The sequence below is a fragment of the Cryptomeria japonica genome, chromosome 2, assembly GCF_030272615.1.
Source record: "Cryptomeria japonica chromosome 2, Sugi_1.0, whole genome shotgun sequence".
NCBI lineage: Eukaryota > Viridiplantae > Streptophyta > Pinopsida > Cupressales > Cupressaceae > Cryptomeria > Cryptomeria japonica.
In genome coordinates, this window is record NC_081406.1 from 600,518,990 (window position 1) to 600,663,168 (window position 144,179).

The following is a 144,179-nucleotide window of genomic DNA, read 5'->3' on the forward strand; positions in this document are numbered from 1 at the left end:
TATTTCTTTTAAAAAATTATACGCATCTCAATTTGTTTTGCAAGTTAATTTCTTCTATTTCCTAGTGGATAATGTTAGCTTGGTACACAAATGGTCTGCTCTCATACCATGTTGGTGTAACCACCCAAGAACAACAATTCACAAACACAACTACCTTCACAATTCATATGAGAAGAAACAAGGCTATTTCACCAATGATCATTTAATAACTATGTTGAGATACAATAAACTGTACAAAGAAGTGTGATGAGGTAGAGATAATCGATATCCAACTACCAACTACAAACATTAAATGCACTGTGCAATTATTAAATACTATGTAACTAATATTTAATAAAGTATTATGTCAACTTTCACAAGTTATACAAGTTGTAAACTAGGAAATGACCTAAATTTCACATGCATCACATTAGAAGAAGGATGAAAACAATAGATCCAACCTCAATTCTATTAAGAAGAGGGTTAGATGCGTATTGAAGTCTTATTCCCCTTTTGTTTGAGTTGAAATTGCAATTGAAATTGTATAGTTGAATCTAGAGCAAATATTTGAGAAATTGAAGTAAATTGATGAAAACAAGATGCTATAGATATTAGATAGAGCCACAAACAAAGATTCAGAAAGTAGAAATGGATCAAAACCTATACCTGAAAATTCAGATGAAATTGTTGGGACCGGGTAGGTGGGCGCCTTGGTCCTATAATTGTAAACATATGCAAGTTGGGTCTTTTTTAGAATGGCAAGACACACTGGATTTGCTGGTGAAATACCCAAATAAATTCCTAGGACTAGGGAAAAATTTGCCATGGTCCTCTATGAGCACCCTGGTCCCTTTGTAGCACACTGGTCCTGAGAGGTCTGTGTTACTTCTACAAAAGTCAGTTTTGTTTGTTTTTGTCTCCTTTATCCTTTTCCACCTTCAAAACTCCCAAGTATGTCACATGCACACCAAAAGAAGGGAAAGTGTGTTGTGGGTATGGGTTTGTCTTAGACTAAACCCCGAGTTTGGAATTAACCCTGATTGAAAAAGAAATTGAACTTGAGCTGAATTGGAAAAGCTTGCCTTTTGAGGGCAAGGCTAGATCTAGAATTGAAATGCTTGAATGTAGATAATTATACCTTCAATAGGCAATGCCACACTCTTAGGATAAGTCCTCCATGTGTTGATCCAATAAAATAATAAATCACATAAAATCCATCATGAAATCACAATTGAAACATAATATGGAGATGCCTTGATGTAGTTTGTTGCTCCTTGAATCAAATCTACTCTTAAGGAAGAAGAATTGCTCTTGAATTTATTATAATGTTAGCATAAGATAAGATTAGGAAAATGAATTGAGAGGGATATCTTATATAGGGATTTCATAATTAAAATCACCTTTAGGCTAACTTTGACTTGATATATTTTTGCACGGAACTAGATTTGAATTAGAAAAGACTGCTAAATTATCCTCCCGAAATTTGGGGAAAAAAGTGTGGGACCAAGTAGCCTAGTGACTTGGTCCTATCAACTTTTTTTCGAATTTCTAGGGATGCAAGTGTACGCTCGAAAATGCAGTGATCAAAATGAATAAATCAAAATCAAAAGACCCACATAGCATTGAGACTCTTGGTGCAATTATATAAACTAACTAAACTATTTTAGCTTCCCAACGGGTGTCTCATTGTTCTCTATCTCATAGGATCCTGAAAGCCAATGTTTTTCTCTCAAATTATTGAGCAAATGACTTAGGAATGACAACTCCAAGAACGAGTGATATTTGATCTACATGCATGAATGCATTCTAAGATCTATATGATGTATTAAAACTATGATGATTAAATTAGGATGAAGATAATGATATGATAAAAGATTAACAAATTATCCTAACATGATATACTAGCATGGATATACTATTGATATGAAAATGCTTCTAAACGAAATGATGATATTCTAACAAAGAGAGGCTAAAATTCTTAGTAAATTAGGATATAATGTAGATGCATAAAAACTTGGAGATATGGATAATGAAGATTGAGAGCTCTATTTATAGGGAAAATAGGGCAATGGATGGTTAAGATTGAATAATCTTAACAAGAGCTAGGATTGAAAGTTAATCAATCCATGTTTACAATTCTCACCAATGAAATGGTGACAATTGTCAACAAAAGATTGCTTGAGAGGAGATGCAAGAGACATTAAATGCCTAAAGAGACATGGAGGTTACCCTAGGAGGTAAGGTTAAGGTTATCCAATGGATAAAGCTTTTATCCAAAGAGTAAACTCTTGTGCAAGGATAAAAGATGGTCAAGTGGACAACCATCATGGGTTAGGGGTGTGGGCTTGTTAGAGCCTTAAATGGTCTTTGAAGACTTTAGGGGTTAACTTCTCCTAAGAAGAAAACCACTAGTGGTCTAGGGGACAAATTTGTAAGAGCCTTACAAATTTGGGGGTATTCAACAAGTTACCTTGTTGAAAGGAGGTCTTAAATGCATTTTGAAGACTTTCTCCAAATTTTGGGAAGTGACTCCCCCAAATTTAGGGATTGGACATGATGAGGAGAATTAAAGCTAATTGATGGATGATTAGAGGGATTCTAGAAGAAATTAGGAGAGCAAGTGGGAAATTTAGGATTTGGCAAGTGGGTGAGGGAAAAGGATTTTAATTAAAATAAAATTACCTTATTTCAACTAAAATAGATGCAACTTGCATAAATACAAGTGGGGGGATTTAATTAAATGTAAAATTAATTAAAAGGAGGAAAGAGGAATTAATTAAATAAAGTGATTTATTTAATTAAAGGCTAGAAAAGGTTTATGTGAATTTAATTAAATAAATTGAGTAATTTTTTAATCAAATAGATGAAAATGAATAAATTAATTAAATAAGATTTAATTAATAAGGGGATAGAGTTAAAATAAATATTAAATATTTATTTAAGAAAGTGGTCAGATTTATACGTCTACATTTTGCCCCTCTTTGAAGTGACGTGTGTGCACATGTTGATTCAAAGAAAAATTGCTAGATATGCCGCCAAAATTTGATAGATGTGATGTTGTGTGCCAAAATGTCGATATGATGCCCCAGATGTAGATTCGACAAACGATATTGATGATGCCCCCTCGGGAGATGAATCAAGGATCTAGTGAAAAGTTGTCAAGTTTATGCTCGTTTTTGAATTAATTGTGATATGAGAATATTGACTCCGTTGGATGCACATTATTGATTCATCTCCCAAAAAAAATGATGTTGATAAGGTTAATAATGAAAAAGTGGGAGTAAAATACATGCCCCACTTATTAACCCTTTGATTTACCCTATTAAAAGGTAAAAAGTGATTTTCAAAAATCATTTGCACACTTGTCTCCTTGTGATTGTGACATTTGGAGCTCTGACCATGATGTTGATTCCATACTCTTCGCACCGATTTGAGCGTGTCAGGTGATACTAGAGACCCACCACATATGGCCCACTAGTAAGTGGCCAAAATCCCTCTTTGTTTTTGATTAATTTTATTGATTGTTGTCACGTTTTTCAATTTTGGGTTGGAATTTGCCGGTTTAGCGCGTAGGGTAGGTTGTTTAGCGCATATGATAGGAGTTTTACCGCATAGAAAACCCTAGGTAGGTTTAGCATATGAGTGTCAAATAGTAGTGTGATCGGGGGGTAGGTTAGCGCATAGGGTAGTTTTAGCACATAGGGTTTGCATAGCAACGCAAAGGGTAGGATAGAGTTAGTGTGTAGGATAGAGTTAGTGCTTTGTGCAAACAGGGTAGCGCAAATGGTATGACAGTTAGCGTGTGATAACAAGATGGCGCATAAGGTGTGTTTTATAGTGTATACGTGGAAAAGTTTAGCGCATACTTGGCCGCTTAGTGCTTTGGAGCCCTGACTTAGCATGTATGGTAAAAAGTTGGAAAAAAAAGGTGTTTTGAAAAAGGTGTCGTGAGTCAAATAGATTGGATAGGTTGCGCAGATGTTGATATGGGTTCATCGATTGTTTGATAGGATTTATGATCCGATGTGAGTCATGTTTTGTGATGATGTCTGATTCTGATATGTTGTTGGATTGCGATATGAGTCTTTTGGTTGATATGGATCTTGTTTTTATATGAGTCGCTTTTCAATATGAGTCAAGTTGTCGATATGAATTTGATTTTTTTATGATTCTTTGAGTTGATTAGAGTCAATATGGGTCTTTGAGTCGATATGAGTCTTGATTTTGCTCCTGATTTTGATATGGGTCTTGATTTCGTTATGGGTCTTGATTTTGATATGGGTCTGATTTCGTTATGGGTCATGATTTCGTTATGGGTCCTAATTTCAATATGGGTCTTGATTTCGTTATGGGTCCTGATTTTCTTATGGGTCCTGATTTCGATATGGGTCTGATTTTGATATGCGTCTGATTTCATTATGGCACCTGATTTCGATATGTGTCTTGTTTTTTATATGGATCCTAATTTCGTTATGGGTCCTAATTTCGATATGGGTGTTGATTTCGTTAGAGGTGTTGATTTCGATATGGGTCTGATTTCGATATGGGTTTGATATGATGCACTAATATGATGTGAATATGTTTCTGATGTGTTTTTAATATGACTCATGTTTTTAAGTTGATTTTCTTTTTATTGTTGATAGATTTGATTGAATCGAGAACTGATGATGGATATGTGTTGATTTGTAGGCAGAGCTTGGTGTACTACAGTCTCGGGAGCGATTCTTGAAGCCATGAACACTTATCTCACACTTGTCACAGGTTGACAAAGATATGATTGAGAGATGTGGGTTATCATCTTTACTAAACATGCCCCATTATATCATTAACCAGGGGTTACTAACAGTGTTGGAAGAGAGGTGGCACAATGATACAAACACCTTTCATTTGGCGACCAGTAAGATGACAGTTACATAAGAGGACTGTTCTCGGATTCTGCAGATTCCTGTGGTCAGGGCTTTACAATCCTATGAGTAGACCGAGGAGGGTGGCACAAAAGCTCTCCATCGTAATTTTTAGGATGATCACATTAGTGGCTACGAGATCCCATGACAGGAGTTTTTGGATTTGGGTTACGCTCCAATGTCGTCAGTATTAGCAGGTTTCATTGGTGCTTTCTTGTGTCCCGACCGTAGGTCGAAGGGACTAGCCATTGGATGGGGATTGGTTCTAGAGGATATGGTGACGTAGGGACGCAGGTTTGCATGGGGGTCTTGCATGTTGACCCACCTATACAGAGAGCTCCACCAAGTAGTATATCAGGAATACACTAGTCTATCAACTAGGGTGACATTATTATAGGTGTGGACCTGGGAGCATATACCAGTGTCGAGACTGCTTGCAAACAAAGATATGTCAGTTGCAAGGGCATATGCATATGGGTATACAAGTGTAGTTGTCCAGCGTAAGCTGGGAAAACTAGAGCACTGGCGTTGGATGACATTGATATGGTCATCTAGAGACCATATATAAATTATGAGGTGTGCACGGAGGATGGGCTAGAGATGCCCTACATATATATGTTGAGGTACCTGATTGGGCAGACGCCCTCTATTATTGAGTGATTTTCACATAGCCGCATTCATCGACAGTATGGTAGACAATAGGGGATACCATAGGGAGCCTATTTGTATGCTCGTCAATGACATGATGTGTCAGAGTGGGCGCCTACCCTAGATAGCGGAGCAGCTGTGGATGAGTACATGACCTTGGCGGGAAAAATCTAGGATTACGAGGTGGGGGTAGTGGATGGTGGGATGACAGAGGAGTTCTCAGCCTACTTCGTGGCACATGTAGTGGCGTGCATATCTGATCTGGTAGAGTTGTTGCCAACTTTTGACAATGATGAGGAAGAGCAGCCACAAAGGCGAGGGGGTCCTAGACGGAGAGAGGAGGATGAGGGAGAAGAGGGAGGAGATGGAGGTGGAGGCGGTAGTGGAGGAGGTGGAGGTGGAGGTGGTGGAGGTGGTGGAGGAGGTAGAGGTGGAGGGGGTGTTCGAGATGGCAGAGGTGGAGGTGGAAGAGGTGGTCTCGTTCTTAGTGCGGGTAGGGGTGGTAGGATAGGTGCGGTGTTAGTTGTTGTGGGAGGGATAGAGGATGATAGGTGACCTACCCAGAGGAGGAGATCTGACATTATACCTCCACCAGCACCTCAAACAGGGACAGGTGTAGGTAGGACTACAACACAGGTACCTGTTCAAATCAGGGTGCCCACCTACCAGTAGGATTCTCATATTAGAGCACTATAGGTCTCGATGCAGGAGCTGTAGACACAGGTGTTAGCACAACAATGACAGATTACATAACTGCAGGCAGATAGGGATACAACAGTAGAGTGTCAGGGTCGAGCAGAGGCCCTTGCTGACAGGTTAGAGAGAGCCACGACTAGTGCCCCACTCCAGGACACACTAAGAGATATAGTACTCGGCCAAGGAGGTCGAGTATTATAGGCGTTTGTACGAGGATATGGTCCCTCGAGATAATAGAGCTCCTAGCTATGTTGTAGTGGCGTCCTTTCAATTCGAACGTAGTCATACGAGGACGAAGAGCTGAGGTGTTATGGGGCCTACCCGACGCGATCCATCTGGTGGAGATCCAGGAGGTGGGACATCTATTGTTAGACCATCTGCCTCAGGAGATAGTCATACGTGAGATATTTGTCCTGTTGTATTGATCACTTTGTTGTTTTGATAAACATGATATCCCTTGTATATTTTGATAGTTTTGAGATATATGATATATGGCATTGATTCTATCTGATCCACATGTGATGTGTTATTGATGATGATATGATTTATGATGTGCATTATGTTTTGATATGATGATACTATGAGGATGATTAGATGTTTAGATAATACCCATGCTCTTGATCTCTTAATGTCGATTTATATGATGATGTGAATGCATGGTTCGTGATGAATAAGTGTTGGTGATATGCATTGTTGTATTTATTTTGATACAAGATAGAATGTTATCTGAATGTTTATGATTGTGAGATGTATCTTGAAAATGAGATGTAAATGATAATGATAATTATATGAGATGTGAGATGTAAATGCTAATGATAATGATATTAGATGTATCTTGAAAATGAGATGTAAATGATATGATAATGATATTAGATGTATCTTGAAAATGAGATGTAAATGATAATGATAATGTAAGAATGACATGATGATAATAATGATAATGAAATGATACTAATGAAATATTAAAATTATATGCGACTTACTGCAAGTTTAGATGATATGCAACTTAATGCAAGTTTTAGATGATATGCAACCTACTATAATTGTATGCAACTAAATGATCACTTTAATTCTGTCATTGTCATTCCTATTTAGTCACTTCTTTGTGCTCTTTTTTTATCATTGAGCTTTTGATATGTTGAAAGTTAATACAAGCATCATGGTATAATTAAACCATAATGACCCGAGTATAACTTACATGGATTTTTGATATTGCAAGATGACACAAGCGTCGAGGTATAATTGAACCAAGATTACCTGAGTGTTGCTTGCGTAAAATAGATAAGAGATAACCATTTTTATGTGTAAAATAGAAAACATCTTCAATGGTATGTTTCCAATCATGTCTCGAGACAAATTTGCACCATACGAAGATCACCTCCTAGACAAAGAATTAAGAAAATATCAGATTCCTTCATTGCTTCTCTAGCTCAGTGCATCCTTGAGTAGCTCAGGAGATCTAATGATTCAGAAATCAAGATACAAATAGTCAGAACTTCATGTCAAATGTAAACAAATCATAATTCAAAATAAAATCATCCATCATGTGTGTGTTGAAGTTGCAGTTGGATAATGATCTTGTTTTTTAGTCCGACGAGCAATTTTGACAATGTTTTCCTTAGTATGTTGTGATCCTTGTTTGTTGTCTGAGTGCTAAAGTGAGATGAATGTTGCCCCCAATTATGGACACTTGTTGATGCGGATATATACGTTGATCACCAAGGCATGGTGGGATATGATATGGATAAATGTTTAGATAATTAAGGATAGTGACTACGCTAAGTATGTCTGGGATAATGTTGCGTGTATAAGTGTTCGACAATGGCTATGGGCTTAGACCAGATGGATCAAAGATATGATGTGAGTACCAATAGATAGAGGGGTTGTTCTCTCACAAATAGCGCCTGTTGCCAGGTTTTCACCACTTGTTTTTATTGCACCTTTTGATTTGTTTTTCATTTTTTGTATTTTCCTGATTTTTATTTTTATTTTTGTGTCACAAGGTGCTTGTTTACCAGGTTTTCACCATAGTAACAATTTTTTATACTTTTTTTAATTTGTTTTTGCTTTTTTGCATGATCCGTGCATTGGACAACTCAAGTGTAGAACTTCTTCAGATGGATGTTGTTGGTTGGTTTGTTGACCACGTCCCCTTCTGAATTTGACAACCGATATGCTTATGATCCATAGGCTTATATGATGACAAAGGGTCCCAACCAGTTAGGTTCAAACTTCCCCTTCTTTTCTCGATTTTGTTGATTTCTAGGATTTTCTTTTAGGACGAGATCACTGACTTTGAAAACCCTTGGGATGACTTTGTGATTATAGCTTCTGCACATTTGTTGTTGATATGCCTTGAGATGGTCATAGGCATGTTGTCATTTTTCATCAAGAAGCTCTAGTTCTTGCAACCTGTTTAGTCGATATTCCTCATCTGGTATCTCTTCAAAGATATTTGGAGAGATGGGATTTCTACCTCAAAAGGTATAATTGCCTATGAACCATATACCAATGAATATGGTGTAGCCCCTGTAGGTGTCCGAATACTGGTCCTGTATGCCCAACATGATAGATTGAATTGTACATGCCAATCCTTGCCAACATCATTTACTATTTTCTTGAGGCTTTTTAGGATTGTTTTGTTTAATGCTTTTGCTTGGCCAATCCCCTATGGGTAGTATTGTGTGGAAAACCGATGTTAGATTTTGAATCGTTCGCATAGCTCTCACACATCTTGATTCTTGAAAGGACGTCTGTTATCTGTGATGATGGAACTAGGAATGCCATAGCTGCAAATGAGATAGTTGAGGATGAATGATGAGATCTGCTTTCCAGTTATGATGGTCATCAAGACTGCTTCGATCCACTTAGTGAAGTACTCTGTGGTAGTGATTGATAATGAACTTATGCCCATTTGAAGAGGAAGGATGAATCTTTCCTACTAAATCAAGTCCCCATTGACATAAAGGCTAAGATGTGGTAAACAGTTGCAACTCTTGTGTTGGTGCATGTATGAGGTTACCATGAATTTGACATTTAGGACATTTCTTAGCAAATTGATAGGAATCTCTTTCCATTGTCAGCCAGTAATATCCCATTCTCAAAAGTTTCTTGGCGAGAGTAGGACCACTTGAATGCGTACCAAAAATACCTTTGTGAAGCTTATGTAAGGCAGAGTCAGATTTGTTATGATCGAGGCATCGAAGAAGAGTACCATTTAGACCTCGGCGATAAAGTGTGTCAACGGTTAAGGTATAGCGGGAGGCTTGTTGGATGAAGCTTAGTTTTTGGTTGCGAGATAGGTCAGGTGGGAGTGTAATGCCCCGCCAGAAACCCTAAAGGAAAACCACACTACAAGGCAACTAAAGGGTACAACAATTTTTTTTTAAAAGGTTAAGTGCAATAAATAAAACATTGCACAAAATGAAACACAAGCGGAAGTCTATCATTGACATCCTAAAGGGTTACCAATGAAGATTACTTCGAATTAAAACTACAACACCATGTTAATCCAATTATCCATCTAAATTAGGGAAAATCAATTATGATTAATTAACTCAAACTAAAAAACTGATTCCAAATAGATAGGTTTAAAGAGTTATAATATATTTACTTCCAATGATTCATTTACACATAAGATGAAGGATAAATGAATAACATACGTTCCATTGAATTTCAAATTACAACAATCCATAAATTACATGGCTTCAATAGAACAAATTAAGTACATAGGTTACAATGCCAAGATTACAAAGTTTAATAATACAATGACCACATGGTCACAACTGTACAATAATCTCAAACATGAGCTGGAACAAGAGTCACGAACCAAGAACCACCAGCGAAGCCGATCCTCACAAGAAGGTAAGAATAAAGATATCTAATGGGAAGTGGCACACCACCCGACCATGTGATCCCATAATGGAACCACCCCACCATGCTAGGAGATAGCAGAAGACCCTCAAGCAAGCAACAAGACAAGTACAACAGTACACATGACTCCGCAGAACTCAAGTGACTCAACTCACAAAACACTAGTGACCCTAAAGAGAGAGTGTCATCACATGGCTTAAGATGGTTACCCTAGGTAGGTCTCCATAGGTCCCGGCCCCCATCTTGGGTTATCCTGGTAACCTTTCCCGAACCCCCAGCTCCATCCAAGTATCATGTGGACCTTACCAACCCTTCATGAGGACAAGGTGGTAAGTGTGCCATTCCAGGCCTTCTCACAACACCTTGAGTCTAAACAAGCACTCAACCATGTGCGAGGTACAATATCTTTGTTAACATTATAACTACCCACCCCCTAATCAATTATTAGGTTGTCACTTATTAACTGACTTTTGAGGGGTTATCCTGCCATCCTCTTTAGGTGCGGCCCCCATCCGAAATCCACTCTCTCTCCTAGGACACTAACAGGAAAGGTCTTTCTATGAGAACTCTATGGCGAAACTGACAGCCATATCTAATCTTGACATAACACAGGTGAAGGATTCACAACCACTACCCAAGATTGACCATTTGGAAACATAACACACAATGGCTCATATCCACAGGGTTTAAACAACGACACCTAAATAAGGGGTTATACCACATACGACATAATGACAACTCACCAGAATTGCAACGAAATTTAAACTTGACTGCAATTACTTATTAACACAAGATTCTAAAACATGCAATCTTTTCTTAAAGCAATCAAAAGCATAAAATACTTGCAATAAAGATTTTCCAGAAATAAAGAAATTACATCTATATTAATATAAGGAAAACAATGAAATCACATGTCTAATAAGATTAATTAAAACCACATTTAAAATTTAACCCCCAATCATATGATCATGATTAATTTACAATTAAACCCGATTAGACTATAACCATAATCTAAATTTAATTCCAATTTTTTAAAAAAAAAAATATATATATATATATATATATATATATATATATATATATATATATATATTCATCAAATATAATATTATATAATTATATTATATTACATATATAAAAATATAATATTTAATTTTAGAAATCACATTTATTTCTAATAATTTTGCCCAAGCTTTTATTATTATATTTTTATTTTTTTTTTAAACTTTATAAAAAAATTATAAAAAATCCGAATATTAAATTTGGAGTAACCTGGGAAGGTAGGCGGTGATTTAATTTTTTTGATTGTTGCTGCTACCGAAAGGTAGCAAGTGCTACCGCAGGGTAGCACTGCTACACTGCTACCTCACGGTAGCATTGCTATTGTGGGGTAGTAGGCTCCGCCTCCCCCTTCTCCCCTTTTTTTTTTTTAATTTCTTTTTTTTAAAATCAATTCATTAAGAAATGAATTCACAGAGATTAATTTCTCTGTTCCTGCATACTCTGAGACAACAAAGTCAAATAAAATGCACAACTATATTTTTTTTTCTAAAAATTAAATTTTAATAATGCCTGGATGGAACACATATAGATTAAAATTTAACCAGGCCCTTAATCTATTTTATTTCTTTTTTAAAAGAAAATTCTTCAACAGAGAAAAATATAAAAAATATCCAACTTTCACAGAGATTAAGAAAAATTCAATTTTCACAGGGAATAAAATTAATTCTTTTCTTTTAACAGATATTTCAACAAAAATCAAAATACACAGAGGTTAAAATCGATGCACTTCTATAATCTACTATTTTCTTTACCCAAATCTTTTGAATCTCTTCTACCAGGAAACACAATATGCATAACACGGAGAAAACTTTCATGCACAGAGGAGGGTGAATTTGGTACAATTTTTCCAGCATAACCCTCTATGATTTTCACAATCATAAAACTAAAATATACAAGAAAGAATCAATAATATGAGAATCCCTACCACAGAGGTTGGAGATTCAAACAACCAAAAGTAATTTAATTTAAAGAAAACAAGAAAACACCGAACAAAGATCCCAACTTGTGAAGCTTTCCTGGAAGATTCACTTGGATGAGTTCAGTCCTGCAACCGGGTATCCAAGCCAATTCCTCCTACTAGCAATCCTCTGGTAAATTTCTTTCTCTCCAAAATCTTGCCTCCAAAATAATTTTTATCTTCCCAAAATCTTCGCCTCTTCCCGTGAACTCACAGGAATGAAAAATAAAATATATTTAACCTAAACTTTTAGGTTGAAAATATCTTATTTCAAAAACATAATATTAAACTTATTAATAAAGGAATGTTCTTTTCTTTCCTAAATTTCAAAAAACATAAATAGAATGAACTAGCAAAAATCAAATTTGTTTTTCTTTTCTTTTCTCATGCCAACTAATTAACTTTTTCCAAAAAGAATTTAAGGCAATAATTTAACTCTATTTTTTTATTTTTTTTAAACTAGAGATCAATAATTACAATTTGATTTAATTTAAAATTCTACTATATTTAAATACAATCATATTTTTATAATAATGCAATTGCAAACCAAATTTAATTACTTCCTTTAATTAATTAAATTCATAATTACAAATGCATAATAATACATAATTTAAATATACTAACTATGCAATGATGTTATGAACTTAAATAAATAAACCAATTCACAAGTGCATGCAAACAGAGTAACCCCAAACAAAGACTCTGAAAAAGGTCATCCAAGCCAAACTCGAAGACCGAACCACAAAAAGGACAACTGACTGACGACACTCACAAGAGTGTAACAGGGTTCAAATTAGGGTCAACCACTATCTCCTCCACTCCCATCGGACAAATAAGGCACGCTCAGACCTGTGAAGCCAAGTGGAGATGATACCCTGTACCTACCCAGTACTTGTACCTACAATATCCTGCATCATCGAACCACACATGTATATATACAACTATGGAATACACGGCATACACACCGATGAAGGAGAATCGCGACGTTCCCTGTCTCACCGGAGTGAGTGAAGGAAAATTGTCCCCTTGCATCCAATACATTTGCAAACACGCAACATATATATGACAGATCGCATAGATAAAGTAAAGTGTCAGTACAATGCAATAATCCATAAATTCTACAATCACAAGTACTGAAATATTGTAAATAAAGTATGCATCTCATAGCCAGATAAAGCATGAAATAATGTCAATAAGTCTGAATAACACATAAAAGCAATGTATCCATTGAAAGTACACTGTAGAGAAATATGAGTCTAACTAGCTCAATCGAGGAGGGGTACTACAGGGAGAGTATTATTTTTGAGATAGTCATATATATTCTCGTATAGAGGGGAATCAGAACCAGTCAGGGAACAAATGACTTGGGAAGTGGAATTGTCATAGGCTGGGGAAAACAATTGATCCACCAGGAATTCATAACGATTCTATTTATCTGGAATTTGTAGAAGTGGGGCAATAGTGGTCATTGCATGGACAACTCTATTGTCCAATCTTGGAATTTTCTCAAAGGTGATGTGCACAAAGTACTTTTTGAAGTCATCCACCATTCTCTTGTAAGGCATTAGCTTATCATGTTTTGTCTGACAGTCAACATTGATCAGATTGATAACTAATTGATAATCCCCATAGACTCTTAATTATGTGATTCTCCATTCTACAACCACTTTGATTCTTGTTACGAGGGCTTCATATTCAACAATGTTGTTGTTGCATGGAAACATCAGTTTGTAAGATCTTGGAATTGTGTGCCCTGCTGGAGTGATGAATAGGATGTCGACACCCAATCCATGTTGTGTATAGGATCCATCAAAGTATAGGGTCTATTTCTTGGGGGTGATAGTGAGTACATCCATTCCTAGAAATTCCACCTGTAGTGGTTGTTGGTCTGGTAGTGGTTCTTTTGCCAGTTGATCTGAAATTACCTATCCTTTTATAGCCCATCGTTCTGTGTACTGAATATCAAACTCACTTAGAATCATAACCCATTTAGCTAATCAGCCTGTGAGAGCAGCTTTGATGAGTAGATATTTGAGAGGATTGATCTTTGCTACCAGCTTGATTGTGTGGGCTAGCATATAGTGGCAGAACTTTTGAGAAGCAAAAACCACTGCTAAGCAAGCCTTTTTGATGAATGTATAATTGAGGTCATATCCGTTCAAAGTCCTGCTGATGTAATAGATAGCCCTTTCTTTGCCTGTTGGGTCTTCTTGTGATAACAGTGCCCCCAACAATACTTATGTTGTTGATATATAGAGAATGAGTGGCTTGCCCGCTATTGGTGGTACCAAAACTGGTGGACTCATCATATATTATTTGAGCTAATGTAATGATTCTGCATATTTGTCTTCCCATCAAAAAGGTATATTTTTATGTAGCAAATGTGTGAATGGGAGACATTTGTCAAGTAATTGAGAAATGAATCATTTGATGGATTGGAGCTGATCTTGCAGAGATCTGAGTTGGCTAATGTTCTTAGGAGGTGGCATTTCCACGATAGCCTAAAACTTTTTTGGATCCACTTCAATGCCCTTTTCTGATACAATGTAGCCCAACAGTTTGTCGGATGTGACCCCGAAGACACACTTCTGAGGGTTTAATCTGACCTTGAATTGCTCCAATTATTGAAAGATTTTATCTTGTATGCCCAGGTGTTCTTCTCTGGTGAATGATTTGGCTAGCAAGTCATGTACATAATCCTCCATGAAATTATGCATCATGTTGTGGAAGATTGTTGTCATGGCTCTTTGATAAGTTGCACCAGAATTTTTCAAGCCAAAAGGCATGATGTTCCAACAATATGTTCCCCATGGACAGGTGAATGGAGTTTAATCTTGATCCTCTAGGGATATATTGATTTGGTTATAGCCAAATTAACCATCCATGAGAGATAACATAACATGCCTTATTGTTATATCAACAATAATGTCGATGCTTGGCAAAGGAAAGTCATCTTTTAGACATGCTTTATTTAGATCCCTGAAGTCTGTGCAAATTCTTATGCTTTTATCTGGCTTGGAAACTGGTACTATATTTGAGATCCACTCGGCATAGTCTATAGGTCGGATGAATCCAACATCTAATAACTTCTTTAGTTCTTCTTTGACCAATAATGCCACACGCGGATTCATCTTCCTTAATTTCTGCTTGACAAGTTTATCTCCAGGAGCAATGGATAAGTGATGCGTGATTAGATTTGGATCTACCACTAGCATGTCAGCATAAGACCAAGCAAAATTAATTTGCTTCTCCTTGAAGAATTTGATAAAATCTGGTTGTTCTTTTTCTGTGAGTGATTCTTCCAGATGTATGGTTTTGACTACTACTTCAGTGCTGATATTTATTGATTGAGTTGGCTCAATCAAGATTGGTGGCCTTTCCTGATAATGTTCAGGAAGAGTGTCAAGTCTCCCATCGTTAGGTGCCTCAAAAAGGTTTTCACCCTCAGATACATCCTTTATTTTTATTTTTTTGTGGTCTAATACTGTCATTAACTAGTTTTCACCATTAGATCTGTTGTTTATTTTATTTTTGCAATCGAGAGACTTGGCATTCCCCTAATTGCAGACATCGTTAAGTTGCTCACTAGTGGAGCATGTTTCTGGATTGACTAAGCACAGGTATTGGACAATTTATTCATTGTTGGGGAATATTGGTATATCATGATGTTCCGGTTCTTCGGGCAGTCTATGAGGTCAGGATATATGAGAGGTAAGGAGTCATTTGGTGGGTTAAGATCAGTTGTTGTAAGTGTCATGATGGAGTTATCGTTATAGTCATTTGGGATATCGGTGAGGTCTATGATATTCTTAAGGTCTTTGATGGTATTCTCTTTGATATTGCCTTGTTCGTATTGTCGTTGCTCGTTCTCACTAGCCTCATAGATATGTTGCGGTTTGAATTCAAACGGTCGAGATCTTGAGCCTTGTCCCTAATGAGAAATGGGTGTGTATGTGTGGATTGTATCCACCTCAATATATTCAGTAACATTAGAACAACTATCCCACTCATATTCATTGGAATCGGTTTTACAATCACTGTCCCAGGTTACCTCACTGAATCTGACAGGTATATTATATGGTGAGAAAAGATCACTGATAATTAACACAAGTTTAGTAGCTTGTTTTGATTCGGGATCAGTGTTGGCTTGTACTCTTTGAATTTTTTCGTACACCATTTCCTTTCTATGAATATTAATTTCTTTAGGTTGTGGCTCAACCTTTGTTTGATCCAGTTCTTGTACATGATGTATTTTCTTATAAGAAGCTTCCTCCCTTTGGATAGCGAGTTCTTCTTGGCATCTTTCATTTTCTTCATGTTTTTGCTCCTTCCTTGTCTTTTATGTTGCTTGGTGTAGTGCTTCTTGCCATGAGTCTTCATTATATTTCATCTTTTCCTTCCATTGAGGTTTTTGATGGTGAGATTTCTTTGGTGCAGGTGAAACATGTTGGCCATACCCAAGTCATGTTTTGTCTTTTGCAAATTGTGAACGGGGTTGTATGGGTTATGTGATGCCTTCTTAGTGCTTTCCAATAGGTCCTTTTCCTTTGTATCCCATTCATTTCATGATCTAGAACCCATTGCCATACTGTTTTGTTGGTATGGCCACTTCTATGGTAGCAGCTCTGATTTCTTCTTCATCCTTGTATAGCCAGCTAAGGATGTCTTTATCTTCTGATTCTTTAGCGAACATGCCCACCTGGATAAATTTACCATCAAACTTGGTGATGGGTTGGGTTGCTTGATGTATTGATGTGGAAGGTTGTCCATAAGACTTTGGTGAAGTTGGAAATTTAGATAGACACAAGGGTTCAAAATAGTACTCCCCCATGCCTTGGTCCTTTATTTTCATCTTTTTCTTGAAGTTCATGGACAGGGACTTGAGTTCTTTTTTATGGTTGGATGTTGAGGAATCTTGGGCCTCCCTGTTGTGTGGAACCGGGCTATCTTGAGCTTCCCCCATAGCATTGCAATACTGAAAAGGGTTATTATCTGCATATATTGAAATTTCATGTCCATTGTAGGGGAACTTGATACATTGATCGTACGTGGAAGACACTTCTTAGATTTCATGGATCCATGGACAACCCAATAGTATATTGTATGTCAAGTCTATGTCCAAGATTTGGCACATGGTGTCTATTTGTACAGGACCTACCTGAATGGGTAGTATTACAGTTCCTTTGGATGACCTCTCTTCATCATCGTAGGCTTCGATAGTGATTTTATTTTTGGGATCAATAGACTGCTCAGAGAATCCCAATGCACGGATAAGTTTTAGAGTACAGATATTGAGATTAGCTCCTCCATCTATTAATACTCTTTTTACTCGATGTTTATATACTAAGACCTTGATATGTAGTGGGATGTTATGTGGATGATTCAAAGAGACATCATCATGTTCAGAAAAAGATATATTGTGCGGCACCATCATATGGCCCACCATGGCTTGGAATCAATCAATATCTAGATCATTTGGAACAGTTATTTCAATAAGAGCTTGCTCCAAGATATCCTTATGTTTTGGTGAAAGTTTGAGCAACTCAAGTATAGATATCTGAGTGGGTGTTCTCCATAGTTGATCGACTAAGTTATATTGAGTCTTGGGGAGAGTTGTTGATGTTGATGTGTTTCCTTTCAAGACATATTTCTATGCTCTTGTTGTCACATTTATCGATGCAAGTTCTTGTTTGTCTTTGATTTTTATGACATTTACTTGATTATCAGATGCCGATATGTGATTGATGATGTTTTCGTATATGTGATTAATACGAGCTCCTTTGGTGTTGTTTGACGTTGATGCTCCTCCCTTGTCATAATTGGGAAGAGGATTTTTTAAAGCTTCATGGTCACCATTGGTTTTATGACCATCGACTGTTAAGTCGCCCTTGTCTATCATGTCTTGAACTATGTTCTTCAGCCTCATGCAATCATTTGTGTTATGCCCTTTGTTTCGATGATAATCACAATAATGTGAGTCATTCCACCAGGGTGGTTTGGCTTGGGGTTCAAAGTTGCTTGTGGCTGGTAATGTGATGATCTTATTTGCCAATAGCTCTTGAAATGCTGATTCTAAGGTTTGTCCTAATGGCATGTATATTCATCAATAGGGGAAAGTATTAGTGTTGCCTCTTTGTTTTGTGTGGTTCCCTTGGTTGTTGTTGTTGTTGCCTTGGTAATTCTTGTTGTTGTTTGACGTTGAAGCACATTGGTTGGTATTTTGTTGATAATTTTTAGTGCCTTGATTAGCACTTTTTTTTTATCATTATTGGATGGTGGGTTGCCCGATAAAGTCAACACTGGTTGTTTAGACTTTACATTGTTGGCATAGATTACCCCATCATTAACAATGTTTTTGTTCCTTGTCCAAAATCTGGACTTGTCTGAATTGTTGTTATTGTTTTGATTGTTAAAGGTGTTATTGTTTTAAGAATTGACACCTTCCTTAAAGAACTTTAAGGTTCCTTTCTTGATAGAAGCTTCCTCTGCTTAGATACCATTTTCTATCAATTTTACAAAAAGATGGTATACATTGTAGTTTGAGATGATAACTCATTTCACTATTTAGATTGTCTATGAAGATTTCCCTCTTTTCCTTTTCAGGCACATCTCGTGGATACCTTGTGACCATGTGTATCCATCATTGTAGAAACACCGTGAATGTTTCATTGTTCTTTTGTTTCATGTTACACACATCCAACATGGTGATTACATGTTGGATGTTATAGGAGTATTATGTTATGAACCTAGTCACCAACTCATCAAATGAACTGATGGGAGGTGTGAGTTTTGACAACCACTCCATTGTTTTCCCTCCCAAACTTCTTGGGAATAATCTCATTAAGTATGTGTCATTGTGAGCAGACTCTAAGCTCACGATACAAAATTCTCAAACCTGATCACGAGGATCACTCTTACCATCGTATTTGTCATACTTTGGTATATTTAAATTTGGGGGAAAAGGTATCATGTTCAATCTCCTATCAAAAGGATAAGGACAAATGTTGTCTAATGAATATTGTACTGTGGTCCCTTGTTGCATGTCCTTCACTTGTCTTAGAAGTGTTTGGAGTTGTTATGTAAGAGTAGCTAGGGGTACATTTGTCCTTCGATGGGGAGCTTTCATGGTCTTATTCATGAGTGTTGTCTTGTTCATGGGTGTGATCTTGGTTGCGTATGTTTTCTTGATCATGTGTCTCTTCTTCTCTTCATTGTTCTTGATAAGAACAATTTCTCACTCTTGTTCTTGGAATTCTCTCCTCTGTATTCCTCAAAATTTCTATGTCAAAATCCTCAGGAATATTGACTCCTTTTCTAGTTAGCATGAGTAGATATTTTTGTTTATCTGTTTCCACAAGTCTTTCTACAAGTTTTTGGAAAGCTGCATTTTCTTGACATTCTTGGAGAAGTTCGTCGGTGATCTTTGTTTCTCCCATATTCACATATTCATCAAAAGGATTGGATAGTCTACGAATCATACTTGATTCTGGTTGTGATTCCTTCTTCTTGTTTCTATGAGATCGAGTGATAATAGGCATTAATATATCTCTACCATAGTGAATTCTTCTTCTTCTATTGGGGTTCTTGGTGGAGTTGGTGGCTTAGGTTGAACCTCATTATAAGTGATAATAAACTTTGTAAAGAAAGCATGGTTAATCCTTCCTCCACTATTAATGCATTGGTTGAATGTTGCTTTTTTGAATGTAAGCCCTACTTCTCAAAGGTTCTTTGTCAAATTCATTGGTTTTTCCTTGTATATACAACCGCATATGACACAAGAATGCACAATGTGATGTAAAGAGTTGACGGTTGATATAGAGAAATTTATTCCTCTTGATAAGTGCCTTAGAACTAGGTTGTCTTTTCTTCAACTTTGTCTTTTGATAAAGACTTCTTCTTCTCAAAATGTGGGGAGTGGTCATACAAAAATGATCAAATATTGATGTTGATGTTTGGATATGGATGCTTTATTTTGGAAACTCAAGTTTACTTGTCAAGTAGAGGTTTAGTTTGATTCGCCTCTATGACAAAGTGTGTCAAATGATATGAGTCAAGTTTTACGATCTAGAAACTTAATTTGACAACTTGAGAACCTAACTAGGTATTGGTTTGATAAGATTCATTGTATGGTGGAACCTTTGATCACTGTTTTGATACTCATCAATATTGTTGGATGAAATCTGATCTCAAGATAGCTGAAGACTTGAAAACTCTTTCTAAGAGTGTTTAGTTGGATTCAAAAATTTCTCTCTTATGATCCCCTTTTGAATATTTTGTTGTTGGATTTGTCAGAGGACCTAAAAGGGTATCTGAAACTGTTGATGAAAATTTCACAAGGTGACTAGTTTGCTCTCTGTTTTTCACTAATTTTGACCATGCGCTAGAACAGAGACCTAATGCGCTAAAGGATGCTCTCAAAGCGCTATAGAATGTTCCAGATGTGCTATGTTGCCTCTCAAATGTGCTATTTTATACTATTTTGATAACACAATTGTTGAATAGGTTATGCACTAATATGTCCCTTTGAGGCATTGATGTTTGGTACAAATGCACTATAATATGCTTCTGATGCGTTAGATTGATGATCTTATGCGCTACAGTGATGTTGATAAGCGCTATCTGAATTTTTACCAGTGTGATACTAATCATGCATTAATGTGAATAATGAAAGCACTAACATTTGGTTAAAATGTGCTATCAGATGGTTGAGATGCGCTAGGATATTGCTCTGACGCGCTAACTATCATGATAACTTTTTTTTGATGCTTTTAGCTGTGATGTTGAGAAATAAATTTTTGTGACTTGATGGATACTTTTCTGAAAAAATAACTTGAAAACACAATAGATAGAAGTGATAACAACTTGTCTATACTAAACAAATAGTGTATGTTCTTTTGAGGATGTTTTCAAATCCTCAATGTTTTCACTGGTTTGGATTACAAAAAGACAGATCAAGTAGACTCTTTATTCAAGGGTCATCAACAATATCATAGCCCACTAGTCTCGATACTCCGTCCGCTCAAACAACCTTGTCACCTCCTAGAGGGCGCCCATTTTTTTGCCTTTTGCCAGAAATTAACCCAAAGTGAATTGCTTCACAGTTGGGTAGTTATCTTGGGAGATATATGGTGAGTGATCTTGGGGGTGGATTCTTCCCCACCCTTGCACTATGATATTACCAATTTGTTTGGTAACTGACTCAGCTCAAAGCTTCTATTTCTATTGTTTTTAATCAGGCTTCCATTCGATCTTCAGTGATAAACTCCCTTAGGAGGCTTCCCAACCTTTATAACAAAGGCTTTGTGTATCTTAAAGATACTGGGGGAAGACTAATCACTGAGCAAAACCGTTGGAGGGGATTTTCATCAACCTCCACATTTGATTATAGTGGGTTGGAACACTTGGCAATAAAGTCATTTCCCACTTAGGTCATTCCCCTCTTACCAGCCTTAATGGAGCCCTAAGGGCAACTCGGGAGGGCAGGCCTTCTAAAGGATTTAATTGTTTGAAGTAAAAGAAAGCATAAAAGAGTGGTTTGGTTTTTTTGATCACCCAATTAAGGGGAGAGCATATACCTACCACTTTTGAGACAAGACAAAGAATGTTCTTTGTATCCTTTCAAAGCAATGATTGGCTAAGACCTATTTGGAGATGTTTCTCCAACAAGCATGGTGTTATTTTTAGTCCCACAAAGCAATTTGTTTGTTTAATCTAGGAAATGAAATCCTGGTCAACTTAAAATAATGCATGTTGGTTTGATATGAAAATCACTTTTGCAAAACGAAATGTGGATTGTTCTTTTTAATCTTGCAAACAAGTATTGATTGTGAATTTTAACCTTTGCAAGAAAATAAAAGATTGTTGTTGTTCTTTTTATAACCCCAAAATTTGAAGTGTGAACCTAACTTGCAAGAAGGAAAATGTGAAGTTGTTGTTCTTTTTAACCTTGCAAATTTGATTCCTTTTAAACCCCCAAATTGAAATGTGAGATTCTTTCACCAATTGAAACTTTATGAGATTATTTTTAGCTTGAAAAGAAAATGAGTTAATTTTAGCCAACTTTGAAAAAGCTAGAAGAAATTAAATGCAAATCCTACTTTATCTTCTTCAATCCTACATCAAATTGTTAGACCTGTAAGAAGACACAAGTTAGAAAAAACAAAAATCATATGGTGTGCTTTTCCAAGCCTAATTTCAAATCTCGGTTATAATTTTTTATTTTTTTTCTCTGTCAGAGCCACGTGCTAAACTTCCGCACATATGTGCTACAGTATGGTGTAAAAGTGCTAAAATAGGGCAAATACGCGCCACTTTGATGCTTGAATGCGCTATACCGATACTCCTGTTGTCACGGGGATTTGCATCCGATGCGAGCTTGAATTTCTTGCAATCTCGTGCAACATGGGATTACTCTCAGGTTGTGGGTATCCTATAGCGAGAGTAGACCTCCAAATTATGGGTTGGCTCCCTTCAGATATCCTAAGAAAACTAATGAGAATTTTTTTTTTAGAAAAGGGATGGGAGGAAGATTGTAAAAATGAAAATGAACAAATAAGTGATGCACCAATTACTGAAAAAATGACTTGCTATGATAATGAACTCACAATGATCCAATAATGAAACTAAAATGCTCACATCTCCCTGATGCGTACTTGCAAAAATGATTCTTATGAAAGGATAGCTTTCTGTTGTTCATAAAAGGATAACATACAATGTTTCTCACAATCTTGACACAACAAAATAACTTACACAATCACAGACCTACATTATAGCATTCCACACCATGAACTAAACATTGAAGGAAAATAGATAAAAGGAAGGATTACTTGAATAATAATCACGACTGTTTCATCCAGAATGTATTCACAACAATATTTAGAACTCAGATACAAGAGCAGGAACTCATTTTTTATTGAAAAAAAGGAGTTTCTATTACAAAGTCTGAGCAATGCTCCTAAGGAATGAGTTATAGAAGTGTGAATATCAGCTGCCACAGAGATCAAACCCCCAACCCCCTAACTCCGAATTCGCCAAGCCCCTTATACTGAACTTGCAAAAATTCAAAGTTCAAAAAATGAAAAAAGGCTCTCAAAACACGTGTTGACATTTATGCACCAAATCAGGGCTTTGATTGAAAGAAAAACTCCCTTTCGCACTGATTCCACCTGGATGCTACCGGACTTGGGCCTACTTTCTAGTGATTTTGTTGGATATCATTATTTCGGATCGCGCACCTTCTTATCAGATTATCGGCGTAACATCAGAATAGTCTCGCCGATAACCGATGGCGCTCTCCCAACAATATTCTTTCTTGCATTGACTCTGCATCCTCTTTCGGGTCCTCTAAACAACATTGGAATGAGTTACCCAATGTTCCAATGCTTCTCGCATTACCTCACACCTTTTCCATTACTCCGCACTTTTCCATCAGGTTATCGGGATAACATTGGAATAGCTCCTCCCAATAACCGATGACTTGCTACACTGCTTGCTTGTTAATTTGCCTTTGAACCATTGAACTGTTTTGAACCATTGAACCATTTTGAATCAATGAACCATTTTGAATCATTGAACATAGTTGAAGTTCAAATTCCAAGTTGATCCGCTCTTTTGCAGACATTTGCCACGTGTCGGCCTTTGATTTGCTCGCAGGTCCACTTTGTCTGCCATCTGGACTCAGTCTGACTTGGTTCTTCATCGTCTCTCTACCACGTGGCGCATCCTCACTCATTTTGAGCCCACCTGGATGGTCACCTCAACTGCCACCTCACTAGTCGCCAAGTCGCATGAGATAACCAATGAACATCTTCATCATGCAGTATAGCGACGACCGTTGATCTGCTCTCAAACTGCTCAAGCTTTAACTTTCTAAGCGACTCTCTCTGTTCCGCATGTGCTTTGTTGCCAAGTCTCTATGATAACTAGCAAGCTTCTTTCTATAGCGACATAGCGACCGCCATCAGATCTTTCTTGATCACCGTTGATCTACCTGAATCTGCTCAGTCTTTAGTCTCTCTAAGCGGCTCTCTCTTATGCCACGATGTCACCATGTGTCATGCCTCTGTTTCGTTGCATCATCACCTGCGTGTCACCACACAGCACCTCATGAATTGCTTAGTGCTTACCTCGGTGCCACCTGGCTGCCAACTCATCAGTTGCCAAGTCACAGTTGTTAACAATCGAGCACTTTCGTCTTGCAGTATAGCGATGGCTGTCAGATCCTTTACAACCTGCTCACCTATTAATTTTCCCTTTTACTGCAAAATTTGAGCGTTTTGAGATGCATGCGCACACGAGAGGCCCACCAACACTGAACTGCTCCTTGTCAAAAGCCCATAAGCTTTGACACTTAAGATATACGCGGCCTTGCACATAAATACTAAAATGCTCCTCCCTGCGGCCAATTTGGGATAAAAGGTTCGCCTTAACCTTTTCCAGCGGGTCGTTGGGATAAGATGAAAACATACCCTTCAATAGTTGATGACTTCGCACACCACTTTGCAATTTTTATCGGGTGACCGAGATTACATAAGATAGTTCCTTCCGATAACCCGATGACAATATTCTGCTCTTCGCACTACTCTTTGGGTCTTCAGGGTAAGTCTTGCTGATCGAGGCAGGTCATGTAGATAAGGAAAAAATTCAAGAAACTGCAAAGAAACACCCATCTCCATCAACATGTCAGGCTCAACCCTCATGGGAGCCACATTTTACTCCACATGTTGTCATTCAATGAATCAAAAAGTTATTTTCCCTGTGTCTGCACATGAAGCAAACAAGTTAAACAAAAATATGTATTCTTTCCATACTTAGCACTTGTTTCTCCTTCTGGGACACATTGATCTGATATCTCCTGCATCTTGATTGAGCTAGCAATGAAAATAGGTAACAACTCCTATGCACAAAAAAGCAGAGAACAATATGTGCCTGAAAGAAAGTTAATTGCACTAAGGAAGGGTTGCTATGTGCTAAACAGTGCGATGGATGCGCTAAAGTTTTCCACAGATGCGCTGCAGAAAGTTCCAAATGCGCTAAAAGAGTATTCCAGTGTGTTTGCAATTCTTAACCTACACAAAAAATGATGTTATTTTTGGGGGTAGGTCCCACGGTGGGCTCCAGAAATGTATGTGGGAAAATGCGGTGATCAAAATGAATAAATCAAAATCAAAAGACTCATCAATGAGACTCTTGATGCAAGTATATAAACTAACTGAACTAGTTTAACTTCCCAAGGGGTGTCTCATTGTTCTCTATCTCACAAGATCCCTAAAGCCAATGTTAATCTCTTAGATTATTGAGCAAATGACTTAGGAATGACAACTCCAAGAACGAGTGATATTTGATCTACATGCATGAATGCATTCTAAGATCTATATGGTGTGTTAAAACTATGATGATTAAATTAGGATGAAGATAATGATATGATAAAAGATTAAGAAATTATCCTAACATGATATACTAGCATGGATATATTATTGATATGAAAATACTTCTAAATGCTATGATGATATTCTAATAAAGAGAGGCTAAAATGCTGAGTAAATTAGGCTATAATGTAGAAGCATAAAAACTTGGAGATATGGATAATGAAGAATGAGAGCTCTATTTATAGGGAAAATAGGGCGATGGATAGTTAAGATTGAATAATCTTAACAAGGGCTAGGACTGAAAGTTAATCAATTCATGTTTACAATTCTCACCAATGAAATGGCGACAATTGTCAACAAAAGGTTGCTTGAGAGGAGATGCAAGAGGCATTAAATTCCTGAGGAGACATGGAGGTTACCTTAGGAGGTAAGGTTAAGGTTAGGTTAGGGTTATCCAATGGATAAAGCTTTTATCCAAAGGGTAAACTCTTGTGCAAGGATAAAAGATGGTCAAGTGGACAACCATCATGGGTTAGGGGTGTGGGCTTGTAAGAGCCTTAAATGGTCTTTGAAGACTTTAGGGGTTAACTTCTCCCAAGAAGAAAACCACTAGTGGTCTAGGGGACAAATTTGTAAGAGCCTTACAAATTTGGGGGTATTCAACAAGTTAAAGGAGAAGGTCTTAAATGCATTTTGAAGACTTTCTCTAAATTTTGGGAAGTGACTCCCCCAAATTTAGAGATTGGACATGATGAGGAGAACTACAACTAATTGATGGAGGATTAGAGGGATTCTAGAAGAAATTAGGAGAGCAAGTGGGAAATGTAGGATTTGGCAAGCGGGTGAGGGAAAATGATTTTAATTAAAATAAAATTACTTTATTCAACTAAAATAGATGCAACTTGCATAAATACAAGTGGGGAGATTTAATTAAATGTAAATTTAATTAAAAGGAGGAAAGAGGAATTAATTAAATAAAGTGATTTATTTAATTAAAGACGAAGAAATTAATTAAATAAGATTTAATTAATAGGGGGATAGGGTTAAAATAAATATTAAATATTTATTTAAGATAGTGGTCAGATTTATATGTCTACAACAAGATAATAGGGATCTAATGCAAAATCTAGCTCGGTGCTCAAGCCATAATGCATAGGTATGTGAAATATGCTTTGAGAGTTGAAATTGGGGTAAGATTAAAGGTAAATCGGGATAAAATAATAAAGGGCACACCTAGAATTAAGGGTCCAAATAAGAGTGTGATGATGTAATAAAGTGGAATAAGACACAACATTAATTTAAATATTAATTAGTTACAATGAAGGTCCTATAATGCATAGAGGAAAGGGAAATGCTAAAATAGGTGCTAGGAGAGTGTGAAATTGGACACACTAATAAAGGTGTACAATTTACGATGCTACACTAAGTAAAACTTAAGCCTATGTAAATGGGATAAAACCACATTTACTCCAACAAGGACATGGGGTGTGAATAATAGTTAAATTAAAAGTACCACTTAGAAAACATGATATAAGGGATAAGATAGTATGCAAAATGGGAAATAATATGGCTAGGAGACACATCATTTAGGAAAAAGGCTAAAAATGTGACAAAACACACACTTGAAGGCCAATATAGCTAAAACGATGACAAATACATGATAAGGGTATGCAAACACCATCATCACATATAGTAAATTTAGAGATACATAATAGTTTATATGCCAAATAATTTTCAAATTGAGGATTGAGATTGAGAATTTTTATGCAAAACCATCATGAGGTTTGGGTAATCAACATCAAGTAAAAAAAATTCTCTTTAATTATTTTTTTTGCAGATAAGAACAATGACTTCCTAGGGAGGCAAAAAATCTCTTAGATTTCAACTTATGCAAATTTTAATTATTTTTCTTTTGTAATTAGGGACATCCCACTTGAAGATAATCTTGGTGCCACTTGCAAGTTGACTAATGATAGGTGATGAAACCTCTTTCAATGAGGTAGTTACATGGGAAAACATTCACAACATTCATGATCATCTTTGGCGTGTCATTGATGAGGATTTACAAGCTAAAGACATATTTGATAACGTCAAAATTAGCCTTGTGAAAAATCAATTACTAGCAATTATCTATTTTTAGCTAGAAATAAGAGAATTCATGGAGGCATATTTTGTGTGTTGAGGAGGGTACCCTACTAGTCTATTTTTAGGTATCAAATAAGATTACTTTTTGTCGAGAGGATTACACCTTGAACAAACATGTAATCTTGACTTGAGTGTTCCATTTGAAGGAGAAAAGGATCAAATATGACATGTAGTTGAAGGAGAGAGCTTCTACAAATTTTCTTTGTAGGTTGCTTGAAGGAGATTGGAATTTCTTCCTTTATTTTTGGAATTAATTGGAGCTCAAAAAAAATGATCCAATTTGTGAGTGTTTGTGTGGTCACTTTACATGTTGAAAAGTTATGTTTCCAATCATAAAATTTGCCAAATTTTCCTTGGAAATTGACTTAATCTTACGTACATATTATTGAATGGAAATTAGATGCTTTGCTATTGAAATCTAAGTGTTAAATTGAATGGTGTTTTCATGTACATCTAAATCACAAGTTGTAATCTATTGTGTTTGTCTAAGTTATTCATTTGTTGAATCTTTGTATGTTATGAATGTGTTGTTTCAAGAACAAAGTCACCATTCATTTAACTCTTTTTTAATATACCAATTTACACCATCTATACAAAATTACATAATACAAAGAAGTAGATATATGTGTACACATTTTAATGTCTAACATACCTAGCCTTTTTTTATTGATAACATGATTTTTGTTTTGCTTGACCTAAGCTCTAGGTGAGGGTACAAATGGGGTGCCTCATTCATAGTATGCGTGCAAAATATTAATACAAATAGTCCAAATTAATGAACTCAATAGTTTAGTAGGGGCATAAAGCCCATGAGCTCACCGACCTAATAAAGGTTTGGAGCACTTAGTCAGCTTGACCTAAGCTTTAAAGGTGAGGTCACAAATGGGGGACCTCATTCGTAGCATGAATGCATAATATTAATGCAAATAGTCCAAATCAATGAGCTCAATAGCTTAGTAGGGGCACAAAGCCCATGAGCTCACTAGCCTAATAAAGGTTTGGAGCATTAAGTCACTGATATGAACATCGAAAACATCAACACAAAGGTTCAAACCTATGAGCACAATGGATCAACTAGAGCACAATGGATCAACTAAAACATATTAGATCAACTATGACACAATGCTCACAATCATAATGGTTTGATGGGGGTTTGAACCTAGGTGGCTACAACAAAATGTCATGATTTAACTACCACAATACATGAATGACTTAAATACCTAATCTTACAAAAGTCATTTCCTTTACATAGGAGGAAACCCTAATTATAAGTTACTCTTTATTAAAACTATATGAAAAAAATAATATTTAATTTAATTTAACTCAAATCCGTAGTTCTACAATTAAAACATACGATCTCATCAAAAAATTATCGTTCAACTATTTAAAAATGTTTCCTAAAGATGATATGTTTTTCTTAATACACTATCCATAAGATTTAAATCTTCTAAAAATACAATAAATACAAAAATTAGCTCAATAATTTTAGAGAGTAGGGGCAGTTATGTAAACACCTTGAATGAATGAATGAAGGAATTTTGATGACATCTAAGGGACCAAGATGCAAATTAATCTGTTTTTAGGTTCCTTTCCATGTCAATTCTTCTGTTATGAATTTTGAGTAAGAAACTCGGTGTTTTGTGAATCTTCGTATCTTCAAAAAGTTCTATCAAACTATCCACCTTTAATTTGTTATCAAACTGATTACGGATATCTTCATATGTTGCACACTCCTTGATGAAATGCCATTATGATTCTATTGCCTTTTTGTTGCAAAAAATGCATATCCTCTCTTCCTAGTCTTCTTTGGGCACCTTCCATCTACTAGTTTCACATCGTAAATGATGAGATCCAGTCCTTAACTATGCAATTAAAATTTTGGCCTTTCCTTTGATCACAAATCCCAAATAAACTTTTTCATCATGCTCCCAAGTAGGGTTAAATTCTTTAATATAGTGTGCTTTTTTTTTGCCTAGCTGTTTGTCCACATGGCATTCTTGAATTTTTCTAACACCCACCTTTTTATCTCCTCTTTAGTGCTAGGGGATTCATGTAGGTTTATGCCCCACTTGTTCATCCATTTGCCATTGTGTTTCTTCCAGGTCTTTTTCCTACGGCTTTGCTCCTCTCCAACAATCATTTTGGGCCAGCTACTTATCCATATTTTCAACCTTTTTTAAGTAACATAACAGATGAATGACCACTAAAGCTTCAATTGGAAACATACCAGCCTCCGCAAGAAGGATCTTATAGGGTACAATTGGTTTGACTTTGAAACTTCTAGTGATTAGATGTTTTTGAATTCTTTCAATCTACCACCATTTGTTATTTGACATACTATTCCCCCATACTTCACACCCATAAAGGATAACTGGTACCACTAACAAATCGAAAAGGGTTTTCTTGGTCTTCCAGTCCCACAACTCTACTTTCCTACATTTGTTCTAAAGAAGGTATAATGCTTTCCATCCTCCTTGGATCCTCTTTGATCTACATGTCTCCCAACTAAGTCTATTATGAAAATCAATTCTTAGGTATTTATATTCCACCACTATCTCCAAGGGGCTGCCCTCAAAGATAAGGTTTACCTATTGTTTCTTTCTTTTCAAGGAAAAGATCATGACTTTGGTTTTGTTGGTGTTCACTTGCATTCCAACTTCCTGACAAAAGAGTTCAGAGAGCCTTCAAATGTTCTCTCAAACCGTGTGCAGATTTAGCAATAAGAATAAGGTCATCTGCATATAACAACTTTACCATGTACATTGCCAATTGGATACCATCCTCATTATTATTGTTTAACCACTCTTCAAGTTTATCACTATATAGACCAAACAATGCGGGGGATAAAAGACACCCTTGCTTGACCTTGATGTCGCTACTGAAACATTCAAACATACCCTCATTAGTTATGATTTTAGCTCTAACTTTGTCATAGAGTTTATGGACAATAGCTCTAAACTCCTTTGGGACACCCAATTTTTCCATTCTATGCCATAACTTATTTCTAGGGATGGTGTCAAAAGCTTTTTTGAAATCCAAAAAGCAACAAAAAGCTTCTCCACCCTGGTTGTCCCAAACTTTTTCAATGAAAAGCCTTAGCGTGATGCAATGTTCAATGGTGGAGTGTCTAGGACGGAAACCAACTTGCCCTCTCGCTCTTTTTTTGCCCATCTACTAATTCTGCATTCTAGCATGCTTCCAAAAAGTTTTCCAAAGAGGGGGTTGGCCATAATAGTATTGTAATTAGAGGGGTTATTGATGTCTCCACTTTTGTGAAGAGGTATAACAACACTAGTTGTCCACTCAGCCAGAAAGATGTTTTGGTTTATCCCATTAAAGATCTTCTTGATATATGGAGCTAGGAGATCAACTCCCCACTTAAAAAAATTTGCTTGTAGACCATCGCTATCTTATTCTTTACAACTTGCCAAATTCTTTATACCTTGTTTGATGTCTATAATTGAAAAAAGCTCAACTGAAGTGTCAATCGTGGGTGGGTCACTTTTTTCATTTGTTCATTCATATAGGAGCTTCACATATTCTAACCACTGAGCATTTGTGATATTATTTTCTATTTGTCTTCTCTCTAGTTGTAGCTCCCTCCAAAAGCCTTTGAGATTGTGTTTCCCCAAAGCAATTAGTTCCTTCCTTCTTGAGATTACATAACTTTCTTTTTTTGATTTTATCAATTGCTTATATATAATCTTGTTTTCTTTGTTTGAATCCTTTTCTTTGAGAGAGTTTTTAGCAACCTTGCACTCTTCGTCGTACCAAGGATTAGTTGGAAATGTATTCAAAACTTTTTTCGAAGGTTTTGAGCATTTACACACCTTCAAAGCCTTGTGTATTAAAGGGATCAACATACTACTGCAAATATACTCTTTTTCCTTCTTGTTTTCCTTACCCTCTATGCTATTTTTAGCCAACTGCAAGTGCTTTTCTAGAGCTGCCTTGAAGAGTTCATGGTTTTCTTGATTTATAAGGATTTTACCTCGTGTATTAACCTTATGAGAGTGTTGATTCTACCCTTCCTAAAGGCCTTTAGTATTTATGCCAAGCTTAATAAAAAGGGGCATATGATCAAAATTCAACTCCATTGGACATCTCTTAATATTCAAGCTCAACAACTTGGAAACAGAGCTTTGAGAGCATATTACATAGTCTACCATGCTTTGCCCATTATAAGTCTTGCAAGTGATACTATTGGATCTCAGGCAATCCTTCATGTCATTACATATAACCAATCCATATAAGCTACAAAGACCTAACAACTCTGCCCCAAAATGTGATACACTCCCATTCCCATCTTGACAAGTCCTTTTCCAAATATGATCTTCATTTCCCCCTAGCCATAAGGGGTTGTTGTCCTCTCCTACATCACTGCTCAATTGAATAGATTGATTGTTCGCTGTCCTAGCATTGAAGTCATCAATTAGGATAATTTCTCTAGCATTACTAAAAGCTGAAATGTCTTTTTTTAATGTAGCATAAGGGTCTTCATTATCCAAATTTATCTTTTTTGTAAAACTTTGAGCTTTTGGGAGCAAAATAGCAAGCAACCATCCATATTGTTTTCTCATTGTCAGTTATTTTCAGCCATACAAACTATTTATTTGGGTCTTCTTTCTCCAATTTCATAATACCATTCCACATTTCTTTTATTAGGATTGTTATCCCTCCATGTCCTTTACCTATTTCAGTCCCTTCATTCCACATAGAGATTTTAATATATCCTTCAATGTCTGGAACTTTGCATCCTTCATGTTGATGTGTTTCCATTAGAAAAATAACGTCTTTCCCCTCTGCTATGGGCCCCAACCTCGGTCCTCTTCTCCATGGGTAACCTCTGCAATTCCAACTTACTATGTTTACATACTCCTGTGGGGCCCCGATTCCCTATTTCTTATGTGTCCATCTATCAGTGATTTGTACTTTCTAGTTTTTTAGGCAATGCCCATTTTCCTACATCTCTTAGCAGCTAGCTCTTGGGATAATTTATTCAGCCAAGGGATTTTTGGAGAAGTTGGGGACACTCATCATTACATTGCATAAGAATAGAACTGAAATGCAAAAAATAATTTGTAAAGTGATCTGTCTTATAAACTATATTTAACCTTTAAAATAATTTCTTTCTTTCTTTCTTATAACCAACTACAAAAGATATGAAAAAAACTAAGAAACTAGCTATCAAATTATTTTGATTTCTTCCAATATCCATGTAAATTTATTTATTTATATGGTATGGAAAAATCTAAGAAACTAGCTATCAAATTATTTTGATTTCTTCCAATATCCATGTAAATTTATTTATTTATATTTTGGTACTGCAATAAAAATGTTAATTACTAAGTTGAAAGGCACAAATGATCCTCTATATAAAATTTGGATTTGGAGATAGAGGAGATAGCCAATCAGAGGCCAATTTGAGTCCACGTGTCAAAGTGAAGAGACCTCGTCCATATTGCCGGATAATTCCCACTCGAAGGCCTGTGGCTGGGGTTGCCCTTTGAACGGATAATTCTACACTCAAATTTTATTGTGATTAGTTTTACATTTCCATATCACTACAGAGGTGAGCAGAGCAAAAGAGAAGTAAACGGAGAGCAATGGCAATGGCAATGGCGGGGAGGGCCATTCCCACATTGGGTGGTGTCCAAATTCAGCCTCAAGCTCGCCTGGGATTGTTTGTAAGCAAGGTTGGAAGAAATGTAGGCTCCAATCCCGCTGCCACTCACGCTCACATCCTACCTGCTCTAAAAACTGGTCAGTCTTCAAATTCAAATACATTCCTTTCACTTGCATTCTCTCTTTCCCAAGACCCAGAACAAATTGCTTGGCTGGGTTTTTCTCTCTTAATTACAATCTTCTGTTATGAATCTCTCTTAATTTATTATTTTTTGCAGTTAATTTGTTCCTGAATCTTTACATAAAATTATGTGCTGTTATATTTAATACTGTTTTCGAACAGTTTTGTATGTACAATCCTTTTCTCTCTCCGTGTCTCTCACACAGACACTTGTATTCTTAATGGCTCAGATAACTTTGGATTGGCAAACATTATCTTTTTGTCTGTTACAGGTTGGGTAAGATTAAAAATTATGGGCCACATTCTTAAGATTTGTAATCCTGGGTCATGTTTGGATATATCCAATTAAACACGGGCTATCTGGAATGAGCTTCTGATTGCCTGATGAATAACTGGCCACAAGGCATGCTTTTACAAATATCCCCATTACCATCACACCTCGGTGCGTTCGATTCATTTTCTCAGATTGCTATTAAGGAATACTTTTCATTACAGGCCATATCTGTAGTTTCAGTTTTCTTCTTTGCATATTTTTATTTTTAACAGGAAGCTTTCACATTTTCAGGCAATGTTCCTTTGAATACCAAACTGTGAGTTCATTCCTTTTTCATTATCGAAAAACAACTTTGGGACTTAAACTATCAGTTGCTGATCTTTTTAAAAATAATTTTGATTCATGAATTCTGGTTTTAACCAGCCCCAGCGAGTCCACAAAAGAGGGCCTCATCCCCGTATTTTGAAATGCATTGTCCATCATGAAACACTGTTTAAGTGAAACAATATGCACAACAGAACTTGCACATAGTACCTATCGCCAAACAGCCAATCGACATACCATCACACCATGTGCTAATTTGTGTAATTTATATTTTAATGTACACGAGAAACCATAAAAGATACAACTAGAGCCACTGGTCTAAGATGGATCTCAAGAGTATATAAGAAAGCAAGCACAAAGCATGCGCAGAACGAGAACTTTAGAACAAAAGCTGAGTGAGAACTAAAGCTTCCAATTCTTCTCCTAGTCTATAAGGTCAAAGAGTTGGATAGTAGAAATCTGTACAGTGGTATTGAGCTGGGTAGTAGGCCAATAGACATACCATTGCACCATGTGCCCATCTATATATTTTATATTTTTATGTACACTGCAAATCATAATTAGAAAGATACTCAATTCTAATTAGAGCCAATAGTCAAAAAATGGACTTCAAGAATATATAAAAAATAAAGCAAGCATAAATCATGCACAGAAATAGAACTTAAGAACAAAAGCTGAGTGAAAAAAAAGCTCCCAAGTTCTCTCCTAGCATTAGGTCAAAGAACTGGGTAATAGATAATCTGTACTATGGTGTTGAGCTGGGTGATAGGCCAAGAGACATACCATTGCACCATTCACCCATGTGCATAATTTATATTTAATTTACACTAGAAAGATATTCAATTCCATTCGGAGCCAAAAGCCTAAAAATGGACCTCAAGAATATATAAGTAAGAAAGCAATCACAATTCATGCACAGAAAGGGAATTTTAGAACAAGAACTGAGCAAGAACAAAAGCTCCCAATTCTTCTCCTAGCATATACGGTCAAAGAACTGGGAAATAGTTAATCTGTACTATGGTGTTGAGCTGGGTTATAGGCCAATAGACATACCATACACCATGAGCCCATGTGCATAATTTATATTTTAATGTACACTACAAATCATCATTAGAAAGATATTCAATTCTAATAAGAGCCAATAGTCTAAAAATGGACCTCAATTATGTAAGAAATCAAGCAAAAATCATGCACAGAAGGAAAAATCTAGAATGAGAGCTGAGCGAGAACAAAAGCTCCCAATTCCTCTCCTAGCATATAAGGCCAAAGAACTCGGTAATAGATAATCTGTACTATGGTGTTGAGCTGGTATGGTCTAGCGCCTGACAAAGTGAGACTGTTAGAATGAATTAAGGCTTTGTTTATGACCCTGTTTTACTAAATGTCTAATACTGATTTAAAGGATGAGGTGATTTACTGCAACTGAGTCCCACCCACAAAACATCTTCTAAGGAGGTCTTATCGTGTTGAGTAATCTTTCTAATGAAATGAGATGGATGTTACTAATCTTCATAGTGGATGAGAGACAATAATGAACCTTGTGATTCCATATGCAGGAAATAATAATTACTTTTGGTCTCTTGGTGTACTGGGTATTGAAAGATGAAGTTCTCCTCTTGTTCTGGTTAGTTACTGCATACTGTACATGTATCTGCTAATATGATGGTTAGACTTATGCAAATCTGGTTACAGCATACATGAAATTGACTAAAGGAAAACTTCAACCCATAATGTTTAATAAATTTAGGAGTAAAGATGCACCCATCTTCTGGTTGGAGGCAGTTTTGCTAATAATTATGCATTTTTACCAGAAAATTCTCAACCTGTTCATTCCAAGTTTTTATTAATGGTTCATAATATCATATATCAGTCCAAGTTTTCTTATCGATGATATCAAGGCTCTAAAGAGATATTATTATATCTCATGAAACAAGTCAGCGCATCCTCATTTTTGATATGTTCAAAAGATATATCACCTGGGGACTAGAACATATCATAATTAAAATCTTGAAAATACTAATCTTCGAGACTGGATGATGTCCATACTGCTTTAAGAACCAATTTATTATCTAACTTTACTAGGCTTTTGTCTTCTTGAGATATAGTATTTAGTGGTAAGAAGAAGCACTCTAAAAACTGGAAGAGGGGTTTTGAAACGACCAAGTGTTATATTGAAAAGAGTATAGAAGCTTATACCTAAGTTTTCTATTATTAAGATCAATGCTAGGCCGCTAGTTTGTTGGTACTATATGACTGGTGGTTGAACGGTGACAAACATTTTTTGAGGTATACTCCTAGGAATGCCTATCAGTGGTTCTGTCATACGTTGGCCATCAAAGAGAAACTAAATGAGTGTTGGAAGCTTAAATTTGGAAATTCATTCTAGCTTTCTCTCTTATGTATGGAGCACGATTGCTGAATCAAAGAAGAATTACCTCACCTGTGCTAAGCTCTACCTGACCTCTCCATAGAGCAGAGGCCTGGGCCTAAATGCTTTGCAGCTCCAACCTGTGTAGTTTGTAGAAGGTCTGAGTCCATTATGCATGCATTTTAGTTTGACCCTGAATCCATATCCACCTTCTAATGGGAGTGTTCCCTATTCAGTATATCCTACCTATGCTATGGGCTTTGCAACACTGAGGCCAGTGAGATCCTGCATTGAGTCAAACGATTGCAACTAAATTTGAATTATCCATAGCTGCAAAATTTCCATTTGCTTAGCTTCTGCTTGTTGATCATAGCTCTAAAAGGAAAAGAAACTAAGACCTTGTTAACTTTGTATTTGCTAAAATGCATTGTACAGATTTTTCAATTCAATTCGATCACTATTAGTATCAATAGGAAATATTGACAAACATAAAATTCCATCATCAAGTCTACACTAAATCCAAGTGAATCTATAAGGAGTTCACCAAGTGTACCAGTAGCTACCTCTGGAGGTAAGATATTACTTCTGGATCATGAATCTGTTTGAGGGACTGAACTACTATTCATATTTCTTAAGATCCCCAACAAATTTATGACAGCCACATTTAATCAATGGAAATCTGCAATATATCACTTGCACCTGAGCACTCCATGCACAGCTATAAAACTGCAAATGCTATAGCAAATTAGATGATAATATAAATCACTCTGAGCATTTTGCATTCCTCTAAATTGAGAGGATAAATAAAATATTTTCAAAAAGCAGTGCTCTTAAAAATATTGTCTTGCATTGTACATGCACTATTGATAAAGTTCCCCATTATTGTACATTTTGGGGGAGTTTTTATGTGTGTATTGTATCTATCATATATGATAAAGTTCCATTTTGGGGGGTTCCCAACATGTTTTTGGGCACTTCATTTCACTTTTCCATTGTTGCCTTAGAAAGGGAACTATTCATCCTGGAAGGAAGTGATGAAAAATCACTACCTCAAGTAGGATCTACTACCATTTCTCCATGGACTTGTTCCTAAGCCAGTTGACCATGGACAAAAACATGTTTGGTTAGACTACAATGACATGGTCTATGGACTAATAGGTCTTAGAGTTTCTGAAGACATCCTACATCACATAGAGCACATTGATTATCACTGCCATGACCATAATTAGGAAGCTATATGGAGATCTTGAACCTCGAACAGGCCATGATGTTCCATTACAAAACCTTGCACATGTGGATGAAACTAAAATAACAATTGATCCTTCTAATGCTCCATCTACATTCGTTCATACTCATACCACCAATGTGAATAGTTCATGGAATGTGCAGTGTAGTTGTTCAACATGCATTGAAATTCCAAAACCTTGAGTAGCTTCATCACCTTTTCATGCTTAAACATTGATATAGATATGCTATGGAATGAGCAATGTAGTAACATGACATGCATCATGATTCCACCACCACCTCTTGTTGAAACTATAGAGTTATGAGTCATTTCACTAGGAGCTTCCAGCAATATTTGTAGTAGGACATCTTCTAGGATTTTCAATGCAATCACATGACATACATTGAGACTCCACCTTCACTTATTGCTTCTATAGACTTTAGCAATGCTTCACCAAGGCCTTCCAAAGATTCTTTGAAGCAAGACATCTCATGATATGAGCATTTTAGTCACATGGCATACAACAATATTCCACATCCATACACTACTTCTTTGGCACATTTTGTACATCACTTTCCACCTAGTCTTGAGCAATCATCCTTTTTATTTAGGTCTAGGGCACTTTATAGTTTATATGATCTTGGCACCACACATCACCAACATGGAGACCATTGCGTGGATTCCAAAGAAGTACATCTTGTTTTTTCTTCCACCATTTGCCTTCATGGATTGAGAGGACCTTCTTCATACACCTTTAGACCTACTTCTTCCTAAGGACTTGTAGTGTCATTCTTTCTTCACCGTTGCAAGAGCCATCACATTTGGGGGGACTATTAAATCTCTCTCTCTTCACATTTCTCTCCTCCTTTGGGGGGGTTATTATTGTACATGGGTACTTAACATAGCCTCATTGTTGGGACCCAATTCTATTTGTAGGATAGTGTTCATTCTAAGTGTAGTATTGCACTCAGCTATTAAGTTTACTTAGGATAATTGGAATATATAACTCCCCTCACCAGAGTAGCTAATAATCAGTGTTCACCTTCACTTGAAGTACCCAAGTGCCACCACTACCTCATCAATTTAAGAGGTTTGTCATTGTAATTCACTTCACATAGGATAGTGTTTATCCTAAGTGTATAGTGCACCTATTTATTAAATTTTCTTAGAATAGTAGGAATATTCAATTTTCCTTACCTAGATATCTAATAATGACATGTGTTCACTTTGACTTGAGGCACCCATGTACCACCACTGCCTCATCAATCCTTGATTGATGATAGTTAGGTGCCACCTTTATTTAGATAAGGTCATTTTATTTTAGTTAGAATGAGTTAACTCACCTCTTGATTGAGAGTGAAATGCATAACTCTTGGAGATGCCATCTCCTTGATTCGTAAATCCAAGAGGTTTATATATTTGTATGTTACTCTTTGTAATATGCTCCATCATGTTGAATATGGAATTTGTGATTAACTCACAGACAATAGATCCTAGGTAGAATTCTTCTTTATGCAAAGCTTTAATGATTTTCTTTTAGCTCATAGGAATTAGGTCATAGGCAGAATTAACAGCTAGTCAAGTTGAAGTGGTCAGGATTATGGGAAAAATCCACTATTGTGCCAACACCAAGGTTGCTATTTATTGGAATCTGAAAAGGTATGTACACCATCTGGGGTACTACTGTTTCTTTCTTTTCAAACAAATTTGGAGACAAATACATTATAGCCAATGTATATTATACCACCCAAAGGAAAATTGAGGATACACATAAAGAGAGCCTCAAAGATTGAACCGTAATCCTTCAAAATGAACATTATATCTTCACGGGGGACTTCAGTACAAGCAAATCTCTTGAGGAAAATAAAGAAGGCAAAGGCTTCAATGTTAGAACTGCTGAAGCTCTCATGGAAGATTCCTCACAGCAGCCGCCTTAATAGATATGGAATGCACTGGTGAACTTTACTTTTGGACCAATAGAATAAAGGAAATAGCTGCGTAGCAGAAAGTCTAGATTAAATACTACTCTCTAGACTCTAAAAAATGGATATGCCTGTTTAGGAAGCAAGAGCCAATGTTCTTACCACTCCTTCCAATCTTTGGCTCAATTTTCTGTCTATAAAATCAGAAGAACAAACAACCAAACCAACCTTCAGTATGAAAGGATGTAGCTTTCTTGTCCATCTTTCACAACCCTTGTAGAACACTGGTGGACCTCAGCTCCATTTTTCCTAAGCCACAATTTACAAATTTGCAAAAACTATTATCACAAAATATTTGTTAAAGGATCCATGAGTGGAATAGGAAAGTGTTTGGAAATATATTTGACTAATCCAAAAAGCACATAATTAGCTATCTGCTATACAGGATCAGATCTTGAAGACGGGATTCAATGAGGCACTAGCTAAAGAGGTGAAAGCTGTATTTAATACAGATGCATATTGATTTCAAAGAATCGATGTTGTTCAATTAATCAAGGAGACAAAGCTCCTTTAAATAGAGTTACAAAGACGATGTTTCTAAAAGAAACAATCGTTAACTAGAGGTGAAATTAGAAACAATTTAAATGACCATTAATAACACAAAGAGAAAGATATTATTCTAATACCCTCCCTTAATGGTCATCATTCTAATTACCAAGAGAAATAAAAGAGAAGGTTGCCCCCTTCTTCTCAGAACACGCTGCAACAGAAGACAAGAGTCTGCCACTAACTTTGCCACTTGAGATGAGTCTGCCACCAACCCTCCCAGAAACTGCAACACTTTTGGAGATACCCAAAACAACACCAACCGTCCAACCTGATGTTGGAGAACTGTCCCTCCCTGTAACCAGAGACACACCAAGAACAATTGTCACGATTTTGAGGAAAAAATCGGCAAACCCTCCAAACTATTGCAGATGAGCAAGATGCCCGAAAATAGACTGCAAACAAGAGACTAATGCAGATGTTTGCACAACAACTCCAGGTGCGACTAAAAACAGACTGCAGCAAAGTACAATTTTTGAGGAAAAAATCATAAATCCTCCCATGATTTTTTTTTACAGGGACAAAAAATATTTAAAAACCCACAGATAATTTTTTAGGACAAAATTATTAAAACCCATAGATTTTTTCATGGGAAAAAATATTAAAACCCATCAGAATTTTTTTAGGTAAAAAATAATTAAAAACTGAAACAAACATCAATGCCCATAAGCCATCTTCACGCTTTTCGAGGCACAAAAAACGAGGTACTAAGAACTTGCTAAGTGCACAAAACCTGATTGCCTTCCAATATCAAGTAGGTAAAAAAAAATTAAAAACCGAAACAAACATCGATGCCCATAAGCCATCTTCATGCTTTTCGAGGCACAAAAAACGAGGTACTAAGAAGTTGCGAAGTGCACAAAACCTGACTGCCTTCCAACATCAAGTTGGTCAATTACGCCATCTTGCACGTTTCCCAATGCACGAAAAACGAAAAACTGAGAAGAGGCACTAGCACAAAATTCAAAATTTTTGAATCCCACTGCAGAAATAGAGGCAGATGCACGTACAGACTTAAAAAAATGAAGTACGGCTCGCACAAATTTCAAGAAAAAATTTCTGGCTGACCCAGAAAAATCTGAAGACAACCCAGAAATCCTTGCGAAAAACCCAAAAGGAATCTGCTATCGGAATCTGGATCCACTGGCTCGAAAATCGAGGCACCCAAAAAATTCTGACGACGACCTGTTGTGACGTTTTCACACATCGCCCCATTGCAAATGGGGACCCCTGCTTTTTGCTTTCTAGGGTTTGTTTTTTTAGGTCTTTTAGGGTTTTGTCTGTTAGCCTTTGCATTTTGAGGGTCGCCTAGGGGATCACCTGGATAGCAGGTTCTGCTTGAGTTAGGTCAAGTTCATAAGTGATGAAGTCTGGAAAGTCCTGATCCTGAAATTTGGCTAAGTCTGGAATATCCTGATCCTGAAATTTGGCTAAGTCTGAAAGTCCTGATCCTGAAATTTTGGCTAAGTCTGAAAGTCCTGATCCTGAAAATTGGCTAAGTCTGGAATGTCCTGATCCTGAAATTTGACTAAGTCTGAAAACTGAAAAACCTCAAAAAACTAGATTTTGCAATATAACTCCTAGAGGTCTGAAACCACTCTCAAACATCCTGAAAGTATATATGGAATATAACTTAAAGTATAAGTGACTTATACTTAAATGTTATATTCCATAAAATTATCCTGTCGGAGAGTTCAAAAGGTCAAATTTCGCTCCTGACCCTCTCAGGAGGTCCAGAGCGAATTTCGCTCCTGTCCCTCACTGAAGGTCCGGAGCTAGATTCTAAAAATGCAATTTTCTTGCAAGGACAAAACAAGTTTTGTGATTGAAATGAATGGAAGAAGGTGTGTTTCACCCGTTGAAGATAATTTGGAAGGCTAGCAAAGGACGGATAAGCTTGAAATTACAAAATCGCTCCTGTCCCTCACTGAAGGACCAGGGCGAAAAACCTAATATCCAGCACTTCTCGCCAAGTTTAGACAAATCTAAGCCAAGGCGCAAGTTTGAAATGATGTTTGAAATGCCTTGAGGTGGAATTAAGATGCTATGATTACAAATTTTGATGACAATTTGCAAATCGCTCTTGTCCCTCTCCAAGGGTCCAGGGCGAAATTTCTAAGTGTGCCCATTTACCTTGCATTTCAAGATAACTTTTTTGTTTCCAAGACTCAAAAGGGAATGGGGAATGATGTTCTACGCTTCGGAGTAATTTGAAGATTGAAGTGATCAAGAATTTATGCAAAGAACTCAAGAGCGCTCCTGTCCCTCACTGAAGGACCAGGGCGATTTTTTTTTACAAAACCAATAGCTTCCCTCCAAGGTTATGCTAAGGCAAGATTGTGCAAGGATGAAAAAGTCTTCTAAGGCATGGTGAACAAAGATTTGACTTCAAAACTTGATAATCCTAGGCTAAAATGCAAAAGGCGCTCCTGTCCTTCACTGAAGGACCAGGGCGAAAAGCTTTAGAACACCTATTTTGCCTTGCGAAAGCAAATTGAGCATGCATGGAACAAGTGAAAGAGATCATTACTTACCCCACAACGAGAATCGACAAATAAAAGGATGAAGGATTGAGAGCAAAAGTGAAAAGTCGCTCCTGTCCCTCACCAAGGGTCCAGGGCGAAATTGGTGATGTCCTTCATTTTCACATCATTTGAGCGTTGATATTTTAACTTTGAGGCCTTTGGAGATATTGAATCAAATTCGCATTAAATTAAGGCATTTTTAATTTAATAAATTAATTTTTAAGCCTTGAAATTAATAAAAATTCCCTTGGAGGCATTTAAAATTAATTTTTATTAAATTAAAATTAAATGTGGAGCGCACAAGGCATTATTTTGCCTTTATTTGACAAGTCGGCCTACTCCTTTTGAGGTTTTATTTATTATTTCACCTTTTATTTGCTAGGTTGGCCTCATGGGTAAGTGGAAGGTGAGCGCTCTATATATTGGAGGTGTTTTTTCACAATTCAAATCATTTAATCATCCTTTCAAGTGCGAATTTGGAGAGCTAATTGAAGGTGTGAAATCTAGCTGGAGTGGAGCAAATTTCTACTAAGTGTGGAGACTAAGGAGGGCGAAATTCATATTGAAGGCTATTGGAGAGCTGAATTTCTTGCTAGATTGGAGGCGAATTTCCAGATTTTGGAGAAGCTAGTGGAAGGTGAAGCTCTTTTGAAGGCTAGAGGAGGCATAATTCATCCAAGGGAGGACTATAATCTAAGCTTGTCCATCATAATCCGGTTTTCTTTCATCTTTTGCCAAGGTTTTGTAGTTAAGCAATCAAAGAGGAGGTATGAAGAATTCCTTTTTTGAAGATCTCATTCAAGACTTATTGTGATCCCATTGCAATTTTGTAAAGTCTAAGTCTTGAAGATCCAAATTCCATTCATTATTAATTTGAAAATGTGTAATTCTTGATTTATCATGACTTTTTTCAAATTAATAGCTTAAGTTTTACCTTTGAAAGGTCTTAAATTTCATGCTTTAAGGTTTGATGCTCAAAAAACTAAATTTAATATTTTGTGTAGGCATCAAATGGAGATCCCGGAGTTGGAAAATCAAGCTAGATCAAGCAAGGATATGGGCGACCTCATCCAGTCTAGCATCGACAAGGATGGCTTTATTCGATCAAAAATCAACAAGGGCGACCTCTTCCAGTCCACTATTCCAAGGCGAGGTACATCATCATCCTGCAAATCAGAGACAAAAGAAGTCAGAGCGAAGGGTTCGTTGAAGAAGCAGATAGTTCCAGATGAATTAATTAAAGCTAGCTTCTCAACAACATCAAATCGAATATCTACCAAGTTACAAGTGTCAGACGAGGTGGCATCCTTGTCATCATTTCTCCAGTTAGTGTGGTCCACCTCAGCATGTCCAGATTCAATGTACCTAACTCATGGAAGGTGGCACAAACTTCAATGTACCTACCTGTTGACGTGTATTTTGTACACAATCATACACAGAATAAAATACCGACAGGCATCTTATCCTCTCTTGAGAAAATAGTCTCTAACTGCTGAAGATCTGCAAAAAGGATCAGTTAGGTGGACTCCAAGGTTCTTTTAGTGGGGTCTCCACGTGTGGACAAGCTTTTAGTGGTATGATGTGATTTGCTGTTTCCTTCAAGGCTTCTTACGGATTCAATAGTTCGAAGGTTTCACTAATCTAAAAGGAACTTTCAAAAAAAAAAAAAAAAAAAAAAATGGAAAAAGATAGGGCTTAAGAGGTCTAATCTAGCCTAACCCTATGAACGACTTAGCATGGATGAGATTTGGCAAGACTCAACCAATTTCAATTTCGCCATAAGACAACAACTCAACTGAAATTAGTGCGATCTTCTAAGGTAATAATGATGTTCAATGCATCAAAGACCAAGGACACTACTACGAAGGTACATGTCCTAGATACGAAAATGCTTGAAGGTTAAGGACTCAAGGTGTTTTCCAGTCGACCACACAAGGCGTTCCTACAATCAGCAAGAAGCTAGTGGTTTGGATTGCGAGTCCTACCAAATATCAAATCTCACACTTAGTCTTTCTAATTAACAAACTACTTTGATTGAGCGTGATTCAAGTACATCCAACAACCATGAAGATAACTCAAGAAACTTGCAACAAAACACCATAACTTCAATATTTTATTGATTTCCAAGTCATCATATACAACAATTGCTTGAACTTCTCTCTTCAAGACTCAATCTTGCTACAAAAATAAAAATTGCTTACAACTCTAATTTCTCAACTCTATTCTCTATTTCTCTATTAACTGACTATTACAAATGAAATGAAAATGGAGGTATAAATAGCATCCCCAATTACAATGAAAGGTCCAGATTGAAAGTAAATCAACGGACAAGATCATGACACCTAAACCCTAATTAGGGTTTGTTACAAATGACCTCCTTTTTACTGAACAACATTAAATACATAGCCAAATATTAAATTTGGCACAAAAATCTAGGAGGTATCAACCAATGAGAAATAAGATGTCATGTCATCTGCAACAACCTTTCATCTAGAATCTTATTCCCTTTCCAATTTTCTTTCTTAGCATATGCAATGAATTTTGTCACAATTCCTTCGATTTCTGTGATTGGAATCTCGGGAAGATTCTTGATACTCTCTTCTAAGTGGATAACCTGATCAAATGCATCTAGAAGAGCTGTGTCCCAAGTAGGTTCAAGTTCCTTTGTTCTATCAATCAGGAGCATGGTGGCATACATTTGATCATACTGCTCATCTGTAACATCTGCGTCCTTGCGAAAGATGATCGTGATTCTATCCTCAAACTCTTGTAAATCCACATCTGTCTCGACCTCGATCCTTCTGCCAAGAATGGTACGAAGTACCTCAAATACTCTGTCCTGGATCGGATTGATCACCTCCTCAACTTGACCACATCTAACACTGATGTCCTCAAAGAGAACACTCTTTATATGGAGTAAGGTCGACCACTGAAACAAACTGTGAGAATCACCTTCTAAGATCCTCTCTTGTGCTAAAATTCTTCTAGATGTATGTCTTATAACTTTCAAGACAGGGATGACAACGTCTTTGGTATGGGCAAATGCAGCTACTGTTGCCATCAATCTGTGGATTATCTCAAGAACTTGGATAGCCTGATGGGTGATCTTCGACATCCTTGTAATAAACTCAATGGCCACCGTGTGAGATCTATCCATCCAATTACATGTACGCTGAACCATATTCCTGAATCTTTCTGCTTCATTGATTGATTGAAGGGGCAATGCCTGCAATGGTGATCTAACTGGATCCTGACGTCCCAAAGGTTCATTGATGTGACTGAAATATGTCCTCCATGCACCGACCTCTCTCTCAAGCTTTCTATTCTTTTCTACTTCTTCTCTAAACTTATCCTTTAATGCCTCAAATGTGTCGGTGGCATCATCTAAAGTCTGCTCTGCTGTGGATGGTCCTAACTCAATAGTCTGTATATGATAGTCTTCTGCTAGGATCTCACCCTCATATTTGTCTGCTGCCGGTGTAGCTATCTGCAGTTTTCTAGATCCAGTCTCATCTCGAATCATCTTGGACATCTTTGTAGCCTTCTTCTTCTCTGTTGTCATATGTGAGCGTCCAACAAGGCTCTCTAGATCGATTGCACTGTCCTCGTCCTCAATTACGATCACCTTAGTCAATCTTTCCTTCAACCAATCTGGGATATTTGATCTTGTCTCTTGAACTTGAATTTCTTTGTGTACTACTTCTTCTTGTCTGGGAGGAGATGTTACTTCATTATCATTATCTAAATCATAGTCTTGGAGAGATCCATCGGATGAAACATGCTGTGCCTGTTCTTCCTCCTGTCTATCATTCTGTACCATCGATTCCATGGATTCTTCCACTCGAACTGTTCTATCTTCTGGCCTGGAAGAAGTACCTGGTGTTTGGTCTTTGTTAGCACCTTGCTTTTTCTTGGAAGGCTCTTTCTTTTCTGATCTTTCCTTTCTCTTTGAACCTCTCGGATGGAGATTGCCCTCACTGGCACATCGAAGGTTACCTTCACCTGAATTCCTAGGATTAGGATTGCCTTCACTAACACTGGCTCCACCTTCGGCTGGCTTTTCTTCCAAAGTAAAAGACATGGCTATGCCTTGTTCTCTCAACTTCTGATGTTGAATGTCTACCCATCTGCGAGTACAAGACAAGACTGGTGCCATCAAATCATCTAAATCCACGGCCTCGGGCTCATTCCAATTCAAACTTATTGCTTTGCTCTCTCTATCATATGAAGATTGGATGTGCCTGCCGTTGTCCTGAGCTTGGTCGGCCACTCTGTAAATCTTACATTTCCTGATGAAATCCAAAGGCAATCTAGAATGTATCTTGCGTTTCACTTCAAGATCATCTAGGAGATTCATCATAAAATCTTCAATTTGGTACTCATGTCTAAATCTTCTACCGACTGTCTCCTCTAAATGTCCATGAGGATCAAAACTATTCCTCCAAGCAAAAGATGAAAAAGGATACAAGGCTAACTCCCTCTCTGCGTCATCCATGGCTGAGACATTGGGACATACCTCAACTGAATTACCCAAAATAATAGGTACCTGAACTCCATTCTGATGTCTGTGTCTGAATGCCTTCACATATGCTGCCAACTGCCTTGTTACTTCAAGTAACACAATTCTATCTGTCGGGTACCTCGGCAACATGTATGGAGGTAAAGGACATCCATACACTCTAATGTAAGTGAACTTGGGAAACTGAATGAACCAAGCACCGTACCTCTTGATTAATTCCTGGGCATCCTGAGATAATCTGTTGTGAATCCCTCCTTGCAACGTCCTGGTGATGTTCATCGTGAAAGTATCATTGATTAACTTGTAGTTCTTCCCTGGTGGATGATGCAAGTAGGTATAGGATTCACAAACTCTGACCTCGTCGGGTCCTCTTCCAATCACTCCTCTATGAGGTAGTCCTGCGTACTCAACGCTCCTGATTAAGGCATAGATGACGTATGAACTCATGTGGAAGGACTTAGTAGCCCTGAGTCTTCTCAATTGTACGTCTAAGCAATGGCTAATTATCCTAGCCCAATGTATTGTACCCTTTCCTTGAACAATCACCTGGATGAAATAAAACATCCATTTCTCAAAATAGAAGGCATGAGGTGCTCCTGTAACTCTGTTGAGCATGGTAATCAAATCTCTGTACTCCTCTTGGAAATCAATCCGGTGTGGTGTGTTCGGTACTTTGCTCAGACGGGGACGACTCTTGAGTAGCCAGTTCTTGTTGATTATGCTTAGGCAAGCATCTGGATCATCATCGTACACTGATCTGGCTCCTTCAATGCTCTTGTATATCATGTCCCTGTGCTCTGGAAGATGGAAGGCTTCACTTATGGCCTCCTCTGAAAGGTACGCCAAAGTGTTTCCCTCATTGGACACAATTGTCCTGGACTGTGGATTGTAATGACGGGCACACTCGATCATCAACTCGTGACACTGAATGGCTGGAGGAAAACCGGCCGCCTTAACGATGCCACTCTCTATTATTCTCCGGGCGACAGGTGATGGCTTGCCGATGTAAGGGACCTCTCGGAACTTCTTCGTGCTAAAGTTTCCCAAGTTTGTATCTCCAATGTTGCTCCACTTGGACACGATCTTGGTCTCCACTTCTTCGGTCCTCTGATCTTCTTTCATGAGAGCCGAGCGACTGGTGGATGCTCCCGCCTTTGGGGTCGCCATACCTACACAACATTTCATTATAAGAGATAGATTTTGCAATAAATAACGTAAATAAGAGAGATAGGTTTTAGGAAACCTCATGATAAGTCTCTAGAGTTATCATTTCCTAAAAAAACGATTGAGCTAAGAGATTCAAAATTTCAAAATTCAAAAATTGAAATATGACGATGAATGAATAAAGCAATAACAATTAAATCGCCATACCTTGATAGAGAGCTAACTCTAGAATGCAAAAACAAAATTCGCCTAGGCAAAATTTGAGGTATAAGATAATCTTCAATATGATTCCCTCAAAATATACTTCGCCACCTCTGGAGAGAACGTGATCTTCAAGTATTGCCTTAGACGTGGTCTTAAATGATCTCCAAATTCGCCTTTGGTGTGGTCTTAGATGGATCTCCAAGTTCGCCCTTGGTGTGGTCTTCAAATTCGCACCACCTTTTGATAACTACGCGCCACCCTTGGATGAATGAAATTCGCACCACCTTTGGCCTTCAACGCAATTCGCACTCCACACAAGATGATACTAGCGCCACCTTTGGTTTGAAATCGCACCACCTTTGAACACACTTCGCACTATATTCGCCTCTTCTTGATTCGCATGAAGAAAGGTAAAAATGATTATGTGAAAATGAACATTTCACTCCCCTTATAAATAGCGCTCATACCCTTTCACCCCCTAGGCCGACTTGACAAATAAAACCATTTTTTAAATGATTTGCAATAAAATAACAAGGCCGACTTGCCTAATTGGGCGCTTCAAATCGATTTTTATATTAATTAAATAATTAATTATTAATGCCTTGCGTTTTTTAAATGAGAATTTCGATTTTTAATAAAGGCAAAATAATTAATAAAAGATAACGCCATATTAAATGCTAAATAAAAATGGATTTTCAATTTTTTAATCGATTTAGCATTTAAGGAAATTTAAATTTGTTTATTTGGCGCCAAAATTGGAAAACAAAGGGACGTACCTCATCGCTCTGGTCCCTTGGAGAGGGACAGGAGCGATTCACCATTTTGTCTTGACTTTTGCATTTCTTACGTCCAACTCCTTCATCTCCACGTTAAAAATCGATCACCTTGATGGTCCTTCGAATTTGATCGCCTTGTGTGCGCATATGGGTGTCCTTTAAGTGCATATCGCCCTGGTCCTTGTCCAAAGGACAGGAGCGATCTTCTTGTTTTCATGTCCATCTTGCATCTTTTAACTTCGATTTTTTTATTGTGGGCGAATAGCATCCTTTGTTCGTGTCTTTTGCGCTTATTCCATTTGCTCGCATGAAGTTTTGAGTGTATTAAAGGGATCATCGCCCTTGTCCCTTGGAGAGGGACAGGAGCGATCCATGTCCTTTCCTTGACCTTGTCAACTTTGCACTTCGATCTTCATTGTAATGCCCTTCAAACGTCGTCCTTCACCTTACCTAACCTTGCTTCGCTTTGATCTTTGAAGGAACGTGCGTGCTTTTGATGATATCGCCCTGGTCCTTGTCCAAAGGACAGGAGCGATGTGAGGCTTTTACATTATTTGGCAATGTTTGGACGTTCAACACTTTTGCGAATTATCTTCAAACGATGCCTTGGACCATATGCTATCTTAAGACGTCTTGACTTAGCTTGATCTTGAAGCAAAACAAGGAATCCAAAGCAAATCGCCCTGGTCCCTTGGAGAGGGACAGGAGCGATATAGTCTCCATGCTCAAAATAATGATCATTTCACGTTCAAAACTCTTGTTTATCATCCTTTTACCATACCATGGACCCTCTAAAATATTGCAATGTCTTGTCCTTACGTAAATTTTGCATGAAATGGCCAATGCATCTAACATCGCCTTGGTCCCTTCCTAAGGGACAGGAGCGATCTATGTTATAGGGTGTCAATTTCTTCATTTTAACGTCCTTTGAGTGTTTGCGCATGATGAAGACGCCTTGAAATGTCCCTCGCCACCTTGTTTTGACTTGTGTCGACCTCGAACTTCGGAGGAACGACCTTGAACTTGCGTAGGGAGTATTATCATCAATGTATCGCCCTGGTCCCTTGGAGAGGGACAGGAGCGATCCTTCCCTTGTGGCCACTACCTCACTTTGCCAGGTTCCAAGTTTATATTCAACGGATTCGTCCCTCTTCACTCCATTCGTCCATGCCTCGACATCATCTGTAACTTTGCAAGAAAAGCAATTATATCAAAAATCGCTCTGGTCCCTTCCTGAGGGACAGGAGCGAACTAGGCATTTAACACTGTTATGGACGTCCCAAAAATCTTCAATTTATATTCAATGCGTTCATCTCATGTTTTCCCTTGTTTTTGAACGTAAACTTGCCTCGACCCTTGTCTGGATTTTGCAAAATGAAGGAAATCGCTCTGGTCCCTGGGAGAGGGACGAGAGCTACAAGGTACCTCGCCCTGGTCCCTTGGAGAGGGACAGGAGCGATTTGGTCAATATAGGTCATTCTCCTTCGTTTTTGCATCTCAAATTATATTCATTTGGCAAAGCATCTTCCTTTGGACGTCCTCAAATCATTAAGTTTTCGAAATCTTGCAAGGACAAGGCAAAATTTGAATTGTAGCTCCGGTCCTTCACTGAGGGACAGGAGCGATTTTCCTCCTGGAGGCATTTCTGCGCTCATGAAAATCTTCAATTTATATTCAAATGAAAGATCTTGTCGTTCTCTATCACTTCAAACGTAAAATTTGTCCGGACTCTGCAAGAATGATGAGATATCTGAAAATGAGCTCCCGTCCTTCACTGAGGGACAGGAGCGATTTTGCTCCTACAGGCCAAAATAACAAGATTTTTCACATTTTAACACTTCACGAGGCGAAAACAAATCAATTCCAATGCCCAGGATCAAACTTCAAAAAAGTCAAAATTTGGTCAAAATATTCAATCAGACAAAAATTCACATTGACGGTCAACACTTAGACAAGTTTAAGCTCTGCAAGAACATTCCAATTGAAAAAATTAGACCATTTTGGCGAAATCATTGCATTCAAAATTTGCATTCTAGAAAAGAAAGCTCAAAAGCTCTCAAAAATGACTGGATTTTGGCTTAAAAAGGCAAAATTTAAAACCCTAAGGCTTAGCCCTAAATCCAGACAACTAACGGACTAACAAAACCCTAAAAACGAAAGCGAAAACAAGCGAAAAACAAGCAAAAAAGAGGGGGTCCCCATTTGCGATGGGGCGATGTGTGAAATGGTCACAACATCTGGCGACACCACTGAGAAATGTTGCAAAACATTTGGGAATCAATCTTTCTAAAAGAAGACTCAGAAAACCCCCCTCAACAAAACCAGGAGTTAAGAAACACTTACAAGAAGAGAGCATCATATTGAGACAAAGTATCAAGTCCACAGTTACCCATGTGTGTGCAAATGCGTTAATTCCCCTCAACAAGACAATCATGATCTCCAGGTTCCCCTGTGATAAGCTACATAGTTCGTCTAAACTCCAAAAGCATCCTGGATAGAGCCTCGCTGCCAGTCAGACGTCCATAGTCCCGACGAGGTTATCGCCGCAAGCTCACGAACATTGCTCCATTGCCAGTCAGGCGTCTATAGCCCCGATGGAGTTATTCGAAAATTCCCTTTAGCCAATTTGATATTTCCTTTTAGCTCATTTCTTTTCTTTTGATTTTCTCATTTTTTCAACTTTTCTTTTGATACTGCTTTTCAGTTCTGTCAATTCTTTGGCTTGTGAGTAACGAAACTCACTAGGGTTTGAGGATTGCGGTGGCGCTGAAGCTAGACTTTAGATTTTTCACTGATCACAGCTTCGCCTGTAAACCATAATGACTCGGAGATTATAAGTGTGTGAAATATAATAACTGGAGGACAAAAATACGTGAGTTCAATAAGCTAATCTACTTCAATGCAAATATGTCCTGACTCAAAGCTTCATTAAAAGAAACCCCCTCAGTAATTCCAAAAGACTTCATGATTTTCCAAATGCATCCAACAACCCGGCAGGAAGTCAGAGTGTTACATAACAAAATCACCCATTGTCAAATGGATACCCCTCAGGACAAAACAACTAACCTAAAACAAAAACACCTAAACTACAACAAAACGGAAACAAAACAAAACCAAAAAAAACAACGAAAGCAAACTAAACTGACTATGTACAAGGGAAGGCCTTGGCATTTTAGGATTGGAAATAATGTTTGAGATATCTCCCGTTGACAGGCAACGGGATGTCCTCTCCAGTTAAAGTCTGCAACCTAAATGCATTTTCTCCCAATATCTCTGAAATTTGATAAGGGCCTTTCCAAAGCTTATCAAACTTATCATGTTCTCCTCTTTTCTCATGTGCTTTGTCCCAATACAGGACGAGATCTGAAATCCGGAACGCCTTGACTCTTGCTTCTCGATCAAACCATCTCTTCACCACTCCTTGGTGTTTAGCAAAGGTCTCCAGTGCTTGATCTCGTTTCTCTTCTAAATTCATCAACTGTGTCAACCTGGCCTGCACTGCATCAGTATCTTCCATGTACTCTTGAATGAATCTCAAGGTTGGAATCCTGAGTTGCATGGGGAAGACTGGGTCTTGGCCATAGACTAGAAAATAAGGCGAAATGCCTAATGCGTTCTTTGTTCTGATTCTGTCTGCCCACAAAGCAAATCTCAACTGGGTGTGCCATTCTCTTGGACTTCTCTCTAATAATTTCTTGATAACACTGAGCAAATTTTTGTTGGTGGATTCTGCTAATCCATTACCCTGAGGATAATAATTTGATGAAAATTTGAGGGTTATCCCGTACTCAAAAGCCCAATTTGAGAATCTCAATGATGTGAATGCCGATCCATTGTCGCAAACCAACGCATAAGGGCATCCAAACCTTGTGATTATGTTCTCCTCTAGAAACTTGATTACAACTTCAGTAGAACAAACCTTAAGTGCCCGTGCCTCTGACCATCTGGTACAATAATCTGTAGCTGTAATGATGTACTTATGTTGTGCTGAGGATGCGGGGTTAATAACACCAATAAAGTCCATTCCCCATTTAGCAAATGGTCTGGCTTCAATCACGGGATTCAGCGGCATGGCAGGATTTCTCTCTCTAATAGCTGCGACTTGACATGTGTGGCACGTCTTAATGTGATTGAATGTATCTTTAAAAAGCGTAGGCCAGTAATATCCTGCTCTTAGGATCTGGTGAGCTGTGGCGAGGTTGGCTCCATGTCCGGTTCCAAACTTGGAATGGAAATGTTCAATTATCTGCTTTGCTTCGTCTTTGCCAACACATCTCAGGTACACTCCTTCATAGTTCTTGCGGTATAAAACAGATCCTTGAAGCATGTAATGTTGACACTTTAATCTTAATGCTCTCTTTTGTGTAGGTGTCATATGAGCAGGACATCTGTGATTAAGCAAATATGTCACAATGTCTTTGTACCATTCATCAGGCGTGACATCCTCTAATTCGTAAATTTGTTGGACTAATCCTGGCCCATCTATTGCCAATGTCTGCGCCAAAGCTTGTCCTCGGACAAGTTTCATGGGCTGAATCTCAATGTCAAATTCTTGGATAATGGCGACCCACTTTCCTCTTCTTTCACCTAATTCATTTTGCATGAGAAGAGTCTTGACTGCCGCATCAGGCACTATTGCATAAATCTTGGCTCTCAGGAGGTAATGTCTGAACTTCTTTACTGCCTTTACTAATGCGTATGCTTGCTTTTCAATGTTTGGATATCTCAATTCTGCATCTTTCAATGGGGTGCTCATGAAAGCAATCGGGTTTTCATCCCTCTCTTCACTTCTTTGGGTGAGGATGGCGGCACAAGTGTATTCGGAAGCGAAGGAATATAAATAAAATGGTTTGAGATAATCAGGGCTAATCAAAACTGGTGCCTCCATGATTGTGGTCTTTATTTCTTCAAATGCCCTTCTGGCTTGTGGAGTCCACTCAACCTTTGCATCTTTCTTTAACATTTCATTCAATGGTCTGACAATCTCGGCAAATCCGGTAATGAATTTTCGGACGAAGTTGATTTTGCCGAAAAATGATTTGAGCTCTTTCTTGCTTGCTGGCAAATTGATAGTAGATATGGCCCTCACCCTTTCAGGATCAATAGATATTCCTTTCTCTGAGATGACATGTCCTAAAAGCTTTCCTTCTGTGACTCCAAATATGCATTTCTTCGGATTAAGGGAGACACCGTATCTTCTACATCTTTGGAAGACTCTTCTCAAATCGTCCACATGATCTTCTCTCTGCCTAGAAAAAACTGTGATATCATCCATATATATAATAATGCTTTTTCCAATTAAATCTCTGAAAGCGATATCCATAGCTCTCTGGAAAGTGGCCCCGGCGTTTATGAGTCCAAAAGGCATCCTCTTATAGGCAAATGTTCCCCATTTGGTGGTGAAGGCAGTCTTTATTCGATCTTCAGGTTCGACTAGGACTTGATTGTATCCTGAATATCCGTCTAGGAAGGACATCATCTGCGATCCATTGACGATCTGCAGTACTTCATCTAATGATGGGAGCGGATAGTTATCTTTCTCTGACGCTCTATTAAGATTTCTGAAATCCACACACAATCTGATCTCTCCATTTTTCTTTCTAACAGGTACCAGGTTGGCGACCCACGTCGAGTGTCTTACTGGGAAGATGATTTTAGCTGTGAGTAACTTCTTCACTTCTTGGTATATCAGCGGTTCTAACAAAGGATTGACGGGTCTTTGTCTTTGCCTGAACGGCTTGCTTCCTGGCTTCAACGGGATTGTGTGAGTGATAATCGCAGTGTCGTAGGTCTTGAGATCTTCATAGCTCCATGCAATGACATCTGGGAAGTCCCTCATGTTCTTTAGGATTCCATTCTTTTCAGTCGCTGTGCAGGACTTTCCAATGAAAACATTCTTAACTTGTGTCTCATCACCTAGATTGATCGCGTCGCACATATTGCCTTCTACGCTGTGATTCTTCTTTTCTTTCAACTTGTCAGGATCAAAAATCCTTTCTAATTCAACCATTCCTTTTGGAATAGTGTTTGTCTTTAAGTTCAGGACTCCTTCGGCATCGAACTCAGCTTCACCCACTTCATCTTCATCTATGATCTGTGTTAAGAAAACGTCCGTGCTGGTTAGGAAGTCTAGAATGTGCTTGTCGTCTTCGAAAACTTGGAAATTGGTAATGTTATCTGGGACTGAAGGAACTGATATTAACTCGATTGTAAACTTCTTTAATCCTTCCATTGCTAATGGAATCAATGAGCTCGCGGCCTGTGCAAGTGAATTGGCCACTTGATTCTGATGTCTATAAATTGAATTGATATTGAAAGCTTCGAAACTTTCAATTAGATCCCAGACTCGATTCCTATACTTGGTTAGCCTTTTGTCATGACAGACATATTGCTTCCTGATTTGCCTTATTGCGATTTCTGAGTCTCCGTATACTTGCAGTATCTTTGCCCCCTTTTGGATGGCCAACAGTAATCCATGGACCAAAGATTCATATTCTGCTACGTTGTTGGTGCAAGGGAACTGCAATCTGTGAGCGGCAAGGTATGTTTCTCCTTTTGGACTAATTAATTCATATCCAGCTCCGGATCCTTGTTTGGACTTAGATCCGTCGAACCTTAGTGTCCATATTTGATTTTCTTGATTGTCCGTTTCTGGACTTTCATGACTTTCATCTGTTGTATCGGACGAAACTTCATCTTCTACAGAACTTTCGGTGTCTGTAGAGCTTTCATTCTCTGAATCTTGAATTTCCTCTACAATTAGTGTCTGCGGGATTCTTTTGTTCACTTGCTCCAATGCGGTCTGGCATAAAGCGCAAGATAATTCTGAGTGGACGGCATTGTGAATTCTACACCAATTCGGAAGGAGCAACTCTCGAACAGATGCTAGATTGCCAAGTTGCACACTTTGCTGGATGTTTCTTTGCACAAACCTTCTGAAGTTTTCAAACATCCCTTCGTCCTCTTGGTCGGATCCTTGATCGCTTTCAATGACGATCTCAGTTGACTCCATGACCTCTTGTTGGGTATCTTCATCTTGTATGTCTTGTATCATTAAGATCTCCTCTACTTTTGGTTTATATGTTCCTAGGTCGGATTCTAAAAATAGAACTTCGTTGTCCTCTCCATATTCAGTTATCATCAATCTCAACCTTGGGGTGCTATCAATTTTAATCTGGTTCGGGACTCCTCTCCATGGTAGCCACATGTGTGCGAAATCGGTCGATACATATCCATTCAATTTTCGGGACCAATCTCGACTCAGGAGCATTCCATATGAATCTGGAATATCCACTACTGATATATCTATAAAATTCTGGACTCTTGGATCTGCGGCCAATTGCATGTGAATGTTGTTCAATTCTCCCATGACTGGAACTTCTGTCTTGTCAAGCTGAGTGACCTTTCTCTTGGTAGGTGCGGGAGTTATTCCAAGTCTTTGACAAACGGCTAAAGGCATGACATTGCTTGAGGCTCCGGAATCATAAAGGCAATTGTGTAATAGTTTTCCAAATATTCTGACTGATAACAGGAACGGGGCCGGTTCGTCCTTTCCTTGAGAAGGCACTGAATTTCCTTCACTTGATTCTTGATGTTTAACTTGATTAATCTTCGAGTGATCTTCCTTCGCTGGGCTCTCCTCTTTCGAGTGACTGGCTTGGTTTGCAGATTTTCCTTTTTTAACCACATCTTTCTTGATTGCGACTTCCTTTTCGGGAAGAACCAAGTTAGTAGTGAGGTTCTCTTTGACTGTAGGCTGAGCTTTCTTTGCTTCGCCTCTTTTGAGTAATACTTTTCCTTCCAACATATCTTCCTTTTTAGCTGGGAAGGTTATAGTTTGAACCATGCACTCATTTTGCTCGGGTTGTTCTTGAGAATCGGCTTCCTCTTGAGTCACATTGATAGTGGCTTGAACATTTGACCTTGTTGCACTAGGTTCACTCAAACTATTAATCACTGCCTCTTTAATTTCAGACACTTTGAGCAACTCATAGAGTGGTAAACTTACCTTGACTTTCTTGAGTTCATCTAACACCAAGGCGGCCAATCTTTTCATTTCATTTCCCGCAGGAGGTGAAATATTTCTTCTTTGTCTGTATTCTTGAGTGTTTTGTGGATATTCAGGGACGTTGCTGGCTTGGGGATCTGGCGGAGTCGAAAAATTGTTTGGAGGAATCGATGTTGTTAATGGTTCGGGATTTCTCTGATTCCTGTGATAAACTCTTTGGTTTGCACCTCCTGACGCTTGGTGGAATACTTCCTTGATTCCCTCTACCAAGACACTGTCGTTCAATGGTGGGAAATAGTATTCTGAATCCTCTACAGGTCCATTTGCAGATGCTGGCGGAAACTGAGATCCTGGTGGCACCATTGGTCCATTGGCCGATTCTGGAGGAAATCTCCCATTTTGTACTTGACTAATTTCTTCTTGTGAATATCTGCAGGTTTCAACGATCATGGCTTGACCATACTGCGTGGTTGGAACAATTTCGTACCCTGTGGTGGGAGGATTTTCAGGCGGATTGGTAGTACGCATCTCTTGTTGGAAAATGTCGGCCGCAATCTTGAACTCAGGACACTGCAACTCGGAATGTTGGTTCGTGTTGTGGAGTCTGCACCAACTGGACAAGGCCGCTTCGGCTAAAAACACTTTGCCCGAAGAGGGGTTCTCTTGACTTTGCGCATTTGGTGGATTGTCCAAAGGCGTCACCACATTTCCATTGTTCGGAGCTGTATTCCATGGTCTTCTTTGGAAACCTTGATTGTTATTTCCTTGATAATTGTTTCTGAATCCTTGATTATTATTCCCTTGGAAATTCTGGTTGTTCGCGTGTTGGCCGTGGTTGGCCCTCTGCATGCTCTGGAGTTGATTATTCTGGTTCCTCAAGTGAGTTACCTCAGTTGACAACCTCTTGACTTGTTCAATTAGCTCTTTCATTTCATCTTTCTCTTCTTGTGTCCTTGACGAATTCGTAGCATTTTGCAGGTACACAGGTTGAGCGGGTGGGGCTTGAGAAATTGGAGCTCCTGGGTGAAGGACCAACTGATTTGCCGGCTGTACGCTTGGATAGGTCGCTTGCGGAATTGGATTCATGACTGGAGTTTGGTTGGCCAAAGCCGTGCCAACTGCCTGCATCTGGTTAGGTGCTGCGACGGGTCCCATATGTAGTAGTGGTCCAGTGATGTTTTGTCCCATGTGCTTACTTACTTCAATGGCTCTTGTATATGCCGCATTTAGATCATTCGGAGTTGGATGTGTCCTTACGAACATGGCTGTGAGATGATCTAAGGCTCCATAGTAAATTTCCCTTGGATCTGCAATAAGATAAGGAGGACGTAGTATTGTGTATGCTCGGTGAAATCTGTCGTTGAAGGAAGTAATAGGTTCATGTTCTCTCCTTCGAACCTCAACAAACTGTCTATATAACTCTGCTGGTGTAGTTGGGATGCCAAATTTGGCAATGAATGCGTCTTTCATCGCGTCCCAAGTCCTGATGGACCCTGTAGGCAAATGAATAAACCAAAAGTATGCCTCTTCTCCCAATGAGTAGGGAAAAAGCCTACATGCCACATCTCCATATTCAATTTGTCTGTTACGAAGAAGGTCCTCGAACATCTTGATGTGATCTTCTGCCGTGCGATGGAAATCACTAACATTGAACTTGGAACAAAAGTGTTCTGGATTCTTCGGCATATCATGATAAACTGCAAATTCCAACGGTGATGGATTGTTGACTAGCCATGTCGCACCATTAAGTACATGAGGAGGAGGAGGTGGTGGTGGAGCACGATGAGCCATTGTATTCCCTGAAACTGAACTTGATGAACTAGCTTGGCTCTTTGTTTGTGAAATTGCCTGGATACTAGACTGGATCGCCGCTTGGACTTGTTCTTGAAGAACTTGTGATGACTCAGGAGATCCTTCCAATCTTAGTTCGAACTCCTTGGGGGTGTCTTCTCTCTTAACTCGCTTTGCCTTGGAAGTAAACTGAAGTTCACTTAGATCTTTGATGCCTGGTGTAGACCTCAACAACCTTTGATGTTTCTCGGGCGAGAATGAACCAATGCGATCCAGCGTGAAGTCTTGCAAGGATTATTGTGGGTTCCTTTGATTGCGAAGATCTCTAGCTATGACCCTTTGATGTTCTTCGGCTCTATCTTCCTCTTGCTCTAGGATGATTCTGACTCTGTTATATTCGACTTGACTTCTCCTTGCGTTCCAAGCTACTTGATTCAATTGGGAAATGATGTCTTCTTGGGTATTGCCTATTTGCAAATTGGGTTGCACCACTTGATTCAGTCCTTCATTCGGCAACACCATCGTACTTCATGATCATGTTTGCAATATTTTTCTCTTTTCAAAATCTTCGGACTTCGAACTTTGAAACTAAAGAGCCCTCCTTCTAGCGCCAATTCTGTTGACGTGTATTTTGTACACAATCATACACAGAATAAAATACCGACAGGCATCTTATCCTCTCTTGAGAAAATAGTCTCTAACTGCTGAAGATCTGCAAAAAGGATCAGTTAGGTGGACTCCAAGGTTCTTTTAGTGGGGTCTCCACGTGTGGACAAGCTTTTAGTGGTATGATGTGATTTGCTGTTTCCTTCAAGGCTTCTTACGGATTCAATAGTTCGAAGGTTTCACTAATCTAAAAGGAACTTTCAAAAAAAAAAAAAAAAAAAAAAATGGAAAAAGATAGGGCTTAAGAGGTCTAATCTAGCCTAACCCTATGAACGACTTAGCATGGATGAGATTTGGCAAGACTCAACCAATTTCAATTTCGCCATAAGACAACAACTCAACTGAAATTAGTGCGATCTTCTAAGGTAATAATGATGTTCAATGCATCAAAGACCAAGGACACTACTACGAAGGTACATGTCCTAGATACGAAAATGCTTGAAGGTTAAGGACTCAAGGTGTTTTCCAGTCGACCACACAAGGCGTTCCTACAATCAGCAAGAAGCTAGTGGTTTGGATTGCGAGTCCTACCAAATATCAAATCTCACACTTAGTCTTTCTAATTAACAAACTACTTTGATTGAGCGTGATTCAAGTACATCCAACAACCATGAAGATAACTCAAGAAACTTGCAACAAAACACCATAACTTCAATATTTTATTGATTTCCAAGTCATCATATACAACAATTGCTTGAACTTCTCTCTTCAAGACTCAATCTTGCTACAAAAATAAAAATTGCTTACAACTCTAATTTCTCAACTCTATTCTCTATTTCTCTATTAACTGACTATTACAAATGAAATGAAAATGGAGGTATAAATAGCATCCCCAATTACAATGAAAGGTCCAGATTGAAAGTAAATCAACGGACAAGATCATGACACCTAAACCCTAATTAGGGTTTGTTACAAATGACCTCCTTTTTACTGAACAACATTAAATACATAGCCAAATATTAAATTTGGCACAAAAATCTAGGAGGTATCAACCAATGAGAAATAAGATGTCATGTCATCTGCAACAACCTTTCATCTAGAATCTTATTCCCTTTCCAATTTTCTTTCTTAGCATATGCAATGAATTTTGTCACAATTCCTTCGATTTCTGTGATTGGAATCTCGGGAAGATTCTTGATACTCTCTTCTAAGTGGATAACCTGATCAAATGCATCTAGAAGAGCTGTGTCCCAAGTAGGTTCAAGTTCCTTTGTTCTATCAATCAGGAGCATGGTGGCATACATTTGATCATACTGCTCATCTGTAACATCTGCGTCCTTGCGAAAGATGATCGTGATTCTATCCTCAAACTCTTGTAAATCCACATCTGTCTCGACCTCGATCCTTCTGCCAAGAATGGTACGAAGTACCTCAAATACTCTGTCCTGGATCGGATTGATCACCTCCTCAACTTGACCACATCTAACACTGATGTCCTCAAAGAGAACACTCTTTATATGGAGTAAGGTCGACCACTGAAACAAACTGTGAGAATCACCTTCTAAGATCCTCTCTTGTGCTAAAATTCTTCTAGATGTATGTCTTATAACTTTCAAGACAGGGATGACAACGTCTTTGGTATGGGCAAATGCAGCTACTGTTGCCATCAATCTGTGGATTATCTCAAGAACTTGGATAGCCTGATGGGTGATCTTCGACATCCTTGTAATAAACTCAATGGCCACCGTGTGAGATCTATCCATCCAATTACATGTACGCTGAACCATATTCCTGAATCTTTCTGCTTCATTGATTGATTGAAGGGGCAATGCCTGCAATGGTGATCTAACTGGATCCTGACGTCCCAAAGGTTCATTGATGTGACTGAAATATGTCCTCCATGCACCGACCTCTCTCTCAAGCTTTCTATTCTTTTCTACTTCTTCTCTAAACTTATCCTTTAATGCCTCAAATGTGTCGGTGGCATCATCTAAAGTCTGCTCTGCTGTGGATGGTCCTAACTCAATAGTCTGTATATGATAGTCTTCTGCTAGGATCTCACCCTCATATTTGTCTGCTGCCGGTGTAGCTATCTGCAGTTTTCTAGATCCAGTCTCATCTCGAATCATCTTGGACATCTTTGTAGCCTTCTTCTTCTCTGTTGTCATATGTGAGCGTCCAACAAGGCTCTCTAGATCGATTGCACTGTCCTCGTCCTCAATTACGATCACCTTAGTCAATCTTTCCTTCAACCAATCTGGGATATTTGATCTTGTCTCTTGAACTTGAATTTCTTTGTGTACTACTTCTTCTTGTCTGGGAGGAGATGTTACTTCATTATCATTATCTAAATCATAGTCTTGGAGAGATCCATCGGATGAAACATGCTGTGCCTGTTCTTCCTCCTGTCTATCATTCTGTACCATCGATTCCATGGATTCTTCCACTCGAACTGTTCTATCTTCTGGCCTGGAAGAAGTACCTGGTGTTTGGTCTTTGTTAGCACCTTGCTTTTTCTTGGAAGGCTCTTTCTTTTCTGATCTTTCCTTTCTCTTTGAACCTCTCGGATGGAGATTGCCCTCACTGGCACATCGAAGGTTACCTTCACCTGAATTCCTAGGATTAGGATTGCCTTCACTAACACTGGCTCCACCTTCGGCTGGCTTTTCTTCCAAAGTAAAAGACATGGCTATGCCTTGTTCTCTCAACTTCTGATGTTGAATGTCTACCCATCTGCGAGTACAAGACAAGACTGGTGCCATCAAATCATCTAAATCCACGGCCTCGGGCTCATTCCAATTCAAACTTATTGCTTTGCTCTCTCTATCATATGAAGATTGGATGTGCCTGCCGTTGTCCTGAGCTTGGTCGGCCACTCTGTAAATCTTACATTTCCTGATGAAATCCAAAGGCAATCTAGAATGTATCTTGCGTTTCACTTCAAGATCATCTAGGAGATTCATCATAAAATCTTCAATTTGGTACTCATGTCTAAATCTTCTACCGACTGTCTCCTCTAAATGTCCATGAGGATCAAAACTATTCCTCCAAGCAAAAGATGAAAAAGGATACAAGGCTAACTCCCTCTCTGCGTCATCCATGGCTGAGACATTGGGACATACCTCAACTGAATTACCCAAAATAATAGGTACCTGAACTCCATTCTGATGTCTGTGTCTGAATGCCTTCACATATGCTGCCAACTGCCTTGTTACTTCAAGTAACACAATTCTATCTGTCGGGTACCTCGGCAACATGTATGGAGGTAAAGGACATCCATACACTCTAATGTAAGTGAACTTGGGAAACTGAATGAACCAAGCACCGTACCTCTTGATTAATTCCTGGGCATCCTGAGATAATCTGTTGTGAATCCCTCCTTGCAACGTCCTGGTGATGTTCATCGTGAAAGTATCATTGATTAACTTGTAGTTCTTCCCTGGTGGATGATGCAAGTAGGTATAGGATTCACAAACTCTGACCTCGTCGGGTCCTCTTCCAATCACTCCTCTATGAGGTAGTCCTGCGTACTCAACGCTCCTGATTAAGGCATAGATGACGTATGAACTCATGTGGAAGGACTTAGTAGCCCTGAGTCTTCTCAATTGTACGTCTAAGCAATGGCTAATTATCCTAGCCCAATGTATTGTACCCTTTCCTTGAACAATCACCTGGATGAAATAAAACATCCATTTCTCAAAATAGAAGGCATGAGGTGCTCCTGTAACTCTGTTGAGCATGGTAATCAAATCTCTGTACTCCTCTTGGAAATCAATCCGGTGTGGTGTGTTCGGTACTTTGCTCAGACGGGGACGACTCTTGAGTAGCCAGTTCTTGTTGATTATGCTTAGGCAAGCATCTGGATCATCATCGTACACTGATCTGGCTCCTTCAATGCTCTTGTATATCATGTCCCTGTGCTCTGGAAGATGGAAGGCTTCACTTATGGCCTCCTCTGAAAGGTACGCCAAAGTGTTTCCCTCATTGGACACAATTGTCCTGGACTGTGGATTGTAATGACGGGCACACTCGATCATCAACTCGTGACACTGAATGGCTGGAGGAAAACCGGCCGCCTTAACGATGCCACTCTCTATTATTCTCCGGGCGACAGGTGATGGCTTGCCGATGTAAGGGACCTCTCGGAACTTCTTCGTGCTAAAGTTTCCCAAGTTTGTATCTCCAATGTTGCTCCACTTGGACACGATCTTGGTCTCCACTTCTTCGGTCCTCTGATCTTCTTTCATGAGAGCCGAGCGACTGGTGGATGCTCCCGCCTTTGGGGTCGCCATACCTACACAACATTTCATTATAAGAGATAGATTTTGCAATAAATAACGTAAATAAGAGAGATAGGTTTTAGGAAACCTCATGATAAGTCTCTAGAGTTATCATTTCCTAAAAAAACGATTGAGCTAAGAGATTCAAAATTTCAAAATTCAAAAATTGAAATATGACGATGAATGAATAAAGCAATAACAATTAAATCGCCATACCTTGATAGAGAGCTAACTCTAGAATGCAAAAACAAAATTCGCCTAGGCAAAATTTGAGGTATAAGATAATCTTCAATATGATTCCCTCAAAATATACTTCGCCACCTCTGGAGAGAACGTGATCTTCAAGTATTGCCTTAGACGTGGTCTTAAATGATCTCCAAATTCGCCTTTGGTGTGGTCTTAGATGGATCTCCAAGTTCGCCCTTGGTGTGGTCTTCAAATTCGCACCACCTTTTGATAACTACGCGCCACCCTTGGATGAATGAAATTCGCACCACCTTTGGCCTTCAACGCAATTCGCACTCCACACAAGATGATACTAGCGCCACCTTTGGTTTGAAATCGCACCACCTTTGAACACACTTCGCACTATATTCGCCTCTTCTTGATTCGCATGAAGAAAGGTAAAAATGATTATGTGAAAATGAACATTTCACTCCCCTTATAAATAGCGCTCATACCCTTTCACCCCCTAGGCCGACTTGACAAATAAAACCATTTTTTAAATGATTTGCAATAAAATAACAAGGCCGACTTGCCTAATTGGGCGCTTCAAATCGATTTTTATATTAATTAAATAATTAATTATTAATGCCTTGCGTTTTTTAAATGAGAATTTCGATTTTTAATAAAGGCAAAATAATTAATAAAAGATAACGCCATATTAAATGCTAAATAAAAATGGATTTTCAATTTTTTAATCGATTTAGCATTTAAGGAAATTTAAATTTGTTTATTTGGCGCCAAAATTGGAAAACAAAGGGACGTACCTCATCGCTCTGGTCCCTTGGAGAGGGACAGGAGCGATTCACCATTTTGTCTTGACTTTTGCATTTCTTACGTCCAACTCCTTCATCTCCACGTTAAAAATCGATCACCTTGATGGTCCTTCGAATTTGATCGCCTTGTGTGCGCATATGGGTGTCCTTTAAGTGCATATCGCCCTGGTCCTTGTCCAAAGGACAGGAGCGATCTTCTTGTTTTCATGTCCATCTTGCATCTTTTAACTTCGATTTTTTTATTGTGGGCGAATAGCATCCTTTGTTCGTGTCTTTTGCGCTTATTCCATTTGCTCGCATGAAGTTTTGAGTGTATTAAAGGGATCATCGCCCTTGTCCCTTGGAGAGGGACAGGAGCGATCCATGTCCTTTCCTTGACCTTGTCAACTTTGCACTTCGATCTTCATTGTAATGCCCTTCAAACGTCGTCCTTCACCTTACCTAACCTTGCTTCGCTTTGATCTTTGAAGGAACGTGCGTGCTTTTGATGATATCGCCCTGGTCCTTGTCCAAAGGACAGGAGCGATGTGAGGCTTTTACATTATTTGGCAATGTTTGGACGTTCAACACTTTTGCGAATTATCTTCAAACGATGCCTTGGACCATATGCTATCTTAAGACGTCTTGACTTAGCTTGATCTTGAAGCAAAACAAGGAATCCAAAGCAAATCGCCCTGGTCCCTTGGAGAGGGACAGGAGCGATATAGTCTCCATGCTCAAAATAATGATCATTTCACGTTCAAAACTCTTGTTTATCATCCTTTTACCATACCATGGACCCTCTAAAATATTGCAATGTCTTGTCCTTACGTAAATTTTGCATGAAATGGCCAATGCATCTAACATCGCCTTGGTCCCTTCCTAAGGGACAGGAGCGATCTATGTTATAGGGTGTCAATTTCTTCATTTTAACGTCCTTTGAGTGTTTGCGCATGATGAAGACGCCTTGAAATGTCCCTCGCCACCTTGTTTTGACTTGTGTCGACCTCGAACTTCGGAGGAACGACCTTGAACTTGCGTAGGGAGTATTATCATCAATGTATCGCCCTGGTCCCTTGGAGAGGGACAGGAGCGATCCTTCCCTTGTGGCCACTACCTCACTTTGCCAGGTTCCAAGTTTATATTCAACGGATTCGTCCCTCTTCACTCCATTCGTCCATGCCTCGACATCATCTGTAACTTTGCAAGAAAAGCAATTATATCAAAAATCGCTCTGGTCCCTTCCTGAGGGACAGGAGCGAACTAGGCATTTAACACTGTTATGGACGTCCCAAAAATCTTCAATTTATATTCAATGCGTTCATCTCATGTTTTCCCTTGTTTTTGAACGTAAACTTGCCTCGACCCTTGTCTGGATTTTGCAAAATGAAGGAAATCGCTCTGGTCCCTGGGAGAGGGACGAGAGCTACAAGGTACCTCGCCCTGGTCCCTTGGAGAGGGACAGGAGCGATTTGGTCAATATAGGTCATTCTCCTTCGTTTTTGCATCTCAAATTATATTCATTTGGCAAAGCATCTTCCTTTGGACGTCCTCAAATCATTAAGTTTTCGAAATCTTGCAAGGACAAGGCAAAATTTGAATTGTAGCTCCGGTCCTTCACTGAGGGACAGGAGCGATTTTCCTCCTGGAGGCATTTCTGCGCTCATGAAAATCTTCAATTTATATTCAAATGAAAGATCTTGTCGTTCTCTATCACTTCAAACGTAAAATTTGTCCGGACTCTGCAAGAATGATGAGATATCTGAAAATGAGCTCCCGTCCTTCACTGAGGGACAGGAGCGATTTTGCTCCTACAGGCCAAAATAACAAGATTTTTCACATTTTAACACTTCACGAGGCGAAAACAAATCAATTCCAATGCCCAGGATCAAACTTCAAAAAAGTCAAAATTTGGTCAAAATATTCAATCAGACAAAAATTCACATTGACGGTCAACACTTAGACAAGTTTAAGCTCTGCAAGAACATTCCAATTGAAAAAATTAGACCATTTTGGCGAAATCATTGCATTCAAAATTTGCATTCTAGAAAAGAAAGCTCAAAAGCTCTCAAAAATGACTGGATTTTGGCTTAAAAAGGCAAAATTTAAAACCCTAAGGCTTAGCCCTAAATCCAGACAACTAACGGACTAACAAAACCCTAAAAACGAAAGCGAAAACAAGCGAAAAACAAGCAAAAAAGAGGGGGTCCCCATTTGCGATGGGGCGATGTGTGAAATGGTCACAACACTACCCCAGCTATCCATTGGTTGAATTTTCCAGAGAAGACATGTGTCCAATTAATACAATTATTTCATTGGTCAAGCATTAAATGTTATGTAATGGTTGTAACAAACCCTAATTAGGGTTTTCATTGTTGAATCTTGGCCATTGATCTCAGCCATCGAATTGTATTAAGGGCACTATATAAGCCCTGGCATTTCATTTGTAAAGGCTAATAGAATAGAGTTGGAAGCAGTTAGAGAGTAGTTAGAGAGTGAGTAGTCAATTGATAGAATAGCAATTAGAGTAGAATAGGAGGACAAGGCAAGAAATTGTTGCCATTGATTATAAACAAACTCCATTTTCATTGAAGTAATGGTGAAGTGTGTCGTTTCTTGCAATATGCATGGTTTCTTGTTGAATCTTCAATCCTAGATGGTAGATGATTAGATGAGTGGAAGAAATGTGCTTGATTGATGGTGAAATTCGTATATCCATACTACTAGCAGTTCGTTGATTGTAGACTTGCCTTGCGTAGTCAATTGGAATCGTTCAGCTTAAGCCTAATTTCAATTATCGCTTCTTCATTGATATGCATGGTGTCTATGCCTGCAGTGATGATTTGAACATCATAAAGCTTTCCTTCGAAGATCGCACTAGCCTTGTGGAGATGGTCCTGCGATGTCAAAACAAGACTTAGTTAGAATTTCATCAAAGATCATTCATTGCTCCTACATTCTTAGTATTAGAATTAGATCCTTTCCTCACCCTCATCTTTTTTCCTTTTTTTCAAATCAAAGCTAGTAAAATCCTGTGTTCCAACAATATTCAAAGCAAATCAGACGTTCAATCATCAAATGTAAGTCCCCTTGTGATTCCAGCAAATCACATCATACCACAAAGAGCTTATCCACACGTAGAGACCCTACATACAAAAACCTTGAAGTCATCCCGATTGATCCTTTTCGCGACATCTTCAGCATTCAGAGGCTTTACTCAAGAGAGGATAAGGTACCCCTGGGTATTTTATTCTGTGTTTGATAGTGTACAAAATACATGTCAACACAACCTAGTTGAGATCTCGAAAAACCCACCACGAATCTGTGCTCATAAATTTTTTTTGACTGAATCTGGAGGGTCAAAACCCTAGCCGAAAATGCAGATTTCGGTCCAAAAATGGCAAAAAAAAATCTGCAGGCGGGAAAAAAACGCGTCGCTTGGTTGCGCAAAATGCAGGAGAGACGGGTCGCGGGAGAGGGCAGAAAATAGCCAGAAAACCCTAGTAGTGCAGCCAAAACAAACTGCAATTTCGAATAAACAAAGAATTTTTTCAAAAAAAACTGTTAAAAATTCATGACGAATTTTTAATTGAAAAATTATTTCGAAATTAACCAAGGCTCTGATACCATAATATAGATGCAAAAGCATATGGATTTCAAAGAATCGATGTTGTTCAATTAATCAAGGAGACAAAACTCCTTTAAATAGAGTTACAAAGACGATGTTTCTAAAAGAAACAATCGTTAACTAGAGGTGAAATTAGAAACAATTTAAATGACCATTAATAACACAAAGAGAAAGACATTATTCTAATAGTATTGCAATTAAAATTCATTCAGCAATGAGAAATTAATTTTTGCAAATAGAGAAAAAATCACAATGAGTCTCGAAAAGAGACTCAAATATAACTTATTTCCAAAAGTCAGTCTTATCCATGCATTAATAGCTATGATCCATGACTTTCCCAGGGTGGGAATGGTCAGATGGCAGGGGATGCATTTTGGGAACGGCAGTCTGAGGTGCACGCACACACACACACATATTTATATAGCATGACACTGTTAAAATAATGTTGTATGATGTCTGCAGAAGCATGCATGCCAACTATTTTTCCAAAAAAACATCTGCACTTCTCACATGGTACCACACTATATCAGACCATGGCCAATGCGCCTTTAATCTCTTTTGCACCTGAAAATAATAACCGACTTTAATACCATATAAAATTTTTGAAGTTTGAGACTTTTTTGAACAGTGAAATCAGAAATCCAAATTTTTGCTGTTAATGTTAACCGTTTATGTTATATGATATATCTTATATCATTACCTATGAATCTGAATCGTGATATTTATTGCTGCTGTTAAAATGCTGTCATGATATGTTTAATAGTCTTTTTTTAATGTTATGAATGATTTTTATTTTTACCTCAAAAAAAATTGCTTTGGTGTCGGGGACAGCCAAATGTCTCTGCAATTTTTTCTATTTCTGCAACATGTTTCCGAAACATTTCACAGATTTGAAGATTTTTGGGGATAACTAGGGGATGTCCACTGCTGTACCTCCATACCCAAAACATTCTTGGGGATAGAGATGGGGATTTGGAGGCTGGGGATGTGTCCCTGTGGAATACGGCTTAATAGATAATTCTGGAGAATGGGAGAATAATGATTGACCCTTAAGAAATACCAACATTGGCTGCAAATTACTTAAAATCTTCTCTCTCCTCAATAGTTGACCAGGAGGACAAAAAGCAAGCACAAGAGCAACTCTTAAAACTCTTGGCAGACACCATAATATAGGATGATAATGATTAGCTGCTTCAAAAATCTTTTGAAGTAGAATTCAAAGCAATTCTCTCTCCTTTGATCTTGTCAAAGCTCCTATAACCGATGGCTTTTATACAAGTTTCTACTAGACCTTCTGGGATCTTACCAAAGAAGAGGTAATTTTAATATTTCTGAAGTCTTTAAGGAATAAACAGATGTTGACACAGATGAACGCTTCAAATTTAGTGTTCATCTCCAAAATAGAAAAGTCCTCAAAGTTGGAATACCATAGACCTATTGCACTATACAATACGATCAATAATATCAACTCCAAACCTACGTTACTGAATTGCCAGCAAATTTGCCAATTCCAGGTTAAAATTCATCCCGGAAATGGGATGCCAAATAGAATTGCTTGTAGATTGGGGCAGGGTTCCTTTTTTTTATTTTGGGCATTACAATGTTTTGAAATTGGCAAGGATCGAAGCCCATTGGTTCCTGGTCAGATGTGGTGATTTGAAGGTGTTTCCGTCACAATGCTAGAAGCCTAGAAGCAGGTGAAGATTACAATGCATATTTTTTAATTATTGACTTATCTCATGAGTTTGACGAGCTGTATAAACAAGGAATGAGCCATGAATGCTAAAGGAATAGCGACTAACAGCAAACAAACACCACCCTTGCTGCTTGAATCTCTCGGAACAAAACCCAGCCTTTGCTGCTCGGTCAACATAGCAATACATTTCCGCTCTCTTGCTACTCAAACCAGCCTCATCAAAGAGTTATGAGGCTGGTCTTTATCATTTGCTGCTGCTCAATTTGACTGTAGTTGACCAAATGTCTAAAACCCAAACAAAAAAGCCATATTAGTCTACATTGTTGAAAAATGGCTGTTTAACTTCAAATTAATATTGGATGATAATAAATATAGAATATTTAATATTATGCAATATCATTTAAACAATCTAATCTACTTAATCTACCTGCTACATCTAAACTCGATGAGGGTGTCGGTCTTCATGTTGACCCATATGAGGCTTTTACAATTTGTATTATTTTAATATTAAACAAGGAATACTTATCATGAATTTTTGATAATAGATATCGAATTAGTATATTGTATTTCAAATTTATTAATTTCTGGTAGTTTTGTGCAGCATATGTATGATATGTGGTATTCTGAATTTAATTTCTGTTTTATGCGGCAAATTTGTATATATTCATGATTTTGATATGTTATTTGTAAGAATGTACCCAGCCCCAATTATTTTTGCCATACCTGAAAATTGTATCATAGCCAATTCCAATTTGGGAACTTTGCTCCAAAAATATTGCCTCAATGCTGAAGTTGCACCCACGAAATTTATATCAGAAAATCAATCAGCATTTGTTCCAGGAAGAAAAATCACAGAATGTAATAACAATCCAAGACCTTATCCACCCAGCCAAAAACTAGGAGCTGGATTGGAGTATTCCTAAAGCTTGATATGTCAAAGCCTAAAGGCCTTTGATAGACTAACTGGAATTTTCTATTCAAAATCGTGGAACAATTTGGCTTCAACAAACAGTTCGTTGATTGGATCAAAAGTTATGTTATCACTTTGACGCTCTCTATTGTACTCAATAGACAAAAGTGGAAATGATTCAAAATAGCCAGAGAATTAAGGTAAGGAGACCTCTTGAACCCATACATCTTTATCAGATTGGGAGAATCTTCCTTAGATCCTTAAAAGCAATCAAATTGCTTTGAAAAATACATGGACTTCCATCTACAAATGGGAGGAAGAGGTACGTGGTATACAGGGCATCAATATGTAGTTTGGTAGATTTCAAACACTTAAAAGCAACCTGCTACATTATCAGTGAGCAACAGAATATAGAATCAACCAGGGCAAGTCTATCAACATCTTTTCCAGTGTCTCTTGCTAGCTTGAAAATCTGACACATATGTTGTGCAATCAATGTCAATATATAAACTCAAAATACCAAGGAACAAAGAATGGGTCTTCAACAAAAATTTCGTTGGTAAGGAAAAAGAAGAAGCCTTCAAACTTTCTCTTGTGGCATGGGAAAGCATGTAAAGACAAATTCAGTGTGGGCCTGGACATAAAAAGCACCAAGGGATTCAACACCCTATAAAGTTAGCATGGAGAATTCAAACCAACCCCCAAGCTAATCAGGCACAAATCATCAGGACCAGGTACATGAACCTTTTGAGGACCGATTATTCAGTCATTGGAAAATCCAACTATCAAGTGTGGGAAAAAGGATAAAAGAGGGATGGAAAAACTTACCTAAGTTATTACCAGGAAATAGGCACAGGAACAGAAGTAAGTTTCTGCGAAGATTGGAATGGATATCCTTTCCTTTTGTGGCCAGGAATTACACTCGCTTCAATTACATCTACAAAGTCAAGGAATCATAAAAGTTGCGGTATCGGTCAACAAAGGACAATAATAGAAAAATATAGAACCTCCAACTTCTGCAACAACCTGCTCATATCCTGCTCATATGAAACACAATATGCAAAACTCAAAAAAACCTTGTGAGATGAAAACACAAATATCCAACAGTCAGGATACAACAATATGGAAATCTACAGTGGATGGAGAATGTATTGCCGCATCAAGATGTCAATAATTAATGAGGAACAATCAACAGCCTGCAAAAATATGGAAGAGTTATGGCAACTACATCTCATTCACCAAACTCAAGCATTTTCTTTGGTTAGTCCTCCACTATAAAATTCTCACAGTTGAACAACTAAAGAAAAGAGGTTGGGTAGGGCCACAAAGATGCCCCAATTGTAAACAAAGTGAGGAGACCATCCCTCATCTGCTTATCAGTTTTCCCATGCAAATTGGGAAGAGAGATATGGAAAGACGGGACACATTTGCTGCTTCTTTTTGAACCACCAAACCAGGACATCTCTTCTTGATTGTACCATTTGGAATAATAGCATAAACAAAATGGAAGTACAATTCTCTGCATCAAGTAGCATTAACTTATAGCCTCAAATGACTCCATTTGGGGCATTTGGATTGAACGAAACAAAAGGGTCTTCGAGAACACCTGCCAACACAAAGAACAAATAACTGGAATGATATCAACTAGTATCAGGAAATATCCATTCTATACACAATACGGTGAGAAGACAGGTATAATTCTTCAAGCATCTAGACCTTTGCAATGCAAGGAAATAGAATCTCCCTTTCAAGTGTAATGTTTTATATCTTTGTTTGCTTGAAAATCTGGTCTAATACTCCCCTAGAAGGATGGCATAAATTAAATACTGACAGGGCATTGATTTTGAATTCAAGAAGTTTGACATTCAAGGAACACTGAGAAATCCATATGGTGAATTTATAACGAGACACAGGCAGTCCATAGGGCACCAAATAAATAACTTCACATAACTTCTCACCGTGTCTTAGATAATCTTCTTAACTAAGGAAATTTGGTGCCAAAGTTAATAACAGAAGGGGACTCCAAGGTCAGCATGCTATACTTCATCAAGGCTACAAAAGGAACCTGGATATCCAACTGAAAATGGGAAGATTTCATCTCCTACATCAACACAAGACTCTTTCCAAGAATTCTGATTCCAACACAGAAGATGCCATTTTAATCAAGTTGCAGATGACCTTGCCAAAAAAGTGATAAACCTAGAACGTAGTGTAAAGATGAGAGGCTGCTACAACATGCAGTTTCCATCAACACAGACTGGTAACTTATAACCCGGAAACACAACTCTCTTAGGTGCATGTATTGATCTTTGTCAAAATAAAATAATACTAATAACAAATTAAAAATGTTTTTTATTTTTTTATATACCTATAGCCTTTCGTACCCACTGTAACTCCTGAATCCATTCTAGATATATTTATCCTCATTGTCTAAAACATAGGAGCACCACATATTTCCTAGTACAGCCATTTTTTACCCTTTACAATACTGATCTTTGATGTTTACTCCCTCCCATGACCCCACCATTGAACTTATCTTTTTCCTAAAATCTTCTCCCATCACTCCCACCTTTGATTATTTCCTCTATAAGGCTGTACCTTTACTTGAATTCCGCCCATTATTTTCCTGCCACCACTAATCTCTCAAATTGCTTATTTTATAAGTGACTTCATCTTGAAATTGCCATAACAAAAGTTTGTTTTCTGATCAGGTCTTAAAACATTTATGGACAGGTGCCTCCTCTTCCTTACATAGCACATGAAGTTCTCAACCCATATTTCAATACTCGCAGCATTCACTCTATACATAAAATCAAGGAAAATATGAATTTTCTTTTTAATGGCACCTCTCTTTCTCTGATAATCTTAATTTCATTTCCTCAGCTCCTTTGGTACAGTGGCAGTATTGACTACAGATTGCAATTCTGGATAACAGCAAATTTTCATGAAAAAAACAATATTCCTTTCAGGAGGGAAATTGCAGAAATACTAATTCATGAATTCCATCTTGGAGGCACAACACATTTGCAAAGAAATCAGCAGCCTGAATTCCATTAAAGGATATCACGAACAATAAATCATCGAGCATATGATTTTCCAGAACCTAGTGACATCATTACCACAAATTTTATTTGACAATGCTTAGGTAATGCTTAATCCAGGTATATGTTATAAATGCTCAAAGATTGATAGTACATTCCTACCTGACTACCTGCTTGTCAGGACTCAAGTTACTATGAAATTTTAGAAAAGCAGACTTTAATTACTGCAAATTGTGTTCGTCTCCAAACAATCATTTGAATACATAACAGAAAATTTCAAAGAAAGGTTTTAAGCAGACTACCAGTAGCAAGATGAACAACAGTTAACAAGAATCCAATGCATGTGAAGAAGATGGTGACATCTCTTAAACATTCAAGGAAAATCTCCACAATGGTTTTTGAGAATTATATTTTGCCAATTACTATTCTTCTCTTCTTTCAAAAAGGCCTGTTATTCTTTATCTCTTACCCACTTCTGTTTTTAAAAGTGTATCAAATTCTACTGTAAGCAGTATTTGTATTTAATATTTACAATCTGCTGACCTCTTTAATCAAGACCACAGCTCGAAAATGAGAATAACCATTTCTTGTGGTAATGCCTCAGTTCTTCTGCCTCAACTTCTTGCTTAAGAAAACCCTATTCTTCAAGCTCACTCCCACAATTATTCCCGTTGATGTGTTGTTTAGGCACATGCGAACACAAAATAAAATACCCAAAAGTATCTTATCCTCTCTTGATCAAAGTCTCTCAAATGCTGAAGATTCGCACAAGGATCATGTTGTGACCTTTTCCACACATCGCCCCATTGCAAATGGGGACCCTCTCTTTTTTCATGCTTTCTAGGGTTTTTGTTAGTATCCTGTGACCTTTCGCTCCAATTTTGCCAAGCCTCGCTCAGTTTCGAACATTTCAGGTCCTAAGATTGGAAGTTAGTTTTTGCAAACCTAGTGATTCTAGAGTCAAGACACCTTCAAAGCGCTTAGAGAGGCCAAAGGACAAAGATCGCAATCGATCTGGATAAATTTAGAAAGTTTGCTTTTTTGGTTTTTTCCTATTTTTTAGGAAGTTTTGTTTTTGGCATTTCTAGCCTAATCCCCGGTATGGCTATTTTTAGAAAGTTTTCTTTCTATTTTTAGAAAGTCTTCTTTTTTGCTTTTTCAGAATGGGTACTTAGGGTTTGCACTGCTGGCACTGACCTGCCTCGACCGGGATCCAAAAATTCCAAGTCTTGACCCAAAAAGCCAAATCCCTACATTTTAGGGGGCGTGATGCCTCAGATGATCCACCTAGGCATGGATTTCAAATTTCAAGTTAATCCGGTTAAATTTGATTAAGTTGCGAAATTTTGAAATTTTCTAAGAAATTCTTCTAAGTCTAGCTAACGAAGTTTTTTTAGTATGGTTGCAGGTTCAAAATGATTTCATGATGTAGGAGGCCATGAAGAGAAGACCCTTTTAAAGTCCGCCATGTGTGTGTGGGGTGCATGTTAGAGAAGACCCTTCTAAAGTCCGCCATATGTGTGTGAGGTGCATGTTGGAGATGCCACCAAAGTCCGCCATGTGGGAACCTAGTAAAACTCCGCCCTACCCTAGCACCCTTGGTGGCCAACACTTCAAAGTCCGCCATGAAGAAGGACCCCTCCAAACTCCACCCTAGGATAGTATGGGGAGATGCCACCAAAGTCCGCCCTATGCCTTGTCAAAACTTTGCCATTGTCTTGGAGAAGCCTTTGGTTCCACCTTCCAAACTCCACCATAGGCTATGTGGAGACCTATCAAAAGTCCGCCCAAGGTCTTCAAGTGGTGGGAGCCTTGTCTAAACTCCGCCATGGAGGCCCATGGGGTAAGGTCTCAAACTCCGCTATAACCATGTGGAGACCTATCAAAAGTCCGCCCAATGTCTTCAAGTGATGGAAGCCTTGTCTAAACTCCGCCATGCCTTGGAGAGACCCACCAAAACTCCGCCGTGCCTTAGTAGCCCTTGGTGTCCCTAGCAAAAATGATGGAGATGTCTTGAAAGTCTGCCCATGTTGGAGGACTCATCAAAGTCCGCCCAAGCATGTCAAATGGTGGAGCCTTGCCAGAAGTCCGCCCTAGGAGGCGTCTCTGAAGTCCGCCCTAGGAGGTGTCTCTAAAGTCCGCCATACATGTTATATGGAGAAGCCTCCAAACTCCACCCTATGTAAGAGCCTTCATGGAATTCCGCCCTAGGAAATGTTCAAAAGGTCCGCCTTGGTTAGGAGAGACCCTCCAAAAGTCCACCATCCATGAAGAGAGGCCATAGAAGTCCGCCCAAATTGGTGAAGAAGATGGTAGAGGTACCATCAAAACTCCGCCATGCTTTGAGGGTGATCTCAAAACTCCGCCATGGAGGAGAAGACATGAAACTCCGACCTATCTAAGCAAGATGATGGTGATCTCCCAAAAGTCTGCCAAACATGAAGTCCGTCCACCATGAAGAGAGCTTCAAAACTCCGCCTTAGGCCTTGGAGTCAAACAAAGTCAACAAGTTTGGAGTGATGTCATCAAAATCCATAAGGATTTCGAACTAAAAAAGACCAAAATGGAAAGTTTTCAAATGGAATGTTTGAGGATTAGTAGATATTTTCGAACTTGAATCCAAAATAGAAAGTTTTCAAAAGAGAATATTGGAAGATTAGTAAATACTTCAACTTATAAACCAAATTGGAAACTTTGGAAGATATTTTCTTCAAACTCGGAAACATGACAACACTTTCCAAAAAGAGTGAAGATGAAATTAGAAGTATGAGTTGGAAGATTTTAAGGGTTCCAATTGAAGAGTTAACTTTATTTACAAATACTTCACTTCAAACTTCATTTCTACACCAACAAGTTCGAAGTTACCAAGGAAAGCTTAGTAAATTATTTCAGTTCGAAGATCATCTGGAGAAAGTTTTTGACATTTCTGAAAGTTGGATAAGCTTTGTGACCAAAGTTTCGCAGATTTTTGGAGAAAGGCAACTGGTACGAGGAAGGATTATTTAACCTTGACTGAATTTTCTGAGTGTTCTTGAGAGAATTTCCAGTCCTATTTCTACCCATTCGAAGGTGAAACCAGTTCATGATGCAGATTTATGGATTTTTTCTGAATATTTTCCAGAATTTGAGAAATATTTTTTCGAAATTTTGGGAAAGAAAATCTTTTTTTGGTTGAGTATGAAATTTTTTGAAAGTTTTAACACTTGGTGGTAACCACAACCAGCCTTAAGATGGAAGGTTTTTGAGGTGAAAATTCAATTTTTATGGCTAAGTATGAGAATGAAAATGGAAAATTTTCCAACACTTAGCCATTTCACAGCCCCGTTATTTTTTTTTCGAAATTTTGCAAAATATTTTTTAGCTTAAAAATTTCATTTTTCGTCTGCAGGTCCTAAACACTATGAAGTTCCAGGTGGACAAAGATGCCCCTCCTGAGTCAAGGATGACCTCAAAATGGAAGAATATTGGCGACACCAACCTTGGACACATCAATTTGAGGGAGTTTAAAAAATGCATGTTTGGTCTAGACAACCTTGTGCCCACCACTACGGCACAGAAGATGATGAGGAATGGCATTGTACATGCTGCAGGTTTTCTCCCCACCATGCAGTGCATTGAGTTAGTAGTTGAGTGTGCACGGCACTACAACCCCGACAACAAGGACATTGTCGCACCAGATGGAAGAGTGTTGGCGAATGTCAGCGAGGAGGCCATCAGGGAGGCTTTCCGAATCTCGGAATATCACAACACAGTATATGTCACTAAGGACGAGGCTGATGGCATGTATCAGAATCACTTAGAGGAGTACGATGCCATCGTTAATCATTCCTGGCTGGACAAGCCAAGGAAGGGAGCCTCCAAACTTCAAAGGAAGAGCCTAGTACGGGCATACTTCAAAGAGGACATCGAGGATATGATCGTGCTGCTGAACAGAATAATGGGGAACCCTCAGGGTGCTCCATTCGAACCCTAGATGTATTATTTCATCAACGAAATAATAAATGGGGTAAAAATGATAAACTAGGCTTAGATGATAAGTGACAATCTAGATACCCAGTTGGGGAACCTTGAAGCAAATAAAACCACCTTCATGAGTTCATACCTATTCTACTCTTTAGCAAGGACTTATAGATACAAGGGCCTCACCTGCAGAGGGGAAGTAGGGACCAAAGAAAACCAATTTCTAGTCTACGACTGCTATCCTCAGCTTCACATGGAGGAGAAATTTCATTTCAAGAGAGTGAATGATACCTTTCTCATGTACATCACTTAGACACTTTAGGGTGGAATGCACCAGAGACTCTCTCGAGAATCCATGGACTTCATCAGTAGGTTTGGATACTGGTATATTCAGTACCCGAAATTCACTTATATCAGGATTCAAGGATTCACAGGATCTCCTTACAAACTCCTCGCCTACCCTACCAATCGAGTGGTGTTGCTCAAAGTTGTAAGGCAATTAGAAGGGTATATGGCAATTCAAAGAGATAAGCAGAAAAAGGCAGGAACCTCTTCTCTCACAATCGGGAATGGGCTGGAGACATGTCCATCATCACAGGCTGCTGCAACGGCTGAGAAGGAATTGGCTTGGTATCCCTTCTACCAGTACAAGGCAAGAAAGAACTTCGACCCGTTCCACAACATAAGAAGAGTCAAAGGGATGGCCTTTGAACATAGAATAGATCTGGAAGATTATTGGGCTAACGCAGTCGATAGCTTTGAGATCAAGAAAAGATTCTGGTCAAGGATTCCTTTAAGCATGGTAAGGGCGACAACAGTATTCAAAGTAGCTGACCAAGTGAAGGACAGCCTTGAGCTTCAGCAACCAGGTTTCGATAAGGTGAAGGATGAACCATTGGCCTTGATAGATTGGACAGAAGGGGAGAAGTCAGATCTGGCGGACCTCATGAGGACGATGGTCGAGTATTCCAAATGGTGGACCTCAGAAAGGACGAAACCATTGAAGGCTAAAGGTGTCACTTTGACCTATGATTTGATGGGAGTAGATGACTCCCTACCTTCCAACCGGTGTGCCTCTGCAAGCAACGCTCGGAATCTGGAAAGTGTTGGATCCCGAAAGAGGAAAGAACTAGTTGGAAGCCCGGGGAAGGCCGTTGGGAAGAAGATCGTATGAGAAAGACGAGAGTCTAGTGGAGGTCAGTCCATTCTAAGTGCCGCATCCGCCGTACCTGATCAGAATGCCGTCGAAGAGCAGGGGATGGAGGTGTATATGGCTGATGAGGGAGCAAGAGTGCCTTCTCCTTTAGTCGAAGAAGTAGTGGAAACATTTGTCCAAAATCCAAGCAGAAGGCAGGATGCAGCTGTAGAAGTTGAAACGCCTAATCCACCATTAGTCTGTTTGGATGGTATAAATACTAAACCAGAGAAGGCAGATGACGGGTTTGATCAAAATGCCATTGAGCAATCGACCGTCCCTGATTGGCTAAGAGAGAAGATAAGGGCAAAGGTCCCCAAGGCAGCCCATTTCGAAGAAATCACCGCAGCCTTTCTAGAGAAGGTGAATGAGCCAGTCGTGATCAAACCACCCAAGTCGGCTAGGAAGTTTTCCTTGATCCAGAGAGACAATGCAGGGTTCAGGACAGTCCAGATAGCGGTACCCAAGGAAGGGAAATCTAGAGGCAATGTTACCCCTGATGATTACAAGATCACTACCATAGAACTAGGTAAGACTACCCAGGATCAAGAGGTCCAGTACTTCGATGATTCTTGTAACGCCCTCAAGACTAGTTTAGCCCAAGAAAAAGAACAGAGGAGGAAGGTTGAAGAAGAAAACCAGTAGTGGAATAAATATGTTCTTCACCTTACCAGACCACTCAATCGCAAGATCCCCATCACCCCTCCACAACCTCTTCAACAGGAATCAATGAAGGAATATGAGGAAATGAAGGGTACATTTGCGCACGCCAAGGAATGGATTTCAGATGTTTTAGTGCGAGCTGATACAATGGTAGAAAATCTGGTTTCAGCTCATGAATTTGCCACTTCATTGATCAGCCGTATCCAGGACTTGGCCATAAATTGGGAAGATATCGGTGAGATTCAGGATGAGATACTTCCACATCTAAGAATAATCCGAGGCTTGTCAAAGAGAAGTTTGGTGGATACAGGCGTCATACAGGCTGGGGATAGGTACGATTTAAGTACTTGGTATTATGCACTAGTCACTCGGATCGAGGTTTTGAAAAGATCCGAGGCTAAGTGCTGTGAGATAGAGGAGAGCATTAGAGAAATTTTGAGTAAGGTGTTCCATGTAGCATCTGAAATCTGGAAAAAGGAGAGTATAAGGGAGAAGCACCTGCAGGCAGAAAACTTGAGGGCCAGGATCCAGTCCAGCTTCTTCAGGGACTCAGGAATGGTTGACAAGGGTGATCTGTCAAAGATTGCGAACTTTCTCTTCATCGATGAGAATTTTTTGGCTCAAGCAGTCGAGTGGGAGAGCATCCTCGCCACGTGTACTGATGATGTGGACATCATCGATTTCCAGATTAGCAGCTTGCCAAGTGTCACTCTGGAAGAAGTTAGGCTAATCGTGTCTAGATACGTTGAATCTACCAAAGAGGAAACTGGACATTCTCCTCAGGGAAATTAGCAGCTGCGCTACATGTCCTCTTCTTACTCATTCCAACTAGTAGAGTTTTAGGAAACCCTAATTAGGGTTTGTAACTTGCAATCTGGGCCCTTGATCGTTGTTTGATCTCGCTCCTCTCATTTGGAGAGTGTGAGGTTTTTTTGATGTATTGTTGCGAAAGGTCATTTTCAGATAATATATTGCATGTGTGCTGCTTTGTAATCCCTATTGTTTGAATGATTTGCATGGTTTCAAAATTCCTCAACACTTAGTTAAAATTAACATAGATTTGCTTTCATTGATGTTAATTTGAATGAAGGATTTTGATAAGTGTCAATCAATGGTGTATCTCCGCTCATACTTTTGGTGAATGGATGATTTCCATTTCATTGTGTAAAGTTAGTCTGAGCCCATCCTTTGTGCACCCCAACATGTCAACCATAAGCACAATCCATTGAAGATTGCACCGGCTTTGTGTAGTCCCTAGTGTGGCGAAGCAAGGTTTGGTTTCTCGAGAGCATCCAGTTGACACTGTCTCCAGAGTTCGTAGGATTAGGTTAGCCTTCTCAAACCCTATCCCTTTTTCCCTTTCTTTTGAAAGTCTAAATCCCAGAAAATAAAATAAAAAAAGAGCCTAAAATTGCTAAATCCATCTAAGTCCAACAGTTCAAAGACATTTGTTAACGTAAGTCCCCCTTGAGATTTTCAGCATACACTACCCAAGAAGCTATTCCACTAAAGTCGCTTGTTCGCACATATAGACCTTGGAATCAGTAGTGATTTTTCAGGAGAGGGTAGAATACCTTCGGGTATCCTATCCTAATGTTTGGTAGATGATAAAACAGACACCAACAGATCACTTGAGATAACTTCAAGGTTCTTGAATGTCGGGTCACAACGTGTGGATAAGCATAGTTGGTCGTTGTGATTGTTGTTCCTCCAAGGGACCTTACGTTGTACATGAACGCTTGAGTTACTGGAACTTGATCATTTGATGTTACAATTTTGTGATGCTTTTTACCCTAAACTAGCTTGAGTTGGAAAAAAGGGCAAAAGGGAAAGGGTTGAGGAATTCTATTTCAATGCATAGAATGAAAGAAAAGAGTGAATGATTCGATGAAATCCTACTGGGTAAGGTCTCACCATCAAATCGAACATCTCGACACAAACTCAATGCAATTTTCTAAGGTGCGATTCAAAGATGTTCAAATCATTATCATCAAACATTGATTACCATTCAAGTTAATGCATAAACAATGGACGTATAACAATTGAAGTTAAACTCATTTAATTCCAGCTGACCATGCAAGGCACACTTACAATCAGCAAGAGGCTAGTGGTATGGACTAAAAGGATTCCACACAAATGCATTCAACAAATTCCTCCATTCAAGCTAATCAACGTGAGGGTAAATGAGAAGTAGAAACCATGTAACTTGTTGAAATAACACATTTCACCATGACTTCAATGAAAAGAGTATTTCCATTTACAAGTCTTAACAACAATTCCTCCTTCTCCTATTCTAACTTCTAACTATTATTAATCAAATCGAACAATTTGGCACAAATTCAGTGCAATCTTCTAAGGTGCAATTCAAAGATGTTCAAATCATTATCATCAAACATTGATTACCATTCAAGTTAATGCATAAACAATGGACGTATAACAATTGAAGTTAAACTCATTTAATTCCAGTTGACCACACAAGGCACACTTACAATCAGCAAGAGGCTAGTGGTATGGACTAAAAGGATTCCACACAAACACATTCAACAAATTCTTCCATTCAAGCTAATCAATGTGAAGGTAAATGAGAAGTAGAAACCATGTAACTTGTTGAAATAACAAATTTCACCACGACTTCAATGAAAAGAGTATTTCCATTTACAAGTCTTAACAACAATTCCTCCTCCTATTCTAACTTCTAACTATTATTAATCTCCTATTCTAACTTCTAACTATTATTAATCAAATCGAACAATTTGACCCAAACTCAATGCAATCTTCTAAGGTGCAATTCAAAGATGTTCAAATCATTATCATCAAACATGGATTACCATTCAAGTTAATGCATAAACAATGGACGCATAACAATTGAAGTTAAACTCATTTAATTCCAGTTGACCACGCAAGGCACACTTGCAATCAACAAGAGGCTAGTGGTATGGACTAGAAACCATGTAACTTGTTGAAATAACACATTTCACCATGACTTCAATGAAAAGAGTATTTCCATTTACAAGTCTTAACAATTCTTCCTCCTATTCTAACTTCTAACTATTATTAATCTCCTATTTTCTATCTTTCTCCTATTCACTAATTCTCTGCTACTAACTGTTAGCCTTTACAAATGAAGAGCTTGAGCTTTATATAGAGAGCTCATTACAATGAGTGGCCAGGATCAAACCCCATCAATGACCAAGATTTTACAATGAAACCCTAATTAGGGTTTGTTATAACAAACTTTATTCTAGCCAATGAAATAACTACAATGCTCTCTTGAGCTTTTGACCAATAGATAGTGGGAGTAGGTATATTGGAGTTTGTGCCCTCCATGGGTGAGTTTGGTGCATTGAATCCGAACATGCTGATGTGGAACCTTTTGATTGATGGAATGGTGACTAGGATGCCACCTCAACTTGTAGTTGTGGACTGGATTCATCATCATGAATGAATATTGAATAATATCTCTTGATACTCAACATTATCAAGCTTCAGTAGTGATGATGATGAAGGCGTGTTTCCAAATTATATCATGTTGTTCAAGATGATCTTCTAACTTTGATTAACTCTTTTGAAACTATCCTCTTGAATGTCTCAAGCTGAAAGCCATGAAGGTGCAAGGTGTAGATGTTGACTTCCTCTTATTTTTGAATCTTGACATTGCCTTGGAATGAACCCTGTTAGCCGCATTATTGTATACGGGAATACGAATAGTTAATTAAGTCGTAATTGGGTTTGTTAGTTGGCACCCGAGGGGTGGCAGTTGCGATGTGGCGGTTGGCGCTCGCACCCCCTCGGTATCTTTATGTACTCCTCATTGTAACTTGTAAAGACAGGAATTATGAATGGAATAACATATCTGATACTTGTCTGATATCTATGGCATTGTTCTGCATTACGTACTTCATGCTTTAAGTATTCACCCGAGAGGGCAAACATTTGGCGCCGTTGCCTAGACGTACTCGGGAACGGAAGACACGGATGGCGCACAGACACAATGGGCCTACTAGTTGGTGAAATAAACCCAGAGGCGGACGATGCACAAACGGAACTTTACACAGGCGAAGACACGGCAAGGAGAGAATTTTCAATTCTACTCCAGGTAGCCATCCAGACCTACGTCCGACGAGAGGCGGCAGAGGCGGAAATCCCACCAAGTGCCGTGTGGACAGCTCTGGAGGTTAGCCCGGCAATGAACCGGTTGATGAACCACCTCCCCCGGTTGCTTGCACAAGCATCGCTAGCACAACAGGCGCACCTGGAGGAGATTGCCCAGGAAGAGCGACGCCAACAGATCCTTCGCAACTATGAAGAAAACAGCCAACGGGAAACGGAACGGGATGGCGCCAGGCCAGGAGGGAATTGAACGTTGAATTTTTTATTTTCAAATAAAAGTGTCATTGACACAAGTTGTACTTGAGCAGATGAATTAATAAAGACATGTTTTGATTTATGAATTGTGAGTTATGGAAATGTGTGACAATTAATGCCAAACCTATTGAATAAGGATAGAAATAAAAAAGTAGAAACAGACGAGTGGGAGGCTGCGCAGAGGGCCTTGATTCTGGAGCAGCAAGTAGAACGTAGACGGAGGCTGAGGCAACTTGCCGAAGGACGACCTGCCGAAGGGGGACCCGAGGGGAACCAAGGAGGTGTCACGGAGGGTGTAGAGGCCGACGGAAATTTCTACGCGTCGCCAGATCATCGTAGGACGTGGAGCCACGAAGAGTTTCTAGAAGAAACAAGGTTACGGTGAAATCTAGTCGAGGAGACTCGGGATCGGTTCAGAAACTTATCCCTTACGGCACAGAGTGGATATCACCAACGGGAACCAGGAGTGGGCGTGTGTGAGAGCGAAGGGGAGGGTAACCGTACGGGTGTAGGTGCCACACACGACAAGCAAAACACCGTACCTCCAGTCGCCCACGCAGGACACACCACCAACGCCACCGGAGGAAGCAGCACAGGGCCACAGACACAGACAAAACCGCCCCCAGGAAGACGACCTGGGATGGCGAGTAAACAAAAATTACCAAAGTTCATAGGGGATGGCAAGGAAGACCCCTTACGGCACTGCCGTACATGTGAAACCATTTGGTCTGCCAACGGAGTGACAGACCAAAATGACTGGGTACAGCAGTTCCTAGCCACGTTACGTGGAGTCGCCATAGATTGGTACTCCGATGTAGATAAGCAAAAAGTGGCCACGTGGGCCAACCTATAGAAGGAATTCACGGAGGAGTTTCGGTTGCTCCGTGATGACAACGAAATTGTAATAGAGATATACAGTACCAAACAAGGTACCAAGGAGACAGTACGGGCATACAGCAGGAGACTAAAGGAATTGTTGGGTAAAATGGAGAGCCAACCGGCTGAGGGCTTGAAAAAACGATGGTTTGTGGAAGGATTGAAATCCTCCCTACGGAAAAAAATGAAAATTGTACCCCCTACGTCATATGACGACGCCTATAATAGGGCAATGGACCTAGAGAGCGAATACAAAACATCAAGGAAGAAGAAAAGTAATAAATATTCATCTGAGGAGGATGAAGATTCTGACGGGGAAAGCAGTAGCGGTGGCGAATCGAGTAAAAAGGTACACGCGCTCCAAAAGGACATGGAACGAATGCTGAAAGAATTCAAAGCCATGAAAGGGAGTACAAGTAAAACAGAAGAAAATGAAGTGTGGTGTACCGACTGTAGGAGTGACGGACACACCAAGGGGTCTTGTCCCAAGAAGGCTTTCTGCGACATTTGCCAGATTGCGGGACATTTAACAAAGGAATGTCCCTACAATATGAAAACCAGGAACCAACAAGTTCTCTTCACGCAAGAGCAGCCGGCCGCCGGAACTTCACAAACCGCCAACAATAATGCATCATCTAGCGGATATCGGAACAATCAGCAAGGGGGGAGGACCAATAATAATAATAGGAGCCGAATCCAATATGATGCAAAGGGACGACCAATGATCCAGTGCCGAGCCTGCAATCAATGGGGCCACTTTGCTAGAGAATGCACCTCAGAAGAAACTCCACAAAAATTATGCAAATGGTGTGGGCCTGGAGACCACGATGATGGAACGTGCCCAAAGTCTGGAGTAAACCTGCTCAACATCGACAGGACGGAGGAATGGGTATTGGCAATCACACGGTCGCAAGTAAAGAAGGCCACATACCCGGACCCTCGCACGGAGAAGCAGCGGGTGCTGGAGGCCAAGGCGGAAGTGGCGAAGGAAATGTTGGCACAAAGGAGCACCCAAGAAGCGGTAAGTACCTCCCGATCTGAGGCGGAGGAGAATATCCTGAAGCAAATGCTGCAGATTGAAGTGCCGGTAAAAATGAAGGACCTTCTGGAAACGATGCCACAATTACGTACGGCACTCCTACGTACGGTCCAAGTAACCCCACATAGTCAGGCAACCCGGAATATGGATGGTACTAGCAGAACACCTATAGACCCATTGGTCCTAACACTATACAGTGGCCGACACCCAGTGGTGGTAGAAATGGGAATATTGGGAACCATTCTGACTGACACTATCGTTGACGGCGGGTCCGGAGTGAATGTGCTTCCGAAAGAAACCTGGAAGCAGCTTGGCAAACCAACACTATGGCCGTCAACCTTTAACTTACTGGGAGCGGATCAACATGGTATCAAACCCCTTGGAACGCTCATGGCGCAACAAGTGACCATCGGGACACAACCATTTGTCCTCGACTTCGTGGTGATTCCGCTAGCCAAGAAAGGATACGATGCCATTCTAGGCAGAGGGTGGTTGGTGGCAGCCAGGGTGAATCACAATTGGAAGCGTAACACGTTGTCAATGGAGAAAGCCGGGAGAAAATTTATTATCGACCTGAAAACACAACTTGTGAGCGAAGAACTCGCGTCAGAGTCGGAATCAGACGGCGAAGGCGGAGTTGACGGAGGAAAGTACAGAAGGGAACCGAACGAGGAAGGCGTTCTCGGAATCCAAGGATGTTCTGAGGACGAGACCGATTCCCTTAATGGACTTTTCCACTGGCAAATGGAGGACTACGAGTTGCTGTATGGGTGTAACATGTTGCAGGTAGACGAGGATCGAGACGAGAACAAATTTCCGCCAGCGTACGGGGAATACACCGAAGGGGATGCCCCGGTCAACGAAGTACCAGCATACAGGTTTGACATGACAAAACCAATCCGGTACGAAGAATCGGTAAAACCTACAAACCTCGGCACGGAAGCAGAGCCAAGAAACATCCTGGTTGGCGACGATTGGAACCCAGTCCTGAAAGCCGCTGGGTTTAAAATATTCATGGAATACAAGGATGTATTCGCTTGGACGTATAAAGACCTCAAAGGGGTGCCGCCAGAACTGTGCATACAAAAAATTTCACTCGTACCTGGGGCCGTACCTGTACGGAAGAGGCCATACAGAATGAATAAAAACTATGCGGCAAGAGTGAATGATGAAATTGAATGTATGCTCGAAGCCAGGATTATTTTTAAAGTGCAGACTAGCGAGTGGGTGTCGCCCATAGTGATATCCCTTAAAAAAGAGGCAAACCAAATACGAATCTGCGTGGATTTCAGATGCCTTAACACGGTCACCATAAAAGACCCGTTTCCAATACCATTTACGGATAGCATCTTGGAAGAAGTGGCCGGTCATGAAATTTATTCATTCATGGATGGATTTTCAGATATCCATCGCCGAAGAAGACAAATTAAAAACCACCTTCATAGTGGAGGATGGCGTGTACGCGTATAATCGAATGCCGTTCGGATTATGCAATGCACCAGCGACATTTCAACGGATAATCCTTCACATATTTGAAAAGATGTCAGTAGGGAACTTCAGGGCGTTCCTGGACGACTGGTCCATCTACAGTAACCAAGATACACATATGGCTGCACTAGGCGAATGCATGGAGAGATGCAGGCGAGCTCGCCTAGCACTCAACCCCCAAAAATGCAGATTCATGGTGCCTCAAGGGAAGCTGCTAGGACACATAGTGTGTAAGGCTGGACTCAAGACTGACCCAGACAAGATTCGGGTGATAGTGGAAATGGAGGCACCCACAGATGTCATGGGAGTCAAATCCTTCCTAGGACACATAGGGTATTATAGGCGATTTATCAAAAATTTTGCTCGAGTATCCTGCCCTTTGGACAAGCTGACAAGGAAAGGTGAACGGTATATATGGGGGACGGCTCAGGAGGAGGCCTTCCAAGAACTGAAGTCACGGTTGGTGGGTGCGCCAATCCTAACATATCCTGATTGGGACAAAGAGTTCCACGTACACGTTGACGCATCCAACTTTGCCATAGGGGCCACACTGGCGCAGGTTGGGGACCACGGGCTAGATCACCCGGTCTACTTTTCAAGAAGACTCCTGTCGAAGGCAGAGAAAAATTATAGCACCACAGAAAGGGAAGCCCTCGGGATGGTGTACTCCGTCCAGAAATTTCGACATTACTTGCTCGCCACCCCGTTCACATTTTACGTGGACCACCAGGCTTTAATGTATCTGGTAAACAAGCCAATTATCCAAGGACGAATCAGTCAATGGCTGCTATTGCTGCAGGAATTTACATTCAACATTATAGTAAGACCTGGGAAGAGCCATGTGATAGTTGACCAGCTGTCGAGAATCCAGTCAGGAGAACCAGCCGAAGGAGTGAACGAAGATTTTCCAGACGCTCACTTATTTTGCATCGCGGTTCTCCCCGCCTGGTACGTAAGCGTGGGGGAATATTTGTCGACATCACAGTTCCCGAGGGAGATGCCACCAGGAGAAAGAAGGAAACTGGTATTGAGGAGTAGGACATTCCAACTCATTAATGGCCTATTGTATAAAATGGGGCCCGATCAGATCCTACGGCGATGTGTCCTAGAAGAGGAAATTCCGGGCGTCTTAAGGGAAGCACATGAAGGGCCCGCAGGTGGACACATGGGGCCCGACACCACGGCGAGGAAAGTCCTGTTGGCAGGACTGTGGTGGCTGACACTACATAATGACGTCAGGGAGTGGGTAACAAGCTGTGATACATGCCAATGGGCCGGACGACCATTAAAAAGGGATTTTATGCCCCTCAACCCATCGAATGCCCAGGAACTGTTTGAGAGATGGGGATTAGATTTCGTCGGACCATTAAAACCAAGTAGAGCTCGACAATGCAGATACATTGTAGTGGCAACATAATACTTGACCAAGTGGGTGGAGACACGGGCCTTACCCGACAATTCGGCGGTCAATACAGCAAAATTCATCTATGAACACATCATTACGCGGTATGGGATTCCAATCCAACTGACGAGTGACAAAGGAGGCCATTTTGTAAATCACATAATCCGATTGCTAACAACGGAGTTTAAAATCTTCCACTCCTTATCAAGCCCCTACTATCCACGGGCGAATGGGCAGGTCGAGGCGACCAATAAAATAATAATGTTGGTGATATATAAGTCTTGCGGAGTGGAGAAGGATGATTGGGAGGAGTGCCTACCGTCAGTACTTTGGGCATACCGAACAACTTACAAGGTAACTACTGGATAGACTCCCTTCCAGCTAATGTATGGACAAGAAGCGGTGGTGCCAGTGGAATTCATGGTGCCGAGTCTCCGGATCGCCATCGATAATCGACTTGGCGACATGGAAAGCCTGAGGGAGAGACTGTACGCCTTGAACAAATTGGACGAACGAAGGATGATGGCTCAATGGGCGACAGAGACGGCCCAGCAAAGACGGAAGGTTTGGCACGACAAGCATCTCCGGCGAATGAAGTTTACTCCTGGGCAATTGGTATTGAAATTCAATGGAAGGAACGAAATCAAACCTGGGAAATTCAAAGTGCGTTGGCTAGGACCATTCAAGGTACGCGAGGTCAATACCAACGGGGCAATTAAGTTGTGGACGCTGGACGGGGAAGAGATACCAGATGTCGTCAACGGGTCGAAATTAAAAATCTACCACGAACGGAGGGAGCCCGAACCATGACGAATGCTTAAAAAAATAAAAAAATAAAAATTTAAATTTTTAAAAAAAAAAAAAAAAAGAAGAAAGTGGGCCCACCGTACGGTGGAATCACCGACGGTGGCACCACCGTGCGGTGGTCACCGCACACGCCAACCGCACACCGCCAACCACCAACCGACAATAAAACCCCGCCCGCACAACTCCGAAGCCGCACACTTCCGCAACCTCCACGCGCAGCCCGCACAGCCTCCACACGCAGCCACACAGCCTCCATGCGCAACCGCACAGCCGCGCAGCGCACAGCCCGCAGCCACACAACCGTGCAACCGCAGTCGGCACCAAGCCGCACGAGTCTGTACCGATTACGGGCAGACGGTTTTCATTTTGGAAAAAAAGGGGGGTTATAAAAGCAGAATCGAAGAAGTAATCTGTACTAATGGACACAAACAGGAACAAGGCAGATTGGCGAAAGCGGTTGCAGCCGTTAGAAGACAAGTTGCAAGGAGGGCAAAAAGGAACCAGTGCAGACACAGGCAAACGGATTCTACCATCTGGGGTGTGCATTGCAGGTAGTCTCGATATGAGCACCAGTCAAAAAAGCAAGAAGCATCGTCCCAAACCCTTGGCGACAAAGGACAGAGATGAAATAACGGCAGATAATGTTATGTTCGAGGGTTTGAATGGAATCGACTATTGGAACTGGTGGGCCAAAACACCTCAGGATGATTTAATAAAGAAAAGCCTTCGCCAGGCACAAGTACACTGGGCGGTCCAGATGCCAGTTTTTTCGATAAAGGACTTTGAGGTGGTTTTGCGTGCCATGATTGGCAGCTATGACAAACATCGCCACTAGTCGGTATTTGATTATCAACATCAGAGGATAATAGTGTCATTCACGGCAGGCGAGTTCACTAGGGTATTTGGCATACCAGGGATAAAAGGAAAGAAAATAGACACCTCCCAGAAAATATCCCCCGAGAATCGTGCTACACTGCTCCAGCTGATGTTGCACGATAACCTTACCCAAGCCGAGAAAGATAGCCTCAAGAGTGCAAGCAAGAGTCGGGGAGTGAAGAAACAATTTTTTGCCAAGGGAGTATGGCGATGCCTGTTGTCGGTGGTGAAGAGTCGCCTCACAGGTGCCACCCGCACGTCGGACATAGCCATTGCACAGATAGTACTGATGAATGGGCTACACAATGGAGTGGTATATGATTGGGCGTCACTATTGGTGGATAGGATGGACGAGTTCATGACGCTGCAATACAAGAAGTTCTACATGCCGCATCACGCCATTGGATTATTCCTGGAGGCAGTCCGCACACAGAACACCTCGGGCTCACAGCCATTGGAGCCACAGGGTCGTGTTGCACCAGACTAGCCACCCATACTCTACTGGTCACACTTAGACGTCTTGGCACATGGCACGGAGGCACGTTTGGGCACAAAACGAAAGAAGGCCGCCATGTCCGATACAGAGTCCGACACGGAAGAGTCTGAGGCTAAGGATGTAGACAGTGGCAAGGAGGAATCAGCAGACACCTCCCAGGTAAGCGGAGGGAGTTTCCGACTACAGGGAGAAGGGGCGACCAGTTGCCTGAAGAAGGGGTAGTGGAGTCTGCAGGTACAGTAGGGTCTACTGTAGCACCAGAGGTGCAGGTCCACTTTACACCAGCCCGCTTACCAAAGACTTGTCAGTTGGCGGTGCCACGGTCCTTCGGGACAGTGAGTGTAGTTACCACGGTACCAGTTCCTAGTTTCGGGCAGCCTCGGGCGACGATAGCCATGACACCACCACGGGTGGAGACCTTGGCGAGTGCAGAGGCTTCCATGGTGCACGAGGTGCCGGATGTGACAGGACAGAATGTGCCAGGGTTACCAGGATATATGCAAGAGGCAATGATGACAACAAGCACTCTTCATGATGACCTCACTAGCTGGTTGAGCCGTTACCAGATGGCACCCATGGCACCAGGAGAGGCCACTTTATCCCCAGGGCAGACCACGTATTCCTTGGATGTCATTGATCTCGAGGAAGGGAGTTCCCCGAGCAGCAGGGCAGTTCAGAGAGTTGCTTCACCCCCTGCGGTGGTAGTAACCAGTCTGTACAGAGTAGAGGAGGTGCTCGTGGGAAGTCAGCAGGGTGCAGAGTTGGAGCAGTTTATTACGGAGATGACTCTGGGAGCACAGCGGCTTGTGTCATCTGCCACGCTCCAGGCCGATGCGACCATGGTTGAGCGGATGGAAGGGTTGTTGACCTTTGCTCGCATGGGATGCCGAGCTGAGTTTGAGAGGTGTTTTGAGCATACCGGGTGGCCGGACACGGAGAGCCTGGCGATGCTGGAGGCTTGGCGCCTCACTGAGAGGGTTGGCGAGACCCAGATGCAGTCGTTGGTGAGAGAGGTAGAGCAGGCCTTCCGTGAAGGTTATCTAGAGCTTCGAAGGTCACAATAGATGGCAACTACAGTTGAGGCTTTGAGGATGGCAGCAGTCACAGCTCGGGAGGAGCTGGCTACCAGGTTTCACGAGCTAGAGGCTACCATGGCACAGAACCAGGCAGCGGTGGACAATTTAGTAGCCGAGAAGTCTGCCTTGCTGATACAGTTGGAGGAGGAGAGGGCTTCGAGGGAGCTGTTGGAGACTCGGTTGGTCAGTGCCCTGGAAAATGTGGACAAGAAGGATAAGGAGGTGCTCGAGGCAGCCTACATGGTAAAGACTGCTATGGAGCGGCAAATGGTCGCGGAACGGGATCTCAAGAGGAGGACGGAGCAGGTGTATGAGCTTCGTGGACGCTTGGCGTCCACTGCTACACCACCACCGGCGCCTTCTTCATCAGGGACGCCTTCTGCACTCCCTTAGTTTTTTTTTCTTCTGGATTTTGCGAGCTCCATGTATTCTCCATTTTGTTGTAAGTCGCCTGGAGACGACTTTTCTTTTGGGGGGGGATGATGTTAGCCGCATTATTGTATACGGGAATACGAATAGTTAATTAAGTCGTAATTGGGTTTGTTAGTTGGCACCCGAGGGGTGGCAGTTGCGATGCGGCGGTTGGCGCTCGCACCCCCTCGGTATCTTTATGTACTCCTCATTGTAACTTGTAAAGACAGGAATTATGAATGGAATAACATATCTGATACTTGTCTGATATCTATGGCATTGTTCTGCATTACGTACTTCATGCTTTAAGTATTCACCCGAGAGGGCAAACAAACCCTTGATGTCACGACTACTTTTTCACTCCTTTGGAATTCTTTCTTTGTGATCCCCTTCATGCTGATGATTCTTTCATCTACATCCCTGGATGTGTGGATCATGTTCTTCTATAAGTGAATCCTACTTGTGTAGTCACCTTCCTTGATACCCTTGTGTTTGCCGACGAAGTTTTCCCCTTGAAGTTCATGGTGGTGTGGGTTTTGCAATCTTCCTTCTCTTATTCTTTCAAGGTGTTGCTTTGCAATTTGTATCATCATCCTTTCACATCTGCAAAACAAAACAAATATGGTATCAAACACACATGGTATATTACCTTTACACATCCTCTTAATTTGATATGATCTCTGATTTTTTATGTGTTTTTGGTCTGATAAGTGCATCTATAGGGGAGGTTGCTCCTATTGAGGAGCAAAGGAAGTACATATCAATTGAGTAAATCTGCTCCCTTCACTTGCTCATGCCATGTCAATATGCAAGGTGAAATATAGGAAATGTTCAAGGTTAGTTCTCCATGTGTCAAAGTTCATTAACTCACCTTTTAGGATGCAATGGAAGGAAGTTTGCTCCTAAGGAGGAGCAAAGGAAGTAAAATTCGCTCCAACTAAGGAGCAAAGGAAGTGATTTTCGCTCCTGAGAGGGAGCAATGGAAGTGAAATTCGCTCCTAAGGAGGAGCAATGGAAGTGACTTAAGGTTCAAACTTTCAGCATCATTCCATCCATTTGATCCTTTCAGTGGGCAAAGGTGGGGTTCCATGCAAGGTAAAGCATCTAGATTCGTTCTCCCCTTAGTTGAAATTCATCAAATCACCATTGAGTATGCAAGAGAAGTGACTTCGCTCCTAAGGAAGAGCAAAGGAAGTGAAATTCGCTCCAGAGGAGGAGCAAAGGAAGTGATTTTTGCTTCTAAGAGGGAGCAAAGGAAGTCAACTTCGAATCACCATCCAACCTGCTCTTAACTGCTTTTTTATCAACTTGTCACTTTTTAATCAATCATGCCTAGTCTCCATGTGCAAAAGTCATCAAGTCATCATTAAAAATGCTTAGGAAGGAATTTTGCTCTCATGAAAGAGCAAAGAAAGGTAATTTTGCTCCTGAGAAGGAGCAATGGAAGCACATTTCACTCCTAAAGGGGGGAGCAAAGGAAGTCAATTTCGCTCCTAGAGGGGAGCAAAGTAAGTACATTTCGCTCCTAAAGGGCAGCAAAGAAAGTCATTGCAATCTAGACACTTAGCTCAGTTTTCATCCACTTACTCTCCATTCATCAACTCATATGCATCAAATTACCTTCATGAGAGGCCTTAGAAGCAAATCCGCTCTCATGAAAGAGCAAATGAAGAGTTATTCGCTCCAAATGAGGTGCAATGGAAGTAGATTTTGCTCCTAAAGGGGAGCAAAGGAAATCATTTCAAATTCGTCATCTCCATCCTTTCCTTTGTCAAAATCATGATGCATTTACCTCTTTCAATGATGTTAAAGGCATTGAACTTGTTCATCACCCTCAAATATGCAAAGGAAGTCCACATCGCTCCAAGATGAGGGCAATGGAAGAGGATTTCGATCCTGAGAGGGAGCAAAGGAAGTCAATTTCACTCCTAAAGGGGAGTAATGGAAATGACCTTGTACTTAGCCAAATTTTAGGTTGCTGATTGAGGATTGACTTCATTGCTCAAACAAAGACATCATATGATGACTAGATGGAGTTTCATATGTCATAGGAGGGTTGGAGAGGAAATTCTCTCCTAAGAAGGAGCAAAGGAAACAAAATTCGCTCCAAGAATGGGGCAAAGGAAGTGGATTTCGCTCCTAGAATGGGGCAAAGGAAGTTTTCATGTACTATATGCAACTTACCTCTCAATAAAGTGCAATCAACTTCCTTGGATGGCAAAGGAAGAAATTCACTCCTATGGATGAGCAATGGAAGTCGCTCCAAATTGGGAGCAATGGAAGTCGCTCCAAATTGAGAGCAATGGAAGAGAATTTAAGTCACCATCTCTAACATCTTGATAGAGTGCAATCAGCCCACTTTGATAGCAAAGGAAGAAATTCGCTTCAAAACCCAAGCAAAGGAAGTTCGCTCCAAAACCTAAGCAATGGAAGTGTATCAAATGAATTTCGCTCCTAAGCAAGAGCAATGGAAATTGCTCCTGCTAGAGGGCAATGGAAATTTTCCCATACTTAAACAAATTTTGCCCTATGGTCTTCACTTTTCAAACCTCCTTCACTTACCCTGTTTAAATTGACATCACTTGACATCCTTCCAACCTAAGGAGAGAGAAATGACTCTACCATTATCTAGCCATCTGAGAAAGTGCACTTCTTCAAATAAAAGGCTAGTAGCAAAAAGACTCTACCACTATGCCAAAAGGCAGGAAAAAAGTGGGGTCCTCATTTGCAATGGGGCGATGTGTGAAAATGTCACAACAATTCCCCCAACATGCCCAATTAGCAATGCATACCTTTTTGAGCCAATTGCCAAAGTTTTACCTAAGTTGCCGGTTTGGGTTCGGGTTCAAGTTTCGGTTCAAAGAACCGGTTTGCCGGTACGGCAAAATTTTAAAATGGGTTTTAGGTTTGTTTGTACAAACACACACACACACACACACACACACACATATATATATGAATTAAGATTAGAATGCAACATAATATCATATAAACAACAAAAACACCATAAACTTGTAATCATAGCATCATGATCATATTTCATACCATCATAGCATCATATACTTCAAGTTCAACATCAAAATATTAAAATGATAATATCAAGTTCAAGTATCATTGTTTCAAAATTCAACTTGCAACAATTGGAACTTTATACTAAGTTTAAATCATCTAATGGATTCTTCTTCTTCTTGCAATAGCAATCAACAATAAATGCAATAGCAGTAAATACAATAGCAGTCAAGAGTAGCACTAAGAAGATGAAAGACTAATTGCAAGTCAAGAATAATTGCAATAGCAGTCAATAATAACAGCAAAAGTCTTTCACGGAAACGATTAATGCCATTGAAGATGAAGAAGGAGAATGAACTGTCAAGAAAGTGAGCTCGGGAAACTGAATATTTTTGTTTTTTTATATAAGCCGAGGATTGTTAATTAGAATCGGCTAATGCATGGGTATTTTGCTGTTGTGATTGAGCATTTCTCTAGTACATTGTATAAGGTTAACAAGTAAGAGGTCAGAATTCAATTGTTTGCTGCTCTGCTTTATCTTGCTTCAGACATAAAAAATTTGAATAAATCTATCAATTGTTTGTTATTGTCTATAATAATTTTAAGTCTTAAACCTGCATGATAACTTGCAAAACAATCACACAAATCTGCAAGTTTGAACTCATTGCTATAAATGTTATAAAATTTTGCAAAAAAAAATGTAAATTTGGGCACCTAGCTGTCCAGGTTCGCCCTGGGTTTGCCCGGGTACGAATCCTGGCCGAACCCAAAGGCGAACCGGACCAGGACCCAAACCCAAAACGAACCAGACCAGTACCAGGTCTTGAACCCGGCGAACCCTGCAACTTAGAGTTTTACCTTCCAATTTGATGACAGATGACTTCCCAAACAAATGCAAAGGTGATAGTAACTCAGTACAAGAACAATAACTCAAAGGTGACAGGAACTTTGTACAAGAACAATAACTCAATAAACTGACCGAAATTTAGAACAATGCTAATAACTACCCAGCATGACAGGAACTACAGGACCTTAACAAAGCAACACAAACTACCATTTCATTATCTGTCTTGAGTCAAACCTACAGCTGAAACAATCTGAATGAAATAGTTTTATTCTTTTACTTGAAAATGTAGTCACAAACAACTGCATCCTTTATGCTAACAAAACAAACCGAAATTCATCTAACCCATTGTTCGCTAGTTTCTACCTCATTTTCTACAAGGAATCACAATTCACCCACTCTAGATGTTAATCTGCCAATTATGCAGGCCGCCTCCATCTCATGTTTCTGAATTGTCAACTCTGTTCGATGATTCGATCCTTCAATGGATCCAAGTCATTTCTCTTCCCACTCATTTCCTCCATAAACCAATGCTGCGTCCATCATTCTCTGATCTAATGTCTCTCGTTCTTTTCTTTTCCCCAATCCAACTGTTTCACCATTTTCTCTCGTAACTACCCAATGTCCTCAAATACCTCAACTGAATCTTCTGCAAAATGGATAGTGTCTTGATGCTCCTGCATCAGGCTCCCCTGGAGACAAAAGAAATCATGTGCTCCTGCACATGAGGTCATCAACAAAAGTTATTGCTTTCTTCTTCTTTTTTTCTCTTCTTCCAACACCTCGTCGGAACAACTGTCATCCTTTGCTTGCATCTCTGCTCACTTTGCTTCTCTGTTCTCGTGGATTTACATCCACTTTTTACCATCCTTCGCTGCCAAATTTTTCTTGCACACTCATCCATGCACAAGTCGATATAAACGATTCTATGGAAATTCAAGATTTCCCTATCTTCTTTGTCAAACTCCTTCACCTTTTCCATCTTTCGTTCAATCACATCAAAATCTACTGCATCCTTATGTAAATCTGCATTTACTATGCTATGTTCTTCTCTTATCATCTCAAATAAAAATAAAACATTATCTTCACAACATGCAAATAAATTTACTGTGTAACTCATTATTACTGTAGCATCATCCATTGCTACAATCTTCATCTTCTCACCTTTATCAGCCATCTTTTCCAACCATTCTTCTGTTAATTCCAACATATTTAACAACAAATCTTTTCCATCTTCACCATTCACAACAACATCCTTATGTTCTATTGCTGCATTCATAACTACATTTTTCATTCTTTTGGCAATCGTTACCTTTGCTGCAACCTCCTCAATTGCTGCAATCTCATCCTTCTCTTCTTCATTTTCAGGTACTGCTACACTCATCTCCTCATCATTATTATGTATTTTTATGCCTTCCAAAAGACATGGCTCTGCTACAGACTTGCAATCTTCTATTTATTTCTTTTTTCTTGCAATCATTATCAGAATAATAACTCTTTTTCAAGGAATCCATCCATCTTTCAATCTTTTCCAATTCCTCACAGAGCTTTTTGTTCTCCATTTCATCCCAATACTTTTCCCAAGATGGGATCTTCACAGGTCTCCTCATGACCCATCTCATCTCTCTCGTCAAATTCATCTTCGTCCTCAGATTCTTGGATATCCTTCGCAAACAAATTTTCAGTCACAATCTTATGCACTCTCGTGGCCTCCTCCTTTACCCTCTACAGTCATAGGCCTACTCTCACCTGCAACAAAAACTTTTAGGGTTTACTTTGAGACAACAGCCACTTGACTCTTTTTCCCATCCACCGGTCCTCGCACAGGCTGCCTCTCATTCGGCGCTCTGCCTATGCACTCAGAATCTGTGGCTCTGATACCATAATGATTACGGACGACTTCCCAAACAAATGCAAACCAACTCGGCCTTCAAAGGTGACAGGAACTCAGTACAAGAACAATAACTCAATAAACTGACTGAAATTTAGAACGATGCTAAGAACTACCCAGCATGACAGGAACTACAGGAATTTAACAAAGCAACACAAACTACCATTTCATTATCTGTCTTGAGTCAAATATACAGCCGAAACAATCTGAATGAAATGGTTTTATTCATTTTCCTGAAAATATAGTCACAAACAACTGCATCCTTTATGCAAACAAAACAAACTGAAATTCATCTGATCCATTGTTTGCTAGTTTCTGCCTCATTTTCCACAAGGAATCACGATTCACCCTCTCTAGATGTTAATCGGCTGATTAAGCATACCGCCTCCGTCTCATGTTTTTGATATGTCAACTTTGCCCAATCCTTCAATGGTTCCAAGTCATTTCTCTTCTCACTTATTTCCTCCATAAACCAATGCTGCATGCATCATTCTCTTATCTAACGTCTCTCATTCTTTTCTTTTCCCCAATGCAACCATTTCACCGTTTTCTTTCGTAACTACCCAATGTCCTCAACTACCTCAATTGAATCTTCCGCAAAACAGATAGTGTCTTAATGCATCTGCATCACAATTCATCCCTTGTTATATCACTGGCTAAAAAAAATGGCACCCTAGTTGGTCATGTTCTTAAAATGGAACTGAAAGGAGCTGATATTCGTTAACTCTAGCAATGATTAGTTCTATGCTTAACCAAATTCACTGATAAAAAAGGCAACCAAATTCTTTTTCAGAATTGCATGAGACAGAAAATACTAAATAGTTGTTATGGAGAATGTAAAATTCAAGTTAGCTAGCAAACAAGAAATGTGTATATGGGCAGCACCAATTGGTCATGTTCTTAAAATGGAACTGAAAGGAGCTGATATTCGTTTACTCTAGCAATGATTAGTTCTATGCTTAACCAAATTCACTGATAAAAAAGGCAACCAAATTCTTCTTCAGAATTACATGAGACAGAAAATACTAAATAGTTGTTATGGAGAATGTAACATTCAAGTTAGCTAGCAAACAAGAAATGTGTATATGGGTAGCACCAATTATTGTAACATTATACGTATTACTCACTCTCACTCCTTATACACAACTGGATGTACGGAGTATACTTCTATGTCCATTTATGCATTTGCATGTCAGTTGTTTTATACTGTAGTATATACTTAAAACTGACAGCACTGAAAAATGCCACCATTTGCAGGATCATTAAAGTTTTCACCTCTTCCAATCAGAGCTACATCATCAGATGACGCATCTACTAGTTCTGTTCAAGCAGAAGAATTGTTTGCTGAATTGAAGGAAAAGGTAGCTACACCCAAGTATTGATTCTCAAGTAAACTGGTCATGTAAAGGAAAAGGGAAAGGGCACCCAGTATTATTAACCAAGCAAACCAATTTCACTTTTTGAAACCTAATCTCTTTGATTTGAAGACCTTTGATCTTGATCATTGTTACAGTGGGATGCAGTTGAAAACAAATCTACAGTTCTTCTTTATGGTGGAGGTGCAATTGTGGCTGTATGGCTTTCCTCCATACTTGTTGGAGCGATCAACTCGGTTCCTCTGGTATAAAATCTAGCTTGATCTTTGATAAAATCAAACTGAACAGAAAATTGTTATAGCATCTAAACTGTTTTGGCATTTCTCTTTGGATTAATGTTATCAGCTTCCTAAGATTATGGAGCTGATTGGGCTTGGATACACTGGATGGTTTGTTTATCGATACCTATTGTTTAAGGTACAACATAGGCTCAGATTTCTTTTGGTCGAAGTAGTAACAATTAGGTCAAAATATAAGGTTCTGAAAATTAAAAGCTGATGATTGGTCTTTTTAGTTATTACAGAATCTTATTGTCATATGTTTTAGTAGGAAAATTTTCTTTGCCAGCATGCTACTTATTCTATGAATGGCTTACCATTTGTTTTTACAGTCAAGCAGAAAAGAGTTGGCCACAGATATCGAAGAAATAAAGAAGAAGATTACTGGTTCCCAAGAATAATTTTGTCATGTATTTATAAGATATTTTCTAAGGTGTCTCTTATCTATATTCCCACATTGAGAAATAGGCACTTACCAAGAACTGTATTTATTCCCTTCTAGAGAAATTATTAGGTCGGATTATGTTCTCTACTTTTAGTTAAGTATTGACTTGTTGGAGATTAATATCTGTAGCTTTTAATTGTCAAGCATTTGGTATATTTGTAGTTTTGTTAATAAAACTTAACTGTGCAAAAACCACAGATTTACTACTTCCAACCCCCATGGTTAACCATTAAATTACTGGTTAAATTTGTTGTTTATCTGGAACAATTAAATTCACAACATTCTTAAAATAAATTGTTTCTCCAAAATCCCATGGGAAATATTATGACTACCTACCTATTGATGATTATGTTTATTGAATATGCATTTGTTTTTCTTATAAATGCAAAATGAGTATAACATTTTTCTTTGATTTCTACAATGCTCCCATCAACATCAAATCTGTCCCGACAAGTATGCCATTGTCATAATTATGTCATTGTTGTCATCAACTTTCTCATCTTCATTGCGACCATTTTTATCATTATCATCATTGTTGTAATTATTATCGTCAATATTGTAATTATTGTCATCATTAGCATCATCATGATCATTGTTATCATCATCATTCTCATCCATGTAGTTATCATCATCATCACCATTTGTCAAAGCAGTCAGATACTCCTCTATCCCACCTTGGGCATGTGTATCCTCATATCCGAAATGGGTATGTATCTAGCATTGCCCGGATACATGTTCGATATTATACCCATGCGTGTCCAAAAAACCTTGATTTTCCAATCATGCCTAATACTATACGATTTCATTTTTTTAAAATTTGACGTATATCGTCCTAATTTAAAAAAAATCCATTCATACATTTAAAAATAAAATTGTATAAACAAAACTTACACCAAATGAAAGACAAATGAAATGTTTTTCTATGTCAGCGACCCATTTTTTTTGGTTATCTTCCAATGCAACTCTATTACTTTTGCATATTGTAGATTGTTAAATCATCTTATAATTATTTATGTAGCAATTATGTGTCTATATTGCTTTTGAAGTAATGAAAATCTCACCTAATAATTAGAAAATTGTGTTAAATATGTGTATGCGTAGTTTATGAATGATGTATCCATATTCAGGGTTGTAAAAAATGGTCGTATTTGCATCCGATACCATGCAACTTTGTCATTTGTATCTTGATGTCATCATCGTCATCATCACTATCACTATCACTATCACCATAAACATCACCTCTATTGTTGTGATCATTGTCATTGTCATTATTGTCACATCATCAAACTTAAATGCAATTATCAGCATGAGTGCTCATATTCCCTGAGCGTGTCAGAGCTCTTCAAGATTGCCTTTGGGTAATCCTAGTCAAGCTTTTTGAAGCTCAACATGCTTTCTATGAGCAATTGCTCACCATTGACGACCTCAAAGAAGTTAGTTTCATGGCAGATGACAAAGCTTTTGGGTGTGATGGATTCCCTTGTGAATTTTATAAAGCACTTTGGCATTGTGTGGTTTCTAACTTGCACAAATTTTACTTAGAAGTGTTTGAAAATCAATCCCTGGGACATTTAACATTAAGTTCATACCTTAGCATGGTGATCTAGAGGATGTCTACAACTAGAAGCCGATAACCTTGCTAAATGTCTCTTACAAGATCATTGTGAAGGCTTTAGCTTTGAAGATTAGACACATGCTCCCCAAAATTGTTCATCTTGAATAGATTGATTTTATCAAATCTTGGTATTCGTCGTTTTCAATTGCAAGTCATGTTCCTCAAAATTGATTTTGTTGAAGCCTATGACTCCATTGAATGACCTTTCATTTTAGCTATGTTGGGTGCCCTTGGCTTTGGCCTCAACTTCACTTAGTTTGTTAAGATGTTGTTTGGTGATGCCTCTACTTGCATTACCATTAATGATCCTCAATCTCAAGCCTTTGGGCTCCATTGGTCGATTCCCCTGGCCTTTTGCCCCCTCTTTATATGTGCTTGTTGTTGAAGGTTTTGGATACGTGTTGGCTCATTCCATTTCTATTGGGTGCATCTGAGGATTGCCCTACTTGATTCATCTCATCATCTTGTCAATGGCCATTTCATGTATGATTCTTTTCTCATGTTTGTCGAAGATGAGCAAAATGTCAAAGAGGCCTTTCAATGCCTAGATACATTTTGTTTGGCTTTTGGTTCTGCCATTTAATGGCATAAAACTCAGTGTTACAGGCAATCCTTTCTCCTGGATCCACCTTGGCTTTTTCAATATGGGTGGAAGTGGATCGGACATGGTGAAATCTTTCAATTTTTGGGCATTCTTTTTGCTTTCTAGGCTTCGTTGATGGAGCTTTGGAATGCGGTTCTTGCTAGGATTGAGAAAAAGCTTTCCTACTTGATCACCAAGCTACTTTCATTAGTTGGTAAATTCTAGGTGTACTCTAAAATTCTTGCAACCACTCATGTTTATTATTCCTCTTGTTGGGCTCCTAAAGCCTCTAGTTTAAAATTGGAAATGCTTTTGCAAGTTTTTTATGGGCCTCTACTGAAGACCACAAGGTTTTTCATAGAGTTGCTTGGGAGTATTGTTGTCTGCCACATGACTCAACTGGTCTTGGGCTCCTCTCTTGTCAACGACAAGGATGGCCCTTTACGCCAAGTGGATTGTTCATGACATTTCTAGCATGAAGCTTGGAAAATTCTCCTCTATCATTACATTTCTTATGGTTTTCTTGTTACTTGGCCTACTTGAAAGGGATTGATTTTCAAACCCATTTGGTTATGAAAAATGTTCACATCAAAGGCACTTTCTTGGCCAAAAGTATTTGGCGTGCCTGGGAAGCTATTAAGCCTTGGCTCTGGTGGGCTAGCTCTGGCTTTTGAGATGGTATTTCTTTTAATCAACACAACATTCAGTATTCAGTTGCAAGGGCTTCCTATGGCTTGGTTGCCTTGGGTTTGTGCCTTCCACTTTCATAATTGTGGCATTCACACCCCTCATGATTTGTTCTATAGAGCTTCGATGAATCTTCACTCTTGGGAAGATATGAAAACCTAGCTCCAACTTTCTTAGCTAGATCAAGAGACATTTGGCATTGTTTTGTCCGCTCTTCCTCTAAATATGCTATAAAAAATTGGCATTGACTTTGTGAAACCCTGGTGGAAAGATTGGCATTGGTCTCCTGATATTGCATTCTGTAATTATAAATGGTGTTTGGGTTACTCCTAGCTTTCTCCTCATCATTCCATGGTGCATTCTTTGAACCTTTGATGGCATTTATAGGCATCCCTTTTTGTTTGGCAATGTTTGTTTCACAACATTTGGTCTACTCTCATTGAACCTGAGCTTGCCCATTTTGCCTGGTGTGTTCTTTTCCAAGGCTTGCCTTTGGGCTATCGCCTTCATATGGACCCTTGTTGTCCATTTTGTGGTCAACTAGAGTCCTTCAAGCATATTTTCTAGTTTTGGGTATGTGCAAGATCATGGTTGGTCAAAAAGTGGCAATGGGAAAAAACGTGTTTTTTACTTTGCCAAACATGCCAAATTTCGCTTTCACTTTTTGTATGGGTTGGGAAAAATTTGAATTTGGTTTGTTAATACCAAACCAAAATGGATATTCATTTGTAATAGATATATGTTTCTTGACATCATTTTTGTAATGTCATGTTTTCCAAAACGGGTATCCGTTTTGTTTAGCCTAAAAAACATACTTTAGTAAAATGGGCATAACTATTGCATTTCTTATCGAAATTTTGATTTTTACAGGTGTTGGAAAGGTAATTCAAAGATCTATAAAATGGACAAGTTAATTTAATTATACAACAAAAATTAATTATAATCATTTGAAGTTAATCCTTTATTTTTAAAAATTTAAATACTCAAATTTTGCATACAAAGTCTTTTTCTTTTTTTCTTTTTTTGCTCCCAAAAGAATTGAAACATCTAAAAAATAGTAAATAATGAAACATTTTGATTTTACATACTAACGAGACTAAATTTTTTACATAGATCATCATAGAAGGTTGCCTTGTTGTCTTGATCCTATGCACACCTTTGTCGAAGTTGATGTAGGAGAAAATGTCCTATTATACCTCTTTGTCCTTCTCCCTATTTACTTAGGTTTATCTCACTCTCTCTCCCTCTCCTTCTATCTCTCTTTCATTTCCATCTCTCTCCCTTTCCCTTACTCTACTTCTATCTATATCTTTCCTCTATCTTTGCCTTCTCTACTTATCTCACTCCTTTTCTCATACCATCTAGACCTTTCCCAAGTTATATCTATCTCTACATATATCTCCCTCTTTCTATTCATATCTCTCCCTCTCCCACTCCATCCCTATCACTCCCTATTCTATATCTCTCTAATAATCTCTCTTCTCTCTATTTATCTCCCTCCTTCTACCTTCCTCTACCTATACCTATTTATTACTTGTCTCTATCGCCTCCTTTCTCTCCCACTCTTGTCCCCTCTATTTCTATCTCCATATAGATCTATCTTCATGTTTATCTATACTCCATCTCTCCCTCCATTTGTCCTACTCTCTCTATCACTTTCTATCCATATCTTTCTCTACCTCCATCTTCATATCTCTATCACTTTCCATATCCATCTCTCTTTTTATACCTCCCTCTATCAATATATCTCTTTCTCTATATGTGATTAATATCTCTCTCTCTCTTCCTCTATTGCTCTCTCTATGTATCTCACCCTTTCTCTACCTTCATCTCTTTATTTACCCCCCTCTCTCTATATCTCTGGCTCTCTCCTTCCATCCTTCTCTATACCTCCTCTATATCTCTCTATCTCTATCTCTTTCTCTTTCCCTCTCTATTTATCCCTATCTATAATCTCTATTTCTCTATTTATCACTCTATCACACTATCTACATCTCTCTATCTATCCATCTTCATCTTCCTTTATATCTCTATATCTCTTCCTTTTTGTATCCCACTCTTTGTCCCCCTCTCTATCCATACCTCCCTATCTATATATATATTTATCTTTGTCATTACCTCTCTCTTTCTCTATATCTATTCATCTCCCTTCTCTTTATCTTCATTTCCATCTCTATCTTCCTCTCCCCTTTTCTATCTCTAGATATGTCTCCCTCTTTCTATGCATCCTTGTCTTTATGTCTTTCTCCCTCTCTCTTCCTAGACCTTAATATCTATATCTATATTTGTGTGTGTCTCTCTCTTTTCTAGGTATGTCTATCTCTCTATATTTCTCCTATCTTTCCCTCTCTTTACCTCTCCATCTATTTTCACCCTTATATCTCTACTTATCTTTATCTATATCTCTCTCTCCCTCTCTATATATTTATCTCTTCTATCTCTCTTTATCCCTCTCCCCTCTCTTTATTGTCTCTTCCTCTCCCTTTCTATCTCTATTTCATCTATATAGATCTCTCTCCCTATTGGTAATGAAGTTTGATTATCTTTCTAATTTAGATGTTTTTGTGTTAGCTATATTCGAATCTTAGTTCTTGATGAGGTGTGTGGAGTATCTTTCCCCTTTGACTTTTGTTGCTAGGGAGGGAGCGAGGGAGAGAGGGGGAGATGGAAGTATCAACAAAGGGAAAGAGGTGATAGAGAGGGTAATTGGGGTGAAGAGAGAATGAGAGAGAGAGAGTTGGGGGTAATTAGGGGGTAGGAGGAAAAGAGGGGAGGTGGAGAGAGGTGGAGAGAGACAAAGATGGAGAGAGAGAGAGGGAGGGTAATTAAGGGGAGGGAAGAGGTGGTAGAGGGAAGTATCTACAAAGGGAGAGGGGGAGAGAGGTTAGATAAATAGAGGGTAATTGAGGGGAAGAGAGAATGAGAGGGTTGGGGGAAATCAAGGGGTAGGAGGAGAGGGGAGAGGGGCAAATATCAGCAAAGGGAGAGAAAGAGAGATGGGCAGAGAGGTGAAGAGAGAGATAGAGAGTAATTAGGGGGAGGGGAAGAGGGGGAGAGAGGTGTGTGTGAGAGAGAAGGTAATTAGGGGGAAATAGAGAATGAGAGAGAAGGTAATTAGGGGGAAATAGAGAATGAGAGAGAGGGGAGGAGGTTGAGAGAGTAATTAGGGGGAGGGGTACAGGGGGAAAGGTAAGTATCAACAAAGGGAGATGAGAAGAGAGGTAGGGTAATTGGGGCATAAAGTGAGAGGGGGAGAGAGGTGTGAGAGAGAGAGGGCAATTGGGGAAAAAGAGAATGAGAGAGAGAGTTGGGGGTAATTAGGGGGTAGGAGGAGAGGGGGGAGAGGGGAAAGTATCAACAAAGGGAGAGAGAGAGAGAGAGAGAGAGAGAGAGAGAGAGAGAGAGAGAGAGAGAGAGAGAGAGAGAGAGAGAGAGAGAGAGAGAGAGGAAAGTATCAACAAAGGGAGATAGGGAGAGATGGGGAGAGAGGTTCAAAGAGAGAGGTCCAGAGAGAGGGTAATTAGGGGGAGAGGGAGCGGGAAGTATCAATAAAGAGAGAGAGAGAGAGGGGTGGGGGTTGGGGGAGAGGGAAGCATCAACAAAAGGAGAGAGGAGAGGGAGCCCCCTTATTACCCTCTCTTTGTCTCTCTCCCTCTGTTGATACTTGCCCCCTCCCTCTCCTCCTATCCCCTAATTAACCCCAACTCTCTCTCTCTCTCTCTCTCTCTCTCTCTCTCTCTCTCTCTCTTTATTGATACTTCCCTTTCCCCCCCTCTCCCCCCTCTCCCCCTCCCCCTAATTACCCTCTCTCTATGTCTCTCTCTTCACCTCTCTCCCAATATATCCTTCTCTCCCTTTGCTGATACTTGCCCCTCTCTTCCTCTCCTCCTATCCCCTAATTATCCCCAACTCTCTCCCATTCTCTCTAACCTCTCTCCCCCTCTCTCCCTTTGTTGACACTTTTCTCTCTATCCTCCTACCCCTTAATTACCCCCATCTCTCTCTCTCTCTCTCTCTCTCTCTCTCTCTCTCTCTCTCTCTCTCTCTCTCTCTCTCTCTCTCTCCCCCAATTACCCTCTATCTCACCTCTCCACCCCTCCCTCCCTCTGACTTTTGTTGCTAGGGATGGGAGGGAGATGTAGAGAGACACGTCTAAATCTTAGGAGAGAGAGAGAGTGAGATAGAGGGAGTGATGAAGAGGTAGAAATATAAGTGTAGAGCTTGAGAGAGAGAGAGAAATAAGGAATAAGGGATTCAACGAGTTAGAGAGAGAGGCCTAGAGAGATGTATAAATAGAGACAAAAAAAGAGGGAGGGATCAAGAGAGAGGTGAAGTGATAGGTTTAGACCCCAGGAGAGAGAGGTAGAGAAAGGAATAGAAAGAGATATGGTGGTTTATCAAAATTTATTACACTCCTTAGTAAAATGCCAAAAAAAATAATTATTAATTACTCATTTAATGTTTCAAGTAATTTGAGATGATTGTTAAAAAAAAATCATGAAAGAGGAAATTCATATGCAAAAGTTGTGAGCTTTTGATGTTTCAAAGATGAAGAATGAATTTAAATTAATTATAATTATTTTTTATGCATAATATAGAAACACTACCGATTCCATTGCATAGAGCTTTGAATCACCTTTCCAACAACTATAAAAATCAAAATTTCGATAATAAATGTAAAAGTTATGTCCATTTTACTAAAATGTGTTTTTCTAGACTTTGCAAAACGGATCTCTATTTTACAAAACATGACATCACAACAATGATATCAGGAAACAAATATCCATTAATAACGGATTTCATTACTAATGGATATATGTTAATAACAAATATTTATTTTTTCTAACATAATTTTTTTCCTTATATTTTTAACTTGAGATTGCTTTAAGATTTGGCTTGGATGTGCCAAACCTAGAAAGTCCACACAAATGTTTTTAGAAGATTTTCTTGGTTTTCCAGATTTTGCCAAACTTGTGGAGTTGGATTCATGACTTTTTTCCTCCCTTTTAGCCAAATCCATTCTTTTGACACATGGCCCTTCTTGGGGATTGGCCTCGTTTCCCTTTCAAGTATACCCAAATTTGGCATGCTTTCAAGGTATATATTTTGTTTTCCTTGTGGAAAGATAGAAAATCTGTTTTATTTCCTTATAGCTCTATTTCCACTGGTGTGTCGCTTTCTTACTAAAGTGTGTATTTGCAACAATGTGTTGCTCTAGATACAGGTGTAGGCTAATAAGGTGGCACTAGCGGTTTCTCTCACGGTTGTCGACATGGCCATAGTTCTTTAGCCCTGCTCTCTTAGACCCCTTGGTCCTAGGCTCCTCATTGCCACTCTAATGGTGGGAGTGATTTTCCTTGGTGGCCCTTGCATGGAGGCTTTGCCTTTGGTTGAGGTTGGGGCGGGCCTAGATATTGGTAGTGGCAGTGGATGTCCAGCTTTTGGTGGTGGTGGTGGTTGGCTTGATTTTTCTAAGGGATTTCCCAAGTTGGCTTTGGTAATTTCGCCTGTTCGTGAGGACAAGGAAAAAGAGGAAGAAGAAGTTGTTGCTGACAAGGGGTGGTCTGCATCTGACATCACTCTAGACCTCGTTGATGTATGGGGTAAATCAGATGATCAAGATCCCCCTTCGTTGCCCTTCAGGATTGCTCTCATTGCTTAAGTAGCTAGTTTTTTATGGTTGTCTTCTTTTCGGGCTTTGCCCATATGACTATTATTTTGTTTATCTAGTTCTATTTATCAGGCTATGCTCGTATGGATTTGGTTTAAGTTTTTAGAACTTAACCTATTTGACTCTGAGGGGTGACCTTTGTTGGCATGTTGGCATAACTGATGGAGATGATGATGTACCAATAAAGGACGATGATGATATATTGATGGACTGTTGGTGATGATATATTGATGGACTGTTGGTGATGATATAATTATGATATGATGCTTTATGATCAGTTATTTGTGTTGTCATTGATGGCAACCATGTTTGCTTATGTTTTCTATATCATCTAAGTTATCTAAGCCTAACTGGTAATGGAATGTTAGCTAAGTTGACAGTGAATTGGTAAGTAGGAACTGAGAAGGAGATGGTTGCGGTAGAGATCCGTGTTGAGTTAGGTGTTGCAGTTTGGAATGTATGCTTATGACATTATAACGAGTCTGTGACTGGAACCACATCATTTTTGGAGAATCGAAAGTCATGTTTGTAATTGACTATTGCATATTCAGTGTAGGGTTTGAGAACCGGTGACAAGATCTTTAACCGGTGATGTTTTATGGTTTGGCGGTGGATCTTTTCATGATCTTATCTTAGTGGTGACGTGTCAGAATCCGTGTGAATGGATAAGATGTTGTTTGAGCACGATCAAGGAGAAAATTTCTTGGAAAACAACGAAGTGCTTAGCAGAATGTGTTAAGGGTTTGACAACTTATCAGATTGATGTGCTGTGATGTGTTATGATCATTCAACGAGTGTAATTGTCTTGAAATTTTTTATAATGATCTGTATGATGAACTGTAATGATTTGATATGATCTATGATGTAAATTCATTATTGTTAGGGTTATGTAACTGACCTAGTTGAAAAGTGTATTTAGGTCAAGTTTGAGATGAGATTTTGTGTCGGTGATTAGAGAAGGAGAGTGTGCCGGACCGGATTGAGATTCTGCATGTGTGAAGCAGATTGGAGCTGAAATGGATCTGTACTAGCAAGTCGAGAGTGTTGTGATTAGGTAATTTACCTGTTGCTCCCTAACAGTTACAACAATATTAAAATCCCATAATCGGGTAGGTCCTAACAGGCCCGATATTGTAAATCCCTTCACCGGGTGGCTCATTAACTTGAGTTGAAATCATTTAGCAAGGTTACTTCTAACAAGGTAGAGCTCCTAATAGGGCCGAGGTTAAAATCCCTTCACCAGGTGACTCCTAACAGGGTTTGCTCTTAACCGGGCATTATTGTAAAGCTCCTAACCAGGCTAGGCCTTTAATAGGGTGCATTCCAAAAGAGTGCAAATTTTGTGGGTAGCGATTCCCACCATGGTTTTTCTCATTTGGGTTTCCACGTGAAAAATATTGTGTTCATATGGTGGTTGATTTGTTTATGTATGGATTTGATATCATTACATTGCTTACATGTTGATGAACACATGAATGAGTAGTTTGGTAAATTTGTTTTAAGTGATTGATTGAGTAGTTATTGGTACTAGTTATGAACTGTTTTGAGAAGTATTTTCAGATTGGTAAAATATTTCAGTTTATTGTTATTACTAATTCACCCCCCTTCTCAGTATTAACTGGATCCTCACAATAACAATTGGTATCAGAGCACTAGGTCCTCTTTGTGCAAAAGCTTAACCACTTGAGGTAAATATCATTAAGGATAACATGGGGGAAGGTTCAATGAGTAAGTGAGAGCTTTCAAACAGGCTTGCAGAATCTAAAGAAGCCTATGATGAACTAAAATTCAAGTACAAAGCTTCACTGGCTAAGAGAAGAGAGTTGGTTGAGCAGTTAATAGAACTTAGTGAAAATAGTTCATCTGAGGAAGTAAACATTGATGCCTTGGTTAATGAGGTGGAAAAGCTGAATGATGATAAGAAAAATCTAAGGAGAGAGCTGGAAGCCCTTACCATCTAGATGGGCCAAGAGTTGGAAGCCAGAAGGACAATTGAAGACACAATAAGAGATAAGGAGCATGAAATTGTCAAGATGAACCGGGAGATTGGTACCTTGCATGCACAACTTCATGAGGAAAAAAAGGAAAACGAGGAAATACAAGCTGATCTAGACATGGCTATGTCTCTTAGAGAAAGTCTTACAAAGAAGAATGAGGAACTTACCAAGGAGTTGGCTGATGCAAATGAGTTACTAGCTAAATTCAACAAGAGCACTGCAATGCTTGATGAGCAGATTCAGTCACAAAGGCAGAATGGAGATACACATGGCTTGGGATTCACAACCTTTGAACAAGGAGAACCATCTAGTACCAAGGATACCGTGCATGAAGCCAAATCTGCACCAAAGACCAAAAAGAAGAACATTGGTAAGAGTAACTACAAACTAGTATGTTTTAACTGTCATAAGGTAGGTCAAACTGCTAATGTTTGTAGAAGTAGATCCAATACTTTTGATGGATATAAACCTAATGCATATGAAGGATATAAGCCTAGAACTTTTAATGGATATTGCTTCAATTGCAACAAGTATGGGCATAGAGTTGTTGAGTGCAGGTCAAGAGTGAACAATCTGAGATCTTACATGGGTCAGAGGCCTAATGGTGAATGTGAGAGATCATACTATGACCGGAGAAACCCTACTTGGTAGAGATCTTACAATGACTAGAGGAACCCTACTTGGCAGAGACTTTATGTAAACCGGTCTAGTCCATATGAAATGGAGAATAGATGAAATGTGACATGTTCAATCTATCACAACTATGGTCATGTAGCTATGAATTTTCGAAGAAGAACTGGTAGAGGCAATGCTGGACCCTAGAGCGCATCTGGAATGGCATGTTTCTATTGTCACAAACCGAGACACCTTGCAAAGTTTTGTAGAGCTAGAATGAACAAACTGGTTAATCAGTTTGTTGACTGGAAAGGAAAGAAGATGGTAGATGTGGAAGAAACTAGAAGTGAGATGAATAGGACATGGAAGAAGAAAAGTGAGGAGAAACCATGAGAGGACTCCAATTCTTCACCTAGTGTGGAGAATCCTTCACCGGTAAACTAAGCTATGATGAAGCTTCGGGGGAACATATTGTTAGATCGATTTCTAGACCCTCAAAATAGTGTGCGGTAAGTCAAATATGTATACTTTGATACTATATGATGTTACAGAGTGATTTTGAACTAGTTACATCTTAAACCGATTAATTGAATGTGATATGTGTGCCGACATCAAGTTTTAAAGTTGAATGGTGATTAGGGTATGTTCAATCGGATTAGCAAAAGACAAATAAAAATATGTTTGATAGTCTCATGTTTCACTTAGCATTTTTGAGAGCACATCTGGAGAGTAACATAAACATAGAAGAACTTTTGATTGATACTTTGATGAAATTGATAGTGGATTGTGAAAATTGTGGAAGAGGGTTCAGACTGGAAACCCTAGTTGCGAAGAAATCTGATGTTATTGGTAAGTTTGATGAAGTTGAGGAAAAGAAGATTGGTGTAGGGAACCTATCACTCCATGCAAATTTTGGTTTGTTCTTAAGTCCTTTATATTGTGTTTCATGTTGTAATAAGTGGACCAACCATTTGAGACTTAATGAAGTCATGGTTGAGTTGTCCAAGCTTTTGTTGTGTTCATGATGTTGATATCCTAGAAAGATGTAATGCTGATGTTGTTCACAGGTGCACTGCTCTAAAAATAGAGTCATCATGTAATAAGGGTGTAATGAATTTTTTTAGGTCTCCTAGGATGCATAGAGGGCCTTTGGAGCCTTGGAGTACACTTGAGTGCAAGGTTGCATCCTAAAGATTAAAAAGATGTAAAAATGATAAGCAACATTTGCAACATTGCAAAAAGTTGCACTTTATGTTGTTGGCGATGAAGAAGTTGGTTCTAACCAAATGAATCATGATGTTAAAAGCCAAAGACAACATCATTGTACAAGTTGGAAGAGTTTGGAATGCATAGCAAGTTTTGTTTGTAAGGAAAACCTTATTTTTACACCGCTTTCACTGTTTTCCTTGTTTTTTGTTGTGTTGTATGGTCCAATACGGACTTGTCAGAGGAACCTACCTGTAGGGCATGAAGGAATGGTGAATCTACTTTCCATCAAGGTATATTTCAAGGTTTGATTGTGTCTGGTTGCAATGATTCAAACCATTCTCTGTGAACTAGGTACAAAACCCTTGTAGGCTAGGGTTTAAGCAATAAATGGCTCTAACCTGAGCACCCACTGATGGTACTGGTTGCAATCCAATGGAATGCTAGGTTAGGGTCTATAAATATGTTTAGTGTAGGTTTTTTGGATTTGCAGACCTTTTTGGTGGTTTTACAATGATACCCTAGGCTCACAACTAGGAGTCGGTGAGACTAGGACAACAAAAGATGTGCGTTTTTAGAGAACACATGGATTGGTAAAGAAAAATTTGATACATTTTTGGAGATCCCATTGAATTCCATTTAAGAATCCATGATTAGTTTGTGCAGAGATTTTGACTGGTGAAGCTTTCTAAGGCCAAGTTTGCAAGTCACCCAGGTAGCCCTAAAACCCTTAAAAATAGGATAGTTCTAGAAACCTCATGTGTACGGAGAACCCAAATGCCATTCTACAATATTATATGTAACTAGGAAAAGGGTACTCATAAATGTAATTTGTTTGGGGCCTTTTGTGGGTAGATGTGAACTTAAGCCCCAAAAACAGTAAAAGGAGGCCTAATTGAATTAGGTCTGTTTGGAGCCTGGTATAGACAAAGTGAGCTTGAGAAGGTTTGGAAATGGGCTTAAAGGTGATCAAACCCTTAGAAGACACCAAAGACACTATGTCAACTTCATTTACACTCATGGAACAAGTTTGTGGTTAAAGATCCTTTGCAAAGATTGTTGGAGCATTGGGAAGGTGTGATAGGGATTGAGGTGAAATCCTCAATAGGAAAGTGTTGTAAAACATTTGTGGCTATACGTTGGAGGAAAGAAAAAGTGGATTAGGCCTTGGAGGTCTAATTAGAAAAACCCTTACCAAGTACCATTGGATGGGCTTGAGGAGTTAGAAGGTTGAAGAGAACAAGAAAGACAACTAGGTGACTAAGAGCAACTCCAAGAATCTCTGCATAAGAGTGGTATCAGAGGCACCCTTTGAAGCATTGGTGTATGCCAGACTTTTTGGAATCAAAAGCAAGTTCAATGCCTCCAAAGGCAATGACTCTAGAAGCCATCCGACAGATGGTGACAGAGATGTTAGAAGAATTGAAGGCTCAGGGAGAAAATAAAGGGACCCGAGATGCCCAGAAGGAGAAGGAGAAGGTTAAGAAAAAATGGGGAGATGAGACAGATGAAGAAGTGGAAGATGAGGAGGACTAGACAACAGTAGCAATGCCTCAAGACCAAAAACTATTCTTGGATGCAGTCAAATCTATCTCCAAGGATAATTTGTATGGATTACCCACCTATGGAGGAAATCTTAATGGAGAGGAGTTATTAGATTGGATAGAAGCATTGAATAATAATTTTTGTTATAAGGAGGTAGCAGAGGAGAAAAGAGTAAATGTAGCCAAGTCAAGATTGAGGGGATCGGCCCTAGTTTGGTGGAACATAATGCAAGAAGAAAGGGTACAAGTAGGTAAGAAAAAGATAACTTAATGGGAGCATATGAAGATAAGGATTAAAGCTCAATTCCTACCAGGGGATTATGAAGTTCAAATCCACAAGAGTCTGCAAAATTTGAAACAAAGGGAACTAGATGTCAATGCATACACTGAGGAATTCACAAACTAGGTTTAAGGGCTAAGAAACATGAGAATGAAGTGGAGAAATTGGCCAGATACATGAATGATCTTAGGCAAAACATACAAGATGAAATAAGCATCCTCACACCAGACACTATTCACAAGTGTTTTCAGTTGGCATTAAGGGCAGAGGAAAAGATCAAAAGGAGAAGTGAGCAAAATCAGAAGCATATAGGTGGTAAGAACTTCAGGGGTAGAGGAACCTTTGGTAGAGGGCAGAGTGCTTCAAGAATGAAGAGCATCAAAACCAAGAAGGAAGTGGGGACTCTCAAAGAGGGACATATAGAGGATCCTTTAGAGGGAGAAGCAATTTTAGAGGCAGGTTTGGAAGCTTAGGGAGAGGAAATATAGTCTTCACCAATAGGTGTTACCACTGCAACCAAGTTGGACATACCATGAGCAGGTTCCCGATAAAAGTCTCAAGTTCATCAAGTTCATACATGAGTGAGAGAAGGACTCAGCTAGTGCAAGAAGAGGATACTTAAAGTGTGACCTCTCCAATCAGCAAGGTAGGGCTAGTGACAGATGGGGAAAATTTGATGACGAGAAGAACAATGTTAAAGATACCCAAAGCTCAAGAGTCACCACAAAGGAAAAGTCTATTTAGGACCACTTGTAAGTCACATGACAAAATTTATAAGGTGATTATGGATTAAGGTTCCACAAAGAATATTGTCTCAGTTGAAATGGTGGATAAGCTCAAACTGAAAAGATTGCCTCATCTCACTCCCTATAAGGTATCATGGCTCAACCGGGGTCAACATGTCTTAGTTGATGAACAAGCATGGGTGGACTTTTAAATTGGTGAATACAAAGACAAACTTCTATGTGATATATTGCCTATGAATGTTTGTCATCTTCTCTTGGGCCGTCCATGGCAATATGATGTGAAAGCCTGTCATGATGGAGAAAATAATAGTTATCTCATCACCAAGAATGGTAAAAAGTATCAAATGGATCCATTACCTGATCCAAAGGAGGAAAAACAAGTAGGGTTTAGTGTTATGTTGATGAGTGGCAAAGAGTTCCTTAAAGTGTTAAAACAAGAAGGTAATTAGGGATATGCTATTGTGTTAAAGCCTAAAGATGAAGCTAAGGCAGATCCAATGAGTGAAGTGCCTCAAGAAGTGCAAGGTTTATTAAAGCAATATACAGAGGTTATAGGAGATGATATGCCTAATTCTTTTCCTCAAATGAGGGATGTTAATCACCAAATAGACTTGATACCAAGGGCAAATATGTCTAACAAAGCTGCTTATAAAATGACACCTAGCCAAAATGAGGAGATTGCCAAACAAGTGCAAGAACTCTTAGACAAAGGGTTTATTAAAAAGAGTTTGAGTCCTTGTGATGTTCCCATCATTCTAGTGCCTAAAAAAGGAGGAAAATGGAGGATGTGCACTGACTCAAGAGCAATAAATAAGATCACCATAAGATACCGATTTCCCATGCCAAGGATAGAGGACCTATTGGACAATCTAGGTGAAGCATGATACTTCACAAAGGTGGACTTGAAATCTGGTTATCATCAGATAAGAATTAGACCTGGTGATGAATGGAAGACACCATTTAGAACCAATTCAGGCCTATATGAGTGGTTGGTGATGCCTTTTGGCCTCACCAATGCACCTAGTACCTTTCAAAGGCTCATGAATGACATCTTAGTTGAGTTTATTGGCAAGTTTGTTATTGTGTATCCTGATGATATTTTGGTCTTCAACAGGTCCAAGCAGAAACACCTTAAGCATGTGGAAATGGTTGTGAAGAAGTTGAAGGAGGACCAACTCAAAATCAACCTTGAAAAATGTGAGTTCTTGAAAATAGAGTTAGTTTACCTTGGTTCTGTCATTTCACAAGGTTGTTTAAAGATGGATCCAAGTAAAGTAGAGGCAATACTTAATTGGCCTACACCTAGGAGCATAAGTGATGTTAGAAGTTTTCATGGAATGACATCTTTTTATAGGAAGTTTGTGAGAAACTTTAGCCATGTTTGTGCTCCTATCCTTAACACCATTAAAGGGGGGATTAAATGTCAATTTAAGTGGACAGAGGAAGCCAATAAGGGATTTGAATTGTTGAAAGCTAAGATAGAAGAGTTGCCAACCCTTAGATTGCTTGATTTCAGTCAGTTGTTTATAGTAGAGTGTGATGCTAGCCAAAGGGCAATAGGGGCCATTTTGAGTCAAGGAGATCATCCTATAGCATTATTTTCAGATAAATTGAATGAAGCCAAGAAAAGATACTCCACATATGATTTGGAGTTGTATGCCATGGTGCAATAATTGAAGAAGTGGCATCATTACTTGCTACCCAAAGAGTTTGTAGTTTATACCAACAACCATGCCCTTAGTTTCCTTAATGGGCAAGAGAAATTGAATCAAAGACACCTAAAGTGGGTTGAATACTTACAATCCTACACCTTCACTATCAAGCACAAAAAGGGCACTACAAACAAGGTAGCTGATGCATTAAGTAGGAGAGTCATGACTATGTAGGAGATACAATTGCAAAGTGTGGGATTGAATGAGTTAAAAGACCTCTACAAGGATGATAAAGACTTTGCTGAGATATATGTTGTTTGCTTTGATTTTTCTAGCACCTCACATGTTTCTTATTTAGAGTATATGATACGAGAGGGTTTGTTGTTCAAAGAACACCTTCTTTGCATTCCCCAATGCTCTATGAGACAAAACATTATTCAATAAAAGCATCAAGGAGGTCTAGGAGGTCATTTTGGCATAGATAAAACTATGGAGTAGGTTAATAGGTTTTACCATTGGCCCAATTTGCATTCATAAGTGATAAGGTTTGTAGAACAATGTGCAATTTTCCAAAGAGAAAAAGGTTCATCAAGTAATGTAGGTTTGTACCAACCTTTGGTCATACCTGAGAGGCCTTGGGAATGTTTAAGCATGGATTTTGTGTTAGGCTTACCAAGAACTCCAAGGGGATTTGATAGTGTGTATGTAGTGGTTGATAGGTTCAGCAAGATGACACATTTTATACCTTGAAAAAGCACCAATGATGCCACCTACATTGCAGGACTCTTCTTCAAAGAGATAGTTAGAATTCATGGCCTTCCAATCAGCATAGTCGGTGATAGAGATGTAAAGTTATTATGCCACTTTTGGAGAACACTTTGGAGAAAGTTGGGCACAAAATTATCTTTTTCATCTGCCTACCATCCTCAATCAGATGGTCAGATAGAGGTAGTAAACAGATCCTTGGGTAATCTACTAAGATGCCTCACCAAACAACATGGGCAGACTTGGGATTTGGTAATCGGCCAGGCAAAATATGCATACATTGACTCAGTTAACTGAAGTATAGGTAAAAGTCCCTTTGAAATAGTGTATGGTTTTCATCCTAGTGGCATACTAGAGCTCAAGGATCTCAATTCTATGACACCTAAGAGTGCACAAGGTGATAATTTTGTAGAAGGAATCAAAGAAGTGCATGATAAGGTAAGACAAACCTTACAACAAAAGTCTGAGAAGTATAAGATGAATGCTGATAAAACAAGAAGGAATGTGCAATTTAAGATTGGAGATTTGGTCCTAGCATACCTAAGGAAATAGAGACTTCTAAAAGGGCAGCCTACTAAGCCATTGATGAAGAAGATTGGGCCTCTCAAGGTGGTGCATAAATATGATCAGATTGCATATGAAGTTGAACTCCCTCCCACCTTGGGTATTTCTCCTATCTTTAATGTATGTAATCTCTATCCATACAAGGGAGAATTACAAACACATCAGTTGGACACTTCATCACAGGGTACTGAAGATTGGGTGAGAGATTTGCCACCAAGACAACCAGTCAAGTTGGAAAGTATCTTGGACACCAAGGTAATAAAGAAGACAAGGAAAGGAGTATACAAGAATTATCTTGTAAAGTAGGCAGGGTTAATTAGATGCTATGTGGATGTCAAAATCAGATATACTTCAGCATGGTGTGGAAATTACAGACCTCTTAACTCAACGGACTCTCAGAGTTCTTTGTCCCAAGGGAGTATGGTGCAGGGCACCTATCACTCCATGCAAATTTTGGTTTTTTCTTAAGTATTTTATGTTGTATTTCATGTTGTAATAAGTGGACCAACCATTTGGGACTTAATGAAGTCATGGTTGAGTTGTCAAAGCTTTTGTTGTGTTCAAGATGTTGATATCCTAGAAAGATGTAATGTTGATGTTGTTCAAAGGTGTACTAATCTAAAAATAGAGTCATCATGTAATAAGGGTGTAATTCATTATTTTAGGTCTCCTAGGATGCATAGAGGGCCTTTGGAGCCTTGGAGTACACTTGAGTGCAAGGTTGCATCCTAAGGATAAAAAAGATGTAAAAATGCTAAGCAACATTTGCAACATTGCAAAAAGTTGCACTTTATGTTGTTGGCAGTGAAGAAGTTTGTTCTAACCAACTACATCATGATGTTAAACTCCAAAGACAACATCATTGTACAAGTTGGAAGAGTTTGGAATGCAGAGCAAGTTTTGTTTGTAAGGAAAAACCTTGTTTTTACACCGCTTTCACTATTTTCCTTGTTTTTTGTTGTGTTGTACGGTCCAGTACGAACTTGTCAAAGGAACCTATTTACAGGGAATGAAGGATTGGTGAATCTACTTTCCATCAAGGTAGATTTCAAGGTTTGATTGTGTCTGGTTGCAGAGATTCAAACCATTCTCTGTGAACTAGGTACAAAACCCTTGTAGGCTAGGGTTTAAGTAATAAATGGCTCTAACCTGAGCACCCACTAATGGTACTGGTTGCAATCCAATGGAATGCTAGGTCAGGGTCTATAAATATGTTTAGTGTAGGTTTTTTGGATTTGCAGACCTTTTTGGTGGTTTTACAATGATACCCTAGGCTCACAACTAGGAGTTGGTGAGACTAGGACAACAAAAGATGTGCGTTTTCAAAGAACACATGGATTGGTAAAGAAATAGTTGATACATGTTTGGAGATCCCATTGAATTCCCTTTAAGAATCCATGATTAGTTTGTGCAGATATTTTGACTGGTGAAGCTTTCTAAGGCCAAGTTTGCAAGTCACCCAGGTAGCCCTAAAACCCTTAAAAATAGGAGAGTTCTAGAAACCCCATGTGTACGGAGAACCCAAATGCCATTCTACAATATTATATGTAACTAGGAAAAGGGTACTCATAAATGTAATTTGTTTGAGGCCTTGTATGGGTAGATGTGAACTTAAGCCTTGAAAACAGTAAAAGGAGGCCTAATTGAATTAGGTTTGTTTGAGCCCGGTATAGACAAAGTGAGCTTGAGAAGGTTTGGAAATGGGTTTAAAGGTGATAAAACTCTTAGAAGACACATAAGACACTGTGTCAACTTTATTTACACTCATGGAACAAGATTGTTGTTAAAGATCCTTTGCAGAGGTTGTTGGAGCGTTGGGAAGGTGTGATAGGGATTGAGGTGGAATCCTCAATAAGAAAGTGTTGTTGTAAAACATTTGTGGCTATACCTTGGAGGCAAGCCAAAGTGGATTAGGCCTTGGAGGTCTAACTAGCAGAACCCTTACCAAGTACCATTGGATGGGCTTGAGGAGTTAGAAGGTTGGAGAGAACAAGAAAGGCAACTAGGTGATTGAGAGCAACTCCAAGAATCTCTGCATCAAAGATAGTGATTACTGAATTGAAGATTCAGATTAATTGTGAGAAAAAAAGTGTGGACGAAGATGCTCAACAGGTAGAAGATAAAGAAGATGAAGAACAAGAAGAGGTTACTTCACCGGAATAGGTTATACCTAGGTATGTAAGGTTAAATCATTCTAAAGACCAGATAATAGGTGACAAGAATGCTGGAGTGCAGACTAGAAGAAAAATCAAAGAAATCTCTTGTCTGATTTCCACATTTGAACCAAAGACAGTGAGAGAAGCTCTTAAGGATGATGATTGGTTAAAGGAAATGAATGAAGAGCTTGACCAAATTGAGAAAAACAATACTTGGTCACTTGTTCCTAGACCTGATGATACAAATGTGATTGGTACAAAGTGGGTATTTAGAAACAAGTTGAATGAATAAGGAGAATTTGTTAGGAATAATGTAAGACTAGTTTACAAAGGGTATGCACAAGAAGAAGGTGAAGATTATGGAGAGACCTTTGCACCGATTGCTAGACTTGAAGGAGTTAGGATGCTACTTGCATTTGCAGCATTTAAAGGCTTCCAAGTTTACCAAATGGATGTAAAGTCAACATTTCTGAATGGTATTCTTGAAGAAGAGGTGTATATTGAACAACTAGATGGGTTTGCATTGTTAGAAGATAAGGATATGGTATGCAAACTGCCTAAAGCATTATATGGATTAAAGAAAGCACCAAGGGCATGGTATGAAAGACTTCATACACATTTGATAAAGATAGGATTTCAGAGAACCAGTGAGGACAACAATATTTATTTGAAGACTGAAGAAGACAAGATGTTCATTGCAGAAGTATTTGTTGATGACCATATTTGGAGGAAATGATGATGTGGATGACTTTTGCAGATGAGATGAAGGAAGAGTTTGAGATGTCTCTGATAAGTGAGATATAAAATTTCATTGGTTTGCAGGTCCAACAACTGGAAGGTGGAATTTTTATCAGTTAATCTATGTATGTGAAGGAAGTGTTAAAGACCTTTGGAATGGAAGACATTAAACCGGTTGGAACACCTATGGTTACAGGTTGCAGATTGTCAAAAGAAGGTGATTCACCCTCAGTGGATGAGAAGGAATACAGATCTATGATTGGGAAACTTCATTATGTTGTTCATAATAGACAGGATTTGCTCATGCAGTTGGTTTAGTAGCAAGATTTCAGAAGAGACATAAGGAGACACATATGACAACAATGAAGTGAATATCCAGGTATTCACTGATGCAGATTGGGTGGGAAATGTAGATGACCGGAAAAGAACAACAGGTGGAGCATTCTTTCTAGGTGGTAGACTGGTATCTTGGACCAATAAGAAACAAAGTTATATATCTCAGTCTACAACAGACACAAAGTATGTAGCTGCATCCATGAATTGTACACAAGCTATATGGATGAGACATGTCTTGGAAGGATTCAAGGAGGATATGACAGAACCGATGACCATATACTGTGATAACACAAGTGCTATAAACATTTCTAAGAACCCGGTAGTGAATGCTAGGACTAAACATATTGAATTGAAGTATCATTTTCTGAGAGAAAGAGTGCAAGAAAAGAAAGTGAGATTGGAGCATGTGTCAAGTAAGGAGCAGTTGGCTGACATATTTACTAAGCCATTACCAAAGGCTACCTTTGAATATATTAGAGGTAAGTTAGGGGTTATACCCCTATCTAAGGTCAACTAAGAAGATGTGATGCATCAATATAGTGGAATTCTTGAATATATTTCACTATGGATTGATGAGAAGTGGGCTACTCCTTAGGGGGAGCAGTAGAAATGAAGACAAAAGATGCCTTTGCACCTTTGTCATTGCTATCAAAGGGGGAGAAGAACAATGATGGGGAGAAGTAATGCAAAGGAGGAGAAGATCAAGTGAAGCACAGATCAGTACAACATGACATGTTGAGTTCCTGGTATTTGTCATCAGTTGATTCTTTTAGTGTTGCCATGAATGCCAAAGGGGGAGAATGTTGACATGTTAACATAACTGATGGAGATGATGATGTACTGATAAATGATGATGATGATATATTGATGGACTGTTGGTGATGATATAATTATGATATGATGCTTTATGATCAGTTATTTGTGTTGTCATTGATGGCAACCATGTTTTTTTATGTTTGTTATATCATCTTTAAGTTATCTAAGCCTAATCGGTAATTGAATGTTTGCTAAGAACTGAGAAGGAGATGGTTGCGGTAGAGATACGTGTTGAGTTAGGTGTTGCGGTTTGGAATGTATGCTTATGACATTATAATGATTCTATGATTGGAACCACATCATGTTTGGAGAACCGAAAGTCATGTTTGTAATTGATTGTTGTATATTCAGCGTAGGGTTTGAGAATCAGTGACAAGATCTTTAACCGGTGATGTTTTATGGTTTGGCAATAGATCTTTTCATGATCTTATCTTAGTGGTGACATGTCAGAATCCATGTGAATGGATAAGATGTTGTTTGAGCATGATCAAGGAGCGAATTTCTTGGGAAACAACGAAGTGCTTAGCAAAATGTGTTAAGGGTTTGACAACTTATCAAATCTATGTGTGGTGATGTGTTATGATCATTCAACGATTGTAATTGTCTTGAAATTTGTTGTAATGATCTGTATGATGAACTGTAATGATTTGTAATGATTTGATATGATCTATGATGCAAATTCATTATTGTGAGGGTTATATACCTGACCTAGTTGAAAAGTGTATTTAGGTCGAGTTTGAGATGAGATTTTGTGTCGGTGATCAGAGAAGGAGAGTGTGTCGAACCAGATTGAGATGTCCTCATGTGTGAAGTAGATTGGAGCTGAAATGGATCTGTACTAGTAAGAAGAGAGTGTTTTGATCAGGTCATTTACCTGTTATTCCTTAACAGTTACAACAATATTAAAATCCCTTAACTAGGTAGGTCCTAACAGACTTGATAATGTAAATCCCTTCATCGGGTGGCTTATTAACTTGAGTTTAAATCCTTTAGCAAGGTTACTCCTAATAGGGCAAAGCTCCTAACAGGGTTGAGGTTAAAATCCCTTCACCGGGTGACTCTTAACAGGGTCTTCTCTTAACCAGGCATGATTGTAAAGCTCCTAACTGGGCTAGGCTTTTAATAGGGTGCATTCCGAAAGAGTGCAAATTTTGTGGGTACCGATTCCCATCGTAGTTTTTTCCATTTGGGTTTCCACGTGAAAAATATTTGTGTTCATATGGTGGGTGATTTGTTTATGTGTGGATTTGATATCATTACATTGCTTACCTGTTGATGAACACATGAATGAGTAGTTTGGTAAATCTGTTTTAAGTGATTGATTGAATAGTTACTAGTATTGGTTATGCACTGTTTTTGAGAAGTATTTTCATAAAAGATTTCAGTTTATTGTTATTACTGATTCACACCCCCTCTCAGTAATAAATGTATCCTCACAATAACAACCTTATGTTCTTCTACCATTTTTTTGTGAATATATGTATTATATTTTAAAATAATAATAGCTGACGCATATATTGATAAATTTTTTTAGCAAATATAAAATATGTTGAAATTAATAGTATAAAATATTTTCTTATATGGAGTTTTACAATGTGTAGTTTAACTATGTGGGAGTCATGGATGACCTTTTATTGGGATATATGTATGCATGTATGTATGCATGTATGTATGTATGTATGTATGTATGTATGTATGTTGTTTGACATTTTTTTAGTCAGCTTGTTGCATGGGTATGTTTATGATTAATAAAACAACGTTAACTAGGGCGCTGGCCCTTTACATAGCCAAAAGGCTATCAAAAGTTTAAAAACAACCCAAAGACGGAAAATAAACCAAGAAGGGGTACAACTCCAGGGTAAGTGCACCAAGATGGTGTGCAAAAAGGGGGGTATAAGTGGACACTTTTTTTTCTTCTGAAATCAGCTAAACCTAAACTTGGAGGAGAAAGTTGAGAGCCGTCCACTTAAGAAATGAAGATACTCAAAGAACAAAGATTGTAGTACTCTGAATCTAGTTTTCAAAATACTATTTTTTTTTCAAAATTGGATAATATTAAGGGGGTCAAATCCTTCGTGCCCGAAAAATAGACTCTGATTTTTTTTCTGATAAACATAACATAGTGTTTGACATGCGCATTAAAAAATTCATAGTTAGATTTAGTCCTTTGACAGAAAGATAGGTAAGAGTGAGCACTAGAATTTGTGTATTTTTTTGTAATTTTTTATCGAGTATTTGTTTTTTTATGATTTTTCCAATCAAGCACAAATTAGGTACCTGTTCGTGTGCAAAGCATAACTTGCACCAAAACAATCGAAAATGTAAATTTTTTTTTAAATTGTAAAGAATCAAGTGCAATACAATAATATATAAAGTTTTTAAAATTTGGATAAGTAGATCAAAAGTATGTAATGCACGCAATGATGAGCATACACCGTCTCTATTTGATGCGATGAATGTACCTAATGCACACAATCCACTGATGTTAACACCTCCCAGAATCATTCGTAGGAAACCAAAGTATCTAATTGACATTGATGAGAATATTTTGAAGCCAATTCTTGATAAAATGAATGAACAAAGTTGTAGGAGAATGGTTAAAATAATATGGAAAAACTATTTTGAAAACTTAAATCAAACTGCAAGATGCCAATTAATTGTTGAAATGATTAAAAATTTGAATTTTAGAGAGACAATGAAAATTCTAGGCCTAAGATCATCATAAAGTAATAGCGAAAGAACTATTGTGAGAAATTTAGTTGATGCATATCAAGCTATTGGTTCAAAATCATGTACTAAAGATTCTAATGTTACTAGACGTGTTATTACATCAACCATAATGAGAGAGAAAATTAAAAAAGATTGTTTGATAAGAAAAACAAGTAAGTCATTAAACATAAGTAGAACAACATTATCTAAAACATTAGATAGGCGGGAGAAAATAGAGGATCCTAACAATAATTCTCTTTGGGCATTCCCGGGTAGACTACCACACAAAGACAAGGTTGTTGTTCATGTACTAAGAACATTAATTGAAACTTTTTGGCACGACAACACAAGGGTTTCACCTAACCAAAGAGATGTTGTTAGAAGGCGAATTGGATCTAGAAATCATGAGTTGCATGCCAAACACTATTTTGATATGACTCAAACAAAATTTTATGAAAGATTCCTTCAAAAGTTTTCTCAAATAAGAATTAGTCAAATATTTTTTGAAATGGCAAAACCTGTTTATGTTAAGATTAATCATGTACGCACCACGTGTTGTTGTAGGATGCATATTGAATTTTCCATGCACAATGTTATTTATCGTCATCATATATGTTGTACTTTGCACACTAATGATATTTTGTAGGAATGCAATATACAACCACCTCCTAAGTCACCAAGTGAATTTATTTCAAGTGTGTTATGTAAAAGAGATGATGGTTGTATTTATTATAAGATGATGCGTTTGAAAGGTTCTTGTGCTACATGTGGTGGTTTGCAACATTTTCCTAGATGTCTACATTAGGATAGAACACATGAAATTGGTAAGAAACTAGTATTTTTTGGAAAGTACAAGATAGTGACATATGAGGTTAAAGATGGAAAAGAATTAAAGAAATGTGAGTTAGTGAAAAATGATATATGCGTAGCTGATTTTATGAGAACGTTTAAAGAGAAACTAGTTATATAAAGGACACATTTCGTCTTGGTACCATTGTCCCTATAGTTGATTTTGCTGAGAATTATACACTACAACCTCAAAATGAAGTGCAATCTATGTATTACTATTCTACACAAGTTTCTATTTTTGTACACATAGCATTCATGCATGCAGATGATAGCACATAGGAGGATAGAAAGGTTGTAAGAGAGTATCACTTCTACATAAGTGACAATCATACACATTCGTCAGAGTTTGTGCAAGGATGCTTTAAATTTTTCTATGGTACTTTAAGGGAAAGGAACATATGATACAAGAAACACATAATATGGTCAGATAATTGCACCTCGCAATTAAAAAATGCAAGGATGTTCTATTGGTTGAGTAGGATGCATGTGACAAGCGGTGTACAACATTTTTAGAATTTCACTGAGGTTGGACATAGAAAGGGAGAGTATGATGGTGGAGGAGAATGCATAAAAAGAGGCTTAGCTAGAGAAGAATTGAAGTACGAAGGTGGCGCTAAGTTGACAGATGCAGCAACAATTGTGCGATGGTGTAACTCTACAATGTGACTAGGTAATGCAGGCACATCAATGGTTTACAAATATTTTTGGTTGATCACTGATTCTGACATTGAAAACTATTAAGATTGTTGTACAGTTGCAGGATCTAGTGACATGCACTCATTTTGAAGGTCAAATGCAAGTTCACCAGTAATTTATACTAGACAAATTGTATGTTTTTGCTCTTCATGTATGTATTTTTTGTGGAAAGAATGCGAATCACAAGAGTGGGTTGACAAATGGTCTTGTAGACCATTGCTTCCCATTGATACCTATCAAATTCCCAAATCTCTGCAATTGAACCAAATGGAAGCATCAGTTAATTTCAATGTTGTATCCGACCTAGTGGAACCAGGTGATTTTTCGGGTAAATTTTATTGCAAGAATTTTTTTGGCTCATTTTGTTACATCAAACATTATTTTTGGTATTAATTATCATTCTATAATATGCAGGTCATGTGTACACAGTTGTTGTAGAAGAGAACAATGAAGAAGGAACAAATTACTTTTTGTGTCGTTGTATTGAGCCTAAGAGAAAATTAACAACCACAATCATTGATGGAGAGGGTATTGAGTATCCAATAGGGTCCATTGTCATGACATGCACATGGCTTAGGAGATACCCTATCAAGAATTTTGATGGTTGGTTATTCGAGGATTTTGAAACACACAAACATATTCTTCATTTCTCTAACCTTGTTGTTGCAACAAATATTCATTTAAGTATCGTGGTAGACCTCATAACAATATTTTATGGAAAGTTCGTGAATTTAACCACGAGACAATACGTGACACAATACGGGTCAGAGCCGATCTGGAAGGCTCACTTGATTGATTCCACGGTTCAGGGTAGAATGATTTTTATAATTTTATATATATTGTCGGTGAATTGTTCTATATTCATTTTTTGTATATATAAATGCCCATTAGCTGATTTGTACATATTTAGGGGCATAATTTTGTATATTTAAATGGTCATGAGCTGATTTGTACATATTTAGATGCCAAATTTTATATATTTAAATGGCGATGAGTTGATTCACACATATTTAAATGCCAAATTTTGTATATTTAAATGATGATGAGCTTATTCACACATATTTAAAAACCAAATTTTGTATATTTAAATGGTGATGAGCTGATTCACACATATTTAAATGCCAAATTTTGTATAAAAGCCCATGAGATGATTTATAAAATGTTATTTGAATATATGTGACTATGTTTTGTGACTATTTTTTGAATATCTTAAGGGTTTTGAGTTTATGTGATGTGATAAGATGGGTTGGTTTTGGCATTGAGATAGGCCACGTTTGGATGTGGGAGTTTTGGCTTTTCTTGTGGTGGGTTTGCAGTTAGAGAACTTGGGAAGGGAGACTTTTAAAGGTGTATGAGCCACGACTATAGCATTAGCCCTAAAGCTTGTGAATGCACATTAGTTGCTGATGCCATTTGCACGAATTTATCCTATTGGGGATTTAGGGAGGACAGCAAAAATTAGGCATTTTCATTGTTTGAAGTAGGCAAGAAGAGAAAAAGGCTTCTTTTTGGCTCGGACGAGAGAAAAAACCCTTTGGAGAGACATAGTGAGAATGGAGGAGAGCTAGCAATTTGTTGCTTGTCTTCCTTCTCCCTCTTTCTCTCTATTCTATTTCACCCTCATATTAGAATGGTTTGTTAGGAATGGGCTTGCAGAGGGCGCCATGATAGCAACATGATTATAAACGTCTGACAAGCATTTTGGGATGACCAAGAAGATAATTGAGATAGGTCATTGTATACGTGCCTAGCATAAATGTGCCCACCCAGACGTGCTCGTGATGTTGGTTTGTGCCCATGACGAATGGAATCAAATCTAGCCTATCTTGCAACTTTGCACTACATGCCATTGACGATTTTTGTAGCAGGTGAAAAAATGCTACCATTTGAAAATGGCTCCGAGTCGTCAGAAATTGAGATAGGTCATTGTAGACGAGCCTCACATGACCCTATAGGATCAAAAGGATCAATCATATGCATCCTGGATTGCGAGAAATAGTCTGTCAGAGTTTGACAATTTTTTGGACTTAGGGCACTTAAGAGATCGCGTCGGTAGGGTATGGCTCTCGACGTTCTAGCACCTTGGGAGGCACAAACGGAGCATTCCTAGTGTAAAAATTCCCACCTGGACATGCTTGTGATGTTGGTTTGTGCCCACGACGAATGAAATTAAATCTAGCCTATCTTGCAACTTTGCATTGCATGCCACTGACGATTTTTACAGTAGCGAAAAAATGCTACCATTTGAAAATGGCTCTGATTCGTCAAAAACCAAGATAGGTCATTGTAGATGAGCCTCACATGATCCTATAGGTTCAAACGGATTGATCATATACATCCTGGATTGCGAGAAACAGTCCGTCAAAGTTTGACAATTTTTTGGACTCAAGGCACTTAAGAGATCGCGTCAGTAGGGTATGACTCTTGACGTTCGGGCGCCTTGGGAGGCACAATGGTAGAATGCCTAGCGTGAACCTTCTCACCCAGACGCTCTCGTGATGTTGGTTTGCGCCCACAATGAACGAGATCAAATCTAGCCTATCTTGCAACTTTGCATTGCATGCCACTAACGATTTTCATAACAGGTGAAAAAACTCTACCATTTGAAAATGGCTCTGAGTCGTCAAAAACCGAGATAGGTCATTGTAGACGAGACTCACATGACCCTATAGGTTCAAACAGATTGATCATATGCATCCTATATTGCGAGAAACATTTTGTCAAAGTTTGACAATTTTTTGGACTCAGGGCACTCGAGAGATCACACCGATAGGGTATGGATCTCGACGCTTGGTGCATTGGGAGGAATAGCAAGAGCATGCCTAGTGTAAAACTACCCACTTGGACATGCTCGTGATGTTGATTTGTGCCCATGAAGAAACTTTGACAACAACTGAGCAACTTTTACATCTTTTATCCAAATGACACCAAACTTTCACAAATGATTTCAAATGATCATTAATGATCCCAAATCACCTTATTTAGATAAAACAAATGGAAAACATGACAAAAACCAAAAATTGACAAAAGGAATCAAAAGCATCCAGTGATCATTACCACGGATCGAATCTGACTATTACCATTGAATTTCATTTTGATTGACATAAGAAGTTTTGTAGGGTTAATTGAATATTTTACAAATCTTATCAAATCATATTCCATAATTGCAATGCTTTATATCATATATTTTTATTGTTTATATTCATATTGTTGATTACATAGGCAAATATTCATTTAACTTTATAAAAGGGCAGCGACCAAATACACCGAACAAATTCTTTATAAATAATCATTTATATATATCAAAATGCACAATAAGCAACACAATGAACAAATTATGTATGTATCGAATATGCCTATCAATATCAACGAAATGCACAATAATGAACATAATACACATTTATTGGATCGAATATCAACATTTATATATATAAAAAAAGGCATATATGCCAAGTCAATACAAGTTTTACAAAAATGTGGCATATACCATGTCCAAATCGATATACAATAAAAATGTAGAATATATCTACATGTATTGGTCATTCAATGACCACAACTAACACTATATGATCATATACTTGTCGTGGATCATCAAAATTGAGCCTCTTTGATGTAGTACGCGACTCTGTAGATGGTTGCACAACCACAATTCAAAACCCAAGTTAGAATCCTTTTGTAGAAAATAGTTCACAATTATCAACATAACTATGCATTTAACCATAATTTCTTTGCAATTGAAATGTAGATTACCTCATCTATTGATCTAGGATCTATTGTCTTCTTTCTCTTCTCCTTGTCGGTCTTAGGAGTTTTCTTGAACACAAACTTGAAAGGATCCAAGTTATAGTCGAACCCCGTAGGGGCCTATTGTAGATTAAAATTAATTAATACAATGTACTAACATGTATAGATCAAAAACACTAAAAATCTACAATATAGAGAACAAAAGTGTACTGAAGCTTCAGATGCTTCTCCAGTAGTCTGAGGAGTGCTCGCCATTGATGGAGCAGTTGTGGCTATTACCTATACAAACAAAATGATTAAAGATTAAATACAATTAATATAATGATAAGTATTGTAAGTTAAATACAATTAATGCAATACACACACACACACACACACACACACACACACACACACACACACACACACACACACACACACACACACACACACAGATATATATATATATATATATATATATATATATATATATATATATAAAAGTGTACCCGAGCCTGACATGCTTCTCCAATACACAGAGGAGGGCTCACCATTAATGAAGCGGCTATGGATATTTCCATTATGAAAAATGATAAGATTATAATTTATCACAAGTTCACATGTACACATGCATATAATCATCAAATCAAGAAAATAAAGTAGAGATACATACCTCTACCCTCTCTCGAATCTCGAGCGAATCAGGTGCATTCAACAAATCGACAAAGCCCAGTGGCCGATGTATATAAAATAGACAAAAAACACTAATCAATCTACATATTCCAACTAAGACAATTTCAACCTTTTCAAACAATTGTACAATTAAAAATGTGTTCAATTACCTTCTTCCCACCTTTAGGCGTCATCGAGGATTTCTTTCGTTGAGGATGAGGCCTAGACACGGAGGGGGTACCCTAAAACAAACAAAATTAACACGAGATATTAGTAGATAATATTAAACATAATTTAACAAATCTAAAATTAAATGACTTGCATATTCTATCAAAAGAATACATAAAATAAGGTGTAGAATATATGATACCGCATAGCTTTGTAGGCCAAAATCGATCACTGAGAGCATGACATCATCAATGTGGGACTTTTGGTCTCGTGTCAACACCTACAAAACAAAAAATTGTCAAGCATTAAAGAGAGTTAGTATATCTTATAATTTTTTTTGAATTCAAAGTACTATTTTATTTTAACATGTTACAAAATTTATACCCCAAGCATCGAAGTTGCAGCTGCAATAATTGTCGGAGGAATATCAGATGGTGTATTAACACCCGTTGCTGCATCCTGAAATGCATATTGTTTGTTTCAAATTAAATCAATCTATAAATGAAAATTCATTTACAATTACAAATTTTAAGTTACTAATAAAGAAAATGTTATGAATTCAAATTAATACACCTGTGTCTGCGGTTGACTAGCAAGCAACATGTCCATCGATTCATTCAGCAGTGCCATATCCTCAGTCATGCGGGTCTAACATCTACTCCCGCAAATCGTGCATAGATGGGACGTGGAACCATCTGCACTAGCCTCGACATCCATCCCTTTGCATATGCCTGAGCAAGTGGGACACACATGCTCAATGGCTGACCAGTGCCAGCTGCCTCATCTAATGGATCATCGTCCGGGCCTAGAGGGTGTGATAATTATGTCCCATGCTGGATGATCACATCAATCAATGATGTGGCCGCCTAAAGACTCTGTAGCTCCATCGAATCTTTCAGGGATACTAGGGCCATCACATGCACCTTGGGTTTGGGTGCTAGGGGGCGACGACTTTGCACGTCTAATACCCTACGAGCTCCAAGTCTATCTTGGGTAGAGCCACCACCTCTACCATGGAACTCTCTCATATCAAAATAATTAGGCCGCTCATTGAGGACAAACTCACAATATACTTTCCTCAAAAAAAATAATGGAACCTCAAAATTATTACAAGGTGGTTCGACAAAGACCATCCACTACCTATTCCAAAAAAAGACTCTTCATCTGCACATTGGTACACCAATGTATGGGAAACCTCTTTGCATTAAGAGGTAAGGACTCACCAGTTCTAGGATTAAAAAAAGAGCACATATTTGTGCTTTACTTATGTTTTTATTTTTCACTACATCATATGATAACCCATAAGCATAAAAAGTGCAACACCTATCCCTATAGTTTCCCCATTTTGTAATCTGATTCAAAATTGCAGTAGCACCACTAGCCAATGTTTCTAGGCTAGTGGCAAGGGATAAATGATGTTCAAGCTCAAATGTTTTCAATCTATTAATCAATCTAGTTATTTTAGCAGTGTTTTGCCCTGACTGATTAAGGAATTCCTCTTGTGTAGTTGCCATATGGTCTAAAGGAGGAGTTGGAGGTGTTTGTTGCGGGTTTTGAGGTGTGTCTTTTTGTGGTTCTAGATTTTCAGAATCTGATATTGGTAACAAAAAATAAAAAAACTAATCAAAATCAACGAATATAAATTGAAAATGTAAATAAAATTTATCAACTGTGCAAGAAAAACAAAAAAAATCATAACTAATCTCTTTCCATGGTGATTGGGTGTGAATAAATTGAGCCCGTGCACGGTTTAGAGGGTAGACACACGTCTAAACTCCTTCTCGGCCATGGGGTAAAAAAATACAATTGATAGTTTTAAAAAATAATTTATTAGTAGGGACTGCGTACACGGTCCTTTAGGAACTAAGACTGCGTACGAGGTCCTAGTTCTTAAAGGACCGCGTACGCGATCTTATTTCTAAAAGGACCTCGTACGTGGTTTTGGCCCTTTAGGATCAACCACAATGAACCTAACCGCGTACGAGGTATTTTGAAATTTTAAAACCGCGAACGTGGTTTCTTTTTTTCAAGTTTTTTTTGGTGTGTGTCCACTTTTTTGCACACCATCTTGGTGCACACACCCCCTAAATAAACCAGTCAGACAACCAAACACCTGGCAAACCTGCAACAACCCACCCCAACTCAAGAGTGGGGAGAAACACCCAAATTTTAACAAAGGGAGTGTTGGGAAATGGAGGCATATTTTCCTTTTGCCTACATCAAACAATCGTCCAGGCAACACTGTCATTAGGAACATTCAAAGAAAAAAAAAGTGGGGGGGACCCCGCAGAGTCACTGTAGAACAACATCAATCTGTTGCTATAGAGCAACAACAAGAGAAGAATCACCAAGAGTCACTACATGGGTATGTTGTAGCAAGACAACGAGATGGTTATTTAGAGTACCTAATATAGTTGTATAGTGGGACCTATAGTAGTTGGTTATGGTGTATGAGAAGCTTTGTTCACTTCTAGTGGATCTTTGGTAGTGAAATTGATCATAATTCCATGCATGTATCAATATCGGTTTACATTTATACTTTGTGTAGTTACCTATTAATCTATATCTTCTTATATTAAGATTTTAGCTCTTTTTCCAAACTTGTTAGTGTTATAGTGTGTAGTTTAACTATATGAGAGTCATGGATGACCTTTTTATTAGGATATTTTATCATGATGCCATGTATATGTTGGTATCACTTTTCAAGGGAGCTTTGGTAGTGATTTGATTCTATTGATTTAGATGGATGACCTTTTGTAAATGTTGTTGGTATCATGAGAAGCCCTTTGATTTTCAGGCTCTTGTTTGCATTGATGGTTCATTAATATCTTTGGTTCTATTGATAAAGAATTATATTATTCATGTTATGTGGATATGTTGTACCATCTTGGTCAACATTTAGGACTCTTGGAGTCTTTGGTTAAGGTATTTTTATGATCTCCCTTTGAGAAGATGTAATTATCTTTGGTTTTGAGTTTCATAATTTTTTAGGGTGTATTTGAAGTTGGTATAGATTGATCAACTGGATGCTCGTGGATACTAGAAAGTATTTGTTGAGGCTAGATATCTTTTAAAGACATGTGAAATAATGAGGACCCTATACCCTACATACGGACATGATTCCATTATGAACTTGACAAGAAGGTTTCACTTTATTGTAAAATTTTAATACTTGATTTTATATGCACACAAAAAACTTGTATCCCATTCTTGGTCTTTTACTCGTTACAAGTAAATGATATGAGACGTTTTTCTCACTTTACTATTAAATGCATTATTTATTTTTTTCTTTTGTGATCATGTGAATTAGTCTTGAGCTTTTTTAGTTACGAGGATTTATTAACAAGGTGCATGGTTTAATGAATTTTCATTGTTCTCCTTGTTCTTTGGTTATGAGCAATAGCAATAGTTCTAATGAATTGAACTTGGAGAGGTATGAGAAATGATTTGTGGTTTTGGATATATTCTCTTTGTTGTGGAAATTATCGGTTTCTTTATATACCTTTAATTTGAGAGGTTTACACTATTGCTACCATGTTTTCACTTTTAGTTAAACAGTTAGATGTTGATATCCTTTTAGTTTGGCAATGTTGAAGTAGATCTTACTTTAGATAACTTATCAAATGTTAGTGTTGATACAAGGACATGGTTTTATTGTTTGGTTATTTCCTCCCTAGCATATAATATTTTTCCTAAAGCTTCTTATGTCTATGGAGTTAAGATTTGTATAGAGTTATGTATTTTTGTTTGTACTTATATTATTTTTAGCAATAGTTTGTTATCTCCACATGATCTCTTTCTTTATTGGTGTGGAGGACTTGGAGGGTGTTTTTGGAGATTGTTAATGAGAAATGTTTTATGGTGATATATTTTACATATCATTGTATGCATGTTTCCTTCACACTATGTGATAGAAGAGTTAATCACATACTCTATGCGAGTGTTATAGGTAAAATTGTTAATGCCTTAAACTAGTTTTTAGATTTTTCATTACCTATACGGTAGAATTCATAGATTATATGTGTATTATATATTAGGGGGACATATTTCTTGGAATGGTTACATTGTATTATAGTGTTAATATAATTCATATAGGTTTTTTTATCACATTTTTATGTGTATTATTACCTCAAATATTTATTTTTGTTTGATATTGGATATCTAGGACCTAATTATAGAATATTAGTTGATATGTTGATGACCTATGAAATTCAACCTGTATTTGATTATATAGCATTCCCATGTTGGGCACTTGAGAGAGTGGGAACAAAGAACATTTATATTTATAATGATGTGTCCTTTCCCATTCTTAGTTTGGGTATTTGGGAGGGGAAAAATACAATTGCAATGTATTTGTGATGACCTTGCATAGTTTGAGAGGTAATCTAAGGTTTGGGAATGGGAAGATCAATTTTGAGTGCCATGTTTGACTGTGGATCTATAATTGTTGCTTTTGATATCCATAAAGATAGATATAAACATACATATATAGTTGACTTGAGCTAAAAGAGAGGAATGTAGTAAATATGTTGCAAGAATAGGATAAAGAGTTGGATGTGTTAACATTGTTCATAGGTACAAAGGTGCTACTAAATCAAAGGCAGAGGAGAATGAAAGTAAGATTATATTGTAAACATATTTTTCAAAGTTAATACATGCTTGGCCTCTCTTCTTGGTGTAGTTTTGTTCTAAAATAGTTTATCCAAATAAATATTGTGTTATATATTGCAATAATAGTATTTTCTAAATTTCTATTTGCTAATTTAAATCCATTAAATCTCTACATGGTAATATAAGACTAAAAAACATAATTTGATATTTATTTACAATTTTTAGATTTTTATATTTTAGTAGTCTAAGCCTTGTATCTCATTAATTGGAATGATGGTTTGATGTTAAAATTTTGGATTAGAGATTAAAATTTCTTATATTTATAACCATAAGGATAATAAAAATTAGAAAAAAAAAGAAACACAATTAGTTTAGACCTGAACCTCATCAAATACATTATAAATTTTTAAATTAACAAATATTTTCAAGCCAGATGTAATGAAAAATAAATTAGGGTTTTAAAGATGTTTTTTCTCATTTTCTATGTTTGGGGATCCACAAAATGATGGATTTTGGCCATAGTATCGATCCCCTCATTATGAGATTTTTCTCAACTACGTTATGTAATTTCATCATTTTTCTCTATTTTTTACTTTTTCTTCTCCTCTCTTCTCTTCAAAATCTCTTGTAAAATTCACTTATTTTATTTCATTTTTCCTTTTGTATATTATATTTATTATATTTTTGTGTTTTCTTTCATCATCTTGGTGAGTTATTAAGGTCTCCAATGAGGCGACACAAGAAAACTCCAAACTCACACATATAAGGTGCATTCTCTCATCTTTATTTTACACTTACTTTGAGCTAAAAGTTTATTAAAATATAATTGAATTAATTTTTTGATATATATTTTATAGGTTTAGATGTAAGACAATGATTTTAATGTAAGTATAGCTAAGCATGAGTCCCATAATGCTAAAATTTGGGAATCTCACCTACCTACTATATAGACTATAATCCCTAAGGGGGAAAATATGTAAGCGATATTTGATTTTCATAAAATAAAATGGTATTACAATTATGAATGTGTGGATTATATTTTCTTAATAGTTTTAGGCTTGATGATGGGTCATCTAACTTATTTATCCCCTTGACCATCTTGTTATTTACTAGCCTCTAAGTATCCATGTATGTCCAAATTTTTTTGCATATCCTTAATCAAAGGTTTAATTAAGAGACCCTAGGTTCACTCTAATGACCTACCCTTATGTTTTTTTTTCAAACAAGGGTGGTAGTGCCACTTAATATATATTTTTTTATATATTTCTTTAAAAAAGCTGATTCAAAGAGCTCCCAGAGAAAAGAACCAGAAAGAAAAACTTTGATCCTTGTTCGATAATACATAGAAAGCTTGTGAAGCTTATATCCTTAATATGCCAAAAAGATACAATATATCTCATAATATCCAGAATACCAAATACCACAAATCATCCCCGAGTATCGAATGCTTCCTGGAGTATGTTCAACAAGATGAAGTCTGAACCAAAACATCACAAAAGTTGTACACATTTACATAGCAGCCCACAGACTGCCTAAGTTCATCATTTATATGCATCTTGAAGTCCACATGCTTCATAGATGCCCAAATCGGCATCCATTCACATCATTCAAATACAACAAATCCATGAAACCCTGCAATTACAATACCTCACATACAAACTTTCTATCATTATGAAAAGGACAACTGCACAACCATGTGCAATATTATCATGTACATATGTCCTCCAAAATTAGTTTCTAAGAGTTGGAAAAGAATCAAGATCACAATTCGGACCCATCATATTAAGCTCCACCTTGGAACTTCCCATATTTGCCAAATGGTCTACAATCTGGTTCCCTTCTCTATACACATGTGAGATGGTAAAGTTTACAAATGTATCAATCAGAGCCCATGCTTGTTCAAGCAAATATCTTATCTGCCAATTGTCAATATTTCTCTTCATGCAAGCGTTGATAATAATAGCTGAGTCGCCTTCGATGTGAATATAAGAAATGTTAAATTTTTTAACTAGTAGAATGCCTTCAAGCAAAGCATATGCCTCTACAAAGTTGTTAGTACCCGATGGAATGGAAACAAATTTTAAAGCAAAAACACACCCTGTGTGGTCCCTTATGCATACTCCTACTCCTGCATCACCCGAGTTCCCTTTAGAGGAGCCATCAAAATTCAATTTGAAATGCGTTGAATCTAAAGGACACCATTTCACTTTATGTTGTATGGTCACCAAGATGACATTCCTTATCAAAGGGGTGGCCTTGTTCCCAAAAGGGGCAACCTTGTCAATTTTTAACAAGTAAAATTACTAAAGCAACTCTAGCTGGTTTGCTTCCTTTTTCTCTTTTTATTGAGATTTCCCTCTAGTCCTAGCTATAAATCTTAATAAATCTTGTGTTATATTCCAATTAATGCTATATGATATCCTAATAAACTCTTCATACTTCTTCTAATCAATTCCACCATTAGTTTTTTTTTTTCTCCAAGTACAAATATCCCCCTCACCAATAGTTTTAGGGGACACTCTTTATCTTGTTGCATTATTTCCATCCCTTCTAAGAGCTCTGACTCCCATAGTGAATCACCTATAGAGGATAAATCTTTTGTATTGCAATCCCCATAAGAATTGGATGCTTCCATAAGACTTTATGAAACTTTTACATTATGATTTTTAAATCTTCTAAGCTTCTTGCATACAACTCCTAGTTTCTCTTAGTATCTCTATTCTTTCCTATCATCAAGTGGATAATCTAGCTACTATAGAGAAGGACAAAAATTTCCACTAATGCCAAGCATATTTTTCATAGGTTCTTTACTTTGAAAAGTTATTTATAGATTTAGTAATTAAAGAATTCTCTTGCCCTTGCGGAATTTAAAAAATCATTATATCTTCTTGAATAGTTTATAATTTATTTCTTTGTGAGGTTTAGATCTTAAATTATATTTTCTTATCTTTGCTAAATATTAGATTAATTGCACTTATATCATTAGATTATACCATCTCTTAAAATCAAAACACAAAATGTAGAAAAATATATACTAGGAACGTTCATATAGACTTATATCCATTTTAAAATTTTATTTTAAACAAATAGTAATGACATAATCTTTAAATTTTGAAAAAAAAATGAGTAGGTAAGTTTAATTTTTGTATTCATTTAGGCAAATTACATAAAGAGATTTCATAACATTAAAAAAACTCTAAAAGGAGAAGGAAAGCCCTTGATTCCAATATGAGGCATTAAATGATCAAACACACTTCCCCTTCTTCCTAATTTAAGATACACACTCATTGTGCCTTAGAGTGAAAGAAGATTCGATCAAGAATATATTGGATGAGATTATGAAAGACTTACCGATTCAAGAAATTTTTCTTGAAAAAATAGTTAATAAATAAACATAAATCCTATAATAAATAAATATAAAACACAATAGGAGCCCATACCAAAATAATCTTATAGACTTAAGATCAACTCATAAAAACTATTCATGAGAAAACTACATAAGAGAATCTAGAAATGACATCTTGAAGTTATTACAAAAGTTAATTTCTTACCTCCATCTAAGTAATCACCAAAACATGTCAACCATCAACACCATGCAAAAATATCACACAAGAACAATACAACTATCACCCACAATGTACTTTTTCCCCACAAATAAAACAACCCATCAGTTCTACCCTTGCTAGTTCTTCCCTTGCACAACTAGCTCTTATCATAAGAGCACGATTGACTAGGTGGGTGCTTCTTAGAAAGAGTACATTTAAATCTATTATCTAGAGTTTGATTCATTTTTGTTTTTCTCTTTGATTTGAGGCATTAAACTTGCAATTAAATATCAAAATCCTATTGAGTTCATAGTTGATCCTTATTGATTTCAACTTTTGGCAAGGATGCACCAAATTAAAAATCAGTAATAATTGTATAGAAAACAATTTGAGCTTTCAAATGTAGAGTTGTGATGCCATGTTGTAATTGAGAAAAGAGCTTCATTCTAGTGGTAGTCTTTTGCAACACACAATAACTGTATACAAGAGAAAAAAAAAAATTCGCTAATACTGATACGAATATACATATAGACATTTTGGTAAGGGTGGGACAAGAATATACATATAGACCTTTTGGTAAGGGTGGGACAAGAAGATAGTTGGATTTATGATAACCCAACATGTGCATGTGTCATATGCATATGATGCATATGATTTGAGACAACTATAAGTTATCCCTACATAAACTTAACTAGCTAGATGTGAATATGATAGACGAATTAATTAGTTTAGTAAAAGATATGTTGACATCAATAATCAATTATTTATTTTTAAGAGGACTCTTTATCATTTGTTAAGTGGAAGAGTTTGTGCACAACTTGCTTTCATTTATAAAATATAATTGTATTAATATCTTTATAACTAAAATACATTTTAGTATATTTTTTATTTGAAAAATTATTCTAATATAATAATTCTATTAAGAATGTAGAAGTTTAGCTTGATAACAGATACAAAGTAATTTAAAATAGAAGGTACAATCTTTTTTATTGATTTTAGCTTTTTAATTATAATTTTTATTTCACAATCTTTTATATTTATCCCCTCCTCACACTATAAAGTGTACCATTCAATTAGTAGAAAATACATCTTAAGTTTAATATAAGAGACAATTTACTAATGTTACTAAATAGTTTTATTACTGTCTTATTATTATCATATAAAAATGACTTAATTACAACACATTTTGATATTTTAAATCTATAATATAATCAAATAATATTAGAAACCCTACTTACATTGATAGTATTTGGTTATAAATTTAATATCAAATACTAGATGAGTAATTATAGTTGTTATCAACTAATTATTTTTACCATACTAGTAACACAAATCAGCTGATTTCTAAATATATTTAACAACTACTAGGAAAGAGGGACCAATAGGCATGTGGGCTTACTTTGTCAACATGTAGCTTTACATGGAATGTTCATTCTTTAAGGAGAAGATTTTTGTGCACAACATGCTTTCATTTATATAATATAATCACATTATCTATATAGTTAAAATTCATTTTAGTATATTTTCAATTTGAAAAATTGCTCTACTATAATCATTCTATTAAGAGCCTAGAACTTTAGCATGATAAAAGACACAAAGTAATTTAGAGTAGAAGGTACAATCACTTTTATTGATTTAGTCTTTTTAATTATAATTTTTATTTCATGGTCTTTTGTATTTATGGTCTTCTCACACTCTAAAGTGTATTGTTCAACTAGTAGAAAATTCATCTTAATACAAAAATGACCCAATCACAACACATCTTGATATTTAAATACATTATAAACTCAAATTATTAAAATATAATCAAATAAATAATTTTTTAAATCTTATTAAAAACCTATTTACATTAATCTTATAACCATTTACTACAAATTAATATCAAATACTATATCAATAATTATATTTGTTACTGATCAATTATTTTTATGAGACTACTAACACAAATCAACTAGTTTTTAATATTCAACAAATACTAGGAAAGAGGGACCATTAGTTGTGTGGACTATCTTTGCCAATATGCAGTCGTTACATGGAATATTATAAGACCTCCTTTCCTTTTTTTTAAATATAAAATGGACACTTATATACTTATTCAATGAATGATACTAATATTAGGATGAAGAAACGAATTTAAAATAGTAGAGAAAACATAATTAAAAACACACAACATAGATAAATGAGACACACAGATTTATCATGGTTCGGCAATTGCCTACGTCCACACTTGAAGCAGGGGAATCAATAGATTAATAACCAATCTGGTTTACACACATACACAACTGCAAGAAGCTCCAGAAAATCACTCTACAAATGAAATACAATCAGCTCTTAAAGAGCTTGCAAGGAGAAGTTGAAGAGCCAAGAGTTTTGGCGGCAAGATGACGGAGTCTGTTGGACTTCACTTTCAACAATCTCCCACTGAATGCCAACGAACTACTGCAACAAGTAGATTCCCCCACTCAGTCCTGCTATCAGTTATTGGAAAGGCCAAGAGAAGCTCGATAGAAATCGAACTTCTCCCACTTAACTACTTTAGTGAGCACATCAGCCGGATTCTTGTCGGTATGAATTTTATCTACATGAAACTTGCCTTCTTCATCCATATGGCCAACATAATGACTACGAACATCAACATATTTTGACCGAGGCTGAGATGTCTGATGTTTAGTCATAAAGATGGCACTGCTATCATCACAAAACAAAGCAAAATCTGATTGCTTCAAACCCAACTCGCTGAACAAGAGTTGCAACCATACCATCTCTTTTGCTCCCTCAGAAAGAGCTATGTATTCAGCCTTTGTAGTCGATTGAGCAACTACATGTTGCAATTTTTAAGCCCAACTAATTGTTGCCTCAACGAATGTGAAAGCATAACCTAAAGTAGACTTTCTTTTGTCTAAATCTCTGGCAAAATCAGAATCAGTAAACCCTTGCAAAACTACCTTGTCCTTCCCTTGAACCATAAGCAAAAACCAGAAGTACCCTTGAGATATCGCAAGATATACTTGACCACCTCCCAATGTGATTTGCCTAGATTAGCCATAAATCTACTCACCACTCCCACAACATGAGCAATGTCTGGACGAGTAGACACCATAGCATACATAAGACTTACAACTGCAAATTTGTATGGAATTTTGTCCATAAACTCCTTATCTTATTGTGTTTTTGGAAACAATTGACAAGACAACTAAAAATGAGAGGCTAAGGGTACACAAACAGACTTAGCATCTGCCATACCAAATCTGTCCAATACTTTATTAATGTAATCTTGTTGAGATAGTTTGAGTTCTCTCTTTTTCCTATCCCGAAAAATAGGCATTCCTAGAATCTTCTTTGCTACCCCTAAATATTTCATGGAAAACTCCTTTGCTAAGTGATTTTTAAGTTTACTCACAATCCTCATGCTTGTGTCGGCCACTAGCATATCATCCACATAAAGGAGAAGTATGACAAATTCACCATTAGGAAGCTTTTTAAAGTAGATACAAGGATCAAACTCGCTGCGAGTAAACTTGTGATCAATCATGAATTTGTCAAATTTAAGATACCATTGGCGAGAGGCTTGCTTAAGCCCATACAAACTGTGTTTCAATCTGCAATAGAGGTGTTCCTGCCCCTTTTTAATGAACCCTTCCGGCTGATGCATAAATAGTTCCTCATTAAGATCGCCATGGAGAAATGTCGTCTTCACATCCAACTGTTCAAGTTCAAGATCCCAGGTTGCAACCAAGCCCAATACTGCTCGAATGGTAGTCATTTTGACTACTAGCGAGAAAATTTCTTTGAAGCCGAGGTCTTGCTGCTGAGCGTATCCCTTTACAACTAGTCTTGCTCGAAATCTTTTGCGACCACCGACTTCATCTTTGAGTTTATACACCCATTTATTTCTTAATGCCTTTTTGTCAGGCAGAAGTGCCACCAAATCCCATGTCTGATTTCGCAATAGTGCATCCATTTCTTCGCACATTACAGCGTGCCAGTTATCACAATCTGCAATTTTACAAGCTTCTTTGTATGTTGCAGGCTCTGTTTGATCAAAGATTAGCAAAGTAGGTTTAGCTTCTTCACAAAACAATAAATCATAGTCAGAGAACTTTGCAGGAGGTCGCCTCTGTCTGGTAGATTTCCTCAATTGATTCTCTGTTTGAGTAGTAGAATCATTCAATTTATGTGTTCCCTGTTTATGCAAATCGACATCATTACCATTGTTAATGTGCATGGTAATTTTTTTGTTTGTTTTCTTATCTGCAGGGTATTTGAAGGCCTGTGGATTTTTGTCAACATTGGGTTCAAGCAATTCGCGGGAGAATGGGCCCACAGAGACGTCTTGTTCTGCCTGCATTGGATGAGTGAGAAGGGAGCGGGGTCTATGGGAGGGGGCTGACACATCACCAATGGCAGGAAAGCCATGTGGTGGTGGCACAAGCCCCGTGGAGACATGTGAACATGG

At 38.4% G+C, this 144,179-nt stretch overlaps 1 protein-coding gene across 1 annotated transcript; it reads left to right on the forward strand.

Moving 5' to 3' along the window:
* Positions 1 to 33,115: 33,115 nt before the first annotated feature.
* Positions 33,116 to 100,985, forward strand: LOC131063008 (protein CURVATURE THYLAKOID 1A, chloroplastic). The gene is made up of 5 exons (XM_057996762.2): positions 33,116 to 33,395; positions 99,938 to 100,041; positions 100,194 to 100,301; positions 100,402 to 100,473; positions 100,667 to 100,985. The coding sequence occupies exons 1-5, from the start codon at positions 33,239 to 33,241 to the stop codon at positions 100,733 to 100,735; spliced, it is 510 nt and encodes a 169-aa protein (XP_057852745.2). The 5' UTR covers positions 33,116 to 33,238; the 3' UTR covers positions 100,736 to 100,985.
* Positions 100,986 to 144,179: the final 43,194 nt, after the last annotated feature.

Coding starts and splice junctions, on each gene's coding strand:
- LOC131063008 (XM_057996762.2), top strand. CDS start 33,239: ATGGCAATGGCAATGGCGGGGAGGGCCATTCCCACATTGGGTGGTGTC. Junction 33,396..99,937: donor CCTACCTGCTCTAAAAACTG/GTCAGTCTTCAA, acceptor CACCATTTGCAG/GATCATTAAAGTTTTCACCT. Junction 100,302..100,401: donor CGATCAACTCGGTTCCTCTG/GTATAAAATCTA, acceptor TAATGTTATCAG/CTTCCTAAGATTATGGAGCT.